The following is a 144,179-nucleotide window of genomic DNA, read 5'->3' on the forward strand; positions in this document are numbered from 1 at the left end:
TACTAGAAATTCACTGCCCCTTCAGGCACTATGCATTCCTCTAGTCTTGTTACTCTTATGACTTTAAGAAATACAGAATTTGGTCAGTTTTAGCTGAGAAAGTAAACTTTGATGACTTGCATCAAACAGGGACTGGCACACGACTCCTGGAATTTCCGGTAAGAGAATGTGAGTAGGGGGACAGTTGCCGACTAGGTGGCTGAAAGATCACACGTCAACAAACTTTGAGGGATACATAATTAAAAAACTAGCTACAACCCGGGAGGTGGAGGTTGCAGTGAGCCGAGCCGAGATTGCGCCACTGCATTCCAGACTGGGCAACAGAATGAGACTCCGTCTCAAACAAACAACTAGCCCTTATAATTGTGTTTTTTTTTTTTTTTTTTAAACAGGTGCATCTTTACACAGTTAAATTTTACTACTTTTTTTTTCTGCAGATAAAAACTCAGGAGTTGGGAAATGAATAAATATAATAATCAATATGAGAAAACCATCATGATTTATCAAGCCTGGATAAATAATTTAATAAGTTCAGCATAGAAGACCTTGCTTTTCTTTTTCTTTCTTTCTTTCTTTCTTTCTTTCTTTCTTTCTTTCTTTCTTTCTTTCTTTCTTTCTTTCTTTCTCTCTCTCTCTCTCTTTCTTCCCTCCCTCCCTTCCTTCTCTCTCTCTCTCTCTCTCTCTCTCTTTCTTTCTCTTATTTATTTCAGTAGGTTTTCCGGGAGCAGGTGGTGGTTGGTTACATGAATAAGTTCTTTAGTGTGATTTGAGATTTGGGTGCACCATCACCCAGGCAGTGGAAACTGCACCTAATGTGTAGTCGTTTATCCCTCACCCACTCTCACCCTAGCCCTTATAATCTTAAGATTTTTGGCTATTTAGGGACATCTCATTCCTCACTCTCTTCTTTGTTGCATTCTCTCTTTCCTACTCCATTCCCCCCACCTTCCAAGTAGGACTACCTTTAGTAAGAGTGTGATACGCGTTAACATAATTTTTCAAATCTTCAAAATTGAGGTATAATTACATACAGTAAAATGAGAACGGCATGCAAATTTGTGCCTTTTTAAAAGCTTAGTAAACGTCATAATTTGGTTATAATTTTTATTTTTCTGGATGCATTTGCTTTTCCTCACATCTACCATGCTCAGCCGTACACAGCTGCCCTTTATTTTAGAATTCTCTGAAGTCCTGTGTTGTACACAGGGAGCTTCTCCTGACTGGAACAACCTTACCTGGCACCACTCTTCCCTCAGGACCCAGATTCTTCTTTGAAACCTTTCCCTAGCCCCTTTGAATACTGCAGCTCTTTCAAAATGTATGTGGTTCTTTTTTCCCTGTTCAATTATTAATCGAACTAGGTTGAGTTCCTCCTCCAAGAAGGAGGTGGGGGTGCGATGTAGCTTGTCTGATTTTGCATTCCAAGTGTGTACCCCAATGCCTGACACATAGTAGGTGCTCCATATACGTTTACTGTCAATAAGTGACAATATGGTAAATTCAGAGTTTTCATAGCGCGGTCACACGATCTCATTTAATGCCTATTACAACGCTAAAAAATTCTAATTACTACCATCCTATCATTCTTGTTTAGAGTGTGGAGACTGAGAGGTTAACGGTCTTGCCCAGCGCCAGTCAACAGCAAAACGGAACTAAAATTTCAGGCTGGACACCACACAGCGTGTCGAAGTCAGCACGAACTTGGCGCTGTGACTTTTCCTTAGAGGGGCCACTTCGGCTTACACTTCCGGATCCTGGGCACTGAGACGCTAAAAACCCCGGCGGGCAACTGGGGAGCGGGACTACATCTCCCAGAGAGCCCCGGGGCTAACCTGCAGGTGAGTGGTTGACATTGATAGCCAATGTGGCTGCGAGGAGCTCGTGCAGCCCAATCACAGGCCGGAAGGGGCGGGACCTCCCACGCCAAGGCCAGATTGAGCGCAGAACTAACGGCGCTCTGAAGAGTCCTAAACGTCTACGGGGCTTAAAGCCGGATGCCACGTTGTCCTCCTCTCCGGGTTTTCTCTTGGGTCCTTTTCTGTGCCCTCCCGCGACTCCGCCTCCGGCCGCGCGTGTCTGGCAGCTAGGCAGATACCAAGGACTGGCCGGGAACCCGGGAAGAAAGCACGTGCTCCAGCAGTTGCCGCGCCGCGCGTCTGCCCGTCAGCCCCGCGCCCAGCCCCGAGAGAGGCCCTAGGGCGCAGCGGGCTTTCGGGGTCCTCAGTTACCCCGCGACGCGAGCCAACGGGAGGCGTCAAAAGACCCGGGCCTTCTGTGGCAGGTTCGCCTGGCGCTGGCTGGCGTGGCCCTTGGCCGTCGTCACCTGTGGAGAGCGCGTCTTCCCCGCCGCGCCCTCTGCGCGAGGAGGAGACTCGACAGCATGTCACCCGCGCTCCAAGACCTGTCGCAACCCGGTAATGCCGCGACCCCGTCCGCGTGGTTCGGTTGTGTTTCTTAACTCGTGCTGTGGCCTCCTAATCCCTGGGGCGATTCCCTTCTGCGGCGGGAGACGCCCGGCGGGGTTTCCCCGCGTGTGGGCGGCACCTTGAGAACTCGGCGCGGTAGCCCGGAGGGCCCCGTGATTTGCTTCACTCTTTCTCCGACCTTCACCTCTTCCTCCTCAGGCAAACCATCAAAACCTGCAAAAAGCTTCCTCCCCTTGCCCCCGGAACACATTCTTAACGTCACAGTAACTAAACTTTCCAGTTCGACGCAGCATAAACCAGCTGGGCCCCCTGAAGTTTCGCGTGGTGTGACGTAAATATTGTTGTTCACCTATTGCCAAAGAAAGTTCAGGCGCGGAGACACAGACGAGGACACTCAGAACTCTTTAAAATTACTACTTGGAACTTTTTGTTTTCTGCGTCTACGCATACTGCTGCAAAACCGCAATATGCATAGACTCACTGTTAAAATAGATGAACAGACCCCACCTCCAGATACCGAGATGGGACGTAGTAATTTCAAGCGATTCTGATATTGGTGGCCCTGGCATCAACAATGAGAAAAAGCTAGTTTAGCACAAGAACTGAGCGTAATGTTAGCTTTGTAATGAGCTCTGGATCTCTAAGGTCATGCCTGATTATAATTTGTGGGCAGATACGCTCATAAAAACGTACGAGATGTAGAACCGAGAATTAGTGATAAGTACAGAACAGTAAATATCCTATGACATAGTGGGGGATGTTTAGCTTCAGGAAGAGGGGGAATACTAAATTCGTAACGTGCAAGGAAATTTATCAGAGGTTAACTGGTAACTCTTGATTCTTGGGTTCTGACAACGGGACTGATAGGATTGTCCTTGAAACTAGTGGGACTGTGGCTGAGAAAGACATGACTGCTGTTATTAAATAAGATGTAAACCTCTTAAATAAGATTTAAGATCGCTGCTGTTATTAAATAAGATGTAAACCTCTATGAGAGGTTTACATCTTATTTATTTATTTATTTATTTATTTATTTATTTATTTATTTTTGAGACGGAGTCTCGCGCTGTGTCACCCAGGCTGGAGTGCAGTGGCGCGATCTCGGCTCATTGCAAGCTCCGCCTCCCAGGTTCACGCCATTCTCCTGCCTCAGCCTCCGAGTAGCTGGGACTACAGGCGCCCGCCACCACGCCCGGCTAGTTTTTTTTTTTTTGTATTTTTAGTAGAGACGGGGTTTCACCATGTTAGCCAGGATGGTCTCGATCTCCTGACCTCGTGATCCGCCCGTCTCGGCCTCCCAAAGTGCTGGGATTACAGGCTTGAGCCACCGTGCCCGGCCTACATCTTATTTAATAAATGATCATAGGGAGATCATATGTTTATTTGGATAATATCTTTTACTCATAATTTCTGGCCTCCCCCTTCCCATTTAATTTAAACAAGTAAAGTTATTTCCCTTTCATCTGAATTTAGGTGTCATTATCAGAAGCAAAATGCCACTGAAGACTTAAAATACTGTGAATAGTGAGTGATTTTTTTTTTTTTAAACAGAAAATGAAAATTGTTGAATGTTTGAATCTAGCCTAATCCCTTCACCCCAAGGCTGGCTTCTAGAGTTGAGCACTGAGTGGAGTTTAACCAAGTCTAGGGCCTCTGAAGTTCTGAATCAGGCCAGTGCGCCTAGAAAAGACCTTAGAGGTAGTCCAGCATCTGTCTATGTGAGCAACTTCTTTTGGGATTAGAATCAGATTTTAACTTCCTAATATCCCTTAGTAGTTTACTGGTGTACAATCTTAATGAAATTTTAATGGAGAGCTGAGAATTCCTGATTCTCAAGGTTGGGCCTTAAAACGAAATGCGACTTCAGACCATGTTTGTGTGCCCTGGGGAAGGAGGATGGTGGGCTAGCAAATACATCTTGGGAGAAAATTTTAACTACAGCTTCTAAAGGTTTCTTGGTTTCATCCTTGCTTAGTACTATGAGTGTTATTTGGAACTCAGTTGATGAATGATTAATGAAGGAATGAATAAATGATCCAGTTAATTGCTATCAGCCTAATTCTTCTCTAGGTTATTAAAATCAAAGGAAATAATATATATTAAAAATGGAATACTGCACAAGCGAAGAGATGCCCACAGAGAGGCTGGGCGTGGTGGCTCGCATCTGTAATCCCAGCACTTTGGGAGGCTGAGGCAGTCAGGTCACCTAAGGTCAGGAATTCGAGACCAGCCTGGCCAACATGGTGAAACCTCATCTGTACTAAAAATACAAAAATTGGCTGAGTTTATGGTGAGCATCTGTAACCCCAGCTGCTCAGGTGGCTGAGGCAGGAGAATTGCTTGAACCCTGGAGGCGGAGGTTGCAGCGAGCGGAGACTCCAGCCTGGGTGACAAAGTGAGACTTAGTCTCCAAAACAAACAAACAAAAAAACCCAAAAAACAAAGTGTAGCAAGTGTGTGCAAACTAGAAATTAGAGACCCGAAAATGAAAGAGAAAAGTATCTTGCAAGTGACTTCTAGGTCAGTAGTAAGACTTTTTAATAAAGCAAAGAAGGGACACTGGTGAGAAAGCATTGGGATCATTTGATGATAATGCAGAAAATGAAAATGTGCTTTTGCTGTATGTGTTCCCCATTTAGCACAGTGGAAAGAGGAGTCCTAAGTAAGTCAGACCTACTTGGGGTCATTTTACCTTCAGGGGAGATGAGTTCTTGACACTGCAATTTGTAACTTACATGCACATATTAGAAATTTATTTGTTTAGGCCTTCATCTTGTCATTCTTTAGGCTAGTTCTTAAAGGTGGTGCTAGCTGACTTATCCCGCCTCCAAATCTGACTAGGGCTTTAACCACTTATTGCCATGTTTATTTTTTGGAACACTTGCTGTGAATCAGAATATTGTTAGCTAGAAAATAAGATGTTAATGGCAGGGGAAAAAACCCCACAAAGTATATTCCCTTAATCCACTCAAAACTGGAGAAAATACTGTGTGATCTCTTAGGCTTACAAGCCAAGAATGTTCCTTGGGACTCTCCTCTGCACTGCAGTTATTTACATATACTTATATACATTAAACATAAAAATATTTCTGAAATAGTGTTATAACTAGTCAGCTAAATGAAGGAACTAACTGCAAAACTATATTCTTATATTTACTGTGAAAGACAATCAGAAAGAACTGGCTTTATTTAGAACTTGACTAGTCAGTAGTTAAATATACAGAACGTTCTAGACCTAATGAACTGAATACAGATAAATACAATATTGTTGTTGTTGTTTTTCATAGAAGAGTGACATTTCCATAGATCCCCACTCTGCCAAGGGAAAGAATTGTCAAGGTGGCTTATTCTTTGGAGCAAGTTCTGATAGTAATTAGAAACCGGTGAATTAGAATGGTAATTAAAGCCAGTGAAAAATGACCTCCTACTGGAAAAGCTGGAGGAACACAGAAGGCTAAGATAGTGGACACTTCATACCAACAGATCTTCTGAAGGAAGACTTCTTAGTTTCTCTAAATGGGAAATCTTACATTATCCTCTAAAGGAAAAATAAGCAAGTAGATAATGAGGAAGCAATGGTTTTTCTTCTTTTCTTTTTCTTGAGACAGTCTCACTCTGTTGCCCAAGCTGAGTGCAGTGGCATGATCACGGTTCACTGCAGCTTGGACTTCCCAGGCTCAAGCAGTTCTCTTGCCTCAGCCTTCCTAGGAGCTGGGACTACAGGTGCACACCACCATGCTTGGCTAATTTTTGTTTTTTTTGTAGAGACGAGGTCACTGTGTTGCCCAGGCTGTTTTCGAACTCCTGGACTCAGTCATCTACCTACTTCGGTCTGGCAAAGTGTTGGAATTACAGGCGTGAACTGCCACACCCAGCCTGAGTAATGGATTTTTAAGGGCCTCAGTTGCGTAGGAGTTTTTTATTCAGTCCGCAAAATTCCTGCTCATATGTGTTTTATTATATATTCCTTTTTGTCTGTATTTTCCATTCACAATTCTCTTGTTTCCATAGACTGCCTTTTTCACATATATTCGTATATTTATACATTTTGTTGTAAACTCTATAGGTATTTTTAAATTCACATTGTACATTACATTCTGGAATGTACAAGGAACTAACACAAATCAATGAGAAAACAAATTAGCTTTAGACACTGAAGAATCTTCCCCCAACCTATTGTCTATTATTTTTGTCTATGGTGACTTTCATTTAACAGAAATCCTTGGTTTTTGTGTAATCAAATTCATCATTTTTTTAAAAAATTAAGAGGTTGGTCTTTTTGCATCTTAAGAAGTTCCTCTTCATTTGAAGTCATAAAGTTCTTCCACATAAATTATACAGTAAGTTTGTCAGGTTTCTAAAAAACCAAAGCAGATGTTTTTAAAAACTTTTGATCTCTTGCCTATATGGTGGCTCAACAAACAAGATACCAGAATTTGCATGTGTGGGGCTGGGTTGTTTTATGGTAAATAGTGAACTGTCTTAAAAGTCCAAAAACAAAGCTTATTATTTCTGGATTGAAAAGGGTATACCGTAAGGGCCCCATGGAAAAGTACTAAGACTTTTTATGAAAATGAGAGGAGGGGTGGAGGCTCTCTGAGTGGTTAGATTTGCTAAACATGTGTGCACTCGCTCAGTGGAGAAGATGGGAAGAAGGGCGTGTAAATAATAGGATATTGATTGATATTGATTAATCATTTTGCTGATGTCAAAGAATATACTTCACTGTCTGTGGAAAAGATTGCCTTTTTTTCCCTAGAAAGTTTGAATACCTTTTAAATATGAAATGTCACGTGTATGACCTATTTCGCCACTGCCACACCCCATGCTCACACCAGCCTTATGATTCAGTCACCCACTTAAGTTCACGTGATGTCATTTCAGGGAGAATTGCAGCTACATCCTTTTGAGAAGAAAGCGATTCATTTGGGCATGTAGGTTACAGTCTTTAGTTCATTGTCTTCTCATTCCTCATGTGAAATTATCTACATTTAACAGCTTTCACTGGGTATTTTCTTCTTTCACCTGACTGAAGAAGACATTACCAAACCTGCAAGTATGCCATTCCCACCCCAATGTGAACAACTGAGAGCTTCAGGCTTTACATGATTTTTCACAGCCCACTGAACTTTGTAATATGTAGAACACAATCGTTAGAGCTTCAGTCCCAGCTCTGCAATAATACCAACATAATAAGAGTAGCTAATATTTATCAGATGTTTACTATACATCAAACACCAATGTCTCATTTCATGACTTGTGTGACTTAAGAGGTCCAGTTCTTAACATATGGTCTCATTTTGGTATCACAATTCCAATGATGAGGGCAGGGCCGATGTTCCCTCATCTTGCTGAAGCACAGAGAGGACTTGTCTAAAATCCCATAGCTACTAAGGGGAACTGGGGCTAAAACCCAGATTTCTTGGATTTTCACACCCTGCCACTATTAGCTTAAGCCTATCAAATTCTGAGTGCTTATTGGCTGGTAGGGTAGTCACATCATGGAGTGCCTAAATTAACACTGCATGTGAATTTACCGTGTCTACTATAGGTTGAAATGATGCCCACTGCCTGATGCCTACCAGTCTTTCTGTTATACATGCTTCATTAAGCCCTACCTTTTCTCCGCATTTCCCGAGAAGTGGTTTTCTTTGGTTCTTGAAGTACTTTTGGTAGATCATTAGAACTTAACTTCGTTCCTTTATCAGGAAGTGTTTTCTCTCACCTGCGAGTTCAATAAACAATTAGCCAGTGAGGTGGCTTTGGAAAGGAATAGTACATCCTGAAAGAAACAGTGCTTTGGAAAAGAAATGAGATATTGGATATTGCAAATTTTTCTTTCAGGTTACTAGAGCCATCTCCCTGAAGCCCACTTGGAGAAAGTCACTCAAAAAAGTTCTGTGACCACCATTTAGCCCCAGTTCCTGTGTTGTATACTTGAGACCCTGGACAGTAAGACAAGGCAGGGTTGTAAGTTTGCACCCAATACCAGCTTACAAATATTCTTAAGTTACTGGTTTGGGTTTTAAATTATCTCTGCCTGTTGTTTCTCATCTACCCTCACTTTTTTGTCATTTCAATTAAAGAAATATTTGCCAAGTACTGACCTTGGTGTTGCTAGGCATGAGCTCCAAGGAGCTCAAATAGCTTAGAACCAGCTCCGTTTGACTTCAGCTTTTCTTGCCTCTTAGGGAGCACAGAAGGAATGGGTTGGTGTCATTAAGGTTTGTTTTGAGTAACATGTATTCACTCTGATATGCTATAGGGAGTTGTTGAAGGTGTTTGAGCAGAGGAAGCAACTGGTTTAAAAAATTGTTCTATAGGAAGATTTATCTGGTAGTGGTTCATAGGATGGATTGGAACACAGGGCGACTGGGTATGGTGGTGATCTCTTACCTTTGTAGAACACTTGATAGTTTACAAGGCACTTCCATAGATGTATGATCTCATTTGCATGGATGCAAACTAGAGCTCAGAGAGGATTGGTGATAGCTGGCCTGTGTAGTAAGGGCTTGAAGAAAGGGGTTGTCATAGGGCGAGAAGGTGGGACCATTGTGCATGGCATTTTAGAGGCCAAATCTATAAGGCTTGGGATCTAAGTAGATGTTGGTTATTAGGGAGAATAAGGAGTCAGATAATATTGAGATTTTATGGTTAGTTTTCTGGGAAGGGTGTTGCCATTTACAGAAATCAGGAGATGAGACAGAGAATATATGCAAGTTTGGTTTTGAATATTAGATTGAGGGGCAGGTGGGTAGTTGAGGTAGCGATATCCAGTGGATAGTTTACAAGCTGGGTCTAAGATTGGGGCCAGGTGTTTTTGGTATTTAGAAGGTCATTGGCGTCTTTAGAAAGTAATTTCAGGAGAGTGGTGGAAGAGGAAGCCACCTCAGAAAGATAAGAAATCGGTGGTTGCTGAGGTGGAACTGTGGGAGTGGGAAGGGCTAGATGGGGGAGCAATGGGAGGTGTTGGTGATCATGCGCTCTTCCTTGGGTGCAGAAAGAAGGGAAATAGAGGAGCCAGACTGCAAGAGGATTTTGAGGTGGAGAGGGTGTGAATTTGAGGAGCCTCCAACAGAAGACTTCTTTGTATAGGATTAGGTGAAATCACTTGTGGAGTGAGGAGGAAAAGGATTTGGTGCTAAAAAAAGCAGAAATTGGGACAGCAGATGTTAGAAGTATTGAGGGAGGTCAAGAAAAGGTGAACCAAAGAAGAGGCTGAACATTACAAATTTTCAGTGACTCCAGTCAGCATAGTTTTGTGGCTTTCCAGTAGGTCATAGAAACCAGAAAGCAGGATTAGAAGGAGTAAGCATTGGGCCCTTTTCTGGACTGGGAATTAGAAGTCAAGGAGCGTGGGGAGAGTTGAGAAGTTCAAGGGTGTTAGCCGGTTATTATTTCATAATTGGGCAGAGATGAGTAAAACTCTGTTTGCAGGCCATTATTAGTTCTGGCAATAGGTGAGGGAGAAGGTCAAAGCTAATATTTTAAAGAGTAGTTTGGAATTATTGATGGTTTTCAATTTTCTCTACTAAATCATTTTATTTAGGGAGAGCAAAGTCTTGTATCACTGGCCCATTATTGCCTGTTTTCCTCATCTGTAAAGCAGGAGAAGTTATAGCCTACCTTCACCTTGGTTTTGTGCTTCACCAGGGATTTTGTGCTGTGTGCAATCTTGTATTAGGCTTTGTTAGATTTAACGGCCTTTTTGGGCAGCATTTTCCTATATAGAGTTATGAGTGCATCTTTTATGAACTCCATTTACTCCTTATTGCAGATTATTATAAATTTCTCTCAAGCTCCTCCCTCACACATCTTTTTTACCTTTCATTCTTTAAAGTAAAACTTCCACTTTCTTTAAAGCAGGTCTGAAGAAAACCCCGCGGGATGAGATCGATGCCATTCTGCGGAAGAGGATTATGCTGCTGGATGGAGGGATGGGGACCATGATCCAGCGGCAGAAGCTAAACGAAGAACACTTCCGAGGTCAGGAATTTAAAGATCATGCCAGGCCGCTGAAAGGCAACAATGACATTTTAAGTATAACTCAGCCCGATGTCATTTACCAAATCCATAAGGTAAAGTATTCCCAGGTTCCGAAATGTATTCATTCTGTTATTCTGCGAGCTATTTCATGTATCAGGGCAGATTGCTATGCCGAGTGCTCTGGAGAATAAAGAAGAAAGAGGCAGTTTATTCAGAAAGCAAGTTTTAGACATCAAATAAAAGTTATGTACTGTGTTGGGCACTCAGGATAAGGGGATGAGATAGATAGGTTTTCTGCCCTTGAGGCATGTAAACTCTAGTGAAAAACTATGAGATTCTGGACAAATAAGGGTTTTCACAGTAGTGAATGTGAGAAAACTATCTTATTCAAGTCACTGCAACAGCCCTGATGAAGAAATGCTTAAAGGTGGTGTCTTAGCTTCGGCTGCTATATTACCTGTTACCATAGACTGGGTTATACAAGCACACATTTATTTCTCACAGTTCTGGAAGCTGGAAGTCCACAAAGTGCCAGCAGATCCTGCATCTGGTGAGGGCCCTCTTGTTTATAGATAGCTATCTTTTTGTATCTTTACTTGACGGAAAGCAGATAAAGGACAAAAAAACTCATATTTCTTCTTACAAGGGCACTGTTGTGGTCTCAATGTTTGTGTCTCTGTGAGATTCGTATGTGAAATCCTAATGCCCAGTGTGATGGTATTAGGAGGTGCCCTTATAAAGAGGCTCAAGGGCGCTTATTCACCCCTTCCACCATGTGAAGATACAGTGAGAAGATGCTGTCTATGAACTAGAAAGCTGGTGCTCACCCATTATAAAATTCTAAGATACAACTATCACTCATGTGTTTCATATTTTAGTCTAGTTTTCTATATTTGGATTTTAAAAAATTAAATTGGGATTACATTGCTTCGTACTGTCTTATAATTTGCGTTTATTACTTATATACCATGAGTGTTAAATATTCTGAAACATGATTTTAATAACTTCATAATCTATTCTTTGTATATATCATCATTTATTTAACTAATCTTCTTATTCTTAGGCATTAAGTTTATTTTCAATTTTTCTTGTTCTTTTAAAAAAACTTAAACTAGTTCTTATGAAACAAATCTCGTAGATAATATATTCCCATTTGACCATACTCTAAATTGCTAATTTTTCCCTAGAGATAACTCTGATGTTAGTTGGTGTGTGTCGTCCCAGATTCTTTTGTTATGCATTTTCATGTATGTATATGTGTGTATACGTGAGTGAATATATATGTAGAAAACTCATAGTACTCTGTTTGTGTGTGTGTTTTAATTTAATGGTGTCGTGCTTTACATATCATTCTATTTTTTTTTTTTTATTTAACGATACTTTGCAGAATCTTTCCATGTCAGTATTTGTAGATATCCATTTTTTTTTAGCTGTCACATGGCATGTAATACAGTGGATATATTTTAGTTTATTTAGCTATTTCCCTATTGGTAGATATTTAGGATGTTTGTTATTGTTACTATAAATATGCATATCTTGGTTTTTTTCTCCCGGTGCTTCTGCAAGCATTGTCCATCGACTTAAGAGGGGTTGGGTTTATTCAGTGTTGGAAAATCAAGGGGGTCAAGTGATTCCAGGGTGCTAGTCAGATTGAGGTTGAGATGATCCAAAGAGTGGAGCCAGGAACACGAGTTTCGAAGAGAGAGCACAAAGCAGCATCAAGATCTTGAGGGTTTCAGTAAGGATGTGACGCTGGTTCAGAGGGACTAGGAGATGTAGACTGAAAAAATTGTGGTCAGATGTTGAAATCTCTGAGATGGTATACTTCTCCGTAGGCATCAGGTTCTGCCAAAGCAGGAAGAAGATAAGGGAACAGAACTACCGTTTGTTGAGTGCCCATTATGTGCCAGACACTTGATGTTGTTTTTTTGAGACAGGGTCTCACTCTGTCACCCAGGCTGGAGTACCGTGGTGCCGCTGTGGCTCACTCTAGCCCACTGTGCCTCACTTGAACCTCTGGGCCCAAGCAGTCCTCCTGCCTTAGCCTTCCAAGTAGCTGGGACTATGGGCATGTGCCACCATGCCTGGCTAATTTTTTGTATTGTTTTGGTTAGAGACAGGGTCTTTCTATGTTGCACAGACTGATCTTGAACTGGCCTCAAGCAGTCCTCTCACCTTGGCCTCCCAAAGTGCTATGATTATATAAGCCACCGTGCCTGGCTGATGTGTTACTTTATATTAGCAGATAGCTACCCTGTGAAGTAGGGTTATAATATTTTTGAATGAGGAGACTGAGACTCAGAGAGTTTAAGGGACTTGATTAAATTCTTATAACCTTAGGATGTTAACATTGTCTGAAGTCAAGTTCTGTGTTTATTTATTCATACCACATGCCTTTCTGTGAAATCCTTACACCTTTTTTGCATGTCTACCTTCTAATGCAGTGCCTTACTCTTAGTAAGTGGTCAAAAGATAGATGGTGATAATAGTGGTAATGAAAGGGCATGTTTATTCCGGTGGGACAAAAAAACTCTAAAGCTCATAATTGACATTAGAATCTCTTGTTGCAGGAATACTTGCTGGCTGGGGCAGATATCATTGAAACAAATACTTTCAGCAGCACTAGCATTGCCCAAGCTGACTATGGCCTTGAACACTTGGTAAGAATTCCATTGTTCCATGTGTCTAAGATACTTATAAGCGTTTGCTACATTGGTAGTTGCTAGTGAGTAAAGCACTAGAAGCTGCAGAGTCAAGCTAATGCCTAGTTATCTGTTGTTTATGATGAGACGGGAAAAATGGTGTGAATCCTTCCTGCTTGTGAACATGGTGGCCCATTCATTTTCCAACTGGCTGCTTTTATGGGCAAGTAATAATCAAGCATAAATGATACTTATTATGCAGTAGCTGTTGGTAAAGGCATAATCATTGGCCGTATGCACACAGTATTGTGACGCCTTTTTGAGTATTAGATGGCAGCCTTGGTTTCTTTTTTAAAAATTGTGATTAAATACACATAACATAAAATTTATCATATTTAAGTATACACTTCAGTGGTATTAAGTACATTCACAGTGTTCTGCTATCATCACCACTGTCCATTTCCAGAACTTTCTCATTTTCCGAAACTGAAACTCTGTACCCATTAAACAGTACTTTCCCATTCTGCCCCCAACTCCAGCCCCGGCATACTCTGTTCTACTTTCTGTCTCTATGAATTTGACTATTCTAGGTACCTTATGTTGAATCATATAGTATTTGGCCTTTTGTGACTAGTTTATTTCACTTAATGTAATGTCCTCAAGGTTCATCCTTGTTGTCGTGTGTGTCAGAATTTCCTTCCTCTTTAAGGTTGAATAATGTATCATTGTGTGTGTTGCTTATTCATCTGTTGATAATTTGGGTTGCTTCTACCTTTCGGCTATTGTGAATATGCAGTGTTGCTATGTACATGTGTATACAAACATCTATTCAAGTTCCCACATTCAGTTTTTTTGTATATATACGCAGAAGTCGAATTGTTAGATAATACGGTAATTCTATGTTTAATTTTTTGAGGAACTGCCATACTGCTTTCAGAGTGGCTGTACCTTTTTTTTTTGAGCCTGGGTCAGATAGTATAGTACATATTTCGGCTTTGTTAGCAAAGTCTTTTGCAACTACTCAACTCAATCATGTAGTGTGGAAGCAGCTATAGACATTATATAAATGAATGGACTTACTTTATCCCAGTAAAACTATTTACAAAAACAGGCAGTGGACCCTATTTGCCCTATGAGCCGCAGTTTGCCAACACCTGTTTAGGATATTCTGGTTATTAAATTCCTGGATGCGGTTATTCAAGACACATAGGATCTTAGGAATTCAAAGGAACTTGAAAATCACGAGTCTAGGTTCTCCTGACTTGGTCTGTGGAAGAGCTTCTGGAGGGCCGTAAACCTTCTTAAATCATAGGCAACACTGTGTGTGTGTGTGCATATTTCCTTTTTATTTCCTGGTGAGAGGGTTCATAGCCCTTTATCAAATTCTCAGGTGGTTAATAATATGCAAAAAATTCAGAATTACTGATTCCAACTATTGTACACGAATCAGGCCCGGAAAAGTTGCAGTGGGAACTGCCTGGTCAGGCAGTGACAGACTAGTCCTTGCACCTGTGTGTTTTGCCTCTTAAGCCTATGCTGTTTCCATTGCTTTATTTTTTTCTTAATTCTCAGAATATTTAACTACATAGGTTATTCTCTGACATGCTGGATGTCTAGGGATTGCCCTTTTACCAGCTAGCTCATGGTTTGGGAGGAGAACCTAAAAGCAGTTCTCAAGGATTCTTATCTTTGCTTGCTGCCTTTCAAGTCTGGAGCTGATATGCCTGCTTGGCTAAGATTTCACTCAGACCTCAGATTAATTCACTCTACATTTTGTTACTGAAGAACACTGGGTATTGGATGGTCATGAATCCATTATTTATTGTGTGGAGGAAAAGAATAACAAGCTAATGTTTGTGGTTGATACATTAGGCCTACCGGATGAACAAGTGCTCTGCAGGAGTGGCCAGAAAAGCTGCCGAGGAGATAACTCTCCAGACAGGTAAGGAATGTTCTTCTCTTTTTTTGCACACGTGGTTCCTTTGATATAGTCAGCTATAACTTGGCTGTCCTTATTGCAGTTTTTCCTTATGTGGCCTTTGGCTTATGAGCAACACTGCAGACACTGTATTTTACATATTTGTAGATTACTTCTCTGCAGTTTCATGATCAAGCACTCAACATCTTTGAATTGATGCCAACCCTGTGGTCCTCAGGTTGCTCTTTCAGCCTGGTTTAGCCTGGCGTGGTAGCGAGGCCCCTGACTTCCTTGTGTATTTAGAGATGAAATAATTTATGTCTCTTTGGAAGCACATCATCAGGTCATTAAAAGTAACAGCTGGCTGTTTTGATGATCTTGGCTATTATTAGGATATTTGATCTCATTTTTTTAAAGCCACCCTCGTCCCTGTGATTAGCTGATATAGGTAGAGATATTGCCTTTCAAGCATTTTCCCTTTATACTATTGATGTCTTGAAGGCTCTGTGAAGCACACAAAAAAGTGTGGCATTAGATTCAGTCTTGCTGGTACTTGAAAAGTGGCTCCTGAAATAACTAGCCTCCTGGCAGGATGCCATCAGAACACTTGGGCACCAGCTGGTAGGAGGCTTTGAGGGAGGGAAAGGAATATAAGAAATTTATGGAGCCCCTTAAGATTTGGAAACGTGAAGTTATTGCCAACGGGAAAGCAAAATTGCTGTGAAGTTATACACAGCATACTAATGAAGACCAAAGCAGTTTACATGAACTCTGTTTCTAAGAGATAATGTTTAAATTCATGGAAAAGCATAGACTATTACTCCAGCAGAGTCACAGGTCAGAGGACAGTGAACCAGCTAAAGCAAGGAGAGATAAGGACATTTTTCTTATACCCACGTTATTGGTTAGCTTTGGGGATGCGAAAGAATATTTGGGCCTGTAACTTGTTCAAAAGCTGGTTTATCAATTAGCTGATAGTCTTCTCCAGTTAAATTACAAAGCATAGTAACCAGGTTATTGAGTGGCTAAAGTCATCAAAGGTAGTGAGCGGTATGACCCTGGCTTCTGTGTAATGAACACAACTTCCCACGTCATTTTTAGAAGCACCTGGACTCCAGGGCAGAGGAAAAGTTATTGAAGAAAGATTTGCTTTGCTTCATACTTCAATTTCAGGCTTTATAATTGTTAATCCTGATTTAGTATTTCCTTCTAGTGAAGGGCCTGCAATATGGTACTAGAAAGCATTTCAAGTTAAATGCTACTGTGAGGTGATTTTGCAGAACTTAAGTTCAAAACCTTTAGGGCTTTATAAAAATAGGAGGAGAGGGAATTTGTCCAAACACAGCTCTGGTGATAGAAAAGGATTACTTACTGAAATGTTTTAGTCAGTTGTGTGAGAATTCAGAGTTTTGGGGACTGGTTTTGTGATGATACGTGCATATCTCCTATATGGCATAATTTCCTTAATGGGCTCTGGGGCAGCCCCCTGGTCAAATATATATAAGCAGAATCTATGAATCATCTAAGTTGGATAAAGACTATAAATAGCCTCTTGCTAGTTTAGGAGAGGTCAAGTTTTATTGTCAAATTGAAAAAAAAGTTTGGGCTTTTAGAGCTTTTTGGATTTCAGAGTTGTGTACAAAAGATTATAGATCTGTGTTCTAGAAAAAAAATCTTATTGGCTATTCATTCACAGCAAAAAATGTTCAGCCACTTAGAGATTTCACACTTGTTTTTCTTTTCCCAAAGGAATTAAGAGGTTTGTGGCAGGGGCTCTGGGTCCGACTAATAAGACACTCTCTGTGTCCCCGTCTGTGGAAAGACCAGATTATAGGAACATCAGTGAGTATTTACTGTATATAATCGTTGATCTTGGGCAAGTACCTCTGTGCTTCAGTAAGCTATAAATCTGTAAAATGGAACCAATAACAGGGTTTACCTTAGAGTTACTGTGATTTAATCCATGTAAAAGGTGTACAACAGTGCCTGGAATATAGTAGACATCTAAATAGAAAGTTAGCTATGATGATGATTATTATTTGAACTTGCTTTCAAATGTATATGGTGTTATGTTAATGCTGCTTTGTCAGCTGTGGAAATGAAACCAACTAAAATAAAGCTGTAAACTCAGAAGTTGAGCAAATTTGGATACTAGGTTTGTGATCTATTATAGAATAGCCCACGATATCCTCATTTATCAGAAGGCAGTCTGTACTATCTAGACATCTGTATTAGTCCATTTTCACACTGCTGATAAAGACATACAATTTACAGAAGAAAGAGAGATTTAATGGACTTACAGTTCCATGTGGCTGGGGAAGCCTCATAATCGTGGCAGAAGGCAAGGAGGAGCAAGTCACATCTTACATGGATTGCAGCAGGCCAAGAGAAAGCTTGTGCAGGGAAACTTCCCCTTATAGAACCATCAGATCTTGTGAGACTTATTCACTATTACAAGAACAGCACGGAAAAGACCTGCCCCCATGATTCAATTACCTCCTACCAGGTCCTCTCACAACACGTGGGAATTCAAGATGAGATTTTGGTGGGGACACAGCCAAGCCATATCAACATGTTGGCATTATACATGTTATAAACTACCATATATAAACATACTTATATTGAGATCTGACAAAACATCCAAATATCTAGGTCAATTTCTAAGCATCAAGACTGTAGAAAACAAAATGCATTAAAATATCAGAGCTGAATAGTCATGATACCATGTCTGGTAGTGCAGTCTGTGGAGATGACAAGATCAAGCAAGTATAGTTTGTAGGTTTTTGGTTTATGGAACTTTGTGTGTTGTGATACCACACTTTTTCACCAGGAGCTGCTCATACCAGGCTTATGTGTTGTTGATGCTCTCTTTGGTCTAGACATGCCAGTGGGGAGCTAACTTCTCCTTGCTCTTGGGCTGTACAAGGCGAAGTACAGTAAGTCTTCACTTAACGTCATTCAGATTCTTGAAAACTGCATCTTTAAGCAAAATGATGCATAGTAGGCCCTCAATTAATGTCATTTCCTTGAACAGAATTTCATTATAATGTTGATTAGAAAGAAAGTACTGGTTTTGTTACATATTAGTCAAAGTTGCAATTTCTGAGAACCTGTCAGTGATGCTACAGGAGGACTTTATTGTATAGGCTTCTCTATTGGATATCTGAGCATTTTTTCTTTTTTGGTTGGGAGATAAAATGGGGAGAGAGATGATCTCTCATTTGGAAATAGATAATCAAATACATTTCTTTTTTTTTTTTTTTTTTTCAATTGAGACAGCGTCTCACTTTGTTGCCTAGGATGGCGTGCAGGGGCACGATCTTGACTTACTGCAGCCTCCACCTCTTGGGTTCGAGCGATTATCCTGCCTCACTCTTCCCAGTAGCTAGGGCTACAGGCGTGTGCCATCATGCCTGGCTAATTTTTATATTTTTAAAGTAGAGTTGGGGTTTTACCATGTTGGCCAGGCTGGTCTTGAACTCCTGACCTCAAGTGATCTGCTCGCCTCAGGCCCCCACAGTGCTGGCGTGAGCCACTGCACTGGGCGAGTCCAAGACATTTCTAACAAAAATTTTACCTAGGAGTGATTGAACACTTTTTGTTTGAGACTGAAATTGCCCACCAGATAGGTTTATTCTCTGACAGTTGGTGTAAGAGCAGAGACAAAATCTGCAGGCTTGCAGCCCTTTATCACAGAGTGACTTCAACTCAACCTGCGACCTGTCCACATCACTGTGGCATGTTTCTCACAGCCATCTGTTAACCGGTTGATTGAAATGAGCTGTGGAAAGAATAATGTATTTCAGAGATGTTGAATAAGGGGTACATGTTCAAGAAATTCGTACACCTTCCTTCTCACTCCTCAGCTTGTACATGGGAAGTGGAAGTTATGTGGCAGATGTTTAGGAACAGCTGCCTTCAGCTTACTTATTTACCTTCTGTCCCTGCCACCTTTCTTTATTTGGTTTCTTACAAAAGATCATGTTCTTATGGTACTGGTACCAAAACAGAGATACAGACCAATGGAACAGAACAGAGCCCTCAGAAATAATACCACACATCTACAACTATCTGATCTTTGACAAACCTGACAAAAATAAGAAATGGGAAACGATTCCCTATTTAACAAATGGTGCTGGGAAAACTGGCTAGCCATATGTAGAAAGCTGAAACTGGATCCCTTCCTTACACCTTATAGAAAAATTAATTCAAGGTGGATTAAAGACTTAAATTTAGACCTAAAACCATAAAAACCCTACAAGAAAACCTAGGCAATACCCTTCAGGACATAGGCATGGGCAAGGACTTCATGTCTAAAACACCAAAAGCAATGACAACAAAAACCAAAATTGACAAATGGGATCTAATTAAACTAAAGAGCTTCTGTACAACAAAAGAAACTACCATCAGAGTGAACAGGCAACCTACAGAATGGGAGAAAATTTTTGCAATCTACTCATCTGACAAAGGGCTATTATCTGGAATCTACAAAGAATTAAAATTTACAAGAAAGAAACAACCCCATCAACAAGTGGGCGAAGGATTGAACAGACACTTCTCAAAAGAAGACATTTATGCAGCCAATAGACACATGAAAAAATGCTCATCATCACTGGCCATCAAAGAAATGCAAATCAAAACCACAATGAGATACCATCTCACACCAGTTAGAATGGCGATCATTAAAAAGTCAGGAAACAACAGGTGCTGGAGAGGATGTGGAGAAATAGGAACACTTTTACACTGTTGGTAGGACTGTAAACTAGTTCAACCATTGTGGAAGACAGTGTGGTGATTCCCCAAGGATCTAGAACTAGAAATACCATTTGACCCAGCCATCCCATTATATTTGGGATATACCCGAAGGATTATAAATCATGCTGCTATAAAGACACATGCACACATATGTATATTGTGGCACTATTCACAATAGCGAAGACTTGGAACCAACCCAAATGTCCAACAATGATAGACTGGATTAAGAAAATGTGGCACATATACACCATGGAATACTATGCAGCCGCAATAGTTCATGTCCTTTGTAGGGATATGGATGGATGAAGCTGGAAACCATCATTCTCAGCAAACTATCGCAAGGACAAAAAAACAAACACTGCGTGTTCTCACTCATAGGTGGGAATTGAACAATGAGAACACTTGAACACAGGAAGGGGAACATCACACACTGGGGCCTGTTGTGGGGTAGGGGAAGGGGAAGGGATGGTATTAGGAGATATACCTAATGTAAATGATGAGTTAATGAGTGCAGCACACCAACATGGCACATATATACATATGTAACAGATCTGCACGTTGTGCACATGTACCCTAGAACTTAAAGTATAAATTAAAAAAATAAAAATAATAAAAAAGAAAAAGATCATGTTCTTAACTATGCATTCTAAACCAGCAGTAGTTCACAGGTGCCAGACCTACACTTGAGATACCCTAGGGCCATTCAGAGGATATTGATGACTGATGTGCTGGGTGTGATTTATTTTTTGCAGCATTTGATGAGCTTGTTGAAGCATACCAAGAGCAGGCCAAAGGACTTCTGGATGGCGGAGTTGATATCTTACTCATTGAAACTATTTTTGATACTGCCAATGCCAAGGTGAGCTAAGGGAGTAAAAGCAGACAGGGCTGGGCTGAGGGCTGTGGGAGAGTCTCCTGATGTTCAGAAAAGATAATATTAGCCATTATCAAAGTTAAATAAATTACCTGCATTTGCTCCCTTTTATTCTTGAGTGTTTTTAACTGAGGCCAGTACAATAAGAAAAGCTTAAACCTGCTTTTGAAGCTTTTAAAATAACTTTTTTCTAATTATGAAAATAGATATTTTGATATATAGCTAGTATAAATGCGTATATAGGTAATAAATACATGCTGCTGGTTCTAAATTTGAAAGATACATAAATACACAGAGTGAAAAGTGAATATCCTTTCCTTTCCTAGTCTTTAGTTATCCAGCTCCCTTTCCAGAGACAGCTACTATTGCCAGTTTGGGGGTCCTGACAGATGCTGTACAGATATAAGCATGCATGTACGTGTGTGTTTGTGTTCCTTACATACATGCAAAGGCACATAAATTTATGGAGAGAGAAGCAAATATCCTTATACATATGTTTTTACACAGTGTATCTGTAGGATACATTTCTACAAGTAAAATTGCTGAATCAAAGGGTATGTGCATTGTTAATTTTTATCTTTAGTGTCAAATTACCCTCGTTTGAGACTGGACTCAATTATACTCCGTTCAGCAAGAAGTGTACAATAGTGCTGGTTTCACAACACCCTCACTAGCGCAGTGTATTATTAAACTATTTGACCTTTTCCAGTTTGACAGGTGGTGCCTCACTGTAGTTTTAATTTGTATTTTTCTTACTACTAATGTAATTGATCATCTTTCTTCAGTTTTGGAGCCATTTATATTTCATTTTCTATGACTTACGTCTTCTGTCCTTTTTTTCTATTGGACTTTGGCTTTTTAAAATTGAGTCCTTTACTGAGAAAATGAGGCTCTTCTCAATAATGAACAGCAGCTACTGTCCTCCAGTTTGTTTGACATTTGACTTTCTTTATGGTGGTGATGGTGGTAGTGTGGTGGTGGTGTGTGTTTGTGTGTGCGTTTTAATGGTGTAGGAGAATTTTTCTTAAATGTTGTATGGTTGAATTTACAGATTCTATTTTCTTGTTGTGGAGGGGGAGACTATAGTTACAGAGGCACTCCTCAGTTGAAGAGAAGAAAAAAATGGAAAAATGGCCTTTTCCTCCCTAGTACTTTACAGTTTCATTAAATGTTTAATTGTTGTGGGAATCAGACCACAGGTCCAGAGTTTTTGAACTTTTCAAAAAGATCATTTTCTAAAGTACTTGCAAGGAAGAACATAGAGAGCCACTACCGGCCTGAAGCTGGATGACCACCCTACCTTGTTCTTAACACATGACTTTCATTGGGTTCTTTTTTATATATCTTTTTAGAAATTGTTTTGTGAATCTCCAGTAAACAAATTATAATTTGAAAAGGAAATCAGATATACATTTTGAAAATGAGAGCAGTAACAAACAAGATAAGGAATATATCTGAAATGAGATTCGTATATACATTTGCAAAGAGTCACGGTATTGTTTAGATTAGAAATAAGAGGGATTAACATGAGGGGATAAAGCATTAAAGATATGTTTTGTTGAGTTTCTGAGTTTTCAAATGTGTGGCATACATTCTGATTATATGGAACTAATGTCCCTCATGATGCATCTGGTATTTATTTTGGAGTGAGAAATAGAATCGGGAGCTAACTTTTTTCCTTTAAAGTTTAGTTTTCCTACCACCATCTATTAAGCATCCTGTTATTTCACAGTGATAGGAATGATGTGGAACATTATCCTTATCATCCAAAATTCTGGAGTGCATTTGGATCTAGTGTTTTCTAGTAATCTGTCTGCTGATGTGACGCTGTTGTACCATTTACCATAACATTAGAATATGTCTGAGTAACTGGTAGGCTTAGATTTTTTTTTTTCCATTGAGTCCCATCCCCTTTTCCAGATACCCCTTTTCATGGCTATTCTTACATGTTTGTTTTCCATAAGATCTTTAGGATCAATTTGTCTATTTCTAAAGAGGAAATTCTGATATTATTGATTTAGTAACTTTCCATGAAAAAACCTACCATCACAGGAAAGATACACGTTAATTACAGGTTGCATTCTGATTTCAGAGAATTAATTGTGAAAACATACATATCTTAAAATCAAGAAATAAAATGATAAAAAGAGAAGATCCATTACCTGGAACTTAATACGTGGACTGAACAGCACAGAATAACATAGGATTTGTACCTTTACTACCTAATCTAAGCTGATGCTGTTTTTTGCAATGATGGATACTGTTGGTTCATATACCTACCATGTGTATGAAAGGATGTGAAAAGCAGGGACATTCTTATTTATTAATTTTTGAGTCAGAGTCTTGTTCTGTCATCCAGGCTGGAGTGCAGTGGCATGATCACAGCTCAACTGCAACCTTGAACTCCTGAACTCAGGCAGTCGTCCTGTCTCAGCCTCCTGAGTGTTATTTATTTATTTTTAATTTTTACTGAGGAAAGGAAGAAAGAATACCCTTTAGCTCCTCCTCAGAGGAAATACTAGTTCCTAGGTGAACTTTCAGTCAGCTTTTGTTTTGTTTTAATATGCACAGTATTACACTTGAGAAAGGGGTGCTGGAGTTGTGCCTTATAAGGAAGACACTTCTTCCCAGAGAGCTTGATGTATATCTTATCTGAAGAGGTCTTAGAAAAGGGTGCATTCTAATCAGGAAGTTAGACTAATCTTGGAAACAGTCTCAGAAATAAAGACGTTCTTTCTTTTTTCCCTGACAGGCAGCTGTGTTTGCACTCCAAAACCTTTTTGAGGAGAAATATGCTCCCCGGCCTATCTTTGTAAGTTCTAAAGTGTTTGCACAATACGTTCTGTCTTCTATTAATAATTGTCCTTTTGAGCATGTTTTTCCCCGCCTTGCATAGTAGAACTATTAATAGTATCTTTTAGAACTCACCTACTTTAACTTCCATTGTTCACTTCCCTCCCACCACTTCTAGACTAATAACAGTCTTATATCTGGAGAGGCAAGGAAAATGAATCTAGAAGTAGCTGATGAAAGGCAAGCTGTTCAAAAGAAGCCCACTGTATTGGTCCTTGAAGCCAAAGGCTTCAAGGCTCAGTCTCATTAAGGCCCAAGGAGGGTGGCCTTGCATGCTGATGGCCACATAGCCAACACCAAAGACACCAGACTGCCACTTTATTAACTCAGTAGGCAGACCTCTCTGCTGAGTCCTAAAATTGCTTGGTGAGAAGCGAATTGAATCCAAACAAGGGTGTTAGATAAGTCCCATGTTTAACAGCAGGAGGTCAGGATAACTTGATGTTATCTCTGGGAAAACTGCCTCTAATAAGACTGGATGTGTGAATTCCAAAGTTGTTTCAGTCATTGCTTTTGCCTCAGTGACTTTCCCTTGTCTCTGTTTCTGTGGCTTCCTGCCTCTTCCCCTGATCTCTTGGCATATGTCTGTTCTGACTGTTATAGAAAGTGCTCCCTTTGAATTTGAGTTCCACATTTCTTTTCCTTGTAAAAGAGCAAAGGAAGTCAGCTTGTTCATTTGATTTTGTCTTTATAGCTATATTCTTGAGTCTGTATTGTTGACTTTGTTTACTTTGTCAATTCAGATTTCAGGGACGATTGTTGATAAAAGTGGACGGACTCTTTCTGGACAGACAGGAGAGGCATTTGTCATCAGCTTGTCTCATGCAGAACCACTCTGGTGAGTGATCCATCTTTCTGTAACTTCTTTTCTTTTTTTTTTTTTTGTTTTTTTTTTTTGAGACGGAGTCTTGCTCTGTCACCCAGGCTGGAGTGCAGTGGCCGGACCTCAGCTCACTGCAAGCTCCGCCTCCCAGGTTTACGCCATTCTCCTGTCTCAGCCTCCCGAGTAGCTGGGACTACAGGCGCCCGCCACCTCGCCCGGCTAGTTTTTTTTGTATTTTTTAGTAGAGACGGGGTTTCACCGTGCTAGCCATGGTCTCGATCTCCTGACCTCGTGATCCGCCCGTCTCGGCCTCCCAAAGTGCTGGGATTACAGGCTTGAGCCACCGCGCCCGGCCTGTAACTTCTTTTCTTTATGGGGGAACCTTTTCTCATGGCTGTGGAATATGACCTGGGAGGGGATTGCTTCCACATATTTTTACTGTACCATTTCTATATTGAGTTTCCTTTAAGTACTTTCCGACTTTTCCCAAAAGGATTCAGAAGATTGCTGCCTAAATGGGTCAATTTGAGGGACTGGAAAAGTTCTCATATGGTTGCCTGTTTGTCTGTAGGTGTGCCCTTTATAGTTTGCAGTGCTTTGCAGATTTTAGGGCAGTGCCACTCCCTATTTATGAGGCAACCAGAAGCAGTCATTCATGGAATAATGTGGGAATTCTAAAGCTCAGGTTTTTATCTGTAAAGTGAATATGGCATTTGGCATGGTGGTGTGTGCCTGTAGTCCCAGCTACTTGGGAGGTGGAAGCAGGAGAGGATCTCTTAAGGCCAGGTGTTGGAGGCTATAGCTCCTGTGAATAACCACTGTATTTCAGCTTGGCCAACATAGCAGGACCCTGTCTCTGAATAATTAAATTAACATGACTTTTAAAATCTATTTAAAAATATCTCCCTATTTACATTTTATTTTTCATATCAAAATGTTTTAAATTGTGTACTTTGAGTGACATGGAAGAGTATCTGAGTATATATACCGTTTTTTGCCTGGAGTTTTTTTTTATTCCTGGGCTTTTTTCTTCTATTCCTCCTGCCTGGAAGCTATGCTGGTCCCCTTCCCCTTTTCCCCTGTTTCCGTCCACCATACCTCTTCACTCTGCTGACTTCTTCTTAGCCTTTTTTTTTTTTTTTTTTTTTTTTGAGACGGAGTCTCGCTCTGTCGCCCAGGCTGGAGTGCAGTGGCCGGATCTCAGCTCACTGCAAGCTCCGCCTCCCGGGTTCCCGCCATTCTCCTGCCTCAGCCTCCCGAGTAGCTGGGACTACAGGCGCCGCTACCTCGCCCGGCTAGTTTTTTGTATGTTTTTAGTAGAGACGAGGTTTCACCGTGTTAGCCAGGATGGTCTCGATCTCCCGACCTCATGATCCGCCCGTCTCGGCCTCCCAAAGTGCTGGGATTACAGGCGTGAGCCACCGCGCCCGGCCTTCTTAGCCTTTAAGACTCAAGAATCTTCCCTCCAGAGAACATTCCCTCTCTCACTAGCCCAGATCGATGTTCTTTGTTTACTTTTATTTTAGCCTTTACCATAAAAAGTAAGAGTAGTAGACATTTGTTGAGAGTTTGCTGTGTGCCAGGCTCTGTTCTAAGTGCTTTATGTGAGTTCTTTCTTTAATTCTGGCAGTAACACCTTGAGGGTTGGTACTGGTATTAATGTCCCCATTTTAACAAGAAGGGTACTGAGACTCAGAGGTTGTAACTCACCCAAGGTGAAGTAAATAGAGAATCTGGGGACAGGGGCATACTTTTAACCACTGTGTTATATCACATTTTATCAATTATGTGATGTTCTTTTTTTTCACACTTAAATGTTTGTAATTACAGAGCGCATCTTACAGTTGACTTAATATCATATTGTGGTTTCTTAAAAGGTGCTATTAATTTAAAGTGCATTAATAGACATTTGATTGGGCCTGACAATTAAGAAAATCGTTGTCTTGAACTGGTTGTAGATGACCTTCACAGCTTACGAGTTTTTTTCTGAGCAGTCTCTTCATCTTTATTTCTCTAGTGTTTAGTGGAATTCTTGGCACATAGTAGGGATGTAATAAATGTTTAACAGAAAAACTGAGGGTAGGAAGTGTAGGGGTCTCTGAAGACAAATTTTATCTAGTTTATTTAAATTTTTGTGCCTATCCGTGAGTGTTTGGAGCATTCCTCCCTTCACTGTCTTTCTCTTTTCCCGCCCCTTTGCTAAGTCTGAATTTGTTATGTGGTTAAGTAAATGACATTGTAATGGATATATGTTACTCATGATGTATTTGTCAAAACCCAGAGAATATACAAAACCAAGAATGAACCCTAATTTTCACTGTAGACTTTAGTTACTAATCATGTATTGCTATTGGTTCACATTCTAATAGGTGTACCACACCAATGCAAGATCTTAATAATAATGATGTAGTCTTTCCTAGCGATTAGGTAAAACCTCTGTGTTGTCCTGGGTGTCACTGGAGTCTTTAGTTTGCCGAGAGTTCTCCAGGGCGCCTTAGAGGACGTTCTTCCTGCCACTGCCTCACCTCCAGGAGTCCCAAGATGAGGTTTTATTGAGGTCTAAATAATTTATGTTTTTATTTCTTAAGGAAACATTCAGTTTATTCTGACTTTTGATCCACTCAGTGTTTAATTAAAAATTTAAAAAAATAATCCTTTCTATGACTTCAACTCGCCCGGCTAATTTTTTGTATTTTTTAGTAGAGACAGGGTTTCACCGTGTTAGCCAGCATGGTCTCGATCTTCTGACCTCTTGATCCGCCCGTCTCGGCCTCCCAAAGTGCTGGGATTACAGGCTTGAGCCACCGCGCCCGGCCCACAGAGAGAATGTATTTGCTCTCTATTTCGCTATGAATCTTACAGACTGTAGGGGCAGATAGAAGGCAGCAAATAATATGTGAAAAGGATACATATTCTTACATATATGTAGGAAACTTTTGCTTACTGACTTGCGCTTATCACGAACTATAGAACAGTGGGATAGAGCCTTTATATTACTGGTAATTCATCAAATATTTATTGAAATACTACTATATGTCCTGGAATACAGGCCAATGTGGAATAGTCCACACTAGGAGAAGTGCATAAGTAAATTAAAATATAAAATACACAATGCTATACAGAACTATGAATAAAAATCTGGCAATACATGGGGTAGTGGAGTTCTTGTGGGATTTAGAGACAGCTTGTAAAGAAGGTGACATTTGATCTAGGTTTTGAAAACAGGAGACAGAGTTTTCTCTTCTTTTTTTCTTTTGAGATGGAGTCTCAAAATTTTCTTATTATGAACAGCTTGCATTGGTGTGGTACACCTATTACAATATGAACCAATATCAATACATTATTATTAACTGAAGTCTGTAGTTTACCTTAGGGTTCACTCTTGGTTTTGTATATTCTGTGGGTTTTGACAAATATATCATGAGTAACATATATCCATTACAGTATCATACAGAGTAGTTTCATTGCCCCCAAAATCTGTTGTGCTCCACTTATTTATTCTTTGTCCTGGCTCGCTGGCAAGGAATCTTTTAACCGTCTCTAAAGTTTTGCTGTTTCCAGAATGGAATATAGTTGAGACCACATAGTATGTAGCCTTTTCACACTGGCTTCTTTCACTGAGTGATCTTCATTTCAGGTTCATTCATGTCTTTGTAGGCTTGATAACTTGTTTCTTTTTAACACTAAATAATATTCCGTTGCGAAGACGTACTACGGGTTTTTTCCATTCACATATTGAAGACCATCTTGGTTGCCTCCAAGTTGGAGCAACTATGAACAAATCTCCCGTGGCCTTTCTGCGCTACTCACAGAGGAGTCCATCCAGTGTTCTGGATTCCCACTGTAACTTAAAGGGAAACTTTCATAATGTCTGGAGCCCTGGATGCCCTGCAAATGAAAGAGGAGGATGTCCTTAAGTTCCTTGCAGCAGGAACCCATTTAGGTGGCACCAATCTTGACTTCCAAATGAAACAGTACCTCTATAAAGGAAAAATGATGGGATCTACATCATAAATCTGAAGAGGACCTGGGAGAAGCTTCTGCTGGCAGCTTGTGCCGTTGTTGCCATTAAAAACCCTGCTGATGTCAGTGTCATATCCTCCAGGAATACTGACCAGAGGGCCATGCTGAAGTTTGCTGCTGCCACTGGAGCCACTCTAGTTCCTGGCCGCTTCACTTCTGGAACCTTCACTAACCAGATCCAGGCAGCCTTCCGGGAACCACGGCTTCTTGTGGTTACTGACTTGAGGGCTGACCAGCAGCCTCTTGTGGAGGCATCTTTATGTTAACCTGCCTACCATTGCTCTGTGTAACGCAGATTCGCCTCTGCACTATGTGAACATCGCCATTGCATGCAACAAGGGAGCTCACTCGGTGGGTTTGATCTTAATGATTTAATCATCTGTAAATGCCCCACCTTCCAACGCTGTTTCATTGGCAATTCAATTTCAACATGAATTTTGGCATGGACAAACCACATCCAAACTATAGCAAATCCTTTATCAGATAATGTGTTTCGCAAATATATTTTCCCAGCCTGTGGTTTGTCTTCTCATGCTCTTAATACTCTCTTTTGCTGAACAGTTTTAAATCTTAGTGAAGTTCTAGTTATCAGTTTTTTTTTCATGGACCCTACCTTTGGTGTTTTACCTAAAAACTCATTGCCAAACCCACGATCATGTAACTTTTTTCTGTGTTATTTACAAAATTTTAATCGTTTTGCAATTTATATATACGTCTTGTGTTCCATTCCATTAGTCTTTGTGAAAGATGTAATGTCTGTGTCTAAATTAACTTTTTCAAATGCAGATGCCCAATAGTTCCAGCACCATTTGTTGGAAAGAATATCCATTCTCCATTGGATTGCCTTTGTTTCTGTCAAAGATTAGTTGAATATATTTGCGTGGTTCTATTTCTGGACTCTATTCTGTTCCATTAATCTGTTTGTCTCTCACCAATTCCACATCGTCTTGATTGCTTGAGCTTTTTAGTAAGTATTGGAGTTGGATAGGTCAGTCCTTCAACTTTTGTTTTTTCTCTCATTGTTGTGTTGGCTATTCTGGGTCTTTTGTCTCGCCATACAAACTTTAGAGTCAGTTTGTTGATAGTCACAAAGTAACTGCTAGGATTTTCATTGGGATTCTTTTGAATATAGATCAAGTGTGAGAATTGATACCTTAACAATATTGTCTTCGTCTTCCTCTTTATAAACTTGAAATATGTTTTCATTTATTTAGATCCACTTTAATGTCTTTTTTTTTTCATATAGATCCAAGTATTTCTTTTGTTTTGATGCTAGTGTAAATGGTTTTGTGGGTTTTTTTTTTTTTTTTTTTTTTTTTGAGACAGGGTCTTGCTGTGTCATTCAGGCTGGAGTGCTGTGGCATGATCATGGCTCACTGCAGCCTCAACCTGCCAGGCTTAATTGATCCTTCTGCCTCAGCCACCTAAGTAGTTGGGACTACAGGTGTGTGCCACCACGCCTGGTTAATTTTTTTATTTTTTGCAGAGCTGGGGTTTCGCTGTGTTGCCCAGGCTGGTCTCAAACTCCTGGGCTCAGGTGATCCACCTGCCTTGGCCTCCCAAAATGCTGAGATTATAGGCATGAGCCACCGTACCTGGCATGTGTTTTTAATTGCAAATTTTGATTGCTTATATCTGGTATATAAGTAAACAATTGAGTTTTGTATAGTTACCTTGTATTTTGAAACCTTGGTATAATTGCTTGTTCAAGGAGTTTTTAGTGATTCTTTGGGATTCTGTACATAAACGATCATGTCATATGTGAACAAAGACAGTTTTATTTCTTCCTTTCCGATCAGTATAGTGTACCTTTTACTTTCTGTCTTTTCTTATTGCATAGGGACTTCAAATACAATATTGAGTAAGCGATGAGAGTGGGTATCCTTGCTTTGTTCCTTATCTTAGCAGGAAAGCATCTAGTTTCACATGATTAAGCTTGATATTAGCTGGAAGTTTTTTCTAGATACTCTTTATCAAGTCGAAATTTCCCCCATTCCTAGTTTGCTGAATTTTTTTAAATGAATGAGTATTGGATGTTTGTTAAATAAAATTAATTTTGGAATCATTTCAGATTTATAGAAAAGTTGCAAAGATAGTGCAGAGAATTTCTCTATATTCTTTTAGTTTTCATGTTAACATAATGCATGACTGTGGTACTTTTGTAAAAACTAAGAGTATATTACTATAGTTTGAGTATCCCTTATCCGAAATGCTTGGGACCAGAAGTGTTTTTGGATTGTGGAGTTTTTCAAATTCTGGAATATTTGCACTATACTTACAGTTTAGTGTCCTTAATCTGGAATCTGATATGGTCCAATGAACATTTCTTTTGTGGGTCATGTCAGTTCTCAAGAAGTTTCATATTTTGAAGTATTTTGGATTTCCACGTTTCAGATTAGGGATATTTAACCTATATTAACTAAACTCCAGACTTTATTCAGATTTCAAGGGTTTTCCACTGATAATCTGTTTTCTATTCAAGGATCCAGTCTAGGATGCCACATTGCACTTAGGAATCACAGTAAAAGGAAAAAAGTAAAATGTGAAAACATTAGAGATCACATAGTCTGGTAACTTCGCAGTTGGCTCATAAATTCTGGAAGACCTCAGGCCCGCCACCCGCTGACAACCTTTTAGGATAGCAGGGTCTCTGCCTGTGGGGTAGTGCCTAAGTCTTGGTCTCCTGGACTTTAAGGGTAGCTTCTTTCCACCATTCCATGTTCCTTCTGCCTCCAAGATTTCCCACCTTTTAAATGTTGCTTTCAGGTCAGTTTTTTTTTTTTTTTTTTTTTTTAAGCAGTGTTAGCTTGTTGATATTTCTGCCCCACAGTATACCATGTGAACTAATTTAAGGAGTCCATCCATAGGCAGGGTCTTTCAGCTGTAAGATTATCTGAAGATGGAGACATTGGCAAAAATATTTAGTGCTGCAGGGGACCTCAATGAGATGGCTTTGAAGGTAGTTGAATAAAAGTGCTTTGAATGAGATTTATTACCCACTTGGTTTTAGATATATTGTCTCTATATATAACTTATATGCATAAATATGAATGAGAGATGATGTTTTTAATATGTTTTTTCTGTTTTTCTAGCATTGGATTAAATTGTGCTTTGGGTGCAGCTGAAATGAGACCTTTTATTGAAATGATTGGAAAATGTACAACAGCCTATGTCCTCTGTTATCCCAATGCAGGTATGTGTTTCAAGGGGGTCACACATGGGGAGATAAAAGTAACATAAGACATGGCGTTGATGAGGTAAGAGATCGTGAATAAAAATCTTGTTTTGCAGGTGTTGGTATAGTTGACACTTAATAAATGAAGAGTATCTGGGTGCAGTGTTTCCCTGTAGACCTGAGGGAAGTTTGGCTCACCCTGAAGCTTCAGAACAGTACAAAACTTCTGGAAATGAGCTTAGTCACATAACTGACCAGAGTTTTGCCTTTGGTGACAGCGCAAGCCTTGTGGACGTGACCAGAAAGATGGGTGTAAAGAAGAGAAGAGAGACCCCTTTTCTCTGGTCCATTCTATTAGTAGAAGAGCAAAAGAAGAATCCTGTTTGGTGTTACCTTTTTATTCTCTGAAAGCTTGGACTTGCAGTTCATTATATGGAAATTTTTTGAAGATATTTGTAGACAGTTCTCAAACTTCCCATTGAATATTGGTAATTTGTTCAGGGTTAACCAGATTTCCCTGTGAATGTATTTGATCACTGCTTAGCTACTTAGAGCGAAAAGTCGTTTTTCAGCCTTCTTTCTCCAAATATATCATTTTAATGCACGATAAATTTTATTTCCCACCAGGAGTAAGATAACTGGAAGCAGATAATAAATAAAACAAGAAACTGGATTGTTACAAGCTGAAGTCTTACTTGGGAAAATTTATTCGAAAGGAGACTGGCTGATTTTTGTTGGTTTTTAATGGCATGTTAGTTGCTCATTAATTAGTTCAAAGGTTATGTAGTATTCCTTCCACTTCCACCCCCACCCCCAAGCGGCTGTGTAACAAGAATGAATGAATTTCCCTTATGGGAAGAGGTGAGGCTGGGGGCATTCTGTTCTGCCTAACAGTGAATAGAATCTTTTCTTTCAGATGGAAAAGAAATAATAGAGTTCATTTTCCTCTGCAGTTGTGTGTGTGTGTGTGTGTGTGTGTGTGTTTAAGTTTTTTGGGAGGTGTAGTATCTCTTTGTTTACTGTGTAAATATTATGTGTTTGTTTTTGCAAGTAATCATTTAATATAAATATAAAATTATATAGTTATTAACATAAAGTCTTTAAAAATACAATATATATTTGTTAAGGCAATTTGCAATAATAGTTGAATTATCCTTTCTCAGGTCTTCCCAACACCTTTGGTGACTATGATGAAACGCCTTCTATGATGGCCAAGCACCTAAAGGTCAGGGGTCCTCCTTTCACTGGCTTTTTAAGAGAGGCAGAGAGATTGAATTTTAGATTTAGAGTATTTAGAAGGAGAATTTTCCCTGGAGAAATCCCAATGTACATATAACAAAGAAAAGTTTAGCTACCCCAAATTAAGGTACTAGAGGCACAGGGGAGGACTAACTGTCGGCATCCTTATCCTCAACTGGCACTGGTGGCTGTTGGAAAATTCTCACTGGGGTCCACTCCAAACAAATAATTGAGACTTGGCTCTCCTCTGAGATGTTGCTTCCCCTGCAGCCTTCCTAAGTTGTAGCTTTCTGCCGTCACACCCCTCAGACTGCTGGGTGGAGTAGATGTCCCCCTGGCCTCCCATTGTCACCCCCATCATTCTCCCTGTCTGTCATACACTGGCCATTGTTTAATCCTAGGTCATGAGACCATACTGTCCACCGCCGCTTCTTACTGCACTTAGCTACTAATCCGTGGGTCTCTTTCCCCTTGTTCCGTGAATTTTTAGCTTCTGTTTCACTGACATTCTCTCTTAAGCTATTTCTGACTTACTTCTTATGATATCATTATCTTTGTAGACGATCTTTCCAATACTCTTGACTTCTCAGCTCCTTGACTTTGTCTCTTAGTTATGGTGTTCTTTATTCAGTAGCCCGTGGTTAAACTCTAGACTCATGCTGTCCCATATCTAGCCACTACCATACGGTTTTTGGAGCCCTTGAATTGTGGCCAGTGTGACAGAGGAACTGAATTGTTATTTAAACATTTAAAAAATTAATGTAAATTTAAAAATCCGTACTCTATTTGTGTTATTTGAAGATGTGTTATCCAACTCACATTCATTCAGCTCAGCATATGGGTAAAAAAAAATCATTAGATAGGCAAATCTCCCACTGAACTTTATTTTTTGTGTTTATTTTTTTGAGACAGCTGTTGCTCAGGCTGAAGTTCAGTGGTGTGATCATAGCTTACTGTAGCTTCGAACTCCTGGGCTCAAGCAGTCCTCCCACCTAGACTCCTGAGTAGCTGGGACTGTAAACACATGCCACCATGCCCAGCTAATTTTTAAATTTTTTGTAGAGATGGGGTCTTGCTATGTTGCCCAGGCTGGTCTCAAATGCCTGGCCTCAAGTGATCCTCCTGCCTTGACCTCCCATAGTGCTGAGATTATAGGTGTGAGCCACCATACCCAACCTCTCACTGCATTTTAAGTGGTATAAAGGATTTCACAGCATCTGAACTATTCTTTGCTTTTATCCTATGTCTAGGGCATGTGACATCTTTATATCCAGAGTTAAGTACGTTTGACTCTCTTTTTATTATAGTCTTAGTTGTTCAGGAAGTATAGATGGCTTTTATGTTGAATTGGTGGGAATGAGTTTAGAATGCAGATGAACTTGCTGAAACTTTGTCTTTTCCTAAATGCAGGATTTTGCTATGGATGGCTTGGTCAATATAGTTGGAGGATGCTGTGGTTCAACACCAGATCATATCAGGTAATAATCACCTATAGACAATATATCTAAAACCAAGTGGACAATCAGATAATACTCTAAATATGTACCTTTTGTTGTGGGCTGAATTGTGTCCTTCCAAAATTTATATGTTGAAGTTCTAACCCCTACTGTTTCAGAATGTGGGCTGTATTTGGAGATAAGGCCTTTAAAGAGGGGACTAAGGTAAAATGAGGTCGTACAGGTGTACCTAATCCAATATGATTGGTGTCCTTTGAGGAGCGGGACACAAATGCACACACAGAGGCAAGACCATGTAAAGACACAGGGAAGAAATAACTAGCTACAAGCCGTGAGACAGGCCTTAAAAGAAACTAACCTTGCCTGACACCTTCAACTCAGACTTCTGTCCTCCAAGTTATGAGAAAATACATTTCTGTTATTTAAGCTACCCAGTCTTTGGCACTTTGTTATGGCAGCCCTTCCTAACAAGCTCATACATCTTTATATTATGAAAAATTTTAGAGAAATAATAAAATGGACCTCTATATGCCTGTCCCATAGTTGCCATAATTTTCGATGTTTTTCCATTCTTATTTCATCTGTCCCTCAACTTTTCCCCCTGGATTATGTAAAATAAATCCCAGTTATTATGATATTCTATCCTTAAATACCTGAGTAATATTTGAATGCTCAAAGAGGACAGCTCATATTTATTGTGGGCAAATACAGGCCTCCATTAGATTCCTTCGTGGAAGGAAAAGACAATAAGACAGCAGGTGTCTTGAGGTCAGGAGAAGCGTCTTCACTTTGCCTGGTTCACTGTGGTTACTTAATTCATGTTTTCAAGTGAGCGTATGAAGGAAGGGAGTGAAACGAGCATGACCGTGTGTTTCATTCCTTAGAGTTTTATAGCTTCTAGGAAGATTGGAATTCAGTGATTTGGAATGTCATTTAGGACTGTTTATATTTGTTTTTTTCCCTGGAGTGACTGATGATCATATTTCCAGCCAGTCATCTCACTGTTTCAAGTCTGTTTTCATGTGTGTAATATGTTCACTCTACCGAGTTACCTTGTAGTTCACTGCTTTTGTTGACTGCTGTGATAGACTCTTAGTAAATAATATATATATATGTGTGTGTATATATATATATTTTTTTTTTTTGAGACGGAGTCTTGGTCTGTCTTCCAGTCTGGAGTGCAGTGGTGCGATCTCGGCTCACTGCAAGCTCTGCCTCCCAGGTTCACGCCATTCTCCTGCCTCAGCCTCCTGAGTAGCTGGGACAACAGGCGCCTGCCACCATGCCTGGCTAATTTTTTGTACTTTTAGTAGCGATGGGGTTTCACCTTGTTAGCCAGGATGGTCTTGGTCTCCTGACCTCGTGATCCGCTCGCCTTGGCCTCCCAAAGTGCTAGAAGCTAGAATTACAGGCGTGAGCCACTGCGCCTGGCCTAAATAATAATTTTTAAAATATCTTGTAAATAATTTCTGAAAGCTGTCAGTAAATGTCGCTTATCTTTGGATCAGCAACTATTTCTTTTTGTTTTTGTTTCCTCTTTAAAAAGAGGAGTTGTTTTAAATGTCTGTGTGTATGTTTGTGTGTATCTATATTTATATCTCTGTGTATATGTTTGCTTCTTTTACTTAGACATTCATATTCTAATTTGGGGACAGTAGAGTAGAGCAATTCTTACTGGTCCTGATAAATTTAGTGGAGTAGCCAGATTTTTCTGGTTGATCAAAAACATGATTCATTAGAACTGATAAGGTTCAATGGAGTGTGAATTACTAAAACAAATCTTTAAGAGTAATTATTTTGAAGTTTTAGTGCTTTATGGCTGTGTACCCGCCCTACTGTGTGTGTGCTGTAGTAAAAGCAGATCCGCTGGACCTAATTCCCTCCTCTCCTAGCCCCTCTGCTTGTGCCTGCTCCTTCTTGTCAAAGGTGAAATCCTTTTTCTGCTCAAATTTTGAGTAGGAAGCGAGGATTGTGTGTGTGTAGATTTGACAGAGTAAAAGACATCTGTGGATGTGGGGAAGGTGGAAGGAAGTTTGCAGTTTGCATTTGTGCAAACTGTCATGTAGCTCCAGGTTCACGTCTCAGAAAGTAAAAACAACCCAGCCAGCGCATAGCCGACGGGCAGGCACACAAAAGGTGCAGTTTATAGATTAATTTTCTGCATTGCTGAGAAAACTAAAAGGCATAATTGTTGCTGCACACTTGGAATTAAGTATATAACTATATATATAGTTATGTTAAATAGACAATTTCATAGTTAAAAATTAGTTTTGAAATTAGTTTCATTAAATATATTTTATTCTGAATTAATGGAAATAGCGTTTTCTGTTTCAACTCAGGGAAATTGCTGAAGCTGTGAAAAATTGTAAGCCTAGAGTTCCACCTGCCACTGTTTTTGAAGGACATATGTTACTGTCTGGTAAGTCATAAAGACCTGGTATTCGTGATTTCAGAAACCATTTGTAGAATGTGACTATTCTAAGTGGTAGTGATATTTGTGCTAGGCAGCTTGCTTATTAGGTTGAAGAAGAATCCATATATTCTTGGCGCTTACATGAATTCCAGTGAAGAACCCTTGTTTTTCCAGGGCTGGGGCAGGATGACATCAACTTTAGGGTAAAAGTGAAGGAAGGCCCAGGTGATTTGCCCAGGTAGGGTCCTTGGTGGTGGCTCGATGATCCTATCTTTATTGTCCACTGTTTTGAAAACATACTCTTGGCCACAGCCTAACAATTTTAATTTTCAGGTTGAAATTAGTTACTGAAAATTCCAAACTGCGAAGGTGTAATGTTTGGTAATGGCAGCAGCATCATCCTGGAAAATTGTTTGTTTCTGAAATATTCTTGTTGTAATCTTACATTTACCATATGTTTAGGACTTTACAAAGACTTGTGGTATTTATTTTTTCTTTGGTTCTCAACAATCCTTTGAGGTACGTAGCCTACCTTTTTCAGCATTAATTTTGTGTTCAAACAAGGAACGTTACTAAACTGGGTCATCTGGCCAACTGTTAGAAAAATAACTTTAAATTTCATATTTTTGCTTCGGTATGTTCATGATATATTAAATGGTAACTTCAAGCAGAAAAAGTATGATTTTTTAGAGAACCTGCAAATAACACATATGAGGAATTATGTTCCCTAATAGCTTAGAATTTAACATCTCTCTGAATTGAAATATTTTTGTTTCATATGTTGTCCTGTGAAAGGTAAAATAAATTACAAATGACAGCAAAAGTAGTGTCTGCTTTTCTCACTCAGAACATAGCACAGAATTAATCCCAATCAGTGAGTGTGAAGTTGGGTTAATAAACATACCAACTATGGTCAGGCTATCCTTTTTTTTTTTTTTTTTAAATACTCCAGAAGGTAGAGGATGAGATTAGGAAAAGTAGGATTCATGGTTTATGATACTCCCTCTCTGGAAATAGTGGCTTTTATTAGAGAGAAGTGTGGCAGGAAAATTTATTTATTTCATCCCTAGAACTTAATGTTAGTGCATTACTTCAGCCAAGCACTAAGAGTGGAAAACATTCAGCCTTTGCCAAAATTGAAACAAGAGAGCCGTTTATGTAAGATTTTAAAAAATAATTTACATGTAAGAATAAAAGAATTTTTTCTTCAATTTGAATGTCATATGCTGTTGCTAAATTGCTTTAAACAGTCACCTTCCATCAGATTTTAAAAGAGTGACATCAGATGTGCTATTTAAAATTGTTCTTTTATAAACCACAAGCTTGAGAGAAGTGTGATCTTTGTATCAAGTACTTCACATTCATAATAGATCATTCGCACTATGTGTGAGATGCTTTGGCGGGGGAGTCACACGGAAATGTCAGCATTGAAATGTTGGCTCCCTGCTTGCCTGTCCTGGGAACCTCAGGGTCAGACTAAGATCGGGCATACCCTGGGACTAGCATGGAAGGCTGGGGCCATGAGGATCATTGCTGGGTGGAAAGGAAACCATAAGCCAATACTGGGCGTGGAAAGCGATAATCTCAGTGCACCAAGCAGCCTGGAATGCTTTTATAATGACCCAGTTTATAGTCATTATTTTTCTCTGCCTCATAGCTGTTTCTTCCTCAGCCCATGCTTTGACAAAGGACTTAAAAGCCATTTTCTCTTATTAGCAATGAAAGCAGTGATTGTGGGTGCTAATTCTGTGCTTATCAATGTTATTCAGTTTCATTTTTACAATAACAGTATAAAACAGACACTTTACTGTCTTTGTAAACTCAGAGGCATATGGGAAGTTGCCCCAAGGTTGTTCATTCAGGTAAGTGATTTAAACCCAAGGCCGTCTGTCCCCAGAACCTTCCTATAACCACCTAGTGAGACTGCCTCTCCTAATACTTTAAAGGTAATGAATAGAACAAAAACAGTTCAGAGCCTTTTCTATAGTGTTACTTCACACTGTACGTTTGAGACTGCCTCTCCTAATACTTTAAACATAATGAATAGAACAAAAACAGTTCAGAGCCTTTTCTATAGTGATACTTCACACTGTATGTTTTTACTTCAGTGTAATATATCCACATGTATTATATTTGCCCCTAAATTGGCCAGTGGCAGGGGAGATGTTACGATGTTGGTAGATAAGGAAACAGGCACCAGAAGTCCGCCTGGCTTACCTAGAGCCAGCTCATTAGTGATAGACCTGCCACAGTGACTCCTGTCTCTCAGGTCTCAACCTGGGTCCCTGATTCTGCCTTGTTTATTATGGGTTCTAGGCCTCTGGATCAAAGAAATGAAGTAACGTTGTAAACACACCATTGGTGGGATTGAAAAAGCTTACTCTGTATAGCTTCAAGCTAATATCTGAGCAGACAGCTGTGGAACACCTCTCTTTCAATTCTAACTTTGTCCATGATTTTTGCCCCAGCCTCTTGGTTAAATAGGGGTTGATGATTATTTTTTCTTTTTTCTCAGAGATGGTATGATTAGGTCCTTGAGGTTATTTGCAGCATAAAACTCTGAAATATTTCTTCTTTTGAGAGTCTGGTTGTAAATGTAGATGTAACAAATAGCCTTTGCTGCATTTGAATCTCCCTAGAGACAACTATGGCCCTGCTTCCACATTGGATCTCCTGTCTGCTCAGATGGGCTGTGGTGCAGGAACTTCTCTTTCTTACTGAATACATTTGCGTCTGTCTTATGTCATCCATATGCATTTGCAGAAATTTTTCAAAATGCTTCTCCTTTTAAGGTCTGGAGCCCTTCAGGATTGGACAGTACACCAACTTTGTTAACATTGGAGAGCGCTGTAATGTTGCAGGATCAAGGAAGTTTGCTAAACTCATCATGGCAGGAAACTATGAAGTGAGCATCTTAATAAGACCCCTGAGGCATCTGCCCATGTCTTTGGCTAGACAGCATGTAAATGAAACAGCTCTCTGCCTTTGATAGTGTTATTAGCAGAGCCGCTAGAAAGTGTGAGAAGATGGTAATGTGTGTTTGCAGCAGGGTGGGCTGGTGGGAGGACGAGGCTTTGAAAAATTGAAGCTGCTGTTGTCAATATTTGTTAAAAAGTACTGCATTTGGTGTATGAAGTAGGATGAGATGGGAAGGATCCAGGTTCTAGCTATTTCTATTAATCATGAAATAAGTTAAAAAATTTGAGAAGGCTCTTTATTTTGTCTTCTCACAAATCCTTCTAGGGAAAGGGAAAGACAGGAAAATTCCTGTCAGTTCCTTACGGCTGCGTCGAACGCTCACTGTTGAGAGGGTATTATGAATCTTGTTAGCTGTAGACTACAATAAACAAACGAAAGAAATAGACCCTTGCCTTGGAAAGTGTATGTGATAGTTTTAGCCATGGTGTTTTTAAGCTCGGTCACTCTGTGGATGAGCATAATTTAATCCATACAGAGCATACCCAAGACTCCTGGATAGATTTTCCTATGAAAATATGAATTTAAAATTGGAGGAATTTGGCCGGGGCTTTGATGATAATTAACTTTGTCATCCAACTTTCCTCACTTCTTTGCAACCTTTAGGAGATCTTCCAGAAACCAGTATCAGAGCTGATTTAGTTTTCATAACAAGGAAAGGACCGTGTATCCCCCTTCATGGACCTGTTCATTATTACCTGATGGCATCCCTGGAGGCATGTCTTCCTTCCCAGTCCCTCAGCTGGCACATTAGCAGGGCCTGGTTGCCCAGTTTCACCACTTCCCCTGTCAGTTGTCTTCCCCTCATTCTTGCTGCTTTCCAGTGCTCCTGTATGCATCCATCATGAGCCTTCCCAGTTTGGAAGTTCCACAGGGTGACTTGTTTTTGCATATGGAATAAAACTGAAATTCATTAGTCTGTCATTCTGTCCTCTTCACTTAGGTATTAAACTGCCCTCCCATCCTGATCTGTCAGCTGAACATTCCAGGAGGCTCGCTTCTGACTCTGTGCCCTTGTTCTTGTTTGCTTCCTTCTGAAGTGCCAGTGACTCTTCTAGCCATAGAGTGTTCTTCAGCTGGCAGGGTTTTGATTCGTATGCCTATTCTATGGTGTCCCTTTGGTGGATTTGATAGATTTGACACTGAGAGCATTTTAGGAAGAAGCAAACAGGTGAAAGTAATAATATCTATCATTTAATAAGGTCTTTCTATGTGCCATCACTGTGCTAAGCACTTTGTGTCATTTCTCATTTAATCATCACAGCCTGGTGGAGATAGATACTGTGGTTATCCCCGTTTTACAGGTGTAGAAACAGAGGCTTGGGGAGGTTAAATGACTTGCCTTTTGTTTTACAGCAAGTAAATGATAGAACCCAAGTCTACCAAGCATGTGCCCTTAACCACTCTGCTATCTCTGCCTAGTGGAAACAGTAGGAGGGGGCAGTAGAAACAGGAAGGGACAGGTGACTCTTCATTAGAGTCTAGCTTTTATGTCTTAGTGATCCCTTTGTGGTAGTGAAAAGAACATTGACCTGAAAGAAGTTACAGTCCTGTGTTCTTACTCAACTCAAATGTCTTTAAACAAACTGCTTCATCTCTCTGAGGTTGTTTGGGAAGGTTAGACCTTCCGTGATTGTTAAGAAATAGGTCAGATATTGGCATTTCCATTTTCCAGGTCTTTTGACCCTGTTGCTTACTGTCTTACTTCCTGTCTGTTTGCTCCAATCCATTCCCCATTAGCCAGCTGAAGATGCTCCCTCTCAGTTAGCTTTCTCCATTTTGGTTTGTGGCGACCTTTCCCTTTCCTGGATGTTGAGATCATCTTGGCATTTGACCCACACATTGTATGGCAGTGCCCAGTAGTTTTTTATGTGACTGTGACATGTGCCCCCAACTAGATATAAACCCTTTAAGAACCAGGATTGTGATTTACACTTCTTTTTATTCTTTATTTTATTTAAATTGGTACTGATACTAGAAAACATTTTTTGATTTACTGAATTAATTAATTGCTTTATTTATTTTGAGACAGAGTCTTGCTCTGTCACCCAGGCTGGAGTGCAATGGCGTGGTCTTGGCTCACTGCAACCTCCACCTCCAAGGTTCAAGCGATTCTCCTGCCCCAGCCTCCAGAGCTGCTGGGACTACAGGCACCCGCCACCAGACCCAACTAATCTTTGTATTTTTAGTAGAAATGGAGTTTTGCCTTGTTGGCCAGGCTGGTCTTAAACTCTTGACCTCAAGTGATCTGCCTGTCTCAGCCGCCCAAAGTGCTGGGATTACAGGCGTGAGCCACCGCGCCCGGTCCGGATTTACTGAATTGAATTGTGATCCTTTTTCTCTATGCGGCCTTGGCTCAGTGCATATGGTGCTTCCTTGTGGCATATGCCATAGGGTTTCATGCCTGTTCTATCACAATGAGTGCTAAAAGTTTCTATTTTATTTTCTTGGGCTAAAAAAAATCAAGACAACATCAGCATCTACTATTGATTTTATCCTTGCTTATTTTGTTACACTATGAAGTGTACAGTGAAGACTTAAATAAACAAAAAGTCTCTGTCATGTTAGTTAGAAGGCATTATGGAATATGTATATTTTGCCCAACATTGTTCAGAGTGGGAAGTATATAAGACTCTTTTTGGAACACTTATCCTACAAAATATTCCTTAGATGGTCATAAGTGGGAAATGCTGTATTCTGTTTTGGGAAGGTTGCAGTGTATAATAGTGCATTAAAGAATTTGAAAAGCCTTCCAGTGTTATAAAACCTGCTGAAACTTATTTAACTGACATTTCTTTTCATGTAACTCCTATTAACAGCCTGCAATGAATACTTTCAGCAGATACTGAAGAGTTACATAGTTTTTGGCAAATACTGAAGGGTTACATCGTTTTGGATGGTTTCTCTAAGGACTTTTTTTGGAGGAGTTGGGGCTTGAGCTGGGTCTTAAACAATGTGGAAGGGAAAGGGATTGCGTTCCAAGCAGAGGGGACAACATGATCTGCAGCACAGAGATGGGAACAGATCTGGCTGGGTGAGGGCTCCAGCGGGGGTGGAGTGGGAAGTTCAGTTGGGTAAGAAGATGGGGCCAGCTCAGAGGGCCTTGACTGCCATGCTGAGGAATTGAGAATCTTCATGGTAGGAAAACAGCTTTGGTGGATTCTAAGCAGTGAGATGATGTGATGGAAGAGATGTGTGAGAAAGGTTAATTTGTGATGAGTGATGGGTGGACAGCAGGCCCAGAGTCAGGGAGTCTGGCTAGGTAGTCTGTGTAATTTGAAAGGATTGCTGGGAAGGGTAAGGAATGACCTCGTTAGCCTTTTCTCAAAGTACTGTCTCCTAACGCTGCTTCCTCTCGCATTCTTCCTTCAGGAAGCCTTGGGTGTTGCCAGAGTGCAGGTGGAAATGGGAGCCCAGGTGCTGGATATCAACATGGATGATGGCATGCTAGATGGTCCCAGTGCAATGGCCAGATTTTGCAACTTAATTGCTTCCGAGCCAGACATCGCAAAGGTTATACAAAGTTTGTATTTATCAGGGGGATTTACTTGTCTCACTTTGTCACTCATTTAACTTTGCCAGTTGTCCCATTAATCTGTGAACTCAAGAACTGGTTTTCTGAGCACAGTAGTTTCTGATTGTCAGCTTTCTCAGATAATGATAACCTTTCCATATAAAGCAGATCTTGGAGACAGCTGTGGCTTCAGCCTGGCTGTTTCCAAGACTTCTGGGATTGTTCATGAGAATTGAGTCTCCTCAGATGTCTGGACAGAATAACAACCCACTTTCCCTGTCTGTGAAGGAAAATCATTGGCTCTATTTCTGCCATAGGCAAGGGAACTCAGTGATTTCTTTCTTATAACAGAAAGGAGAGAACTTTCAGGCTTATCAGACTAAGACAAAAATACAAAACAAGATTAAATCAAGAGGTTATGTCAGCTTTTACATTTGTTCTTTAAAAGGTGAAAGTTGATTTTTGTGTCAGTCTTTCAAACTTTTTTAAATGAGTTCTAAAATTTTTAAAAATCTTACCTCATTTTTCTGCCATTAAGCTTGTTATGAGGAGTGATTTTTTTTTCCCCCTCCTGAGGCAGAGTTTTGCTGTGTGGCCCAAGCTGGAGTGCAGTGGTGCAATCAAAGCTCACTGCAACCTCAGACTCCTCCCACTTCAGTCTCCTGAGTAGCTAGGACCACAGGCACGCATCATTTAAAAAATATTTTTGGTAGAGAGGGCGGGTCTTGCAGTTTATATAAAAATAAATAACCCAGTCTGATTTTGAAGTCATAGGCTCAAGCAGTCCTCCTGCCCTGGCCTCCCAAAGTGGTGGGATTACAGTTGTGAGCCACTGTGCCTGGCAGGAAGTGATTTTTGAAGTTCTTTTTTAAAGAAACTTCCTAGTGCTTTAAGAGTTGCATATTTCAGGTTGAGCTGTTGGTTTTTTATTAGGCTTCAGCTGATTTAAGTTAGAAGTCTGTGGTAAGTACTGAATTACATTTGCCCATCTTTTATTTGTGTCTTAAAACTCTTTACTAAAAAGTCTCATCATTCTTCTGGGAATAAATATTTTGAGAATTTAAGGTACAAAGAAGCAAGACAACTTGTTCAAAGTTAGTTAGAATCAGAGGTATAGCCAATTGTTTATCAGCTTAGTATTGGGAAGAGGGTAGACTCGCCTTGTAAGGCCCAATCAAGTCAATGGACTATTGACCCTACTTTCTTTCCTCATCTCTAAAATGGGATCATCAAACCCCCTTTGTGAATTGTAAAGATGCAAGTGCTTTATCAACTGTGAAGGACCCCATGTAACTCAATAAATTATTAGTGTTCTGATTGCCACAACAATTTCTTATCTTTCTTGGTTTTGCCCTACTACCACAATTTATTGGAGGCCAAATTTCGACCCATGGGGTAAAGCATAAAATCGTTTTACCAGCACCTTTTCACCAGTAGGGTTGGGACACCAAACTATCAGCAAGCAAATATGAGCCGATACACTGGCCTGGTATCTTCGTTGCATTTGACCCTTTTCTTAGCAAACCTGTCATTACTAGCATGCTAAGAAAAAGCATGGTGGAGTGCCTGTTCTTTTTTGCTCTTGTTTGGTGGCGTGGCTTAGGAAATTGCTGACTACTCATTTTTCAGTCCTCAGTTGAAATGTTTCCTGCCCCGGGAAGCTTTCCGTGGATTTTCCCGCCCCATTCTCCATGCTTCCTATATTGGGTTTGGTGTGTGCTTCCATGGCAGTCTGTGCTTCTCATATGCTTTTAGTTTTTACCACACTTTATGTCATTACTTGTTTAATTATTTATCTTTCTAAGCTCAGTGGAGCCAAGGACCTGGCTTCCTTACTGTTTTCCCTGTATGGGCCTAATATGGTAGTCACTTAATTATTTATTGAATGGCTTAATTGAATAATGTGGCCTATGCTGGGAGCTGTGGTGTGCACCTATAGTTTCAGCTACTGGGGAGGCTGAGTGGGGAGGATGCCTGGAGCTCAGGAGTTCAAGACCAGCCAAGGGAACATAGTAAGACCTTGTCTCTAAAAATACAAACATAATGCAGCCTAGATCAGTTGCCTCATTTCATTTCTTTTTATCAATCTAATTCTTCAAGCCCTTCCTTTCACCTTTCCTGGAACAGAGGTATGAATTAAAAGGAACCTATTCTCAACTGTGCATTTCAGTCTTGTCCTTTATTTTAATTATATGCATTTGTTGATAATTAGATCTATTTTTCCTTTCTAATATTAAAAGTCTTTTTTTTTTCAGTAAAAAAAAATCAGTAATTTGATTTTCTAAAGGAGAGGTTGAATTTGAATAACTTCGCTAGAGGGCTGTTCCCAAACGACACAAGGCTAAACATGAATTCCTAAGTTAGATCAGGGATGTCTAAATCCTATCTGAGGTGTTTGCCTCGGGGCCTAGGCACTTGAAAGTGTACTGCACTGAAGCTGGTGAACTGATCCCACTGATTTCATTCTGATGTTCAGCTATGATCTTTCAGCTATAAATCCCTGGCCCATGCATGGAGTATCTTGTAATACTGAAATTACTCCAAGTATTTTGGTCTTAAAGAATAAGTGTATTAAAATTCTGTCTCTGACGTACTACTATTATTTGTTTATTGTTTTGCTAAAGAAGAAACAGGGAATACTTTAGAGCTTTTGAAAAGTAATTTGTAGTGACTTGTGGCCGCTCTGTGATTTTCTTGCCTTTCTGATCTCAGGTACCTTTGTGCATCGACTCCTCCAATTTTGCTGTGATTGAAGCTGGGTTAAAGTGCTGCCAAGGGAAGTGCATTGTCAATAGCATTAGTCTGAAGGAAGGAGAGGATGACTTCTTGGAGAAGGCCAGGAAGATTAAAAAGTTTGGAGCTGCTATGGTGGTCATGGCTTTTGATGAAGAAGGACAGGTGAGTGATTTCTTTTGGCCTAATCCATTGTGTTACCCAGGTTAGAATGCAAGTCTGAAACAGCTACATATATATGTACACATATACATGTATCTCTTTCTGTATACGTTCATATACATATGCGTACATGTATCTGTATACAGTCATACATCATGCATTACTTAACAATGGAGATATGGTCTGAGAAATACATCATTAGGTGATTTTGTCATTGTGCCAACATCCTAGAGTGTATTTACACCAACCTAGATGGGATAGCCTACTACACACATAAGCTTGATGGTATAGTGTATTGTTCCTATGTCATAAGCTAGTGTAGCATGTTACCATACTGAATACTGTAGGCAACTGTAACAAAGTGATAGGTATTTGTGTATCTAAATGTATCAAAACATAGAAAATTTACAGTAAAAATACAGTATTATATAACCTTAGGGAACCATTGTTGTTTATATGATCCATCATTGATTTAAGTGTCCTTATGTGGTCAATGACGGTATATGAAGATCTGGTATATAGTAAAGTCTTTGTATTCATGAAGAAAGGTTGAAGTATTCAGGAAATGCTGTTGGGACGACTGGCTATGCATCTGGAAGAAAATAAAGTTAGATTCCCATTTCCAACCATATACTAAAATAAAGTTAGCTATTTGCAACATGAATAATAGTAGTGGGTGAATATTCCTAATATGCAAAGTTTCTGTAAGTCGGAAAGCAAAACACCCCAGTCAACCCAATAGGAAAATGGACAAAGGAAATGAGTAACAGTTTATATAAAAATAAATAACAAATAGCCAATAAACTTATGAGAAGATACTAACTTTTGTAAGCATTAAAGAAATAAAAAATAAAGAAATAATGAGATTAGTTTCCTTTACCAAATAGAAGAAAAAATTAGAAGATTGATAAATGGCAGCCTTCATAATACCTCTGCCATAGAATCAGGGTGGGGCACATGGGAAGCTTCAGATATAATAATAGTTCAACTATGTGATACACTGATTATTGTTACGTTTTATACTTTACATAACTTTTCATGTATATTTTGGTACCTATTTAAAACCACTAAAAAATCTGTTTCTTATTATTAAGCTCTTCCTGGGAATCTAGTAATAAGGTTGAGTATATAAGGATATATGTTCACATTTATTGTAGCATTGTGGTAGCAATAAGCTAAGAACACTAAATGTCAATTACTAGGGGAATGCTTAAACCTTGGTCCTTACTACATAGAATACTGTGCAGCGGTTAAAAAGAATCAGGAGATGGAACCATGTCTTCAATATATTGAAAAATGAAAAAAGTGAGTGACATGATCCCAATTTTACTTAATATAAAAGTACTTACATTTACATATGTGTGTCTGTATAAGCAGAGAAAAGAATTTGATGGTTGTCAACTGGGGTAGTAGGGATGGTCTGAGTTGGGGATGGTCTCAAATGGGGACATACTGACCGAACAAGTAATGGGATTATATGTACTTTTTCTTTCCTTTCTGTCTTTCTTTGTTTTTAAATGTATTTTTTTGTATGAAAGATACATTTTCTTTCATTGTGAAAAAATTCAAATCATCCAGAAGAATGCAAAAGAGAGAGAATTTTGATCGTTAACATATATTGAACCTTAATTCACACCAAGCAAGTACACAACACACATTAAATCACTTCTTCCTCCAAGCATATAAACCGTGGGTGTGTATTCTTGTTATTTTTGAATGTCATGTGAGGAAACTAAAGCACAGAGATGTCCCAGGACTTGCAGTTGTCACACAGCTAACAGTTTGCAGTGCTGGGATTCAGGTCTAGGCGATCTGGTTTCATTCATCAGGGCCTGTGCTTAAAGGGTCGAGTGAAAAAGCTGTCAGGGAGGAGATGGCCTGTTTAGAAGAGGTGGTCTTGTAAGATCCTTCTGAGGAGGGAACATTTGAAAACCGGAGTAAAATGAGAGAGCAAGCCACATGGCCATGTGGGGAAAGAGCAAAAGAGGTTTCAGCAAATGAAAACTTTTATAAGATGAGATTATACCTGGTATTCTGTAACTCTTTTCCCCTACTCAACATAATGTTGGCATTTTCCCATCTTAGTGAATAGGGATTAAAACTCCATGGTTTCTGGTTGCATTGCATTCTAGTATGTTTTACTTACTATCTATTATTGAATGAAATTGTGTTTCTAATATTTTAGTAGCATGAACAGTTCAGTGACCAATGAATATCCTAATTCATGCAGCTATTTCCCCTTGTAAATGATTTTTCTTAGAGTCAGTTCATTGAAGTGGGATTGCTATGTCAGAGAGTGTGCGCATTTACTATTCTGAGACACATTGTTAAAACTGTCCATCTGAAAAGTTGTTATCTTCCACTAGAAGTTTAGTGTGGTATGGTACCTTTTGATAATTGTATTTTCTGCAAATAGACAAATAGTTCCGTAAACAAAAAGGAAAACAAAAGCCCTCAGCCTTCTAGATCCTGAGGCAGCCACTTTCAGCTTTTTAAGCTGATTCTTGTAGCATCTACCTCTTTATCTTCAAATTCCAGTTTTAGTTTTTATTTATTGACTTCCTACAATGATTAAAGGTTTTTTAGCTTTTCACCATCCACTGCCCTGACTCTGTACAGCTTTACTTTTATCCTTCCCAGTATAGTTCATTTTAGCTATAATCGTTTTCAGTGCTTACATTATTAAACAGTATAAAAGTTGAGCCATGCAATAGTATACTATGATTGCTTATCCTTTCTTACTCTTTATTTGTTTTCTATGAAGGTAATACTTACCTTTTTGTTTGTATTGTTTTCTATGTATTTCGCCTTCAGATTGTACCCCAGTTGTGTAAACCTCCAATATCCAATGTAGCCAGACACATTAAGAGGACTGTCATACTACTTTTTTGAAGAATTCTCCCTCCAAGTCTTCTGACGTGACCCGGAACGGCTGCTCAGTAGGCCAGCTGCACAGCTGTGACCTTCCTCCTGGGGTTCCATTTGCCTTTCTCTTAGGTTTTTAGAACTCATAATTTCCTCATTCTTGGTTAACTTTTTTTTTGGATCATTTGGTAGAGTACATTCTCTGGTAGCTTCTTGTGAAAGAAAACATGGCAGTAAATATTTTTGAAACCTTACGTGTCAGAAAATGGCCATATTCTACTTTTACGCTTAATTGGCAGTTGTATGGGCATAGGAGTGCAAACTTGAAGTTGTTCTGTGTTTTCAAAATACTGCTTCTTTGTCTTCTGGTTCCCACTGGTATTGGTAAGAAGTCCAGTGCTGTTCTAACTCTTGATTATTTTTGTGAAACTTGTTTTTCTATTCTCTGGATGCTTTGGGAATCTTTTGTGTCCTCTGTGTTCTGAATTCTTGCGATGATGAGCCATCCATTATGCTGGCACTCAGTAGGCCTTTCATTTGTGAAAGTCACAGCTGCAGTGGTAGGAAGTGTCCTTGGATTGTTTTATTTTCTTTTTTGGTACATGTATTATTGAGATATTGAATGTTTTGGACAGATTGTCTAATTTTCTTATATTTCTCTCCTATTTTCCAACTCTGGTATTCTACTCTGCATCGGGTGAGATTTTCATATCTACATTTATCCTCCAGACCCTCTATTTAGAGTTTTATTTCTTCTTTTTCCAGAAGCTCTTTTTTTGTTATCTGAATGTTCCTTTTAACAGTATATATAGTGGGCTGGGCATGGTGGCTCACGCCTGTAATCTCAGCACTTTGGGAGGCCGAGGCGGGCGAATCATGAGGTCAGGAGATCGAGACCATCCTGGCTAACACGGTGAAGCCCCGTCTCTACTAAATATACAAAAAATTAGCCGGATGTAGTGGCGGGTGCCTGTAGTCCCAGCTACTCAGGAGGCTGAGGCAGGAGAATGGCTTGAACCTGGGAGGCGGAGCTTGCAGTGAGCCGAGATCGTGCCACTGCACTCTAGCCTGGGCGACAGAGCGAGACTCTGTCTCAAAAAAAAAAAAAAAAACAAAAAAAACCAAAACAAAACTGATATATATAGCAACTTGTTACTTTTTAATGAGGCAAATCTCTTCAAATATATCCTGAGCACTTACTATGTGCCAGACCCTATTCTAATCTCTGAGGAGACAGCAGAGAATACAGCCTAGTCCCTGTTCATGTACGATTTATATTCTTAGGGACAAAGGGAATAACACATTTTAAAAAAATGTATATATATATGAATAATTGGCCAGGTGTGGTGGCTCACACCTGTAATCCCAACACTTTGGGAGGCTGAGGCAGGTGGATCACCTGAATTCAGGAGTTCGAGACTAGCCTGGCCAACGTGGTGAAACCTCGTCTCTACTAAATACAAAAATTAGCCAGATGTGGTAATGCATGCCTGTAATCTTAGCTACTGGAGAGGCTGAGGCATGAGAATTACTTGAACCCAGGAGACTGAGGTTACAGTGAGGTGAGATCGCACCACTGCACTCCAGCCTGGGTGACAGAGTTAGACTCTGTCTCCAAAAAAAAAAAAAAAAAATAATAATAATAATAAACATGTGTGTGTGTATACACACATTGAATGGTATTGAATACGGTGAAGGGAAATGAAGAGTATTTGATCCCCCCTCAGCGTTGAGATGGGGGAATATTATTTTATGTCGGATAGTTTGGGAAGGCCTCATGGATGATGTGACATTTTAGCAGAAGCCTAGGTGAGCCGTGTGAAAATGTGGGGGAAGAGTGTTCTTTGCAGAGGGAATCTTGAGGTAGATAGATGCTTGTCGTGTTTGAAAACCAACAGGGAAGCCAGAGTAGCTGGAGCAGAGGGGAGAGGAGGAGATTGGGAAGATACAAGGTTGGAAAGGTGGCAGGTCAAATCACATAGGGCCTTGGCGGCCTTTCTTCACACTTTTGGTTAACATTGTTACCCAGTGTGAGTGGGGACACCACGGAAAAGTTTTGAACAGAGGGGTAAGTATGATCTGACTCATGTTTAAACCCTCTGGTCCTTTGTGGAGAATGGTCTGTTAGGGCCAAAGCAGAGATGTTAGAGTTTATTGCTATCATTCAGATGAGATATGGTGATGGTTAGGGCCATGGTGAAAGCAAAAGAGGACGTTAAAAATCATCTGTTTCTACATATATTTTTAACATAGAGCCAATAGGATTTGCATTCACATTGAGTATAGGTTGTGAAAGAAAGAGGAGTCAGGGATAATTTTAGAATTTGTTGGCTTGGGCAATTGAAAAGAAGGAGCTACTGAGGTAAGAAAGACTTTGAGAAGCAGATTTGGGCTGGGGTAAGGAGAAGTTTGGGTTTGAACATAGTATGTGGTGGGTATGTCAAGTGTGCAGTTGTGTAAATGAGTGAATTTTGTGGGCAAAGTCTGGCTTGAAGATAGGATTCCTTTATTTGGAAATTATTTGTACATGCTATTTAAAGCAGTGAGACTGGCTGAGCTCACCAAAGGAATGACTGTAGAGAAGTCCTAGGACTAAGTGAGTCTTAGAACCACAGTGCTTAGGGCACTGGGGAGAAGAGGAAACACCAGCAGAAGGATATGAGAAGGAGCAGTCTACATGGTAGGAGGGGAGTCAGAAGAGAGAGTTCCCTTGGAAGCCAAGTGAAGAACAAGCGTCAAAGAAAAGGGCATGATCAGCTGTTTAAAGAGTTGTGGATAGACCAAGTGGAATGAGACCAAGGGTTTACCATTGGATTAGAAATGGGGTCATTTGTGATCTTGCTGTACTGTTTCCAAGGAGATGAAAGCTTTATTGGAGTGGATTTAGAGAGAATAGGAGAAGAATAGAAGCAGCAGTATAGGCAACTTTTTACAGTTCTGCCATAAAGGGGAGCAAAGAAATAGGGTGGAAACCAGGGGGGAAATATGAAGTTAAGAAAGGATGTGTGTGTGTGTGTAGATTCTGTGACAGCATGTTTTTGTAAGCTGATGCGAATGATCTGGGAGAGAGAGGGAGGAATTGATGCAGGAGAGAAAGGAGGCATTTGCCAGAGCCATGACCTTGTGAGTTGAGAGAGATGGCAATCACTGTGTGAGTGGAGGAGTGGCTGTAGATCAGTAGCTGGGCAGTTTGCTCAAAGTGCAAAAGAGAAGGCAGAGTAAAGAGTGCAGATCTGCAGGCATGCTGGTTGATGTGCTGGCGGGAGTCTATAATTGCTTCTGTTTTCTCGGTGAAGTTGGAAGCAAGGTCAATTCAGAGTGAGAATGGAATGTTGCGCCTTAGGGATCTGTGGTGCTTAACCAGGAGTGCAAAGCAGACTCACTGTGACAAGGAAGGGCAGTCACTGCTGGAGCTTTTGAAAAAACATACACACCCCTGGACTTCAGCCCTTGAGTTTTGACTCATTTGATCTGGGATGAGGCCTGGCTTTAGACATTTTAAAGCCTTAGAGGGGATTCTCATGTATCTTTTGGTTGAAAAACACCAGCAGAGGTTATTTAATTTAGTCTTCAGAGTAACCACTGAGGTGGCAGCCATCCCGTTTTACAGTGGACCAGTGTCATGTCTAGGACATGGTGGAACCAAGTTTTTACCCTTGGTCTTCCTCATTTGAAGACTGGTGTATGTTTCCAAATCCTATGTTTACCCTGTGCTTTGTTTATTGGCACTGCTTAGTGCTTGGTCTTGTCTAAGGATAGGTTTTCCCAATTTAGACTTGACTGTGACCACAAATTAAAAGCAAATGTAGGAAAACAAAATAACCTGCTAGTTATGAAATACATACAAATTAGAGCAGCCTTAAGGTAATGTTTTATCCCTACTAAATTAGTAAAGTTAAAAATGATCAAGGTCTGTGTAGATACAGCAGTGATAAAACTGAAGCCTCGTTTGTTGCAGAGTGTAGTGTAAACTGGTACAGTCCTTTTGAAAGAGAATATAATACCTGTCAAGAGACAAAAAATTGTTTATACCCCTTGAGCTTATAATCTTATTTCTGGGCAATTATTCCAACAAAAGAATTCAGCAGCGTAAGGATACTATATATGCCAAGATTTTACACCAACATTATTGAAAATATAACAGCCCAAGTGCCCAACTGAAGAGAAATAGATAACTTAGGTAACATAATTTTACTGGACTGTTCTCCAGAGTATTTAAATATTATACAGATTATGGAGCTGCATGTATGCTCACTGTCAAATTGTCATAAATATTGAAAATTATAAGAAGCAAAGCAAAAATCCTGTATACTTTCAAAGTTAAGAAACCAGCAATACAGGTATTTTTTATATAAAGGCATGTTTTCTGTTGATTGAGTTCTCATAATGCTATTGGATGTAGCAGTCAGTTAAGAACCGGGATTTGCTTTGCTTGGATTGACACCACTGATTATAGGGGAAAAACAACAGCTCCCTCAAATGGGAAACTACTGTTGCGGCTAAGCAAGGCACACCAGCTTTGTTTCAATAGCTGGCTGCTGTGTTGGAGTCTTTGGTTAATGTCTGTGATCCATGTTGCAAACAAAACTGCAAGGTCAAGACCAGATACGACAGGAGGCTGGGCCTGAGACTTCTGGATTGAAAGGCAACGAGAAAGCATTTCTGTGTTTTTCGTTGTTGCTGATAGTTTTGACCAGCTGTTATTCTTAGCTCTACATAACAAGATACAGGACACCTTTATTATTGAAATTTCTATGGGACAAGTATACTGACTCTAGATTTAGTTCTCTTTTTCTAAATGAAATGATTTTTAATTTTTTTCATATAATCCATAGGTTCACAAAAATGACTTTTTTGTATGACAATTTTTGATAATATGAAGTTTCTTAGAAATATAATTATCACATAATAGCAGAATAGTCTATATTAGTTTTTGTTTGCACATGTGTAAACTATATAAAAGAATAATCAATATATGCAACACATTATCCTTTTTTTTGTTTTCTTGTTTTAAAATGATTTGAAAATAAATTTCTAATTATGAGACCCATTGGATCTTGATTAATATCTAAATAATCCTAACCTAGAAAATAACAAGGAATTGGTATCTTGCCAATGTTTAGATTTATCTCTGAGGAACGTGGAATGTCTTTCCAATTACTCATTCGATGGAGTTGTGTAATTATCCCTAAATAGGAAATCTCTAGATCATTCCTATGTGTTTTGTTTGTTGTTTTTATTGTAAGTGGCATATTTTTTCTTTGGTAGATTTTTTCCCTTTGGTTGTGATTTTTAGATTTTTTCCTTTGGACACTTCCTTTTCTTCAGTGTTTACCTTCCTGCTTGTCACTGTCTCTCTTGAAAGGCACAAATATCCATTTCTATCACTTCTGGTTTGTCTTTTTTTTTTTTTTTTTTTGAGATCAAGTCTCACTCTGTCATCCAGGCTGAAGTGCAGTAGCACGACCTCAGCTCTGCAACCTCCGCTTCCTGAGTTCAAGCAATTCTCCTGGCTCAGCCTCCCAAGTAGCTAGGACTACAGGCGTGTGCCACCACAACTGGCTAATTTTTGTATTTTTAGTAGAGGTGGTTTTTCACCATGTTGGCCAAGCTGTTCTCAAACTCCTGACCTCAGGTGATCCACCTGCCTCAGCCTGCCAAAGTGCTGGGATTACAGATGTGAGCCACTGCACTGGGCCGGACCACTTCTTTTTTTAACTACAGTCCCAGAATGGGCCTCTGCTTCCTTCAGGGTTCTCTTGCCCATCTTCAACTAGTCCAGTTGGATTTTAAAACTTTAACTTACCTCTGAAGTTAGTCCTGTTCCATCTCTGCTCCTTTTCAGACTACATTAAAGAATCTAGGTTCTTCAAAGAATCTATGTTAAAGAATCTACACATTGTCCTTCTCTTCCTTACAGTATCTGCCTTGATGACTAAATCAGAAATTGTTTTATTGCATTACTCCCTGAGTGTCTGGTATTTTAGCAAAATCTGAGCCATGAGCTTCTTAAGAAGTAAAGCCTTGTACTCACTGGTCACAGTCTAGCTTCTCTATGGCTTAAGAGTTTGATAAAGCTATACATGGCATTTATTCCTTCCTTCTTGCTGCTTAGAGTATCACTGAGTTTTTCTTCTACTCCAGCTAAGAAGGTGCCACATCTCACCTGTCAGTGGTTCTCACCTGGCTTTACATTAGCATCACTAAGGGGCTTTTACAAAACACTTGCTGAGGCCTCATCTCCAGATGCTGATTTAACTGGTTCAGGGTGAGGTGTTACTATTATAAAAAACAAGCAAACAGAAATCCCTCCAGGTTATTGTAATGTGCAGCCAGGGTTGAAAGCCCTTCCTGATGGAGTAAAGCTCCCGTTCTGTTGTTTTACTGAACTTCTATTCTGGATCTGTGAAATCCACAAGCACGATTGAGGCTTTATTGGTGTCTGTCCCACAGCCCTGGTGAGGGGTAAGACAGAAGCTTGGTGAACCTAACATGATATGACCTGCTCCTGACAAAGGCCTGTAAACCAACGCTGTGTTCACTCTGAGAGTCATTATTTAATCAAGTGACAGAGGTTGAGTGACACTCAACCACTGTGGCACAGATACTGTGCTAGGCACCATGAGAACAATTTGACAAGGGCTTCATGCTTATGGAGGTTAGAGTTGATGACTCTGTTTTGGTTCTAGAAATGAATTCCTGTCCTGAGGATGCTCCTGCTTGTCCCACAAGCAAGGCTGTCTTTGGTACGCAGCTGGGCCCTACACCCTACTCTCCTGTGGGTAACATACTGTTCACTTCAACCTGCCCTGCTTGGCCAGATAATATTCATGGCTTAGGAGAGAAATGACCAGGACCCTGACTTCTTCATCTACCAACCAGACTAGGTTACTCAGGAATACCAGTGGCACTGGTTGTCCCTGTGCTTTCTCTCATAGTGAGCTTAGCTCGGCCATGAACCTAGAGCCTAGAACTCTATTGGGCTGTCTGGTGAAGGGTGAGCTTTAAAAATTCAAGACTAAAGGCAGCTGCAAATGACCTGTTTCTGACCAGTTTTTTCTGACACACATCTCAGTCTCAACCTTTAACCTTTTCACTCTAACTGAAGGCAGAGGAAGTAAGCATTGAGAAAATTCCATTAAGGAAGACGAAAGCGCGCCACCTTCCCTAAAGCCTGGGTGCAGTGAGGCCACAAAGACTACTTCCTGTCTCCCTTTCCCTGGGCCGCTTTGCTGACTCCTAGAGACACTTCCCTCCCAAGTAGAGGTGAAATCTCACCCCAGCAGCTGCCCGGGGCGATTAAAGAGACCAAAGAAAACAGTTGAAAAAGAATACCAAAGTAGTAAGTGATCAAAAGATCAGATCTAAGAGTGAGTTCTTTTCATAATTCTCCTACTCCTCATTTCTGTTGTCTAGGGCCTCACTAGATGCACTTGACCTATGTCAGTGTCCCCACCCCCTCATCTCCACAGAAGTCTGCAATGCAGATTGCAGTAGGGTTGGCCATTTTTCAGGAATGTTTTTCACATTCATTGAGAATTGACCTTCAGAATTGTGACTTATTTTTTCTTACCACTCTAGTGATAGCAAGTAATCGTTTTTAAGAGTAGATTTGATTTTTCATACAACCAGAAATCATTCAGGATGTAATTTGGTGAATACCCTGTGTTGAGGTTGTAAATTTGATCTGAAGACAGTTTCCATGACAAAGTTCTGAAATGCTTTGAGTAAAAGCAGCATTCATACATAATGTTGAGCACGTACGTTGACAGGCACTGCTCTGGGCACTGGGGATACAACAAGACTGGCATTCCAGCTAGGAGAGAGGAGTTTACCAATTAATAAGTAACAAAACAGCCAAAAATACTAAAGATGTTGCTAAAATAATACAATTTCTGGAAAGAAATACTCTGAAGAAGAATGGAGGAGGTGAGGAAGGGTGGAAATGGCTGGTTTAGGGAGGGTGATTTAAGGTAGGCTCTGAAAAGGGGGCCCTTGGGCAGAAGCCTGAGTCCTATGAAGCACAAGGCCATGTCACAGTATGTTCTGGGTAGTGGCAGCAATAAATGAAAGTTGCGGAGGGAAGAATAAGCTTGGCAGGTTTCAGAAACACCAAAGGAGCAATGTAGGGGGTGCGGAGTAGAGGAGAGGGCACATGGTAGGAGATGAGATTGGAGATGTAGGCCAAGATTCTGAGGCTGATGTGAAGCAGCTGGGGGATGAGTGTTGCTGGAGTCAGTGTTTTGCCTTTTAGGGACATTATTTTGAAGGTAAGGACTAATTTGTATTTATGACTTAAGACACATGTTAAGCCAGTGTTATAATGGGTGGAGGTGAGGAATAAATGCATATCCTTGAATACACTTAGAGTGTTTTTGCAAAAAGATCTGAGAAAGCAGTGGCAGTGTGAACTGGGTGATAGGTTGTGACACTGCTGGCAGGTCAAGAGAGGAAGGGGCACTTACGTTAATCTCTTCTTTAGTAATATTTGATTTTTTATCATATGCATGTATTTTTTAGAAGCTTTTTCATAATATACCATATGTGTATATATGTATAAGATTTGATTTTTTGTGGAAAGTATAGCTGCTGTGTTTGTGAACACACAAAGAGATCTTTAAACCAACCTCCCCTTTGAGATAATTTGATAAGTGATCGGAAGCTACTTGGCATTTAGATTTCTGTGAAATCCAAGCATTGACACTTGAGTGTTTTCAATGAGTGAAATGTGCTCTAATAGATAACACTTAATATTTTAATATTAATATTTTATTAAAATAAAATAACAGGTGTTTAATATTAATATTTTAATAGATACTTAATTTTTCTATTTCAAACTACATCTTTTGCTCTTTTCTCTAGGCAACGGAAACAGACACAAAAATCAGAGTGTGCACCCGGGCCTACCATCTTCTTGTGAAAAAACTGGGCTTTAATCCAAATGACATCATTTTTGACCCTAATATCCTAACCATTGGGACTGGAATGGAAGAACACAACTTGTATGCCATTAATTTTATCCATGCAACAAAAGTCATTAAAGTAAGTGTAGACATTTTCTCTCCCAAGTCATGGCTCAAATTCGTCCCATGGGTCTAATGAATGGTTAGAGCTGACATATATTTATTGGCTGAAATGTTAACATTCTTGTTCTTAGTTAGTAAATAGTTTTTCTGAAATGTAGGAGACCTTATTTTTTTTTTTCTTTAGTGGAGTTTTAACTTGTGTAACCAACAAACTGTAGAATATAACAGAGCCTGATGAACTCACTTGAACCCAGGATGGTGGAGGTTGCGGTGAGCCGGGATCACGCCACTGCACTCTAGCCTGGGCAACAGAGTGAGACCCTGTCTTGAACAAAACGAAACAAAACAAAACAAAAAACCACAGAACCTAAGAAATAATTAATTATGAAGCATATGAGAGCCTTCATTTAGGTCCCAAAATAGAGCATAGCGAGCGCCCTCATCTGTCTCTCCTTTTGCAGTTACACCTCATTCTCAATTTTATAAAGTAGCTATCGTCCTGAGTTTTATGATGCTACTCTGTTGCTTTTCTTCATAAATTTATTGCTTATACACGTAGATTTGATTTGCATCATCCATGGATTTTGTATTTGCAAATTCATACACTCACTGAAATTTATTTGTGACCCCAAAATCAATACGTCACTTCTGTAGTTATTTAGACATACCCATATGCAGAGTGGTGGAAAATTTGAGTGGCCCAACCCATATTGTTCCCAAAGAGGTCAAACATGGCAATGACCTACTTTCTTATTTCAGCTCTCATCGTGTACACAGATGTCCTTTTTGCAGTCTAATGCCATATTTTTCACATTTTTATGCTTTTTGTTGGTGAGGTCACTTTTTAAAATGGCCCCATACTAGTGCTGTCTAGTGTTCCTAAGTGCAAGAAGGCTGTGATGTGCCTTATGGAGGAAATATGTGTGTTAGACAAGCTTTGTTCAGACATGCGTTATAGTGCCATTGGCTGTGAATTCAGTGTTAATTAATCAACAGTAAATATTAGATAAAGTATCTTAACATGAACACACAGAACAAGGTTATATATTCATTGGTAACCCTGTATTTCTCCTAGGAGCAATGCTCTGGTATTTCCTAATTCAGTGTTTGCAGTGACCTTAAGGAACATAACTACCACAAAATAATAAGAATTGACTGAATATCTGAATGATATAGTTTGGTTTTGCCTGCTTTTGAGCCTAATAAAAAGAATCATAATATTTTTATGCTTTTTTTTCTTGCTCAACTTCATTCTAAAGATTTATCTGTGTGTCTGTAGCTGTTTGTTCATTTTTATTAACGTATAATATTCTGTGGTATAACTATACCACAATTAACTGTTCTATTGTTAATGGACATCTAGTTTGTTTCCAGCTTTTGGACATTATGAACAATGCTGCTCTGAGTATTCTTATATATGTATCTTAGACATACATGCCTGAGCTTCTCTGTAGCATATACCCAGAAGTGGAATGGTTGGTTCATAGTAGTAGATAATGACAAACTGTCTCCCTAGATTCTTGAGCCAATAATAGTAAGTGAGAGTTCCTGTCATTCCGCATGTCTGATGATGCTTGTTACTGTTATCGGTATGGTTGGAACTTCAATTTCCTTTTGTCCTTTTATAGTTGGTCAAGTTTATAGTGAACTAGGGAGTCTGTTCATTTAGGCTATGGAAGCCTTCTAGTAATTTGTACGTTTAATGAATAGGGAATTCCTCTTTGTCTTTCTGTGTGTGTGTGTGTGTGTGTGTGTATGTGTGTGTATGTGTGTACTCACATGTTTTCCGTAGGGAGAATGGAGTCTAGTAGGAAAAACTACTTATGAAGCAGCACCTTTGTGATACCATAATACAGCAAGCTTTGCTCTATGTCTAGTAACAGGAAGCTCTGAATTACTTTGAACTTCGGATGGTTTTTGTTTTTTGTTTTTTTTCTTTTGACTCCTATATAAAGCTTAAGAGATGTGATTGCTGTTTTTAGCAAAAAGGGGAATCTTCTCATGTTTTAAAATTTTTGCCAGGAAACATTACCTGGAGCCAGAATAAGTGGAGGTCTTTCCAACTTGTCCTTCTCCTTCCGAGGAATGGAAGCCATTCGAGAAGCAATGCATGGGGTTTTCCTTTACCATGCAATCAAGGTATGGTAGAAGAACTGTTTGTCCTCGGAAACCAGCTTTTACTTGGGGTAGGGGTTTTCAAAGTGTGGCATCTAGGCTAAGTCTGGCCTGCTCCCAGTTTCTGTAAATAAGATTTTATTGGGATAGAGCCACACCCATTCACTTGTATCTTGTCTGTGGCTGCTTTTATGCTGTAACTGCAAAGTTGAGTAGCTGTGACAGAGGCTATGGCCTAAAATAGTTTCTATCTGGCCCTTTACAGAGAAAAGTTTGCTGATCGCTGACTTAGGGTATCACTGTAAATTCTCATTTTTATTTGTATTGCCCTTAGTCTGGCATGGACATGGGGATAGTGAATGCTGGAAACCTCCCTGTGTATGATGATATCCATAAGGAACTTCTGCAGCTCTGTGAAGATCTCATCTGGAATAAAGACCCTGAGGCCACGGAGAAGCTCTTACGTTATGCCCAGGTAGACAGACAAGTGTTCTAATGGATGGATTTTTCCTGTCTTTGAATGTATTACTCACCCACAGTTAGTAGACCTTCATTGTGGAATAGAAGCAAATACCGAATCATATATTTAGATCACTGAAGATTTCTACAGAGAGTTGCAGAGATGGTGGTGTAGCTAGGGCAAGGAAGGATAAACAGACCATGCCTAGGCTGCTTCCGTATTCTGGACTTAGGTTTCTTTAAATTTATTTTAAAATGTAAAATTTATTTTTCTTGTACCAAGTAACGTATTAGTTCTAGAAAATTTACAAAATTCTGGTAAGCAAAGGAAGAAAATAAAAATCACTTGTAATCCTACCACCCAAAGTTAAACACTTGAGATTTTGTTATAACCTTTAAGTAATGGGAGGTTTTTTTTTCTCTTTGCAAAATGAATATGCATGCATAGGTACATGTACACACATTTTTTTTTTTACAAAAATAGAACTATAGATGCTTTTATGGTAATATTTTTTTCTTAGCAGTGTACTGGGAACATATTTCCATTTTACTTGATATTTTTCTACCTCATTATTTGAAATAGCTGTTCTGGATTTTCTTGTGTGGCTGTGTTAGCATTACGTGGTCCCCAATGTTACGTGTTTTGGTTTGTATATCTGTTTATGTTAGGATCTAGTCCATCTGTGGCAAAGTTCTGCAGTTCAAGGCTTGAAGTCTGTGCACATTCGATCTGTAAAAAATGAGTATAATTATAGCTAATTCAAACACCAGCTTGTTTCTCACTTACATGTTGGGCGCAGTCCTAGGCACATGAAGTATCTATCATAGATGCTGCTTCCTAGAATTCAGTTTAAGGAAAGTTGAGATCTTTACCTCAAAAGAACTTGCATTTTAATCTGTTTCAGAGAATGATGGCAAAGGAAGACATTTTTCCGATAAAGCATGTTGAGAAAGTGGTAGGATGCTTTTGTGTCTCTTGCCAACTTTGTTAATATTTTCCATGTTAGAATCTGAATTTAGCTCTGATAGAACAGCCAACTTTTCCTCTTCTACAGAAGAGTAATAAAATGCTCTGGAAGAAGGATAGGGCACTCTGAGAGTAACCACATCCTTGTTTTATCGGCCTTACTGGTAGTAAGACTTAGATTTCTGAAATTGCTTATGGAAGCCTTAGGCTCAACAAAGCTGAAAGGAGTTCAGACACTGTGCCAAAGCTCACATGACCCTCCTCTCAGTTCCTTAAAAACATTTCTAGTTTCTCATGTGGACCCAGGACAGAATGTCTCATTTGGTTGTGGCAGATACAATCAAGTTCTACTTCTCAGCACATTACTTAGGAAACATTCCATAGATTTTAATTTTTTTTCCTATTAACCGTTTTTGTTCACGTAGACAGAGTGCTTAGTCCTGTCTTATTCTTTGAACGCTGAGACATGGGCGTTAAACACTATTCAGTTTTGAGTCATGGTCCATCTTCTACCTAGTAGGGGGCCCTTCATTAATAACTGTCAGAGAGTTCTGTTGAAGGCCAAAGGGGCATCATAGCCTCTATTGTCATGAAGTCATTTTAGACAGTTCTTAATTAACCCATGAAATGATGTGTTTTTATCTTTTCCCTGATCTATCCAGAGGAGGCAGCCCTCTCACTTAGGAAAGGGGCTCCTTATTTGTAAGACCATTCCCATTTCAGGTTTTTTTAGCATTGTATTTTGTGCTAGACATTCTTTTGGTCTGTACTCTCTTAGCAATTGTTTACAAGCTTTCATTTCTGTATGTCATGCTGAGCTGCCAAGAGGTTTTGCCCCTGGAGGCACTGTCAAAGTGAGGGAAATCTTAATAGCAATTGCAAGAGCTTAACAATTCATCATAGAAGAATTTCCTCATTCTTAATGTAACCATGAGGGCTTCTCATAAGCCACTGGCCTCTCTGTCAGGGAGGCTGTCTACCTTCAAGGTGACTTCCGTTGCCGTTAAGAGAATTAATAACCAAAACAGTTATCCTCTAATAACTCCTGGGAGTCGCCAGCTGTGTAGCAATTCCTTAGGATGCGCTGAGTGCAAATGGAGCATGAAGAGCGGGAATATTATGAGGAAAATAAGAGTCAAGGAATTTTTTCTCTTTTATAAGAGAATGATCTCTTTCGGTTATTGCAAATGAGGAAGTCTGCACCCAGATTCCTGTCTGATATATTATTGAACCTGGTGGGAAGAGTACTGCCTCTGATCTTCCAAGGCTCTCTAATCTCACATATGGGGAGGAATGGGATTTTTCTGAAAAATAATTTTCCTGATTGAGTTCAGACTGACCTGTGGTAAGTAAATTATTTTTGACAATAAAAATTTCCAGATACCATGTAATTTATGTGGAGGATCTTTATTAAAGGGTACCCTAATGGAGGCCAGGCCTCCTGTGGAGTGGAAGGATTGCTGCTCTGGATAGAATGGATGTGGAATGACCCTGGAGCTTGAGAATATTCTTGATACTTTCTGGGGAAATTTTCTGTTCTTTGATTTGGCTTTGATCCCTCCCTTCATCATTTGGGCTCACATTCTTCTTTGGCTTTCTCTGCAGCAGTTTACTTCCTTTTATAACCTACACTACCATGAGGCCCCTGTGAGGCAGAAGCAACTCTAGAGTGGGAAGAAGTAGTTTTTCTCTTTAGCTTTGTACACGTACAGATACAAGGAGTAGCCAGATGGACATGACAATTGCTTGGTCAATTTGCTTTGTAGCTTTCTATCTACTAAGCTTCCACAGTGTGCCTGGGTCTGGTCTTCCTTAGTGTGTGAAAACTGTGTAGCACCTTGGATGTATATCATGGAGAACTCCCTGTTGAATAACTACATGAAAAGTAAGATGGGCCTCAGCATGCCATTGTGTATTTCTGAAATAACTGCTTTTAACTGTACTGTTTCATTTTAAGTATTGCTTTCCTGAATCAAATTCATCAGGTTTGGAACATAGCTATCAGGTGGGATAGTTTTTAGACATCGCAACCTCCAACACTTCAGTGAATTCTTCACTGCTCTTTGTATCCTCTTTTGCCTCTGTCCATAATCACATATTTTTTGCCCCCTTCCCACCCCATAAGTCTGGCACATTGTGGTATTTTTCTGTGGACACACCAGATCCTTTTTTTCAGGAGTGTTTGGAACACACTGCCCTGTTTTTACACAGCAGAACTCCATCCGCCAGGTAGGAATTGTCTGATTGTGTGGCTAATAGAACAAATGGTGTTTACAGGTATCAAGTGATGGAACTGTGAACATTAGAGGGACGGTTTCTTTTTTGATTACTATCTCGTTCAGGTTTTTCAACATATGAGAGTCATTGTGTTGTTATTATTCCAGTTACCTCTTTGGCCCTAAATCTTGGAGTTCTCCCCAATTCCTTCTCCTCTCTTTCTTCTTCTTCTTCTTCTTTTTTTTAAAATTATACTTTAAGTTCTGGGATACATGTGCAGAACGTGCAGGTTTGTTACATAGGTATACACATGCTGTGATGGTTTGCTGCACCCATCGACCCATCATCTACACTAGGTATTTCTCCTAATGCTATCCCTTCCCTAGCCTCCCAAGCCCCCTACAGGCTCTGGTGTGTGGTGTTCCCCTTCCTGTGTCCATGTGTTCTCATTGTTCAGTTCACACTTATGAGTGAGAACATGCGGTGTTTGGTTTTCTGTTCCTGTGTTAGTTTGTTGAATATGATGGTTTCCAGCTTCATCCATGTCCCTGCAAAGGACATGAACTCACCCTTTTTTATGGCTGCACAGTATTCCATGGTATGTATGTGCCACATTTTCTTTATCCAGTCTGTCATTGATGGGCATTTGGGTTGGTTCCAAGTCTTTGCTATTGTGAACAGTGCCACAAAAAACATACATGTGCATGTGTCTTTATAGTAGAATGATTTATAATCCTTTGGGTATATACCCAGTAATGGGGATTACTGGGTCAAATGGTATTTCTGGTTCTAGATCCTTGAGGAATCGCCACACTGTCTTCCACAATGGTTGAACTAATTTACACTCCCACCAGCAGTGTAAAAGCATTCCTATTTCTCCACATCCTCTCCAGCATCTGTTGTTTCCTGACTTTTTAATGATCGCCATTCTAACTGGCGTGAGATGGTATCTCATTGTGGTTTTGATTTGCATTTCTCCCTCCTCTCCTTCTTAGTTATTGTCTATTAATACCTTTATGTTTGTCCTTTCCTTTCCTCCGTTACCACTACTGAGTCCAGGTCTTCATCAGGGACTATTCAGATATTCTCCCCATTTTGTGATTCCCTTAAACATGTGACTTGGAATGTTAATCTGCAGCTTTAGAACTTTGAATAATGTCTCCCCTTTCTTCCCATGCAATTGCCTGGAAGGTTAAATTTAAACTCCACAGCATGGATTTTTGGCCCTCTGTGGCTTGGCCTCTACCACCCTGGACAAACATTACTCCAGCAAAATCAGTCTTTGTGTAGCATTAATTCATCCAGCTAATATTTACTGAAGTGTCGCTCTGAGCCATTCATTTGATTGAACTTAGAGGATCTAACTAGTAAGAGAGATGTACCCCTACCGTCTTAGAGCCTACAGCTCAGTGACACATGCAAAAATGTATAGAGGCGATTGTCACCCAGTGCAGCAAGTGCTGTGAGAGGGGAAGTGCAGGATGCTAGGAGAAGCCTGAGGGAGATTCTGACCTCAAACTAGAGGTGGTCAGGGAAAGCTTCCCAGGGGACGTGATAGGTCAGGTGAGACTTGAGAGAAATAAAGGAGGTAGCCAGGCCAAGGTTTGGGAGTAGAGTGCAGTGCTTGTGGTCCCTGCCAGGGGAGAGAGATTTGCATCTAGCCAGAGTCTGGCATTGTCAAAGGTACTGCATAAATGTATGTCAGATGAACAAATGTGAAGGCCTGGAGGTGAAGAGATGATGGAGAGCATAAGGAACAGAAGTGTTATGGATGGCTGAAGCTTGTTGGGAATGGCAGAAGAGGAAGCTATAGGAGAAAGCCAGGTCAGGTGTCTTAGTCCATTCTTACGCTGCTGATAAAGGCATACCTGAGACTGGGTAATTTATGAAGAAACTGAGGTTTAATGGACTCACAGTTCCACGTGGCTGGGGAGGCCTCACAGTCATAGTAGAAGGCGAAAGGCATGTCTTACATGACAACAGATAAGAGAGAGAACTTGTGCAGGGAAACTCCCCTTTGTAAAACCATTAGATCTTGTGAGACTTATTCACTATCACAAGAACAGCACAGGAAAGACTTGTCCCCATGATTGAGTTACCTCCCACTGCTTCCCTCCCACGACATGTGGGAGTTGTGGGAGCTACAAGTCAAGATGAGATTTGGGTGGGGTCACAGCCACACCATCTCATCAGGGCGTTGGATAGTGTAGTAAGGAATCAGTACCATGTCATGAAACCAATAGGAAACTTACACAGAGACTTTTTTCACAGGGAGCAGTTGGATCAGATTTGCATTTTAGAAGCATCTTTTTGGCTACAGTGTGGAAGATGAATCAGAGACCAGAATGATTCTGGACTGTAGAGACCACTTAGTTCTTGGGCTATGAAAATGGAGGCAGGGTGGAGAGAAAAATATTGAGGTGTGATCATTAGGATGAGGTGATTGATTGAACTTGAGTAGTGAATGGAAATTCAAGGGTGATACTTAGGTTTCCAGTTTGGCAGCTGGTACCACCAGTTGAGGTGGAGAAAACAATAAAGTAATGCAATTTATCATGTGTGCCATGATCATTGTGCTTTTGTTCCTTTGCTGAATCTGCCCCCTCTCATCATTCAGCTTCTTTGAAACCTTTCTTTGCCACCATAGCTTACGATAACCATTCCTCCCTCAAAATTCATACGTACCTAGTCTATATTATGTACTCATTCAGCCCTTGACATATACTCTCTTTCTTTCTTTACATATTTTCTACCTCTCTTACGATATGGCTGTCTTAGTCATGAGTTTGCTCTAACGGGATACCAAAGACTGGGTAATTTATAAAGAAGTTTAATTAGCAGCTGGGAAGTCCAAGAGCATGGCCTTGGCCCCTGGTGAGGGCCTTCTTGCTGTGTCATAACATGGCAGAGGGCATCTCATGTGAAGAGGGCAAGAGCAAGAGAGCCAGAGAGATAGCAAACCTGCTTCCATGGTAGCAACATTAATCCATCCGTCATTAATTCGTTAATCCATTCATGGGGGCAGGGGGATTAGGTTTCCAACACAACTTTTGGAGGACACCTTCAAACCATAACAATGGCAGAGTCCTTGAGAGCATAGTCTGTGTCATACCTCCTGGTGTGCCCACCTTTGATGTCTGACTTAGCTTCATTATGGCCTCCCTGCATCTGTTTGTGGGTAGTGGTGATCCTTGTTGAGAGCTTTGAAGGCTCATCGGGTTTGGAGTATAGCTTCTCTTACTGTCCTGGAAATATTTTGTCTTGAGTTGTTATTTTTAGAAAAGAGGGAAAGGAAAGAATGGAACTTTACTCTGTCTCTACACTAACTGTTCAAACCCTAAAAGATTTCTCATTTTTCCCTTCCCTTCCCTCAAACATTCATTGAGATCTTATTTTATGCTGGACAGTCTACTAGGGGCTGGAATAGTAAAAGAAGAATAAGATACAGGTTTTTATTTTTTATTTTTTTTATTTTTTATTTTTTTTATTTTTTATTTTTTTGCCATCAAACAGTTTTGTTAGTGACGAGTTGTATCCATTTTTTGGTTTCAATTTCAATTCAGACTCAAGGCACAGGAGGGAAGAAAGTCATTCAGACTGATGAGTGGAGAAATGGCCCTGTCGAAGAACGCCTTGAGTATGCGCTTGTGAAGGTGAGTTACAGGAGCCTGAACTGGAGGGCTGGAGCCTCATCGTGGCTGACTGGTGCTGTTGCGGGCGGTGTGGTGCTGACAGTAGCTGGAGAAGGAGATGCTCTAGACCACTGATTGTCAAGCTGGGGAGGTCCCCCTTGCTGTCCCCCAATCCCCCCACCATAGCACATTTGACAGTGTTCAGAGACATTTTTGATTGTCATAACTGTGTGTGGAAGGTATTACTGGCATCCTATGGCCAGGGATGCTGCTAAACATCCTACAGTGCCCAGGACAGCCCCAAACAACAAAGAATATTCCCTCCCAGGTGTCAGTAGTGCTGAGGCTGCGAATCCTGTCCTGGACTAAGTTGCTGTCAATTGGTCAGCAAGTCAGTTTCATAGTTGGAATTTTAGGCTTTAGGCAAGATCCAATAATCTCTTGGCTACAGTTTCCTCATGTGTGAGTCTGGAGAATCTCAGAGTTCTTTTTTTTTTTTTTTTCCTCTTTGGCTCTGGAGTTTAACATAGTTAACTCTTGCACCTTTTGAGATTCACATATTTCAATTTGTGGAGCTAGTCGGCCAATCCAAGGATCATTGAACTGGGGACCTTGGAGGAGTGGGGCTTGTCATTGAAGGGTGGATAAGTCAGTGGAGGCTTCATGGATTTGAACTTCATTTAAGGGCCCCATCCAGTGTCGTTTCTCCCCAGCCCTACAGCATTACAGTGAGAAAACGTACTGATCTCCCCACAGGTATTTATTAATGTATAATCTGGTAAAACACTAAGATACAAAATGTATTTTATGATGCATTTGAACTTATTAGTCCTTCTCTATTAGCTTATTTTACTGAGGTACATTTTAAAGCATTTTTTTAATTGGCATATGAAATTGTATGTATTTACTGCATACACCATTCTGTTTTGGAAGTGTATGAGGTATTTACTTTGTATCAGTAAAGCCAGCTAAGCACTTTATCTCAATCCTCAAAATAAACATATGAGATACTATTGTAATATTCTAATTGAGGAAACTGAGGCTTATTGAATTGCCTAAATTAGTGATAGGAAGCCAGATTGAACCCGTGCACTCTAATTCTGGAACCTATGCTCTTAAGCATTTTCATGATGGCTCTGTGGAAGTAATGCAGTTTTTTTAGGTGATCTTTTTTTTCTTGTCTTTTTTTAGGGCATTGAAAAACATATTATTGAGGATACTGAGGAAGCCAGGTTAAACCAAGAAAGATATCCCCGACCTCTCAATATAATTGAAGGACCCCTGATGAATGGAATGAAAATTGTTGGTGATCTTTTTGGAGCTGGAAAAATGTTTCTACCTCAGGTTGGCAAAAGATGGGGAGAAATTTTCACAGTTGCATCTTTTCTTTGTTATTTAATACATGCTGATTTGGGATGTATTTCTCAGGTTTTAATTTGAACAAGAGTTCAGTGGCATTGGCTAGTCATTCCTGCTCTAAATGTGTTTAGGAGTTGTGTCTGGAAAAATCCATCTTTGGAGTGGTGTGGATGTTAGAAATCATCCAAAAATTCGTAGCATCATAATCTATCATAATCCTTATGTTCTAATTTTTTTTTTTTTTTTTTTTTTTGTTTTGAGACAGAGTCTACCTCTGTCGCCCAGGCTGGAGTGCGGTGGCACAATCTCAGCTCACTGCAACTTCCGCCTCTCCAGATTTAAGCAATTCTCTGCCTCAGCCTCCGGAGTAGCTGGGATTACAGGTGCGTGCCACCATGCCCAGCTGATTTTTTTGTATTTTTTTAGTAGAGACGGGATTTCACCATCTTGGCCAGGCTGGTCTCCAACTCCTGACCTCGTGATCCACCCGCCTTGGCCTCCCAAAGTGCTGGGATTACAGGCATGAGCCACCGTGCCCGGCCTTATGTTCTAATTTTTGTATCACCTCTTATCCCCAATGCCTATCTCTCCCCTCCAAAAGTAAAATAAAACCCAAGATAAATGTAGAGTTACTAACATTAAGACTTGATTTGACCAGGCACTATTCATCTGTAAGGATGCATATTTTGAGACAAATGTTTCTGTTTTAAATAACAGTATATTAGGTGGTTTGTTTAAAGTAAAACCAGAACTCTTATTCTGATTTACAGCAGCTACTAACCACATCAGTTAACACATACTTGTTGAGCATGTAGGTTAGTGACTGCAGCATTTGAGAAACTAAAAGGCCCTCATCTTGCCTCAATGTAAGGCTAGATTTTAAGTGAGTTGTAAAGCTGGGGATTGAGAAGAGTAGGCTGGGAATGGGCTCATGGTGGAGAAGCTTTGGTCCTGAAGGATACATAGAACTCTTGGATAAAAGATAGAGGGCCTCCTAGACAGAGGAAAAAGAAACAAGCAAAAGTTCAGAAGAAGAAATTGCAACATTTGATTTCTAGCCTTGTTTTCCTTCTGCTGTCCCTTATTCACTGGCTTTCCCTCCAGGGAGCTTATCCTTTATTCTGCCTACTGTCAAAAGACTCCAGTGTGGCTGTCCTGAAGTCAAAGCATGCATTCTTAATGCGTGCCCAAATTTCACAGGTGGCCATCAGCAGTTGTTCCTGTGGTTTGGGAAAGATGCCTGGTTCTATGCTTTTTTCCTCAGGTTATAAAGTCAGCCCGGGTTATGAAGAAGGCTGTTGGCCACCTTATCCCTTTCATGGAAAAAGAAAGAGAAGAAACCAGAGTGCTTAACGGCACAATAGAAGAAGAGGCAAGTCGTTTTGTTCAGGCCTATGGGCCTTCAGTGAGTTGACCTGGAAGACCTGAGGTGGTGGTAGGGGCCTAAGCAGTCAGGCTTGGCTGTGTTCGTTATTGAGGATAAAATAGAGAAATGATCCCACATCTGTTGCTTTTTTAACCAAATATCAGAGTACTCTGAGACTTTCTTTTGAATGTAGCTTTATCACATTTTTAATATAGATACAAATTTTCAATCAAAACCTATGTTTTCAAGACAATGCCATTTCATTCCTGTATTCCTTCATTAACCGGTCATTTACAAAGCTCCCGTGATGTGCCGAGTACTGTGCCGGGCACTACTCACTAAAAAGGTCTGTCCCTGCCCTTGAGGCAATTGAGTCATGCTTGTTTTTAGAGAACTCTTAACTGAATAGTCTCTCTCTGCTGGTGATGTCCTTGGCACCACTTCTGGACTCAATTTAATTCTTGTTGGCTGCACCACCAGAGTAAATCATTAAGCTTTTTGACCTTGTTTAGCTCCTTGTGAAGCTCGGGCAGCTTTGGCCCCTAGGATTCTGAATTTTTAAATTGATCTGTGTTTGTGCATAGCTCAGACAAACAGAGTTGATAAAAAACCTTCTCGTTTTGCTTTTTTTCTTAATTTGGGGGAGTCGTGAGGGATGCTGACTGTGCATAGAACAGCAGTGCTGAGGAAAGGTACTCATGTGCCCTCTGCCTGGGCTTTTGTAGTTTTTCAGATTTGGATGGGACACACACGTACGGTTAACCTGTTGCCCTCTCCCCTGCCTCTCCCTTAATTGCTAACAGTAAACATTTGTCAAATAGGTTCCCCCCGACCCAGAGTTAAGGCTGTGGTCTTCAGCTGTGGGGCTGTTTTTTGTGTGAACATCAGCTGTTCTTTGAAAGGATGGGACCCCTGATCTTGGTTGAAGCCCCTTGGGGTAGCCCGTTAGGTGGGCCTCCTTTGAACTGCTTGGGCTTTTGTTTCCAGGTCTGTCTTTGAGGTGTTCTTGGTTGTATTGAGTTGCTTTCTGCGCTGGCCCCTGCCTTGCTCTGGAGAACTAGGTGCTCTGCCCTGAGCAACCCTGCCTTGCTGAGCTGCTTGGCTTCCTTTCCAGGACCCTTACCAGGGCACCATCGTGCTGGCCACTGTTAAAGGCGACGTGCACGACATAGGCAAGAACATAGTCGGAGTAGTCCTTGGCTGCAATAATTTCCGGTAAGTTAGGACCTCACCTCTTTCAGCCCCTTTACCATTTAAAAATAAAAACTTTTTAACAGAATAATTCTTTTTTTTTTTTTTTTTTGAGACGGAGTCTGGCTCTGTCGCCCGGGCTGAAGTGCATTGGCCGGATGTCAGCTCACTGCAAGCTCCGCCTCCGGGGTTTACGCCATTCTCCTGCCTCAGCCTCCCGAGTAGCTGGGACTACAGGTGCCCACCACATCGTCCGGCTAGTTTTTTGTATTTTTTTTGAGTAGAGACGGGGTTTCAACGTGTTAGCCAGGATGGTCTCGATCTCCTGACCTCGTGATCCGCCCATCTCGGCCTCCCAAAGAACAGAATGATTCTTTAATGGGTGGGAAGAGTAGGGCATGGCAGTGGATGTTAGAGGTTATTTTTTATTTCTTTTTGTTTACTGTGTTTTGTACTTTTCTTCAGCGAACACAGCATTTCAGATGAAATAAGTTAGTAATTAACCGAGTTCAATAAGGACATAAAGAACAGTAAAAGCTATTCAAGTGGGGTGGAAACCGCCCAGAGGATTCCAGGGGTTGGATGTTGGGACAGAGGCACTAATGGCTGGAATATCAGGCTCCTTCCCATGGCCAGTGGTGTTCATCATATCCTCTTTTTCGTTTCAGTAAACTCAGATTTTAGAACCAAGATCTTATGAGACCTTGGCTAAATGGAGTTTTACAGGAAGGCCTTCTCTCTACAAGTCTCAGTTGGCTTTGCTTAGAGCAGGACCCTGTGTTCTTGGTGATGATTAAGCTAGATTTTGGGATGTTATATACAAGTAAAACCCCTTTCCGATATATCTCATTATAATTAATATTCATAACAAAGTCATTTCCATGTGAGAGCTGATGACCTGTAGTAAGTATATGTTTCGCGTAGATTTGAACTATTCTTTGTAATGAAAACCTAATGGAAATAATGCTTTCTTATATCCATGTCCAGCCAACAGTCCTTTTGAGTCATGGACTTCTTTCCAATGTGCTATTTTCTCTAGATAGAGAAGAAAATTGACTGGAGCTGTCCCTGTACTCCTCAGTTCTCTTCTTTGCTGTCAAGTAACAATTACCTGCTAAGCTCTCTCCGTGCTGTCAACATTTGTGTCCATCTCTGCCTTCAAGGCTAATTAAATACAGCAAAGAACCTTTCAGGAAGGCTGGAGACAGAGGAGCAGTGTCAGGAAGGCATTTTTTCTGCATCTGACTGTCTCACAAGCACTTCTATTTACCTGCTCACTTACTGTCTAAAGACTTAGCATTGTCTCCTAGTCCTAGAAATGAGGAATACCATTTCTATCCATGTACTTACTATTATTTTTTAAAGAGATAAATTTATTGAAGATAGTTGTAATGAAATTTTACCTATATAATAAATATCTGGATAAGGTGTTCGCTTCCTAAAGTCTACAAAGCATTTCTGCTATTGGCTTACCTTTGCAAACCTGAGGTTGTTGGTTCCTGTTTGCATTCATCACAATCAGTTAAAATTTCACTTCAGTTAATAAATGTTTATAGATCATCTTCTACATACCAGGCATTATGCTAGAGACACCAAAATGATTTAGTTGACTTTTCTCCTTGAAAAAGTTTACCGTTTCTCAGCCTAAATAGCCAGATACATGTTCAGCCTTAATAACGGGACAGGAGCCACTGAAGAAAGTGATTTGTAGGGAAACTTCCTAAAAGTGATTCTTGAGATATCATTGTCATGTGCTTTATCATTATTTATTTTGATCAATGGATACTTAGCTGAGAGTATTATACTAGCAATGTTGATTTCTCCAGTAAAGACATTTTAGAAGCCAGGGAACATTGTGGCATGTCTCCAGGGTGCTGCTGGAACTGAATGTCAGCAGTTGTGAAGATGCTTATTAAGCCTGAGGCTTTTACTGCAACAAACCCAGTTGCTATATGTTGGGCATTGGGGGTTTGCTTATCTTTGCTAATAAGTCTAACTGGAGAAACACCTTCTGATGAAACGTTACTTTCATTTTACAAAAACAAGCGAATGTGCAAACTTTGTGTCAAACATCCCTTTGTCTTGTGTGTGATAACACATAGACTCTTCCATTGGTGAGTTTAATTTTATGGTGTTAGCTAGTAAACAAGTGTCCCTGGAGATTGTCTTATGGAATAATGTGTGCTTTTACTGTCAGTAGCAGGCCAGTATGCTTGAAAGAATTACCCAGCCTACTGAGTGAGTCTAGCAAACTATCCTGTATCTAATCCTTCTCTTTCCTGGCGTTTTATCGTTGTTGCAGTGAACCTCACAAAATGATAACAATGTTTTTTCTTTGTGAGGATAAAAGAAATAAAGAGAGCTAAAAGTGACAGTTGTGTTTAGAGAGAAAATGTGTTTTTTAAATGGGGAAGATATGATGCAATAGAATTGCAAATTTGAGGATTTGAATAGAACTAAGGATGTATTCACCGAGAATCTACTATTACCTACCATTTTTTTTTTTTACCACGTCCCAATTTATACAGTTCTTTTATATCACTGATTTTTTTTTCTTTGTCATCTTTTTGTTGTTGTTATTTTGGTTCCTTTCCTTTCTTTTCTTTCATCCTTCCTTTCTTTTCATGGTTTTGATCCTACTACCCTGCCTGTTATTGTATTTCTCCTTTTATAGATGAGAAAACTTAGGCTTAGAGAACTTGAGAGGTTTCATCATAGTCCCATGGCTAGCAAGTGTCAAGCCACATTCAGGGCTTTTGGTTCCAAAAGCTGAGACTTTGTAATATGTCACCTTACTTTACAATATTTTTTTTTGACTTGAGTTGTAAACAAGTATAATGTCTAATATTAACACAGGCATACCTTGTTTTATTGTGCCTCACTTTATTGAGCTTTGCAGATACAGCATTTTGTAAAAATTTGAGTTTTGTGGCAATCCTGCATAGAATATGTGTCTTGATGGCATTTTTCCAATAGCATGTGCTCATTTCACGTCTCTGTGTCACATTTTCCTAATTCTCACAATATTCCAAACCTTATTCTGTGATCAGTGATTGATGTTACTGTTTTAATTGTTTTGGGGTACCATGAACCACACCCATGGAAGATGGCAAACTTAATCCATCAATGTATATGTTTTGACTGCTCCACTAACCAGCCATTCCCCATCTCTCTCCCTTTCCTCGGGCCTCCATAGTCCCCGAGACACAACAATATTGAAATTAGGCCAGTTAATAACTCTGTAATAGCCTTGAAGTCCTCTAAGTGTTTAAGTGAAAAGAAGAGGCACACACCTCGACTTTAAATCAAAAGTTAGACATGATTAAGTTTAGTGAGGAAGGCATGTCAAAAACTGGAATAGGCTGAAAGCTAGGCCACTTGCACCAAATAGCACAGTTAATGCAAAAGAAAAGTTCTTAAAGGAAATTTAAAATGTCCCTCCAGTGAATACACAACTGATAGGAAAGCAAAACAGCCTCATTGCTGGTATGAGGAAAGTTTGAGTGGTCTGGTTGGAGATTAAACCAGCCACAATATTCCCTTAAGCCAGAGTCTCACCCAGAGTAGTTTGGCTTTGTTGGAGCAATAACAAATTGAAGAGAGCTCCAACCATCTTCAATTTTGTGAAGGCTGAGAGAGGTGAAGAAGCTGAAGAAGAAAAGTTTGAAGCTAGCAGAGGTTGGTTCATGAGGTTTAAGGAAAGAAGCTGTCTCCTAATATAATGGTACAAGGTGAAGTGCAAGTTAACACATCTGTTTTCAGCATGGGTTTACTGAATATTTTAAGCCTACCGTTAAGACCTACTGCTCAGTAAAAAAGATTCCTTTCAAAATATTACTCCTCATTGACAGTGCACCTCGTCACAAGAATTCTGATAGAGATATACAAGGAGATGAATATTGTTTTCATGCCTGCTAACACAACATCCATTCTGCAGCCTGTGGATCAAGGAGGAATTTTGACTTTCAAGACTTACATTTTGTAAGGTTGTAGCTGCCATAGATAGTGATGGATCTGGGCAAAGTAAATCCAAAAACCTTCCATAAAGGATTCACCATTCTAGATGCCATTAAGAACATTTGTAATTCATGGGAGGTCAAAATATCAACATTAACAGGAGCTTGGAAGAAGTTGATTCCAACTCTCATAGATGACTTTGAGGGATTCAAGACTTTCAGTGGAGGAAGTAACTGCAGATGTGGTAGAAATAGCAAGAGTAAACTAGAATTAAAAGTGGAGCCTGAAGATGGAAATGAATTGCTACAATCTCATAATACAACTTCAACAGATGAGGAATTGCTTCTTATGGCTGAGCAAGGCTGAGCAAAGAAAGTAGTTTCTTGAGATGGAATATGAACAGTGTTGAAATAACAACAGAGGATTTAGAATAAATAGCACATAAACTTAGATGATAAAGCAGTGGCAAGGTTTGAGATGATTGGCCTACAATTTTGAAAGAAGTTCTGTGAGTAAAATGCTATCAAACAGCATCACATGCTACAGAGAAATCTTTTGTGAAAGTCAGATTCAGTTGGTGTGGCAAAGGACTTCACTGTTGTCTTATTTTGAGAAACTGCCACAGCCGCCCCAAACAGCCACCACTCTAATCAGTCAGCAGCCATGAGCATCAAGACCCTCTGCCAGCAAAAAGGTTACAACTCACTTAAGACCCAGATGATCATTGGCATTTTTTTTTAGCAATAAGTATTTTTAAATTAAGGTATATATACATTGTTCTTTTAGACATAATACTATTGCACACATAATACAGTATAGTGTGAACATAAATTTTATATGCATTGAGAAACCAGAAAATTCATGTGACTCACTTGAGATACTTTATTGTAATGGTTTCGAGTTGAACCTATAGCATCTCTGAGTTATGACTGTATTCTAAATTCCCCTCAAGAAATAATGTAGAATATTTGGAAATATTTTTGATTAATTCCATTGAGGTTAATTTTACATATACTCTGTAATAATAACTAGGAAAAGACAAAGGACATTTTCTATTACAGATAATGCACACTGTTTAATTATGTAAGAAAAATATGCTATTTCAAGATACATTTTTAAGTTATACATCTAATATTTTTAATACTAGTTTAAGTCTAGTCTAGTATAATTACTTATACTAGACAGTTATATTAATAAACACTGGTTATCAGACTGAGCATGAAAATAATTCCAAACTGTATAATGTTGGAACGTTCAGCTGAGTGAGGAACATGACTGTACCTAAGTCAAGGATATAATAATCCAGTCTCTCCTGAGCACTTCGCATGCTGATAATTATTTAGAGACTTTGGATCCATTTTTTTGAAGGGGAGATCAACAATTTTTTTTGTTTATTTTTTTTAAAAAGTAATAGAAATGGCAACAGATCCCGTTGGCACTGCTTAAGTACAAGTTGGAAAACCATGGCTGGGGAATGTAGACTGGATGGAAACACATGCCATCTTGTGGTGGCGTGTGTGAATTGCAGGAGCAGCAGATAGGCTGCCACCTTAGTTAACTGAGAAATAAAGGGTAAAATGACAGTAAGTTATCAGGTACCTTAAAAGGATGCAGATGCAGTTTTATTTTCCTTTTTAAATTTCTTCTGGAGACGAAAAGGACTTTTTGTCTCATATTATTACAGTATTTATTTTTGAAATTCGATGTATTCTTAAATAGTATAAGATGCCTTTGCTAAAACATTCGGAGCAACTTTTTTTTTTCCTGGATTTGTAGCCGAATTAAATGTTTGCTCTCATAGCTCTATTCTAAGCACTTAAAAAAAATTTTTTTATAGAGACAAGGTCTCGCTAAAGTTGCCCAGGCTGGACTCAAACCCCTGGCCTCAAGTGATCCTCCTGCCTCGGCCTCTTAAAGCACTGGGATTACAGGCATTAGCCTCCATACCCAACCTCTGTTCTAAGCACTTTAAAACAAATACTGTAAAATCAACGTCTTCCGTAACATTCATTTTTATTCTGTTTAGCTTCCCATGTGGCGAAATACAAGAATGTGTATAGGGAGAGGCTTACAGACATAGGGTATGGCTCAAAATGACAAAGGGAAACTGAGGGAGAGTCAAGGAAGATGGGGTTATGTGTAGGGGTAAAACAGGAGGTTGTGGTAGAGGTGAGAGGGAATAGAGAGGGATGGTGGGAAGAATGGTAGCAGGCTCAGAGGGCGGGGCTGGATCTGACCTGTGCCCTTTTCTCTGACTTCATATACCCTGGGCTTCCTAGCTGGTTCAGGACTGTGGGCCCTCATAGTGCTGGTCTCTGCCTAGACTTCCCTGTTTCCTTCAGCTAATACCCACTTAATTTTTCAAAATTCATTTCAGTCTTCCCCCTAGGATGCTTCTAAGTGTCACCGATTTTGGGCCTTCCATACATAGTACGCTGTAAATGCTTTCATTGTAGTGCTTGCCACACCATATTCTAATTCAGAGCTTCCCAACAGTTTCTCAACTCAGATGTGCCAGGAAACCCATTCTCTTTCCTGCTTGTGGAGTTGGGCCTCTGTCCTAGATTGATTGCCCAGGGCTATGAGCAACTTCCTTTGTGCATCCCGGTACCATAAGTGTCATTTCTATGTGTGGAAAAAGTGGGAATTGCTCCTTAATCAGTAGTACCTTCGACCATTTCCCCAGCAAGACGACTTTGAAGGCAGGCTAATATGCTGGAAATTGAACTTGTCTCCCAGGCCCCCTGGCTCAGTGTTCTCAGTTGTCGTCTTACCTCACTGATCAGTGGTTATGGTTCTGTCCTGCTGATTTCTCCTTCTGGGAGTGGTCTTTAAACACAGAAATGTTCTGGGGCTCAACACTTGGACCTCTTCCCTGTCTTCACTATCTAGGTTTGTGTTTCTCAAACTGTAATGTGCCTTCTTGTCACCTGGGGATTTTGTTAAAAGTCAGATTCTGATTACGGTAGGTCTGGACTGGAGGTTCTGCATTTCCGACAAGCTCTCAGGTAGGGCTGGTGCTGCTGGTACAGGAGCACACCTGGAGTAACAAGGCCTGGGGTGGGCTGAAGTCGTCGCATTCGTTTTGTGACTTCAGTATCATCTGATGTACTGACAAGTCCCAAATTGTATCTCCACTGTGGATCTCTCCCCCAAACTTCAGACTTACATATCCAGTTGACTCCCTGACAGCTCCATTTGGATATCTAAAGAAATCTTAAATTTAATATTTTGAAAGCAGAACTAATTGCCACCATTTTGTGAACACCTCCCCAGCTCTCCCCTATTTCAAGAAATAGCAACTTCATTTTTCTTGCTGCTCAAACCGAAACTCTTGTGTCATCCTCTCGTCAGGTGACCCACATGTAACCCATCAGTTCTCCTCTCACAGTATTTCCAGGATCTGACCACTTCTCACTGCCTATACTGCTTCTTGTCTGGATTTTTGCAGCAGCCTAATCACTCTCTCTGCTTCTCTACCCTGGACTTGTTTCAGTCCAAAGTAAATCTGTTAAATCGAAGTCAGATGTCTTACGCCACTGTTCAAACCTTCCAGTGAATTCTCTCCTCACTCAGTAAAACTCAGAGCCCTTGTAGTGGTCTGCAAGGCCGTTGTGTAGTGGGTATAATCTGGAAGCTGCCCGGACCCCACCCCTGGCCAGTTAAATCACACTCTCTGGAAAAGGGAGTCCAAGCTTCAGGTGGTTTGATTTTGAAAAGCCTCCCCTGGTGATTCTGATGCAAAGTCTACGCAGACTCTGGCCTTTTCCTCCTCCTCTGAACTCATCACCCACCACTCTCTCCTTCTCCATTTCTGTTCCAGCCACAACAATCTCCTTGCTCTTCCTTAAACATGGCAAGCATCCATATAAGATGTTCTGAGAGAAACACTCTGAAACAAGAAAAAGTAGTGAGAGCAAGATGATTCTTGCCATCATACTGATGAGTTTTAGTTGAATTTTAAAACATACAATGTTAAAAAAATCAGCTTTGAAATATATGCCTTTTTGTCTTGATTTAAAAGCAATATGCTATTTTTCCTAGTGTTGTATGTGACAGTCTATGCTTAGTCATTGTTTAACAAAAGATCCAGGTACTAGACTTTCTTCAATATGTTAAAAAGAAAAAAAAAGTGTGTGGTACCATCTCCTCCTGCTGTAACCTGCAGTGGTTATACATCATTAACACCTCCGGCGTGCATTTGCTATCGGGTTAGTGCCAACAAAGCTGAATATACTTATCATTGATTTGAAGATGTCTTACTTTTTGTTGAAGATTCCATATGTCATAGTTTTTTTTTTTTAAACTCTTTTTAAAAAAGTAATAGGAGTACAAGCTAAAAATCCAGTGGTATGAAAGGGCATATAGTAAGAAGCCAGTCCCCTTCCTGCCTCAGCGTTCAGCACCCATTGTTACCAGCCAATATGTCATGCCGTAGGTCTTAAGCCTTCTTTTTTGTTCTTGTTATTTAAACGTTTTTGTCTATTTAATTTTAAGAATTGTTAATGTAATGAAATGAGTAAAAATGCATGCCATGAGTTTTTCAGTATCTTTTAACAAATAGAAGAAGATTAAATTATCAAAATGACATTAAGGGTACTCTGTAAATCTAAAATAGAAGTAATTCCTAGAACATTTTCCGGGGCAGACATTCCTGTTTCCTCTGAGTTCCAGGAAGCTGTCTCCTCCCTGAATTGAAATTTGTCTGGCACTGTTCTGTTCTCTGAGAGTGTGCTCCAGGCTTCCTCTGCCCCAGGGCCTGTTCTGTCTCTCCTGTGTGCCCATCGAGAGTCAGCCTTTCCTTTGAGTCTTGCCCTCTTGCCCTCGGTGACCTGCACCCTGAATCATTCTCCCTCTTTTTCTTGCCTTAAGTAACCAGAGTTCCCTTACAGCTGTTCATGTGCAGGACCTGACCTCTTTTTCATGATCGTCCCCATTGGCTTCCATGTTCAACAGATATTTATTGAGGAGCTTCCCTAGCCCTTTTTATTGGCCTAAATGGATAAGATAATGGATTTTGGAGTGAGATACTGATTCAGATCCCAACTCTGCCTCTAATTAGTTGTGTGACTAGACAGATTGCTTAATTTCTCTGGGCCCCTTCTCATTAAAATGAGACCCATAGTAATGCTTTCATTATAGAGTTACTATGAGGGTTAAATGAGGTCGTTTATGCAGGCTGGGCACTGTGGCTCAAACCTGTAATCCTAGCGCTTTGGGAAGCCGATGTGGGAGGATCATTTGTGCCCAGGAGTTTGAGACCAGTCTGGGCAATATAGGGAAACCCTATCTACAAAAACTTTAAAAATTAACAGGGTTTAGTGGGGGCATGCCTGTGGTCCCAGCTACTCTGGAGGCTGAGGCAGGAGGTTGAGGCTGCAGTGAGCCGTAATCACACTGCTGCATTCTAGCCTAGGTGACAGAGTGAGACCCTGTCTCAAAAACAACAGCAAAAGAGATTGCTTATGCAAAAAGCTTAGCACAGTGTCTTTCAGCAGATGAATGGATAAGCCAAACGTGATATCTCCATACAGTGGAATATTTTTCGGCCTTAAAAAAGACTGAACCTCTGACATGCCTCGAAACATGGTTGGACTTTGAAGGCATTGTGCTAAGTGAAGTTAGCCAAACAGAAAAGGATGAATACTGTATTATTCTACTTACATGAAATTCCTAGATTAGGCAAATTCATAGAGAAAGAAAGTAGAGTAGAGGTTACCAGGGGATGGAGTAGAGAGGGTGCCAGAGAAGAAGGGGTAGTTATTGCTAAATGGTTATAATGTTTCTGCTTTGGGTGATAAAATAGATTTGGACATAAATAGTGGTGATGGTTGCCCAACATTGTAACTGAAATTCATGCTACTGGATTGTACATTGAAAAATGATTAAAATGGAGAAGTATATATTATATATGTTTTACCACAATTAAAAAAAATAACATACCAGAAACCATTGACTTACACACTTGAAATGGGTGAATTGTATGGTCTGTGAATGATGAGTCAGTAAAATTGTTTAAAAGCAAGCTTAGCATAGTGCCTGGCATATATGTAGTAAGTACTGAATAAATGGTAGTTGTGGTGGTAATCCTTAATATTTAGTGAGCATTTAAAGTTGATTCTAGGCATTAGAGCAATATTTAATGGTTGAAATTAAAATGTTTGTTTCAGTTTTGTCTCTAATGGGCTCTCATTAATTTTCTCATATCTCATTTCTGTGCCTCAGAGTTATTGATTTAGGAGTCATGACTCCATGTGATAAGATACTGAAAGCTGCTCTTGACCACAAAGCAGGTACTGTGCAACTGTACTTTGGGCATTTCTCTAAATGTGGTATCCCCAGGTGCCTGTCATTTCCCTAGTTGTCTGTCAGTGAATAGTGATGCCTGTGAGGGATCTGTGGGACATACAGACAATCAAGTGCCAGCTCCTGCACAAGGTTGCTTTTGTTGCCATTTCTAATGGGGTTGAGAGAGGAGAGTGAGTAACTATGGAACCAAGTGCTGGAGATGGGGAATGGGGACAGACTTCTTATAAGAGGACAGTTGTATTAGATTTTTTTTCTGTGTGTAGTCATTTTTATATTTCTTCTCACACTGTGATATATTCAAGTCTGGGAAATCATGAGCTAAATATACCTTCTATTGCATGGCTTCCTAAAACTATGGCAAGTATTGCAACCTTAAGTTATAAATCTTATTTACTACCAAAAGCAAACAGTAAATTGAAATTCCCCAGTCGGAAAAGATGTCTTAGAATTAGAAACTGGTGACAGGCATGGTGGCTCACACCTGTAATCCCAGCATTTTGGGAGGCTGAGGCCGGCAGATCACTTGAGGTCTGAGTTTGAGAACAGCCTGGCCAACATGGTGAAACCCCGTCTCTACTAAAAATATAAAAATTAGCCAAGGTTGGTGGTGGGCGCCTGTAATCCCAGCTACTCAGGAGGCTGAGGCAGCAGAATCACTTGAACCCAGGAGGCAAAGGTTGTAGTGAGCCAAGATCGCACCACTACACTCCAACCTGGGCAACAGAATGAGACTCCATCTCAAAAAAAAAACCAAGAAAGGAATTGGGAATTCGTGTTAGGTCTTTTGGTCTTCATTACAAAGTTTTTAAAATGGTTCTTCATCCTTTTCTTTTTTCTGTCATCCTCACTGTCCTTTTTGTCCTTTTTTTTAAAAAAAAAAAATAATAGATATAATTGGCCTGTCAGGACTCATCACTCCTTCCCTGGATGAAATGATTTTTGTTGCCAAGGAAATGGAGAGATTAGCTATAAAGATTCCATTGTTGATTGGAGGAGCAACCACTTCAAGGTAAGTTATATTAATGAGCTTTGTCCTCACTTCAAATTCTCTTAAATGCCAGTGTTTAAAACAGTGGTAAACCTGTGTTGTTTTGGATTTTCTCTTATGTTTAGTACATTGACTTTTTGTTATATAAACACAAAAATTTTCTGGTGTTCACTTGGGTGAGAGCCAGAATACTTTCAGAGCATGCTATAGGAAACTTTTTTGTGATTTCTATTCTTTGCTTTTTGTTGGATTTCTTTGGCTTGCAATAATCTTTTTCTTAACGCTCTCACTTCCGATTCAGTTCCTGAGAATTATAATGAACTCTTCTTGTGAAATTAAACTGAGTGGAGAAGCTGTGTTTTTTGGCACAAAATCATTACTTGAACTTTTGCCCACACTGTCTTGAAGCAGGTGTCTGATTGAATAATTATAGGTTCCTTTGAAGGAACTCTAACCTTGTAGTAGTTTGGAGACAGAAAGCCCATCTAGCAAGAATGAACTAAGTGGTCACTTTGGGGAGTTGAAAGGGGAGCTTTTTGGGAACCTTTGGGTTAACAACATAAAGAGGTATAAAATGTAAAGATGAGAAAGTTCAAATTTGTTCACATGATAATTATTCAGTTTACCAGATTTTTCCTGGGATCATGATCATAGTGATATGTGGTAAGTGCTATGTTAACTGTGGGTGCTAGACCTTTTATGCCACGTACAGTTCACTTTCTCAGGGAGCATTATCATACTGGAGCATTGAACTCAATGGTCCCATAACATCTAGTTTATTTTTCTGATGCAGAAATACAATAAAGATCTGGTTATAGGTATGCCAGAGTTCCTTTTGCACTAGAAACAACTGTACATTCAACCAATTTGTATAGGGTTGTTCAGAGGAACAGAATCAATAGGATATGTTTATATATATAGAGAGAAAGAGATTTATTTTAAAGAATTAACTCCTGTGATTGTGGAGGATGGCAAGTCTGAAATCTGCAGGCTGGAGACACAGGTAAGTTGATTTTTTGAGTCTAAAGACAGTCTGGAGGTGGAATTTCTTCTTCCTTGCAGGGCTGGGGAGTGAACAAGGGACCTTAGTCTTGTCTCTTAAAGGCCTTCAGTTGACTGGATGAGGCCCACCTACGTAAGTGGAGGATAATGTGCTTTACTGTAAGTCTACTGATAAATGTTAATCACATCTAAAAAAAATACTTTCACAGTGACATTTAGGTTGTGGTTAACCAAAAAGTGTATACCATGGCCTAGCCAAGTTTATACATGAAATTAACCATCATACCATTTACAATTTGAATGCATCATCTTCATCAGTAGAAACAGTATGATGTGTCTTTTATCCATTAGCTGTTCTTCATACTTGAAGGATTCGATGGTTTGACTGTCATTGCTAACGTTAGAAAACAGGATTTGTTTTTCCACAAAGGACTTAGGTACCAGGAAATGTGGCAGACTTGGTCTCAAGGGATATGGCCACCCATTAATAATGGGTTTTGATGAGCATGAGCTTGGGTAATTGATGACAAGCTTAGTGAAGAGAATGGTAAGAGGACCTAAGGACTTGTCAGAATGAAAGACTTTAATATCAATTGTAAAGTAGAATAAATAAGTATTTAAAGGAATATAATTAAAATACGTTACATGTTATGTAAATATGATGCTGGCTTCAAAAAAAGAATCTTTTTATATGGTGGGACACTATACTCAGAAATTTGCTTCTTGTGCAAATTGGAACTTTACCAAATAGTCCATTCTATTGTTTACCATGTAAAAGCTACCAGATTAAAGAAAAAAAACTTTGAGAAGCAACGCGACTAGCCTCTCAAGATACATTATTGGCAAAATTAGCTTGTTAATGATTCTTAACAGTTATAACCTGATACATCAAATTAGAATTAATGAGATAGGAAATCACCAACATCTCTTCAGTTACTGCGAAATATCTATTCTCGTTGTCTGGGAAACCGTAAATGTGTTTGGCCTGAAGGTAGTAAGCTGGGACCGCTGGCCGCCTAAGGTTTCTTTCGACTCTCTAGTGCTTTGTTTCTCTGTGAGCCCTGCCTCTTCTGGTTCTCTTCTCTTCCATACCTGTTGCAGTTTCTGGGAAATTACTTGGAAAATAAGAGCCAGTAGGTAGCACTGCTTCCCAGGGACAATTCCCTTCTACACTGTGGTGCTGGAACAGCCTTTGGAAAACAGTCCCGTGCAACCTCCAAGCACTTCAGTGTAGAATTTCCCAGTTCTGACTCCATTCTTATTAGTGACAGTGGAAGAGGTCTTCGATCTGAAGTCTTGCTTTATCAGGCTCTCTTATTTAAGTAAGTGCTTTTACAGAAGTTTAGCAGTTATGCAGAAAAGTACACAAATCATATAGATGTACAACTTGACAAGTTTTTACAAAAGGGAACCCACCCATGTAACCACCTCCAGATCAAGAAATAGAACACTAATGGCACCCTAGGAACCTCACCAGGTTCCTCCACCCAGTCATGCTTTCCAACAAAAGTAACCACTGTTCTTTCTTCTGTCACCATAGGTTGGTTTTGCCTGCGTTTCAAATTTATATAAGTGGAGTCATATTGTATGTGTTCTCCTGTGTCCGGCTTCTTTTGCCCCACATCATGTCTCTGAGTCTCTGAGGTGCCAGTCTTGTTACAATAGTCGTTTGTTTTGTTGTTGTTCTTTTTCAATGTAGTATTCCATTGTATAATGTGCTGTGACTTATTGACTCTTGCTACTGTTGGTGGACATTTGGGGTTTTCCACTTTGGGGCTATCACAAACAATGCTGCTGTGAACACTTATGCTTATGAATTTTGGTGCACATGTATGTGTATTTCTGCCTAAAAGCAGAATTGCCAGATCATAGGATCTGCCTATGATCATCTTCATTAGCTATTGCCACATAGTTCTCCAGAGTAATTGTAGCCGTTTACACTGCCACCAGCAATTGTGAAAGTTTCAGTTATTCCACATCCTTTTCAGTGTTATCCCTCGTCATGGGTGTAGTAATACCTTGCTATGGTTTTCGTTTGCATTTCTCTGCTGAGTAATGATGTTGAACACCTTTTCATTTGTATATTGACCATTTGGATATGCTTTTTAAATATTTTTAAAAATTGGGTATTCTGCTTTATTCTGACTAGTTTGTACACATTCTTTAATTTATAGTAGTTACAAGCCCTTTATCAGAAATACATATGTTGCAAATAGATTTTTTTTAATCTGGCTTGCCTTTTGCTGTCTTAGTGCTGTCTTTGGATAACAGAAGTTCTTAATTTTTATAAAGTCTGATTTATCGGTCTCTTCATATATGGTTAATGCCTTTTGCATCCAAATAAGTAAATCATCTCCTAGGAAAGCCACCTTTGCTAGAAAGCATTCAGGAGTTGAAATGTCTCAGAAACCCATCTAGGAGCCCTTATTATTTCCTACAAACCAGTGGAGGACTTAGCAGTAGCTCATTAGCTCAGGACTTCCATGTTTTCATGAAAACATTGTTGAGAGGAAATGACCCTATGGCTTTTCCAGACATCAGTGACTTGCAGTAGCATGAGTAGAACCGAAACTGTACCCCCAGGACACTCGAAATGAAGGTTAAGACTGTCTAGTGCAGGAGTGTCCAGTCTTTTGGTTTCCCCGGGCCACATTGGAAGAAGAATTGTTTCAGGCCACACATAAAATACGCTAACACTAACGATAACTAATGAACTAAAAAAAAAAAAAAAAAAAAAACTGCAAAAAATCTCATAATGTTTTAAGAAAGTTTACGAATTTGTGTTGGGCCTTATTCAAAGCTTTCCTGGGCTGCATGTTGGACAAGCTTAGTCTAGTGAATGAATCGATATTTGGAGAGATTGAAAGAGTTAAATAGATTTGGGATCTTTGGTCCCTGAGCATACACTAGGCATAAAACAGGAGGGTCTCAGAAGGCCATGGAGTTCATTCATCTGCCCCAGGGCCATGGTCTGGCCCCCCTGCCACTCCGTACCCCAGCCTTCCCGGTCCGAAAGATGGCTCTTGACTCACTGGCTTATGCATGAATGCCCATCTTCCAGCTCAGTTCTCATAGCCTAAGGCTTTGTAGTCCTTTGCTTCCTGTTTACGAGTGGAGATACTGTTAGGAAGATGGAACAGATGAAGTGTTACTGGTTTTGTCTGTCTTATTATGAGTTTTTAGAGCTTTCCTTGAGAAGCCTGTTAAAAACACACTCATGCATATATTACACCTATAACAGTCTCTTGGTTTTTAAAAATTACCTCAATAATCCACATTTACTAGACCTTGTCAAACAATTCAGAGGAATGTAAAGTACAATTGAGTCTCTCTCTTCCCACCTTCAGCCTCACCTCTAACCCCCATAACCAGTGTGGACACTTCGATGTGTATCTCCCTGTGTTTTTTCTAAATATATAGAAACTTAGATATAGGATTGGTTGGTGGTTTGGAAAAGCTTGAGGGTGTTGTTTTTTAAAAATACAATTGCATTAAACATAGTGTTCTGCTACTTTGTTTCTTTCTCATATAGTAGCATATTCTAGATACTATTCCAAACACACATTTTTGTTGAGGGGGAAGAATATGAAAGCACTTGAGGAAGAGTAGTGCTGCTTCTGGGGAGGAGGAGAGGGGAGAAAAGGCGGACAGCACTGCCCGTCTCGTGGGGACTGCTGCTGGCCGCCCTTCGGAAGGTGGGATGTGGCCAGAGTACACTTCTCCTCCCTCTCCAGGGGTTCTGCATTAACCACTGTGAGGGAGACTGTACATGTTTTCAGTTTCCACTTTAATAGTAGCAGATCTGTAGCCTCTCCTGTTGCTGTAAACATCCAGTCATCACAGGGCAGTTTGTTTTGCACTTCTGTTAATTAGGCAATTTTAAGAATGAAAGGGTGTTTCTTCCTAATACCAACATTTTCAGGTTTGGTAATAGGGATTTGGGGCAGAAATAATCTTAAATATTAAAAGTAAAATATTGACCAGGTGCAGTGGCTTATGCCTGTAATCCCAGCACTTTGGGAAGCTGAGGCAGGTGGATCATGAGGTCAGGCGATCAAGACCACCCTGGCTAACACAATGAAACCCCGTCTCTACTAAAAAAATAGAAAAAAATTATCCGGGTGTGATGGCGGACGCCTGTAGTCCCAGCTACTCAGGAGGCTGAAGCAGGAGAATGGTGTGAACCTGGGAGGCGGAGCTTGCAATGAGCCAAGATTGTGCCCCTGCACTCCAGCCTGGGCAACAGAGTGAGACTCTGTCTCAAAAAAAATAAAAAAATAAATAAATAAATACAAAATAAAATAAAATACAGTATTTTTCTTGCTTTTGCCTCTCTGAATTATTCTGTGTAGAATTTCGGGTTTGGGGTTCCATTCTGCAAGTACAAGGTGGGATTGGGGCCGAGGAGTGTTGATGTCTCCCATGAACAGGGGAGCAGCTGCTAGACAGCCATGTCCTGTGTCCTCTGCCTGGTTCCCGGTTCCTTAGGGGCCCTGGCTGCTATCCCAGCTCATTTGGAGGAGGGAACTCAACCTGACCTTAATGACAGCAGTGTGATTTCCTGGGCCTGGTTACCTCCCTTAAGTCACACGGGCTGCTAATGAGCACCAGGTCATGCACGGGCTCAGTCCCTTGTTAACAGAGCTGAGGACAAAGTCCTTCTCATTTTTGCCGCAGACTTCTGCAGAGCCTGGGCTAGGTTTCCCATCTTAGGGTAGGGAAAAAGTCATTCATGTTTTACAAGGGAAATTTGAAGTTCAGTATTTGTAAGTAAGCACCTTGAAATGTTTCTCTGGAAAGCACTGTAGAAATGCATTATCTCTAATGGCTCTGAACAAGAGTTGTATAGGAACTGTCAGTGCTGATGGATATATTTTCTTTCTGACCCTTCTTTTTAGAACCCACACAGCGGTTAAAATAGCTCCAAGATACAGTGCGCCTGTAATCCACGTCCTGGATGCGTCCAAGAGTGTCGTGGTGGTAAGTGGGTGACCTTACATTTTATTCCAGATGTGTTGGAAAGAGTGCATTACAAGTAAGGGTATAACTTAAGATCTATTCATTTTTATTCAGTTCTACTAAATAAAGGTCAGAGAGCAGCCTGAGGCTTATGGTGTGCCTCTGCAGTGACTGCCTTGCTGGAAGGAGGTCCAGGTGACCATGTCCTATACTTTCAAAGACAGTTACAGAACTGAGCAGCAGACAGGTAGACGACCTGGCACCAAGACACCTTTGACCTGGACACCAGCCAGACAAAGATTTCACCCACTCACAAACATGAATGGATATTTACTTGACTGTCTAAAAGAATGTTGGATTTTTAAATGACCTTTTTCCAGATAGAAAAACAAACTTGAAAGTGTCCTCATTGACCCTACCCAAAGACAGAAAAACATCTTCTAGATATTTAAAACCCAGAACAGTGGTTTCTGCTTCTCAGTGAACATCATAAACAATTAGCCCACATTCTGCTTTTCTTTTTCGGTGAAGCCTAATATTCTATCTTGTTACAGGTTTCATTGTTTTCACTGAATAATGGGCTATAACCGCTGGGGGGCACCTGAGAGACCTTGTGGTCCAGTGGTTTCCGAATCGATTTCAGCCACAGAATATTTGTCTGTTAAGTGATGTCTTACCTGGAAATTCAATGTGGCAGAATTTCCAAGTAAGACATCACTTACCATCACATCCCGCTCCTAGTGTTCATCAAAAGAGCACAGTTTGAGAACCACAGATCTAGTCTAGCCTTCACATTTTACAGGCGAGGAAGGTTACTGAGGTGGCCTGGTGATCTGCGAGACTTCCAGTGATGCCATGCGACCTGGACCAGGGTGACCACATTTCCTGAGCTATCTTCCAAGGAAATTATTTCAGATCTGTGAATTTATTTACATGAAAGTTATATAATAATCACTAACATTATTGAAAACGTGTAGTGTGCCAGGTACTGAGCTAAGTGCTTTACATGGATTTTATTTAATCCTCAGGCTGACCTCATGAGGTGGATATTTTTATTGTCCCCATTTTAGAGATCAGGAGACAGAAGAATAAAGAGATTAGGAACTCTACTGAGACCACTCATCTGCCAAGTGGCAGGTGTGGGATTTGAATGCAGGTTATCTTACTCTATGTTAAATTAAACTTGTTTCCCATTAATACTTAACAATTAGCCTTTATTAAAAAGGATAAAAGTAACTCAGTCTGGGATCATAAAATTGCAATTTTTTATTTGCCATTGTTGTAGACAAATATGCAAATAAGCTATATTTCTGCAACTCCATTTTAAAACAATGTTTATTTCTTATTCTTGGATTGTGCTCCATAGGAGCTTATGTCAGGTCCATGGGCCTCTTTTTAACACTTGTCATCATTTTCAAACACTGATGCATACCCTTGAATAGTTTCCATTCAGAGGCAAGACTTTTGGATCCATTTAGTTGCACAGTGCCAACTTTTCCTCTACAGGCAGGGGAAAGAATCAGCCCTTTGATTCCATGTTTGGAGGATAAGCTCCTTCACCTTTTTTTTTTTTTGTGCGACGGAGTGTTGCTCTGTTGCCCAGGCTGGAGTGCAGTGGCGCGATCTTGGCTCACTGCAACCTACGCCTCCCAGATTCAAGCAATTCTTCTGTCTCAGCCTCGCAAGTTGCTGGGATTACAGGTGTGCGCCACCACTCCCGGCTAATTTTTTTATATTTTTAGTAGAGACGGGGTTTCACCATGTTGGCCAGGCTGGTGTTGAACTCCTGACCTCAAGTGATCCACCTGCCTTGGCCTCCCAAAGTGCTGGGATTACAGGCGTGAGCCACTGCGCCCAGCCTGCTTCACCATCTTGAAGAACTAGAGCAGTGGGGGCCTTGCTGAAAGCCAGGCAGGGAATGAGGAGTGGGTGTTTGTGCTCTTTACAGTTTGGTCCAGCCACGCAGCCAGCAGTGGTTAGCTCCTCCCATGTACAAAGAAACGACCACGTTTTGAAATTACTCAAATGTAAGTCAGATGATAAATCATGTGGGTAATTGCTAGTGACACTTCAGGAGCCAGTGGTATAATTTGTTTCAGTTGGTTATGGGCTCATTGGCCTAGGCTCTTTTGATCTAACTGAAATGAACATGGAACAGGATCACATTTTAGCAGCTGTCTCATGTATTTGGAAGATTCCAAAAAAGTGTAGCAAATACTTAATGGTTGGAGATTTAGACCTGAGGATTCCCCCTTGCTTTCTTTTTTCTTCTTTAATAAAAAACGAGGTGCAATATTTTATTCTTTTTAAATTATAAAATATCTTTTCAATTTATTTGCTCTTATTGTGTGGCTGTTGCCATGAAATACAATTTTTAAAAATGAAGGAAAATATAAACTGCGATATGTCCCAGTGGTTGGCATGAAAACACATGATGGATTTGATTTTTTGGTGGAAGGATCATGTAGGTTAGCCCACATATTGACCATGAACTTGTTTCCATCAAGTAAGTCAGACCGGGCCAGAAGGGGCCTGCCACTGTGGCTCTGGGAGCAGTGGGCTCCATGGGGCTGCGCAAGGTGCCAGCAAACTGCAGTGGTATGTTCTGTCTACCCAGTAGCACCAGCATTAGGGGGTCGTAGATTTCTCCGGATGTCAGGGACATCTGGTTTTGCTCTCTCAGGGTGTATAATCTGGCAAAATGCAAGAGGGTTTTAAAACATTGGTTACATATACTTCAGGGAGTTCAGAGTAGACATTCCCTTCTTGTTTCGTTGGGCTGTGCTGGGTTTCCTAAACGAGGACTCCATTGAGGTGAGTTTAATGTAAGGCTGGGAAATACTTTGTGGTGTGAACACTATTTGGGAATCTATTTTTGGCCTGCCACAATGGCCTTTTCTGATTGTATTCCTGAATGAGGTGATTTTGTTTTATACTAACTCATAGGTGATTAAATTGTTATTAGAGATACTTAGAAAACCCACGTAGAGTTACAGACTTTTAAAGCTGATAGGCACTTTAGCCATCATTCAGTCTAACTTCCTTAAGTTCAGATGAAGATGTTGAAATTTCTTACCATTTTGTGTATTAGATAATCATGCTGGAGAATGCAGGGATAGGGTAGTGCTATGTTTATTTTTCAACTGATGTGATCAGTAGTTGCCATTTCTTCTTTCTATGTAATTTAATTTTGTGCTTTGTTGGTAGCTCTTCTATCAACTTGATAATCATAGTAACAAATGATATTTAGCCGATCCTGGTTTTACAATTTAATGAGTAGACTCACATTTTCTCAGATTATTGGTTTCCTTTCCAATTTTAGCAGAAAGTCACAGTGGACTATGAAGATTACCCTCGTTCCCTCAGCAAACATTTAGTGCGAATGCACCTCCAGACACTGGGCTAGGCACCAGGGCATGAAGGTGGTGAATGTGTGATTGCAGCTCTCATAGGGCTCTCTAGTAAGGGAAGTGGATATATAAATTTGATACTAAAAGGCTTTGGAAAGTGCAGTAGTAGATGAATGGAATGTTTTTGAAACATTGGGTTGGGGGTTACTTAACCCAGAGGGTTCCCAAGACCGCCTTCATGTTCCAAGTTTCACTAGAAGGACACAAAGAACCCAGAAACACTGCTATGACCATGGTTTATTATTGTGAAAGGATGTAGGTAAAATCAGGAAAGGTAAAAGCACATAGGATGGAATGCAGGAGAGACCAGGTACAGACTTGCAGGAGTCGTCTCCCCATAGAGTGATCCGGATGGTGCTTATTGCTTCCACTAATGATGTGTGACAACATGTAAGGAGCCTTGCCAACCCAGAAGCTTACCTGAACCTTCATGTCCTGGGTTTTTGTTGGGGTTTGGTCACATAGGCCCAGAATGCCCGTGTGTGTAGCCTTAATTGCTCAGTCTTCAATCCCTGCAGAGGTCAAACATAAGCATGAGCTACGGTCCCCCACCATAAATCAGACTGTTAGCATAAATGATCTGACATGGCCCAGGGTGCCAGGCACGCAGTGACTCTCTTATCAGACAGGCTATCCCAAGGGTTTAGAGTTTGTCTCCCAGAAACCAGTCAAGGGCCAGGCCTTTCTTTGGCTTGTGCAGGGTTTGAACATCCCAAGGCCACTGAGTTTACCCTTTCCTGCATACCAGGCAGGAATTAGCACAGTTGGTGAAGGGAGAAGAAATGAAGTTAAGGAAGCCTTCCTGAAGGAGGTGTTATGAGAGTTGACCATTACTGCACCAGTTTTATCATCTTTTGCTCATCTATGGTTATCTTACATTTTCAGTGTTCTCAGCTGTTAGATGAAAATCTAAAGGATGAATACTTTGAGGAAATCATGGAAGAATATGAAGATATTAGACAGGACCATTATGAGTCTCTCAAGGTAAGTGGTAGAAACAGATCTTCGCTTGTGTTTAATGTGACTAGTTTTTATCATCCTAGTTTTTAATGTGACTTCTTAAAATGGTTTTGAGGAGAATAAAAGGCTTGGCATCATTTTAGAGAATTTCTGTCTTCTAGTTCAAATCAGAGGTCTTCAGTGTCTGAGTTCCCAAATAATTTTTGGTTATATTAAAATGAATTTTATTTATTCAGCCAAACATTTATTGGGTACCCAGTAGGTGTTAGGGGCTGCTGTGCTAGATACCAGAGCTTCGGTAATGAATAAAACATGAGTTCGTACTCAGCAGGGAAACAGGCGCTGAAACAGTTTACTGAAATGACTCCCACAGATCCCCATTCTTGAGGAGCTAATGGAAGAAAATGGAGACATAAGACAGGACCAGTATAAGCCTCTTTGCCTGACTGCCCAACACTGACTGTACAGAATGATGTTTCAAGAACTATCCCTCTCTTGATAAGCTTCAGGGAGTCCATGGAGAACAGGCATAATTATGCTTTAGAAGTCACTGAAATATTTATTTCTGGTTATTTGCCTTATGGGCTTTGGTGGGAGCATTTTGGGAGTTGCTGGGCAAGTGAAATGAGATCAACAGCACGAAGAAAACATGCTGTTTTGCTTCTGAGGTGCTGGCTAGATGCAGTGGTTGGCTTTTTTCTCTCCTTAGGTTTGCCCACAGTGGACAGTTTCTTTAATTCTACCTTCTGGTCCTCAGGGTGGGCCATGGAAGACCAGTTAACAGCTGGCCTCAGGTGTTCTAAAAGTACAGGTGGGACACCTCCCTAGTACCTCAGGTTCAGGCCGCAGAGCCAGGCTCATATTTACATATGAGTAGTTAATGGATGCTTATTGAATCTTTACTCTCTATTATTCTGGTGCCAATGTGAAACCGACTGGATAGAAAAGGAAGAGCTTTTTAGGGTAAGGATTCTCATGAACAAGAGCTTTTGCCTTTTTGCAAAGCTTACATACTGGCCGCCTTGGACATGTTTTCATGGTAGCTGTAGAAAAGCTAACAGTCTCTAACTAATTTTTCTTTGTTTTTTAACAGGAGAGGAGATACTTACCCTTAAGTCAAGCCAGAAAAACTGGTTTCCAAATGGATTGGCTGTCTGAACCTCACCCAGGTCTGTTTGCCTGTGGACTAGAGAAAGACTGGGTGTGGTAACTGACAATGTGCTGAGGAGATATATGCATTTACTTGGCTACAAAATCAAACCAGCAGCTAACAACTCTCAACTGTGTCTAATGCTGATGAGTGACTGAAGAACGGAAAGAAAGAGAATAGGTGCCATTTATGGAGCAGGTGGTGTGTGCCAGACACCATCCTGAGATGGACTCATAGCAGCTCTCTGAGTCCTTCAGACGACTCCGTAATGGACATGGGAATTATCCACATTTTAATTTGAAGAAACTGAGTTTTGGGTGGAAACTTGAAAGGTTACTAGGAATCTGTCTCTGGTCTGTCTTTTAAAGCCATGCTCTTTCCTCTGTGCTGTGCTTGAGTTGGTCTCTGTCTCCTTGAAGGAAGTTCTGTGGAAACCTGCCTGGTGGTACTGTCACCCGAGGTGGCCTGGGTCTCTCACAGGCCCAAGGGCAGATGTGAAGTGCCTAAAATGGGAAACGCCTTTGCATTCACACATCTTTAGAACGCTGCAGCAAAGCAGGATCCTCTGTTTCTTGCTTTCTCTCTCGTCCTCTCTCTGGATTTTTCACTCTCTTTTTATTTCTTTTATTTGGTTTCTTCCTTTTTTCAATTTCTAGCCACCTTTCTTGCCTCATATAGGTGTTCACAAGGGAATAAAACATGTAAGATGTTTTGACAGGCGCAGAGAGGCGTGAGACACAAATGCAAAACCAAGACAGAGTGAGCAGGGGTTATATTAATTGAATCCATATTTCCAAGGTAATGCCTCAAATCAGCTTTCATTGCTCACGACATCTGTGTTCTACACATGCTTGGCAGAGTTGAGCGGATTAAATTGGAAATGTAGGTGTGCTTGGTTCTAATTTCATCCCTGCTGAGTTCAGCGTGGTTTGGTGGAAAGAATGCCATATTGGGAGCCGGGAGGCCGGGGTTCTCATCCCAATGTGGCTCTTGGCTCTGACTCACGGAGTGACCTTGAGCAGCTTGCTTTCACATTTGACAGTTTCTACCGTGTGAAAAAAGGAGTTACTTTTTGGAAATGTTGTAAGGGTAAAATACTCTCTGAAAACCTTTGAAAAACTATAAATTGCTATATATAGTTCAGGCTCCGATTATTTGCTCTGTATCTTTCCCTGTGAAATTGGAATAATAACACAAGGGCAAGTCTGTTTGGATCAAGTCAAACATCCAAAACATATTTTGCTGGAAATACGCTCCCAAGGCCATAGCACCTGGCAGCAGTTGGGATGCTTTTTTAGTGGCCGCTTTAACCTCTGGCATGGGGCTACTGCAGGGCCCGTCCTGCTGCCCGAGGGCCATGGGGCCTTGAGGCCTGGCCCTCTGAAATATATCTGAGGACAGCCTGTCTTAGGGTAGTTGCAGGAAGTTGATAGGAGATAAAAGAGGGTCTTCTTTTAAGGCCCTGATGGTAAAACCTCAAACATTTCTTAAACTCTGGAAGACAAGCTTGGTCAAGAGAGAGTCCATAGTGGCTCTGCGGCAGCACGTTCTCGCTGCCTTCCCAGGTGAGAGGACACTTGAATCAAGGGTCTATCTGTAGATTCCTTTTAGTTTCTCTACTAAGGGGACCATAAAGACTTTATTGCCAACAAACCAACATAATAGGATATTTCCAAAGAAGGGAATGTCCTGTGTAGTAGAAGGATGATGAGGAACAAATGGGAAAAGGCTACTGTGAACAAGTATGAAAAGGTAGAGATTTCCAGACATAATTAAAAAGTCAAATGAGAGAAAAATAGAAGCTTCTGTGTTCTCCCAGAGCCCCTGAGATTAGTAGAGTAGGAAGTTCTCCGATCCCTGGTTACAAATCAGAAAGTAGAGAGACAGGAAGGCTCAGATAATGGCAGTGGGGCCAACACCTTATATTCCAGCCTGATCCTGCCATGTCAGACCGGAGTCCGAGGTGCAGACCACACTATGGGCTGGAGGGCAGGTGGCAGTGCTGCTCTGCCTGCCCCAGAAAGCCCAGCAGCACCATCTGTCTCTGAAGTCTTCACCATTATTTAAATTATGATATATTTTAGACTCACCAGGAGGTATGAAGAACAATATATTAACATCCATGTTTACCTACTAGCCAGCTTAAGACATAACCTACCATCTGATTTTTTAAAAATGAAACAATACAGAGTGAACAGAGGTTATATTAATTGAATCTATATTTCCAAGGTAATAAATCAGCTTTTCCTTGCTCATACATCTGTGCTACACACGTGCTTGGCAGAGTGGAGGATTATGTATTGAAGAATATGTATGGAAGTCCCACATGTGTCCCTTCCTCCCCTGCAGAAAGCACAGCAGTCCTGAATTTGGGACTTCATTTGCCTATATTTTGACTGGGCATATGTATCAGTAGGCAATCTAGATAATTGTTTCCGGTTTTGAAACTTTACATAAGTGGCTTACTCTCCATGTCTTTCTGGAGTGTTCTTCACGTTCACCTTGTCTTCATTTGTATAAGTGAGGATTAACCCGTCTTGTCTTTCCTTCTTGGGTGGGGCGTGGGGATGCAAGGGTTGAGGGAACAGTTTCCAAGGGTGGTGTAGTCAGTTGCATGTGAAGAATAGTTTTATTTAAGACTCAGTGCAGAATTACTCCTTCTCCACGATAATTTAAAGTTCCCCTCTTTGTAAAACAACTCCTACGGGTGACAGGAGGGAGGCAGAGCGTGGGAGTTGGCAGAGCAGTGAGGAGCTGGCAGGGAGGCCTCCATCAGGCAGGGTGCCAGCATCAGCATTGACAACCATACTTCTCTCCTGTAGTGAAGCCCACGTTTATTGGGACCCAGGTCTTTGAAGACTATGACCTGCAGAAGCTGGTGGACTACATTGACTGGAAGCCTTTCTTTGATGTCTGGCAGCTCCGGGGCAAGTACCCGAATCGAGGCTTCCCCAAGATATTTAACGACAAAACAGTAGGTTAGTGCAGTATGTCCTTCCTTTCTGCCTCTGATATTCAAGATGTAGGATTGTGACTTTGAAGACCGGAATCGGTGAGGAGCAGCGGATTTGGATTGTGCAGATTACAGCTGCTTTCATATTGCTCACCTGCCCAACTTTTTAATGTTTTCAGACTGCTAGATTGGTCCTTATTGTATCAGCCAAATTTGGTATCTACTTTATTCTTTTAATACATGTTTATTGACGTCAGTTACTTGTTGGGCACTAGGGATAAATGGAAGACAACAAAATCCCTGCCGTCTAGCACCCGACTAGCTGGCACAGCCAATAGTAATGGGCCCTGCCTGGGCTCCTATGGACACAAGAGGAGACAGAGCTCAGACTGGGTGGTCAGGGCAGGCTTCCTGGACGAGGTGGTGTTTGAACTGTTTTTGAGGATTCAGTGGGAGTTGCCGTGGCTGGGACTGTGGATGTGATATGGTGTTGAAGAAGAGGACATTCCAGGTAGAGGAGACAGTGTGAGAAGGCATAGGCACATGTGCCTGTTTGGGGAATTGCAAGGAGCCCATTGTGCTTGGAGCACTGGGGAGGGAATGGGAATTTGGGGTGTAAACTAGAGAAGTAGGTGAGGTGATAAATTACTACCCCCCATTTCTCACTTCTAGCCTCATCCCAAAATCCACCAACAGAGACACAGAATCCAAATGCAAAGCCATTCAAAGGATCAGGTAGTAGCCAGATCAGAGCAACAGGGTGGGGTAGGCTCACAGAAGCATGGGATTAGGGCTGAGAGGAGCCTAGAAACCAAATTATTGCCAAGTTTCCCATGGGGGGTGGGCCTGGGTGTAGGTGTTAGGATGCTGAGACTCAGGAGCTCTCAGGTAGCCAGGAACGTGATGGTCGGCAAGGGGCTTCTCAATGTGCTGCCTGCCCCTGAATCATCACAGGTGAGCTGTCCAGGGGCCGTAGGGCAGGCTTCTCACCATGGGCAGGATGGCCCAGTCTCACAGACAACAGAAACCAAGAGGGTGTCCTAGGAGCCTGGCTCGCACTGCAGGTCCGGGAGCAGGCCAGCCAGGTGGAGCACTGGAGGCACGTGTGAGGGTTTGGGCCATACTTCACCCCTTACCACTGACGTTCCCTGTTCATATACAATTCCACTGACTTCACAGTGACCTCTAGGGGACAAGGCCTGTGCCTTGTATGCACCGTGCCTTGTATTCCGTGGTGTCTGAGCCTGGATGCATACAGTAACAATTTACTGAGACTGAATGCATATGGTAAGGATGTAGCTGTCCTTTTTTTAACACTTCATAGTACTGTTTAAGGCCCCAAATATAAGAATCCCTTCAGATGTTGTTATGTTCAAAATATCAATTGTTATGAATTATATTGTGGTTGGGATTAAAAGCACCACAGAATATGAGGCACGGGTCATGTCTCCCAGAGGTCACTGTGAAGTCAGTGGAGCTGTACATGCACGAGGAACGTCAGCGAGTGAGGAATCTGGCCTGCTTTTTCTCGTCCCCTCTGACAGAATGCTTTGGGGAGCCCCAGCTTTGGCTCTCTGCTTTTTGTCCAATGGAAAACTTCAGTGGCTTGAACTGGGAGAAGCAGACTGTGGGAGCTGCACTCAGCAGGAACCACAAAACCCTGGCTGTTCCACTTTAAGCTGGGTCAATGGCAAACACCAGAAAGCATTTGAGGAAAATGGAGAAGCCTGAAGAGGGAAGGTGTCTGAGGAGGGGTAATGGCTTTTAAAAGAAGCATTGTTTGATGGTTATTTTCGGCATCTTTAAGTGGATTCTAATTATGTTTTTCTAATAGGTGAAGAGGCCAAAAAAGTCTACGATGATGCCCGAAATATGCTGAACACACTGATTAATCAAAAGAAACTGCAAGCCCGGGGTGTGATTGGGTTCTGGCCAGCACAGAGTATCCAAGACGACATTCACCTGTACACAGAGAGTGCCGTGCCCCAGGCTGCAGAGCCCATAGCCACCTTCTATGGGTTAAGGCAACAGGTATGGGCGGTGTACTGACAGCCAGCACGCTGCTTTCACTTGTGAGTTTAAGCACTAAACAAAATAGCTTTGCATAAATGAGAGTCTGCTTCACCTCCTCCCAGATGACCAGTCACACGCCTAAGCCCAAGCCATCTATGAGGACCGGGGAGCGAAGGCACCACCATGGGTGCCAGAGGCATGGGTGTCAGAGGCATGGGTGTCAGAGGCATGGGTGCCAGAGGCATGGGTGTCAGAGGCAGGGCCACTCAGCAGGAGTGAGGCATTTCACGTCGTGTTCCATGGATGGACGAGGACCACTGCTACTGTCTCAGGTAGTCACACGTCAGGATCTCAGTCTTCTTAGCTTCTGAGGAAAGAGAACACTCACTTGTTCAAAAATATTGGTTAACATCTGTGCATATTATTAAAACAGACTGTCAGGTGGTTCCCCTTGAAAGGGGAAGACGAGTGGAAACAAGCATTTGCAGAATGTACAGCAGGTGCCAGGTGCGTAGTAAGATGCTTGATGGTCATCCTTTTAATTTCCATACAGCCGTGTTAGGCAGATTAAGTTTCTGTTTTACAGAGGAGAAGATGAAGGCTGCTAGAGATTGTGCTGAGTCCCCCAGTAGAGAGGGGAGAGCCCAGCCTGTACACACCCCTAGGGGCTGTTCTTTGACTGTGCTGACTTCTTTTCTTTTGAGTGGTGAGAACAGACTCTTCCAGCAACTTCTCTCTCATCCCCGCCACCTTTGAAAAGGCAGATATCATATGCATGTCCCTTTAGCTGCTGTAAAAAAGAGTGTCTTAATCAAGAATTAGAGCCAGAATTCGCCAGTCATTAACATTTTTAATAATTTGCAGTAAATTATTATTTCTGTTTTACTGCCATTTTCAGTCATTCAAAAATAATAGTGTTGGCTGGACACAGTGGCTCACACCTGTAATCCCAGCACTTTGAGAGGCCGAGGTGGGAGTATTGCTTGAGCCCAGAAGTGTGAGACCAGCCCGGGCAAGATGGCAAGACCCTGCCTCTACAAAACAAATTTTAAAATGAGCCATGCATTGGGGAGTGCGTGCCTGTACTCCTTCAGCCAGCTACTCGGGAGGATGAGGCGGGAGGATCACTTGAGTCCAGTGATCATGCCACTGTACTCCAACCTGGGCAACAGAGCAAGACCCTGTCTCTAAAAAACAAGCAAACACAAAAGATAGTGGCGCATTTTAATCCCAACCACAATATAATTCATAATCATAGAAATTTTGACCATAACAACAGCTGAAGGGATTCTTAAATTTGGGGCCTTAAACAGTACCATGAAGAGTTAAACAAGGACAGCTACGTCCTTACCATATGCACTCAGGCTCAGTAAATCCTTACTGTATGCACCCAGGCTCCGACACCACAGAATACAAGGTTTGGGGGTTCTAATGTTAAGTTCCAGCCCCCGCTTACGAGGGAATCTGTGGCTTTTCTTTTACAGACATAACTGTGTTCAGAAACCTCTGCTCCAGCCCAGTCTTTCATCTTTCAAGTCCTGTGTCCTCTGTGATCTCTTTTTACTTCCAGTGCCATTCATGTCCAGGCAATCTGTGACATATTAGGGCATTTAATAGAATGAATTCTCAGAGTTCACCTTTTTAATAGCCTCTGGAGAGGGGAACTGGGCCAGGCACATACATTACCTACCCAGGTAGTGATTTCTCAGGAGGGGCTTTCCTCCAGTGCACTCTGGAACATTCTGGCGGCAGTGCCTTATTACTCTGGGAGTCTGCTCTTCTGAGTAGGCTCTGATTGCTGTCCCTTCTAAGGTACCATGGGGCTCTGTGATCTGTCTCTCCTGTGGTGCAGGGAAGCGTTGGGTCCCCCTCTGGCCTTTGTTAGCAAAGAATAATTGATGGGCCAAGTGTACATGGAAAACGGCTTCCCCATGCACAGCTGTCCCTAAGCTCTGTGACATTCCTGTGTGCCATTACCAAACACCTCCTCGCCTGCACTTAACAATTTCCTGCCCTGTGTCAGTGAAGCTGCACTTGCTTCCACCATGGGCAACGAGCTGTGAAGTGTCTGGTTGGCCACTCATTAATTGATCAGTCCTAAGCAGTACCATATATGCAGGAGCATGGGTTGTGGTACCAGCCCCCTGGCCCTTGCACTGTCTGGCCTTGGGCCAGTTGATCAAGCTTCCTGTGCCCCTGATTTCTGGTCTGTAAAATGGAGCTGATGGTATCACTTATGTCACAAGGTGGCTGAAGGGGTTAAATAGTAATTCATATAAAGCGCCAAGAACAGGCATAGGGTAACCACTGAATGAGTATTAGTTATAAGCTGTTTACCTTCTCAGCAAATATTTATTGATTTTTAAAATATGTATAAGACCTTATTTGTTACCTTAGTTGCAGGGAAGAGTTGCTTATCAGCTGAGGGTGAAAAATGGGGGAGGATGGGCCCCAGGGCTGTGGAGAGAATCCAGAAGCAAATCCTGCTGAATTCTTGGTTTGGTGCCCGGCCGGCCCTAGTGTCCTCAGCCAGCTCCTGAATGACCCCCGACTCCACCCCACACGTCAGCCAGCACGTGGCCTGGGCATTGCTGACCCCAGCAGTGTGTTGTTTGAACTGCTTCAGTTGATGCAGAGTGGAGGTGCTTCTGTTTATTGGATCTCTTTCAAACATATTACTGGACTTAATTGAAAACACTTGGGGACAAACTTAAAAAACAAAAACCGTGACGTCAGCACAGTGCCTGAAGGCATTCAGTGAATGTTTTGTCCGTGCGGGAATGAGCGAATGAGCTACTGTCTTGACTGTTTATGTTACGTCATGTCATACATTTTTAAAAATCTCATTTCATTTGTTTATCTTACAAATATTTATTGAATACTATGTGTCAGACACCATTCCAAGTACTGGGGATATATTGTGTTGTGAAGCTTGTTCTCATTTGAAGCTGCCTGATTGCTCCTCATGGTATGCTGGTGCCACGTTCTTGCTAATGGCGCCCCCGCACACTGCTTGGTTTTAAGGCCGAGAAGGACTCTGCCAGCACGGAGCCATACTACTGCCTTTCAGACTTCATTGCTCCTCTGCATTCTGGCATCCGTGACTACCTGGGCCTGTTTGCCGTTGCCTGCTTTGGGGTGGAAGAGCTGAGCAAGGCCTATGAGGATGACGGTGACGACTACAGCAGCATCATGGTCAAGGCGCTGGGGGACCGGCTGGCAGAGGTAAGGCAGGGGCATAGTGCCAAGGGGCTGAGGACAGAGGCCAGGAAGGGTAGGGAGCCTGGGGTGGGTGCCTGAAAACTGATCGGCCCTTAGAACCAGTCTTTTTTTTTTTTTTTTTCCTTGAGTTGGATGCTGCTGACTTTAACATTACACATATTTTAATATCATGTATCCCCAGATTGCTTGTGTACGTTATCTTTGGGGCAAAGAAAAACCTTGAATGGTGCCATAGTTGGCTGTTGCTCTTAGAGCCTTTACTTCTGCCTTATCTCTGTTGTCTCTCTCTGCTTGTTGTAATGTGACATTTTCCTCAGTACCCTAAAAAATTAAAAACAAATTTTTATTTCAGAGCCCCTCATTGTAATGCTGGTGTCATCTATAGATTCTTCATCTTCCTATGCATGAAATGGGGGTAGCCTTGGCCCTGGGGAGAGCCTCTCCCTTCTCCTGCAGTGAACAGTGGAGGAACTAGCAGCTGTATGGTCCCAGCTGCTCTTTCTGGCCAGTGGAGCTTTGGATTAACCTTTGGGGAAATTGTTAAGTTTTAAGGTAGAAAATCCTCAGGTCATTAAGGATGGTCCTTCAGAGCTCAGGTTGAGGCCAAAATTGAGCTGCAGAGCAGCTAATGAAAGTACAAACCAATAGAGAATCCAGCCTGTTCCCTCTTGCCAAATTTCCCCTGGCTGTGGTCCAGATGAGGGAGGCTGTCCTCATGGCTGTGATTCAGGGGGTGGAGGCTGCACTGATGCCGTGAGCCCCCACCACTGCCTAAGCATGCCTGGTGCCCTGGGTCCCAAGGCCTTTGCAGAAGAGCTCCATGAAAGGGTTCGCCGAGAACTGTGGGCCTACTGTGGCAGTGAGCAGCTGGACGTCGCAGACCTGCGCAGGCTGCGGTACGAGGGCATCCGCCCGGCTCCCGGCTACCCCAGCCAGCCCGACCACACCGAGAAGCTCACCATGTGGAGACTCGCGGACATCGAGCAGTCTACGGGTATGAGCCAGAAGGCCGTGGGTTCCTGTTGTCCTTCTTCAGTAGATAGAGTCTTATCAACATAATGGCACTAAGGGTTAAACATGTTTTTAAAATGGAAGGGCTTCTCATCACATTGTCCCTTATGCTGTCCTTTTTCACTTGTAACTATTTATTCTGGCATTTTATTTCAGTATTACTGATTAGTATTCTTACATCATCAGTTTTAGAAATTTCAGTTTAAATTATTTCCTCTTGGCCTACAACAGATGGGAGTTTAGCTTACATATACCATCCCGTGCCTCTCCTGCCCCAGTTTCCTGTCACAGGCATGGTCATGTCTTTAATCCTTCCCTTAGAGACCGACCCTTTGTCTCTCAGTAACCTCACGTGCTTCACGCTCTTGTCCCATTGCTTATGGATAGTGTCCCTGGGCACTGGTCTTGCAGAGCGCCCAGCCTTCCCTTCAGCCCTCTCTTCTCTTTACTTTTACCCTGATACTAACATTTATACTCATCTGTAATCATAATTCTCTGTTATGTTTTGCCTGTGGATTGATTCTAATAGCTGAAAATGAGAAGCTGGCATGTGCCCTTCTGAGACAACGGCCCAGACACCGACACACGCCCTCAGCGTCCTGTGCCCAGAGCTGAATTGCTTGTGGTTCTGTGGCTGCACATTGTCACGTTGATGTGCTGGTTCTGTCATTACTGCAGAGTTGATGTAGTTGAGATGGCCCAGGCTAAGCTTACAGTTTTCAGCAGAATTAATAGAAAGCATGCCATCAAAGCTGATAAAGGCATCCAGATTTCAGTGAGAAACCATGAGCTGTGCTGCATCTGCTTCAGCAGGAACAACACTAACTCTAGGAGCCATGAGATCTGAGTTTGAGTCCTGTTTCTGCCATAAGCTAGCTGGGCAACCCTGACAAAGCACTCATCCTTCATGTTGCTCTATTTCCTTGTCCATAAAACGAGTGGCTTCGAATAGATATCCTTGAGGGTCTGTTTGAGCTCTCAGATCCCAAGGAGAACGGTCTCTTCTTTCTCACAATGTTGTGGGCTGCTTGTTCACTGGCGCTCTCAGTCATCCCTAGTACCAGTGGCCGCACAGAGCCCGTAGAGGGCTCTTCAGCTGGTGTTCTCATCTCCGAGGGTAGAGTTCCTGCCTGAGAAGGTCTATTCTTAGGAGCAAATCAGGGTGCCTGTAACTGATCTGGGATGGCCGGAGGTAGGAGTATAGAGTCGTTCCTAGGCCTGTCCCCCTGGGTTAGAGGAGATCTGCATGTCCCGAATTTGTTTCTTCACATGGCAGGAATTTGCTAGACTTGTCTGATCACAGCTTTCATGCTGTGTCATGTGTCTACCTAGAAGGCATGAGTTCACTTTGGTTCACTTGTTCCACAAGAGTTCATTGAGTGCCTGCCAGCTGCAGGCCCTGTGCTAGACACTGAGTCAATAAGCATTTTCCCCGTGTTGCTCTCTCTAGGCATTAGGTTAACAGAATCATTAGCAATGGCACCTGCTTCAGCAGTCTCAGGCCTCTACTTCTCCAATTTGAAGTCCAAATATTTTGCTGTGGGGAAGATTTCCAGGGATCAGGTAAGCTAGCTGTTTCATTATATGTGGCTTCCCTAGTTCAAATGAAATTCTAGAACCTCTTTCATTTTAAATGTGAATGAGAATAAAGTGAGGGAAAAGGATGAAGAAATTTACTCCAGTTAATGTCTTAATTTGATTTCAGCAGAATACTTCTATTGTAGCCCCCCATTCTACATGCAAACCACACACACACACACACACACACACACACACACACAGCTTCTAAGCATCAGATGTTTACTACATGTTGTTTTTCTGCCCAGAGAATAAGGCAACTTGGTAAATAAATATCTATCTACATTTAACTCTGTAGATTGCTATTAAGACAAGAAATGGAAGGTACTTGATGTTTTTCGGCAAATCTTATGGAAACTTCTATTCCAAAAGTCTTTCACGTTGGTTTAATAAAATGCTTCTCATCTTTTGCAGGTTGAGGATTATGCATTGAGGAAGAACATGTCTGTGGCTGAGGTTGAGAAATGGCTTGGACCCATTTTGGGATACGATACAGACTAACTTTTTTTTTTTTTTTTTTTTGCCTTTTTTGTTCTTGATGATCCTCAAGGAAACACAACCTGGAGTGCCTTAAAAATAACAACAACAAAAATCCTGTGTGCATCTGGCTGACACTTCCCTGCTTCTGGTTTTCGAAGACTATTTAGTGGAACCTTGCAGAGGAGCAGGGTCTTCCTACAGTGCCTGGAAAACAGGTGCTGTGTTTTCAGGACCTTGCGTGAAGAGCAGTGAGCAGGGCTCCTGTGGTTTCCCTGGTCCCTCTGAGATGGGGACAGACTGAAGACAGGTCTTCTGCCTTTCAAAGCAAGTCAACTTGCTTTTTTCTATTTTTAGAGTGGAATCTAGGAGGCCACTTAGTCCTCTTTTTTTCCTCTTAGAAGAAAAGCCTGAAACTGAGTTGAATAGAGAAGTGTGACCCTGTGACAAAACGATACTGTGAGAAATGGGGCATTTTAATCTAAGTGGTTGTAACAGTGGATTCTGACGGGGAAGGTATAGCTCTGTTTTCTTCAGAAGACCTCATTTTCTAAAGGCTGGATTAAATGGTTGCAGAACTGCCTTTGGCAAAAGGCATGCTCTCACTGCTTGCTTGTCAGAAACACTGAAGCCGTTTGCCCCAGTGTGGTCAAGCAGCCATGCTCTCTGGGCATTTTCATCCTCCCATAATTTCATATTTCCGTGCCCGTGAGGAAACAAAAAGGAAATGAGAGAAAGTTACTGTTAAGGATTGTTAACATCTTCTAATTGTTTTCAGGATTGAGCAGGTTCTCAGCTGGGCTCTTGATATCCTGTGCATAGTTGGACAGGTGGGCAGCATAACATCACTCATTTCTTACCATCTTATTCCCCTCCAATTCTCAATGTATTCAATAATGAAGAATGATGCCACCACTCAAGCAACAAGCCTCAAACTCACTCATGTCATCTTTTTCTTGGATGATTGCAGTTATCTCAAAAATTTGCATGCAAAATATACACTCATCCTACTTGAAGATGGTGGTGGAAATATTCAGGAGAAGGTAGCGTTGGAGTCCTGATTTGAGATTTGAAGGATGAAGATGAAGAAGCAAGGGAGGAACAAATGAGAAACTATCTTTGTTCATGAATAGGAATATTAAAGATTGTAAAAGTATCAGATCTCCCCAAATTGATCTATGGATTTAATACCATTTTCATTGGAAATTCCAACGGATTTTATTGAATGAAACAAGCAGGTGTTTAAATTTATATGGATTAGTAAAGGACTTAAAATTACCAAACGCTTCTACATATGAAGGAAAGATTGAGGAGACGCACCCTATGTGATACCAAGTTTTATTGTCAAGACAGTGTCATGTGGTGCAGAGGTAGGCGTTATGAGCAGGGAAACAAAATAAGGGTCTAGAAACTTGCCTAGGCATATGTTGACCTTTGCAAAATGACCTGGTGACATGGAAGGTCAGTGGGGACAGGAAGGATCACTCTCTAAGTAGTCCCAGAACAATGGCTATTCATGTGGGAAAAAAAGAAATTTTAATTTATCTCACCTTACCCAATGATAAGTTCCAAATATGTTAAGGGCTTTAATACAGAAAGCAAAAATTGTCAGTGTTTGGATGAAAAAAGCCTTAGGGCAGGAAAGAATCTCTTGAGACATAAAGTAGTAATCACGAATGACAAGGTGGTTAAGTGAATTCTGTTAAAACTAAAGACTTACATTAAGCAAACACTTGAAGTGAGAAGATGAGCCACAACTTGAGAAGACATTTATAATACAAATAACTGACACGGGATTCATAATCACAAATATAGAGAATTCCTGTTTAAAAAAAAAATAGAAAAATAAGACTACACAAGAGGAAATAAATAGGGCTTTTAAATAAATAGATGTTCTGTAGCATTGGTGGTCAGGGAAATACGAATTAGGACCACAATGAGATTCCATTTTATATCCATAAGATTTGCAAAAGTTGGGTCTGGCAATACCAGGTGTTAGATCTGTAGGGACTTGTACAACATTGTGGATGTGTAAACAGGCACCACTGCTTTAAAAAACAATTTTCCCTCACAGACTTGAACATTTGCAGACCTTATGATCTTACTTCCAACTCCCACCTGTACGTCCAGCAAACTCTTGTATGTGGCCCCTAGGAGGAATGGGTAAGAATGTTCATATAATGTATTTATAATAGTTCATAACTAGAGAAAGTGAAATGTATGTCTCTCTGCAGGAAAACAGGTGAATAATTAGATATATATATATATATATATTCATCCTACGGGATATTATTCAGTAGTGGAAATGAGTGAACTACAGCTGTAGCTAACAATAAGAATGAATCTCAAAATATTGAGGAAAAGTAGCAAGTTCAAAGAGACCACATGTGGTGTACTATTTTTATTGAGCTCAAAAACAAGCAAAACCAAAGAATATGTAGTCTAAGCATACATATACAATAATACTATGCTATTAAAAAAAAAAAGGTAACAATGATAAACCAAAATTGAGCATAGTAATTACCCACGGAAGGAGGAAGTGGAAGGGACAGGAGCACATAGGTAGATGTCAAGTTATGCGGCTGTTCTGGTTCCTCCTGGTAGACTTACGAGTGTTTACTATATACTATTAATATATTATGCTTTATAACTAATAGATAAGAGTTTTGTACATATTAAATATGTTCTTAAATATAAAAAATAAAGGCAAAGTGGAATGATAAGCTAAAATCTGGTATGGTCGTTTTGTAGTTAATGTTTATACACGTCAAATACAGTTTTGTCGCCCAGGCTGGAGTGCAGTGGCCGGATCTCAGCTTGTGGCAAGCTCTGCCTCCTGGGTCCACACCACTCTCCAGCCTCAGCCTCCCGAGTAGCTGGGACTACAGGTGCCCGCCACCATGCCCAGCTAGCTTTTTGTATTTTTTTTTTTTAAGTAGAGACGGGGTTTCACCGTGTTAGCCAGGATGGTCTCGATCTCCTGACCTTGTGATTCGCCCGTCTCGGCCTCCCAAAGTGCTGGGATTACAGGCTTGAGCCACTGCGCCCAGCCGTCAAATACAGTTTTTAAGGAAAGGAAGAGCGTCTTAGGGTAAACAGGAGCTGGAAAGGTGAGGGGCGGGAGAGTGCTGCATCCGTGTGGCTGCCAGCAGTGCCCAGGTACCAGGCTTTGGGGAATGAGTGGATGGCAGGACCATTTGCTAAGACAGGCGCCAGGGGATGGGAGAAAGGATGAGTTTTAGAAAGATTCAATGGGACTAGACTGAATATGGGCAGTTGGATACTAGACTTTGGAATTTAAAAATAATATCTGGAGTTAGAATTGAGAGACAATAACATGGAGATGGAGGTCAGGCTGCAGTGCGGTGGCATCACCTATGGAGCATATGAGGAAAAGAATCTGGAGGAGGAGGAGGGGAGCCAGCAGGGGAGCAGCTGTGGGTTGGAGGAAGCCAGGAGGGAGAGTGCAATGCCAAGAAAGCAAGGAAGAGCGTTTCAAAGCATGTCTGCAGAACCCAGTACTGCGAAGAGCTCTGGGAATGGGATTGCTGAGGGCCCTTCTCACAGTGAGCCCTTCAAGAGCAACGTCCGGATCGTGGGGACTGTTGGCAGACTCAGCCGGCTTTGCTAGGTTGAAGACAATGGGAGGTGTGGAAGATTTTTTGGCTCAGTTAAATAAGATTGGAGGAAAAGGTAGGACTGAGAGTGTTTCAGACAGAAAAGAGATTATATACTGAGGGTAAAGCACAAGTACAGAGGGTTGCAGATAGTGCAGAAATCTTTAAAAACAATTATTTTAACCCAACTTCCAGGGAGACTGAATTTCTTCTGCCGGTCAATAACACCATCAACCTGGGAGTTGCCCCGACCCCTCCAGTCTTAGCTCCTGCAGCTGTAACAGAATACCGCAAACTGGGTGGCTTATAAAGAACAGACATTTATTTCTTACAGTTCAGGAGGCTGGAAGTCCAAGATCACGGTGCCATCATGGCCGGGTTCTGGTGAGGGCCCTCTTCTGGGATGCAGCAGCCAGCTTCTCATGTTCTCACAGTGGGTGGAGGGTAAGCTTGCTCTCTGGCCTTCTCTTATAAGGGCACTATTTCCATTCATGAGGGCTCCACCTTCATGACCTAATTACCTCCCAAAGATGCCATCTCCAAATACCATCATCCTGGGGATTCCATTTCAACATGATTTGGGGGATACGTCAGACCATAACACTTACCTTTTTCGCAACCTTCACATCTAGTTGGTTCTCAAGCCCTGGCAGTTTTACACACTAGATAGGTCTTAAGTTCATCTCTACACCTGCCCTGGTTTAGGTTCTCATCATTTCTCCTCTGAATTCGTCTGCAACACAGGCTGCCGAGTTGGTTCCCACCTCCTAGGGCTGGAAGAGTGGGCGCTCTGGTTCTTTACACCCCCGCCTCAATCCTCCTGCTGCCTGAATAACCATCTCCCCGTCACCTAGGGTATATCCCAGCCCCTTAGAGGCATGCAAAGCCTTCCATATCTGACCCTGCCTTATGCCTGGGAAGCCCTAGACCCCTGCTGTACCCTGGAGGAAGTAGTGCTCACATTGGCCCCTCTGTCTGGAATACACCCACCCCAGTTCCGCCCAATTCAGGAAAGCTTCCCAACCCCTCCCTCCCACCACCCCAAAGCTAAGTGAAGTGACCCCTCTTCTTGCCTCTGTAGCACCGCCATGCACATATCATACAGTCCTTGCTGAGACATAACCTAGTTCCCTGTTAGACTTAACGTTTCCTAAGGGCAGGTTTGGAACCTTATTCGTCTTTATATGGTGTCTAGAGTAGTGCTTGCTTACGATAGGTGCTCAGTAAATGTTGTCTTGAATGAGTTGAGCAGATCCTCTAGGGACAGGAGTTGGATGGAGAGCAGACTGTAAAGCCTCGTGAGAGTAGGGGCCCTGCCTCTTCTGAGCTCAGAATACCCAGAGCCTAATGCAGTGCCTGCCATGAAATTGTTCACTCCATCAAGCCTTGTTAAATGAGTTGGGGGTGGGTGCACTATGATGGTTTTTCTTTCAGAAAGAAACTGCACTATCAAAGCCCTAGCACCTTTTCTATACCCACCTCAGGATTTCATATTAGATGGGGCCCAAGTGATATTTTCTTTACCATCCCATGAAGACAGCATATTGGCAGCCCTGCAAAAACAAAACAAGCCCCTCAATTCGTGGCATACTTGCTATAAATCAACTACATGTATTGTCAAATTGTAGAACTGAAAGTATATTCTGATTTGGTGTGTGCGTGTTTCTATTTAAGGAACTATACACTAGTATATGCATTAAAACATCAAGAGCTGGGCAGAGTGTCACATGCCTGTAAACCCAGCTACTCAGGAGGCTGAGGTGGGAGCATCCATTGAGGCCAGGAGTTTGAGGCTGCAGTGAGCTACGATTGCATCGCTGCACTCCAGCCTGTGCTGAGACCTGATCTCTTAAAAAGTCCAAGAGGATACACAGAAATTTTTAAGTGGTTACCTCCATGGAATGGGATTAGGGGATCAGAGGTGAGGGAACTCATGGTTTGGCTATTTCTCATTCTTTCTGCACTGTTTCAAATTTTTACAAGTGTATGTTATTGTACTTTTAAAAAGATTAGCTTGGCAACAAGTCTAGCCTGAAATGGGTGCTATTTTGACTAGTCTGAGTGAAAAGTGAGGATTTAAATGAAGTAACCCCTAAACTCAGCCAGTCCCATTTTTTTTAACACTTGGAATATCTAATTCCATTTATACTGCATTCTTCAAATGTAATTTTCAAAGATGCCTTTTGCCTCATCCCTTGCTTTTAAGTATTATTATAGCCTTTTGGAGACTCACAAAACAAGCAGCCCTAAACTCTCGCCTAGGAAAGTCTCTCGGAATAAATGGTTTTTGAGAACCTTGAGAGTATATATTCTATGAAATGGAAGGAACAAGAACTAGACAGAGTCATAAATGCTGTTGGTCACGGACAATCTCTGCCATCCATAAGGTAAATATAATACATACGGCAGCCTGCTGAGTGTGAACTTGGCAGCAGGTGAGGAAGGAACTTTGAACTCTCACAATCTTGTTTCTTCATTTCCCAGAGAGAAACTCGGCAAAGAGAAAAGGGACATTTCCTTCCAGATTATCTGAAAGAATTTCAATGCTTACCTTTAATCACGTGACATCTTATTAATAGAAAAGAGGTATTTGTTCATATTTTCAATAAAAATATATAAAATCGAGTTGGTATATAGTGCTAAATATCATTAATTAAAAATATTTTAACCTGATGTGATAGATTGTTGATTTTTAAAAATTCTGTTGAGATGAGCTTATCAAGAAAGTTTGAAGGATTCCAGGGGAAAACATTTTAGTGTTAAAGTGCTTGGTTATTTTTAAGATAATGCAGCTCTTTTCAGAAAAGGTAGCAATTCGCTCCAAGAGATATTTCAGTGGCTCATAGAAAGCCTTCCAGTCACCATCAGATATTTCCTTACATTGCTATGAGCAAGTACTAACATCCAGTTTAAAACCATTGGGAATGCTGAAGTACAGCAAATAGAGGTGATAGCTTGGTCCCCAGGAGAGCCAGGACTGCTTCCTGTCTGCAGGATCCCATTTCTCTCCAGTGGGCCTTCAAATTAAATCTTGATGCCGGGCGCGGTGGCTCATGCCTGTAATCCCAACACTTTGGGAGGCCGAGGCAGGTGGATTACCTGAAGTCAGGAGTTCGAGACTAGCCTGACCAACATGGAGAAATTCCGTCCCTACTAAAAATACAAAATTAGCTGGGCGTGGTGGTGCATGCCTGTAGTCCCAGCTACTCGGAAGGCTGAGGCAGGAGAATCGCTTGAACCCAGGAGGTGGAGGTTGCGGTGAGCCAAGACCGTGCCATTGCACTTCAACCTGGGCAGCAAGAGCGAAACTCTGTCTCAAAATAAATAAATAAATCTTGAATAAAGTTAGGGATCAAATATCAATCAGTGGATATATTACCCCCCCAACCAAAATAAATTGGTGAGTGACAAGGAAGTGGACACATCCATGAATGTTTTTTAGTCCTGTTTGGCATAGAAATGAATTTGTTTTCTTTTGCAGTTAGAAACATTGTCAATCAGCTGAAAATAATTTAGAAACCTAGTTATGCTTTACACTTCAAATGTGCATTATTACCCAACAGATCAGATAAAGATCAAGAGAAAGACCCTGTGAAACTTCTCCATTTGTTAAAATTGACCATCAACTGGGAAAAACAGAAAAAAATAAACCTTTTCCTAAAAGTTAGAGACAGGGAGGCATAGTACCCATTCTATTTGCTAAGGCACTCAAGGAGGAAGATCATCATATGCAGTAGATAACGTCTGAACCAAAAATCTAGCAAATCTGCCAGGCACATAGTAGGAACTTAAATATTTGTTGAGTGGGCAAAGTCATGTTAGAGGACTGGATGCCAAGAAGCCAGCTAGTGCCCTCCAGAGATTTTTCAGGCAAGTTCAGAGATGTGCTGCCCCTGTCCAATGCAAGGAAACAGACAGCTGCACAGAAGCAAATCTGGTCCATCCATCAATGGTACTTTCAAAACCTACAATTCAGTGATGGCTGATATTCCTAATGATGACTCATAAGTGTTGTAATATTCCTGCAGTACCTTCTGAATCATCGAAGACTCATTAAAATTCAGTATCACTTCAGTACTAAGTACATTTTACCATGTGAATTACTGTATTTGAAGGTTGACCACCCAAGTATGATAAATGTGACCCCTGTCCTTTAACTGGAATACAGATTAAGCAACATTTTTCCTTCCCCCCACTATGCCAGATAGCAGAGCATCTGCCGCTGCTATAACCCTGTGGCAAAAGAGCCAAGCCTGACGTTGTTTAAGCTAGAGAGAGGGGTGCTGAAGTGAAGAAGATGGTTTATCAGGGTGAATGGAAAAGATGCTATGGGACAAGAGAGTGTGTCCTGACAAGGAGGTCAGCTCAAACGGTGGAAGCTGAAGGGGCCGGTGTGAGGCAGAGTTGAGTCATTTAATGCCATTGGCATTAAGGGGGAGGGAAAAGGCTAATTTTGGATGGTTTGTATCAGATTAGCAGGAGCATCTGACTTAAGAAAACAGTAATTATTGGGTTTTGTCAAGTGAGAAGTGAGGTTTGACTTTGGATGCTATCTTTACAATTTTACTTGAAAAGTGAGGAGGGTTGAAGAGAACAGGGGAAAATTGAGAACTCTGGAAGGTGGGAAGAGAGAATTTTCTAAATGTTTTGTAATGTAAGTAGCAAACATTTGTGGATATATATTTGGGGATGAGAGAGAGGAAAGGAAACAGTAATGAGGACATGACTGCCCCCAAAATGGGGAGAGATGGAAAGGACTTTACCCAGCTATTTTCCTACCAACATTAAAGGGATGAAACATGCCTTCTCTAGGGAAAAGGATGTCCCATTCCATCCAGAGGGATGGGAGTCTTGCTCTGTCGCCCAGGCTGGAGTGCAGTGGTGCAATCTTGGCTCACTGCGACCTTGGCCTCCTAGGTTCAAGCAACTCTCCTGCCTCAGCCTCCTGACTAACTGAGATTACAGGTGCCCACCACCATGCCCGGCTAGTTTTTGTGCCCTTTTAGTAAAGACAGGGTTTCACCATGTTGGTCAGGTTGGTCTCAAACTCCTGACCTCAAGTGAGCCATCCGCCTCGGCCTCCAAAAGTGCAGGGATTACAGGCACGAGCCACTGTGCCTGGCCAACTTCTATTATTTTGTAGAGTTGATTGGTATTTGGTTATCAAGGCTGTGCTAAGATTTGCAGTGATAGAGGAATAAACATTTACATCTGCCTTTTAAGCTTCTCTTCCAATGAGTTCAAATAGTGGTTTTGATATTAGCGAGAAGAAATGCTGGCTGGACAAATTGCCTCTACTTTTGCTTTAGCTAAGATCCCCAAGAGGTGAAAAATTTGCTGTAATACGGCATTTGTGCATTCATTCATATTATCTGTTCATTCATCAAATACGTATTGGGCTACATCCTGTGCCAGGGCTGGACATATAATGCTAAGAAAGTAAAATTCCCTGCCCTCATGGAGAGTAACATTCTTCGCAGTTTGTAGGGAACAGACTCCCTCCAGTACCTTGAGCAGTACCTTGCTCAAGACGTAAACTCATCCTCTGCTCTGGATTTAAAAGCAAAAGCGGCATCTCCTGGTCTCTCATGAAATATTTGGAGGAACACTGCCCATGTATATTCCATGCCTCTTTCCCAAGATTTTACTGCTGCTTCTAAGTATAGCTAACAGTAGGTAAAAAACTTTGACCTTTCTTTCGCTTTGCCCCCTTAGGACGTCCAGTTTTAGACTTCATCAGGCAAACCTGGTTTCGTTTCTTCTTGCTTAGCCTGATAAACTAGTATGCTGTGTCCCACTGTTGGAAACCCTGGTACAAAGTCCTGGTACAGAACTCTTTCTGAATATTAATCTCTGTATTGCTGTGCCAGAATCAGGTAAGAAGGTGTGTGTGTGTGCGCGCGCACGTGCGTGCACGTTTGTGTACTCACAAATGCGGGCACACCATTCTGTATGTTAAAAGGAAAGTCTGTGATTAGCTGTGAGCATAAACACAGCTCACCTGATTCCGGGTTGCTTCCTGAACACAGATCCCAGAGCAGCTGCCAAGCTTTCCCCCTCCTTATCTCATCAGGACCTTTGGGGAGCAAAAGTGCCCAGACATCTCCCACTGCAGATTAACAAGCTGCACTTCAGAGGAGCGTTTCTTGATAGGCATCTGCTTTCCAAAGAGGAACCATTTATTTAACAAGCTGCTCTTTAGAAATTTATAAATGCAGCTTGCTTTCTTGCCGTTGCTCTAAATCAAGATTCCCTTCTTTGTCTTCCTCTATTTTTCTTTACTAAAAGTTTGCTTTTTGAGTATTGGTATAATTTCCAAGGAGTCAGTGTTCATACTAACATAAATTTTTTTAAAAAGCCCCAACTCGCTTTAAAATTACTTTTTTGTTTACTCCTAAAGGATATTTATGAGTAAAATCTATAGAAGAACCCGGTTTGTCATATTAAACTGCCAGGCTGTGCCCTCAAATGCCTAGAAAAGAGAAATGCATTTAACCACCAAATCTCTAACAGACTTCATCCTTATCACTCTTTGGTTTTGTGTATGTTGACCTGCTCTTAGTCACTCTTGTGTTGTGTGTTTGAGGGTATAGATCATTTTGTAACTTTACTTACGTTATAGGGTATATGTATTATCTCCCAAATCAAATTATAGGGTATTTAAAAGAGCGAGAACTGTCTCTTCTGCTTTCTCTGTATGTTTTAGAAGCACTAAAGAGTTTGAAGAGAGCAGAGGTGATGTGTTAACACTAATAGTCCGACCTGAAGTGCACAGTTGTGTGAGGGGACTCTGAGGTCAGACCTGTCTTTGATCTTTTCAGAAGACATGCATGTGATTAGCTGCAGAGCATAAATAGGGTTCCGTGTTGTTTCATAAATGCCTCCCCTCTCATGCCTTCAAAAATTAGTCACTGGGGGACCTCAGGCAGGTTGTATGCCCTCTCTATGAGGCAGCTTCCTTGTCTGTAAATGACCGTAGTGCTACCACTCACCTCATAGGACAGTGCAAGAAATCAATGCCTTAATTCACAGAAAGCTCTCATTACAGGGCTTGCTTTTAAGAGAAATCTTCATTAACTGAAGAACAATAATGATGACCCTTGGGAAATGTTTAATTTTTTCAATTCTTCAAAGCCGTGCTTTACAGAAAAAGTGAATGGAACACCTCGTCAAAATACCTCATTTGATAGACAGTGTGTATACATCTCATTATGAATGCCAGTAGCACAAGAAAAGTGTAGGAATGGAAAACCTGACTGTGGTGAGACTGGAAATTTTCCAGAGGGAGCTGTAAACATTGCAGCTATAGACAACATTCCTGTTACAGAATTGACACCTTACAAATGGATTACTCTGCTCATTAGGATAATTATACCAGACATGTTGGATGGTCTAGTGGAACCCATCCCACACCTGGAAAAGCACCCCAAATACACTAAATTATACTTGCATTAATGTCTTAGTCCATTTGTGTTGCTATAAAGGAATACCTGAGGCTGGATAGTTTATAGAGAAAAGAGGTTTATTTGGCTCATGGTTCTGCAGGCTGTACAAGAAGCATGATGCTGGCATCTGCTTCTGGTGAGGCCTCAGGAAGCTTCCAGTCATGGAGAAAGGCAAGGGGAGCTGGCTTGTCACATATTAAGAGAGAGAGCCACAGAGAGTGGGAGGGAGGTGCCAGGCTCTTTAATAACCAGATTTCCATGAAGTCATTCATTGCAGCAGGGAGGTACCAAGCCATTCATGAGGGATCCACCCCCATGACACAAACACCTCCCACCAGGCCCCACCTCCAACACTGGGAGTCACATTTCAACATGAGATTTGGAAGAGACAAATACCCAAATTATATCAATTAAGAAAGCCCATTTAAAAATGTTGCATTTTTTATTATAAAACTTTTTCATCACAAAAAACTTATAAACTATTTACAGAGGATATTTTCTTCCACTGTTTTTCATTTTCCTTCCCTCTTTTCTCCTGTCCATTCATGAGTGAGTAGGCTGAATAATGGCTTCCAAAGATATCGATGTCCTGGAGGACATCATGTTAAGTGAAATAAGCCAGGAATGAAAAGACAAATACCAATGATCTTGCTTAGATGTGGAATTGAAAAAAGTTGATCTCACAGAAGTAGAGAGTAGAATAGAAGTTACCAGAGAATGGGACAGTTAGGGAGATGTTGGTCAAAGGATAAAAAATTTCAGTTAGGAGGAAGATGGCTTTGAAGATGGAGGAAGAGGCCATGAGCCAAGGAATGTAGGCAGCTTCTAAAGGCAGAAAGCCAGGAAACAGAATTTTCCCCTAGATCCTCCAAAGAGAGAGAGTGTGGTCCTGCTGACACCTTAATTTCTGACTTGTTTCTCCAGAACTGTAAGAGAATAAATATGTGTTGTTATAAGCCACCAAGTTTGTGGAAATTTGTTACACAGCAGCAATAGGAAATGAATACACCATAAAGCTATCAATTTTTATATCTATCAACCTACCTAGCCATGTATTTTTTTATATGACTGTTATGTTATAGTGTGTATATATATATATATATCCATGTATTTTCATGTATATATTTTATTGTGGCAAAACACACACACATCCATCACCACCATCCATCTGTAGAACTCTTCATCTTGCAAAACTAAATTCTGTACCCACTAAACAATAACCCTCCAATCCTCTCTCACGCCTGGCCTGGGGCAACCACCACTCTGCCTTCCATCTCTGTGAATCTCTGTGAATTTGACTACGTACCTCATATAAGTGGAGTCGTATGGTATTTGTCCTTTTGTGACTGGCTTGTTTCACTTAGCATAATGTCCTCAAGGTCCATCCATATTGTAGCATGTGTCAGAATTCTCTTCCTTTTTTAAGGCTGAATAATATGGATTGGCTTGTCCCTGTAGCCATTTTTTTTCTGCCAGTCATTCCAGAGGGGTTATCAGCCTGAGATGGCTTTTTATGTGAATCTTTCAGTGTAGGGATTTCCAGACCTCAAAGTTGGTACCAATTTGAATAGCACATACACGAGAAAAGGCCCGTGATTAGCATTCTCAGAGTAGTATTGATTTTATTATTTTTTATTTATTTATTTATTATTAGTAGTAGTAGTATTGATTTTAAAGACAGGTAGACAGTTACCACATTTTCTTATCCATTGATGGACCCTTGGGTAGCTTCCACCTTTTGGCTATTTTGAACAACACTGCTATGAACATGGGTGTACAAATGTCAGCTTGAGTCTCTGCTTTCATTTCTTGTGGGTTGGGTGTTTGAGAAATCATCATACTGTTTTCCACAGCAGCTGCATCATTTCACATTCCTGCCAGCAGTGTCAAGTATTCCTTCCAATTTTGCCAGTGTTTATTATTATTATTATTTATTTGTTTGTTTTGAGACAGAGCCTCACTCTATAGCCCAGGTTGGAGTCCAGTGGCATGATCTCTGCTCACTGCAACCTCCGCCTCCCAGGTTCAAGTGATTCTCCTGCCTCAGCCTCCCAAGTAGCTGGGATTACAGGCACCCACCACCACGCCTGGCTCATTTTTGTATTTTTAGTAGAGACAGGGTTTCGCCATGTTGGTCAGGCTAGTCTCGAACTCCTGACCTCAGGTGATCTGCTCACCTCGGCCTCCCTAAGTGCTGGGATTACAGGCGTGAGCCACTGCACATGGCCCATTATTATTATTTTTATATTAGCCATCCTAACAGGTGCGAAGTGCTATACCATTGTGGTTTCTGCGTATATATATTTTGTGAATATATGTTTTAATAAACCAATTACAAATTGGAATCTTTCAGAGGAGACCATAGGAATACAAAATTCAGTGAATTTTAGTTTATAAAAAGGGAATGCTATCTTCTTCAAATTTTGTAAGTTACTTTTTTATTCATACAAAGTATTTTATGCATTTATGGGGTACACGTATTTTAAATGCATAGAATGTGTCGAGTCAGGATATTTGGAGTATCCATCACCTTGAGTTATTTATTTATTTCTTTATTTAGTTGAGATGGAGTCTTGCTTTGTCGCCCAGACGGGAGTACAGTGGTGTGGTCTTAGCTCACTGCAACCTCCACCTCCTGGGTTCAGGTGATTCTTCTGCCTCAGCACCCCCCAAGTAGCTAAGGTTACAGGCATGCGCCACTAGGCCTGGCCAATTTTTGTATTTTTAGTAGAGACGGGGTTTCACCATGTTGGCCAGGCTGGTCTCAAACTTCTGACCTCAAGTGATCCACCCGCCTCAGCCTCCCAAAATGTTGGGATTACAGGTGTGAGCCACCCCGCCTGGCCCCCCTTGAGTATTTATTATGTCTGTCTTGGTAACATTTCAAGTCCTCTCTTACAGATATGTTGAAATATTCAATACATTGTTGCTAGCTATAGCCACCCTACTCTGCAGTTGAACATTGTGGCTTATTTGTTCCATCTAACTGTATATTTGTACCCACTAACCAACCTCTCTATTCAAACCCCTCCAACTCACACACCCTTCCCAGCCTCTGGTGTCTATCATTCTATTCTCTGTCTCCATGAGATCAGTTCTTTAGGCTCCCCATGAGTGAGAACAATATTTATGTGTATTTTTAATTCATCTTTTTCCATTCAGTTTTATATCAGTCCTCAAATTTTTTTAAATGCCTATAGAACAATCTCTTTTAAACATGTGGTGTAATTTATGTAGCCTTTTTTTTGTAGAACATTAGGGCATTTTCAGTTTTTCAGCATTGTAGGTTGCAATAGTGTGAGTATAATTGAACACTAACCCTTTATTCATATGTCTGAGAATTTCCTAAGAATGAATTACTCAAAGCAGCATTACGTTTAAAACCCTTGGTATGCTTAAGCAGATTGCTTTCCCGAAGGGTGTTTCAGTCAGCAGACAGTGAGAGAGCTGAGTAGCACATCTTTTCAACGTACTTGCTTAGGTGCAGAGGATCTCCAGAGTACAGATGAGGACACTTGTGAACTTGAAGCACGACAGTAGCAGAATCCACGTGCTTATTTGAGTATTTGGGGGCAAATAGGCTCATTTTTTGGTGTTTTTTGTTTGTTTTTGTTTCTGGTTTTTTTTTTGAGACAGCGTCTCACTGTGTCACCCAGGCTGGAGTGCAGTGAAACGATCTTGCTCTGCAACCTTCACCTCCCGGATTCAAGTCATTCTTCTGCCTCAGCCTCCCGAGTAGCTAGGACTACAGGTGTGCACGCCCATGCCTGGTTAATTAATCATTTTATTTTATTTTATTTTATTTTATTTTATTTTTTTGAGACGGAGTCTCGCTCTGTCACCCAGGCTGGAGTGCAGTGGCGTGATCTCGGCTCACTACAAGCTCCTCCTCCCAGGTTCACACCATTCTCCTGCCTCAGCCTCTGGAGTAGCTGGGACTACAGGCGCCCGCCACTATGCCCGGCTAATTTTTTGTATTTTTAGTAGAGACGGGGTTTCACCGTGTTAGCCAGGATGGTCTCAATCTCCTGACCTCGTGATCTGCCCGCCCTGGCCTCCCAAAGCGAATTTTTGTATTTTTAATGGAGATGAGGTTCACCATGTTAGTCAGACTGGTCTTGAACTCCTGACCTCAGGTGATCTGCCCACATCTGCCTCCCAAAGTGCTGGCATTACAGGCATGACCCACCATGCTTGGCCTCAGTTGTCTTCAAAATCAACAATTGTATATTTAAAAACGTGGCCAGGCACAGTGACTCAAGCCTGTAAACCCAGAACTTTGGGAGGCCAAGGTGGGTGGATCACTTGAGGTCAAGAGTTCAAGACCAGCCTGGCCGACATGGTGAAACCCCCATCTCTACAAAAAATACAAAATTAGCTGGGCGTGGTGGTGTGCACCTGTAATCCCTGTTACTCTGGAGGCTGAGGCAGGAGAATCACTTGAATCCGGGAGGAGGAGGACTGGGCCACTGCATTCCAGCCTGGGCAACAAGGTGAGACTCCGTCTCAAGACAAACAAACAAATAAATAAATAAAGACAATTGAACCTGATTTTCCCTTAGATTCTCCAGAGAAAGAGCTTCTATATGGAAAGAGGCAGATTACTGAAAGGAGTAAATAATTCGCAGGCAACTCATAAGCCCTGAGCTCTAGTCTGTCTCTGCCAATTAAATGCTATGGAACTTTTGGGCAAATCATTTAAAATATCTGGGTTTCAGATGATTCAGTTCCAGATGAGTGGGTCCAACCCCTGAATCTTCTCATGTGTCTTAGTGATTGTGAGCTAATGATGTTTGGTGGAGCCTTATCTGTTGAGATTTTGGAGGCTTGGGTTAAAGGTACGTCCTTCAAAGCATTTCTTTCTCTAAGGCATACCAGAGGTGAGAGTCCCAGACCACAAAGATAGTATAAATTTGAACTGCAAATACAGGAGAAAAATGATTCATTATTAAAATTCTCAGAGTCATATTGGTTTTAGAGACAATGTAACCTAGAGGACAAGATGAGACCAGAAGGCTCTCTTGTTACACCTCTTTGCCAGTGGGTGGATTTTGTTCCTAATCTACCCTTTTACTGAAGCATAAGCCTTTGAGGGTGCTGATACTAGATAACTTACACTCTGTCTTCCTACTATTCAAGATTCAAGGTTTTATCTCCTGTCCTCACATGGCTGTTAAAACAGTAGCCCCTCAGTTATCAAGTCCAGCGACATTTATCGGGGCAATCTGAACTGCATTTCTGTTTCATTTCTGGCTTTGCCCTGACGGATTTCGCTTATTTTCTTGCATGTTCAGTCATATATTTAAAAGCATGTTTATTATATTTTGTCCATCATTTCCAGGCGTTTTTTTTGGTAGGAGGGGTCTCAGTTAATTTACTATATTGCCATAAATGGAAGTCAGCCCTCTAAATTCTATGATTCTGTGACTATTAACTGCTTTTCTCCCATTTAGCTAATTTGGATATTTATCTTATTTCATCTTGATAAATTGGGTGTTCTGACTCCATGGTGTGTTGGAAATATCCTCAGTTCTCTTGGAGGCATATTAAGAAGAAATTGCATAAGTAAACCAAAAAATCCTAAAAGCTAATGGCTATAACTTTGATATTTATGTGTTGTGGCTGACCCTAGCATGGAGATATTCAATTGTCCTCCCTCTAATATTTCAGCCTATGCCGTGATACAGACCACTAAGGTCACTTGTGTTGTTTTACTAGGCAAGTATAACTACCATATTGTGAAAGATTAAACTTAAATGGCGATATTAAGTGTCAGCAAAAGTTAAATCAGTGGCGTACTAATGAGACTCCAGTTCTATCTAATGCCTAACATAGGGAAGGTCTGACTGCCCTTTGGACTGGATATGGTCTTGGGTTTCTTCGACATTGGAGGCTGAGGTACCTTATTTACTGCCTCACAGTTCTGGAGGCTATACAGCTGCTATTAAGGTGTCAGTAGGGTTGGTTTCTTCAAGCCCAGGAGAGAGGTCTCCTGGCCATCTTCTCCCTATGGGTATCAGGTTTCATTTTGGAGTAATGAAAATGTTTGAAAATGGACTGTTGTAGTGGTTGCCCAACTCTATAAATATACTACAAAACATTGCACTGTACACATTAAATGTGTGCATTGTATTATGTGAATTAAATTCCAGTAAACCTCTTTTTAAAGACTCAAAAAAATGACAGAATGACTGAAAAATTTCCAAGTTTGATGAAAATTATAAAGCTGCAAATCCAAGAATCTCAAAAAACCTTAAGCACAAGAAAGATTAAGAACATGACCCCAGGCCGGGCACAGTGGCTCATGCCTGTAATCCCAGCACTTAGGGAGGCCGAGGCGGGCAGATCACCTGAGGTCAGGAGTTCGAGACCAGCCTGACCAACATGGAGAAACCCCGTCTCTACTAAAAGTAAAAAATTAGCCAGGCATGGTGGCACATGCCTGTAATTCCAGCTACTCGGTAGGCTGAGGCAGGAGAATCACTTGAACCCAGAAGCCAGAGGTTGTGGTGAGCCGAGATTGCACCATTGCGCTCCAGCCTGGGCAACAGGAGAGAAACTCCATCAAAAACAAAAAAAAACATGACCCTAAAGTACAACATAATCAAATTGCTTAAAATTAGTGATTTGGGTCCTTTGGAATTAAAGAAAAGAGAGAGAGAAACTAGTGATAAGAAGATACAGAAGGAAGACAACAGATTTCTTCTCAGAAAAAAATATAAACCAGAAGACAATGGAACCACATTTTTTTTTTTAGGTGCTCCTTGACTTATGATGGGGTTATGGTCCAAAAAAACTCATCATAAAATGAAAATATCATGTTTAAAATGCACTTTCAACTTATATTTTCGATTTATGATGTGTTTATCTGGACATAATCCCATCATTAGTTGAGGAATGTACTGAACATGTTTCACTTTTACACCATCATAAAATAAAAAAATTGTAAGTCGGGGAAAATCTGCACTGCAAGAAAAACACTGTCGACCTAGATATCTCTCTGTCTAGTGAAAATATCTTTCAGAAACGAAGATGAAATAAAGGCTTTTCATACCAACAAAAATGGAAAGAATTCATCATGAGAAGACTTGCATGAGAAGAAATGCTGAAGAAAGCCCTTCAAGTAGAAGAAAATGATACTAGATGGAAATCTGGATCTCCATGAAGGAACAAAAAGTATTGGGTTGCAACCAATTCTGCTTCATAGCAGAATTGAGTAAATTCTGGGTATCCTATCTGGGTAAATATGAAAGTTTTAAAAATTATTTAAATCTCTTTAAAGTATTTCTCAATCTGTTTTTAATTTTATTCCCTGATGAAGCATTTTTTAGACATTTTTCCCCTAACTAAATTCTCCCCACCTCCTGCATAAAATTTTAATACCACAGATATACTATGTACTTGTTCATGTTCTGTGACCTTTTGGGGAACTACAAGCCATTATAATATTGCACACTTTTTTCAGTCTCCAGGAACTTTTTTTTTTTGCTCCTTGATGGGTAGGAGTGGGCAATATAACCTCATTGAGAACACAGGCTATGAAGCAGAATTGGTTGTTTAAAGAGAAAAGCACAAATTATTGTGGGCTTTATGACATATGTGGAAGTAAAGTCTATGCAACAATAGCACAAAGCTGAGAGAGGAAGAATTGAAGTATGTTCTTATACTATTTGTGAAGTGATGTAATATCACTTGAAGGTAGACTGTGATAACGTAAGACGTATAGTATAAACCCTAAAACAAACACTAAAATAACACAAGAGGAGGTATTGCTAATATGACAACAAAGGGGGTAAAATTAAATAATAAAAAACCTCAATCCAAAAGGAGGAATAAAAAAAAGTAAAGGGAGCAAAGAACAGATGGGACATAGAGAAAATGAGTAGCTATACGGCAGATTTAAATCTAACCATATCAATAATTACATCAAATATAAATGATGTAAACACCCCAATTCAAATGCAGAGATTGTCAGATTGGACAAAAGAGCAATGCCTAACCATATGCTGCCAACAAGAAACCCACTTTAAGTATAAGAAACAGCTTTAGGCCGGGTGCGGTGGCTCAAGCCTGTAATCCCAGCACTTTGGGAGGCCAAGACGGGAGGATTGCGAGGTCAGGAGATCGAGACCATCCTGGCTAACACAGTGAAACCCCGTCTCTACTAAAAAATACAAAAAACTAGCCGGGCGAGGTGGCGGGCACCTGTAGTCCCAGCTACTCGGGAGGCTGAGGCAGGAAAATGGCGTAAACCCGGGAGGCGGAGCTTGCAGTGAGCTGAAATCCAGCCACTGCACTCCAGCCTGGGTGAGAGAGCGAGACTCCGTCTCAAAAAAAAAAAAAAAGAAACAGCTTTAAACAAACCACTATTGTCATCTATCAGGAATCCCCTCTTATTTATTTATTTATTTATTTATTTATTTATTTATTTATTGAGATGGGGTCTTGTTCTGTTGCCCAGGCTGGAGTGCAGTGGCGCAATCTTGGCTGACTGCAACCTCTCTCTCCTGGATTGAAGCAATTCTCCTGCCCCAGCCTCCCGAGTAGCTGGGATTACAGGAGCGCGCCACCACGCCTGGCTAATTTTTTGTATTTTTAGTAGAGACAGGGTTTCACCATGTTGGCCAAGCTGGTTTCAAACTCCTGACCTCAGGTGATCCACCCACCTTGTCCTCCCAAAGTGCTGGGATTACAGGCATGAGCCCTTGTGCCCGAGTTATTCTTATTTTTAAATCTTGTACTATATACATCTTTCTGAGTTTCATCAAGTCCTTTCTGGAATGAGGCAAGATTTGTGAGTGATACTTGGGATGAAACAATAGCTTTAAACACTTATTTTAGAAAGGAATAAAGGCTAAGTGCCAATGTGAAAAAATGAAGGAAGATAAAACAATAGATTAAATCAAAAGAATGTAGAAGAGAAAACATAAAAATAAGAGCAAATACTAATTTTTTAAAAAACAACACATCCTAGAACAAAGCCCAAATTTGGTCTTTAAAAGAGACTGATAAAATAGTAATTATCTGGTGAGATTGGTGAAGAAAAAATGGTAATATTGAAGTGAGAAAAATGGATATAACTATAGATACAACCAAAATTGAAAGAAGATAAGAAAATACTATGAACAGCTTTATGGTGATAAATTTGGAAACTTAGACAAAATGGATAAATTCTTAGAAAAATATGACCTATAGGGAAACTGTCTCAAAAACAGAAATAGTAAGACTGACTGGCTCAATATGTATAAGGAAAATAAATGGGAGGAGTAGTTAAAATTTTGTACCCAAATAAAACACCATGCCCAGATAATTTTTACAGGTATGTTCTAAAAAGCTTTTAAGGAACACATTATTCTAATCTCAGACTTAGTTTTCTAGAGCATAATAAAAGATCAAATATCCTCCAGCTCATTCTGTTAGTTTAGTTTAATCTTGATGGCAAAATCAGGCAAGCCTGGCAGAAGAAAAGAAAAAGTCTAATTGCAACTTCAGCAAAGATAAAATTCTAAACAAGTGATAGAAAATACAATCCAGTCATAAATGTAATAAAAGATACTGTATCATAATCAATCTAGATTTATTCCAGTAATGAAAGAATAGTTTAATATTAGTGTAATGGCTAATACTGAGTGTCAACTTGATTGGATTGAAGGATACAAAGTATTGATCCTGGATGTGTCTGTGAGGGTGTTGCCAAAGGAGATTGACATTTGAGTCAGTGGACTGGGAAAGGCAGACCCACCCTTGGGTGGGCATAATCTGATCAGCCATGGCTAGAATATAAGCAGGCAGAAAAATGTGAAAAGAGACACTGGTGTAGCCTCCCAGCCGACATCTTTCTCCCATGCTGGATGCTTCCTGCCCTCGAACACTAGACTCCAAGTTCTTCAGTTTTATAACTCAGACTGGCTGGCCTTGCTCCTCAGCCTGCAGGTGGCCTGTTGCGGGACCTTGTGATTGTGTGAGTTAATAATCCTTGATAAACTCCCCTTTTATATATACCTATTCCATTAGTTCTGTCCCTCTAGAGAACCCTAATTAGGAAAACACACATCACACACGCACACACACACAAAGGACTTTATAAAATTGAGATGAAAGGAGAAAAATGATATATTAATAGATACAAAAAAATTAATGCTTTTTAATGATAAAAATACAGAAAACTAAGAATATTAATATCCTTGATCTGATAAAAGCTATCTATTAAAAAGCCACATAAAACATCAATCTTTTTTATTTTTTTAGATTCAGGAGGTACATATACAAGTTTGTTACATGAGTGTATTGTGTGATGCTGAAGTTGGGCTTCTATTGATCCTGCCACCCAAATAGTGAACGTAGTACCTGAAAGGTAGTTTTCAACCCTTGCTCATTCCCTCCCTCCCTGCTTTTGGAGTCTCTAGTGTCCGTTGTTCCCATCTTGCCCAAAACATCCATCTTAATGAACAGCCTCATAAACATTCTCATTAAAAGAAAAGTCAAGTTACTTAAACATTGAATTGGTCCTATCCAGTGCAGTTAGACAAGAAAAATTTAAGTCGTAACTTAGGCTTCTGACTAGGACAAATTAGGTTACAGTGAACTGAAGCCTTCATACAAAGCAACTAGAAAGATTATTTTTTGAAAAAACTGAAAGCATCACAAACTACCTAAGGCAAACAGACCCTGTCAGCTATGACCCCTAGAGAAGAAGAACACAGTGAGGAAAGCCAACCTTACGCCATCTTTTTTCCCTCCGAGTAGTTGCCAGTTGTTGGTCATGGGAGGCGGGAAGATGAGATTCTGGACAGAAGGCCTAGGCAGAAGCTGCTGCTAAGAAGAGAGATGCCTTCTGAAATGTTGGCAATCTTACAGGACTAGAAAGACAGAAATTGGAGTTTAGGGCTAATAATTCTTTGGAATTTGGAGTGGAAGGGAACAAAAATCCTGGTCACAAGGGAGGCACAGCACATCTGTGCCCAACAAACCGCTGTTTGCCTTTCTAGAGGTTTGCTGACTTTCTGAATTCTTGAACTATTCTTGAAACAAAGCAGGAAACTCCCAATGGGTAAAGCAGAGTTTCCTTCCTTCTCACAGGGCTGGGGAGAATTCAAAACAGTTGGAATTCAAGACCCACTAAGGGAGAAGGGCTTTCAGACAGCACTCCAGAACCTCAGCTGGGAATCCTGGAGGCCATGCCCTATGTGTGGGGAAAATGAGAGGTAGATGGAAACTTAAAAAAAAAACAAAAAAAAAAAAACCAAAAAAACAAGCAAACCAGTCCCTGATTAGTTATGACTTTATCTGCCTACCAGAAGATAGGACTAGCCCTCTCTGGAAGATGATAACATTACCAGAACCTCATAGACAAACAAAGATTACCCAGGACACTCATGAAGAGGAGGAAAAAAAAGACAACATAAACAGATGTACAGGTCACCTACTTATTGGAGTTAACGGATGTTCAAATATGTATTATTATTATATTCAAGAGAATGAATGACAAAGAGCAGAATTCCACTGGAGAACTAGTTAACCAAGGCTAGATGGCTTCATTAAAAGACTTTCCCAAGCATGAATAAAGCCACTATAAATATTCTTGCACAAGTCTCTTTGTGAATACATTTTTATTCCTTTAGGTGAATGCCTAGTGGAGGAATTGCTGGGTCATACATAGGGTAGGAGTATTATACTCCTGTCAAATAGTTTCCAAAATGGTTGCACCCATTTATATTCCCACAGACTTTATTCATAATAACCAATCCTGAGGAAAAACTATAACGTTCGTCAAAAGAAGGAAATCCTGGCTGTGCCTATAATCACAGCGTTCTGGGAGGCCAAGGCAGGAGGGTCACTTGAGCTAAGGAGTTCAAGACCATCCTGTGCAACATAGTGAGATATTGTCTCTACATTTTTGTTTGTTTGTTTAAATTAGCAGGGTGTGTTGACACACACCTGTGGTCCCAGCTGCATGGAAGGCTGAGGTGGAGGATTGCTTGAGCACAGGAGATCAAGGCTGCAGTGGTTTATGACCACACCACTCCACTCCAGCCTGGGTGACAGAGCAAGACCCAGTCTCAAAAGACAAAAGAAGGAAATCCTGTCGTTCATGACATCATGGATGAAACTTCAGGGCATCGTGCTAAGTGAAATAAGCCAGTCATAGAAAGATAAATACTGCGTGATCTCACTTAGATGTGTGATATAGTCTGGCTCTGTGTTCCCACCCAAATCTCATCTTGAGTTGTAATTCCCATGTGTTGGGGGAGGGACCTTGTGGGAGGTGATTGAATCATGGGGTGGTTCCCCTGTGCTGTTCTCATGATAGTGAGTTCTCACGAAATCTGATGGTTTTGTGAGGGGCTTTCCCCCCTTCGATCTGCACTTCTCTCTGTCTTCTCCTTCTTGCTGCCATGTGAAGAAAGGCATGTTTGCTTCCCCTTCTGCCATGATTGTAAGTTTTCTGAGGCCCAGCCCTGGGAACTGTGAGTCAATTAAACCTCTTTCCTATATAAATTACCCAGTCTCGGGTATTTCTTCATAGCTGCGTGAGAACAGACTAATACAAGGTGGAATCTAAAAGAGTCAAGTACATAAAAGCAGAGAGCAGCATGGTGGTTGTCAGAGGTTGCAGGGAGGAGGAAATGGGGAGCCTGTTCAACAGGTGGAGCTCCAGTTAAGCAGGATGACTGTGCTCTAGAGATCTGCTGTACAATGTAATGACTATAGTTAACAATACTACATTGTACACTCAACAGTTTGTTAAGAGGGTAGATCAAAAATTTGTTAAGAGGGTGGATCTCATGATAAGTATTCTTACCACAAAAACAAAAACAAAACCAATGTCCACTGACAGGAAAATGGGTAAACAATTCATGGAATATTCATACACTGGAATACTATTCAGCAGTAAAAGGAATGAACTAGTAATGATCTAGACCCAACAGTATGAACAAATGTCAAACTCACTCTCTTGGGCAAAAGAGCCCAAATGTAGAAGAACACATAATTTCATGATTTCATTTATATGAAGTACAAGAATAGGCTGAAGTAAAAGTCAGATGCGGTGGCTTACACCTGTAATCTCAGCACTTTGGGAGGCCAAGGTGGGGGAATTGCTTGAGGCCAGGAGTTCAAGACCAGCCAGAGCAACATAGTGAGACCCTGCCTCTACAAAAATTTAAAAATTAACCAGGCATGGTGGTGTGTGCCTGTAATTCTATCTACTCTGAAGGCTGAGGCAGGAGGATTACTTGAGCCCAGGAGTTCAAGGTTGCAGTGAGCCATGATTGTGCCACTGCACTCCAACCTGGTGACAGAGCTAGATCCTGTCTCTAAGAAAAAAAAAAAAAGGATAGGCTGAAGTATTCTACAGTGATAGACTTCAGAATGGTTATCTATGGGAGTCAGGGACTGTCTGAAAGAGGACATAAGAGCAATTTTGGGGATAATAGAAATGTTCCATGTGTCTTGGTTGCAGTAATAATTCTATGAGATATATATTTATCAAACCTCAGTGAATTGTACACCTAAGATATCTGCATTGCACTGTATGCAAATTTAATCTCAAGAAGAAAAATAATTTCAACAATATCGAACTCTAATTAATAGGCTTGCTTTTCTCAGTGGCTTGGCTTAGCAATTTGAAAACTATTATAGGTATTTCTCACTGTTGGAGAAAGTAGTTACAAACATGGAAAGGAGAAAAGACCATTGCCAAAGCCAGCATTCTCTGGTATTTTTTTTAATCTGAATTTCTTGAAAAATTCTAGAATTTGGAAACATTTTGGATAAATGGGAATTCATTGTAAAATAGATTAGAACTTTAATACTTACATCTTTGATATGTCAGTTCTCACTTAACATTAATTTCAAGACCATATCCTAGATGTCTAATAGATTTTGCTTTACTTTGGAGTTTCCAAAGAATGCCTTTTAGAAATCCTTTCCTATAAAAAGAAACAGTGTTTTTTCAAAATATGTACATAGAACAAAAGGACTTCCCTGTCAAAATAGGCAGGGTCCTTGGTGAGACCTAAATATTCTGCTGTTTCTTTTAAGCCTCTTAGCTGCGTTTCTGTTTCTATAGAGCAAGAGCAGATCCCAGAAAAGTAATTTTTCTTCTTTTGTTGAAACTTCTTTATCTGGCAGAAAATGGTAACTCATCAAACCTGCAACAGAAGGCAGCTTTTCAACTCTCAGTCCATCTGATCAACATTCAGCATCCGTCCAATGAAGCATTGGGAGTGATCACCTTAAAAAATCCTGCTAGGCTGCTGGTTATTGATTCTCTGTTCAGCCTGATGGATGAAGACGCGAAGGCAACAAGTGAAAGGGCAAACCTGGCTGCCGCCCTCCTTCACGCCAGGTTAGGTTAGGCAGGACTTGTGTCTGAAAAGCACCATTGTTGGTTTTACCAAAAATGCACTGCCATCATCACGATCAATGAGAATGTCATCCTAGCTGGAGATCTGCTCCTCCTGGCCCTTCCTTGGGATTTTCAGAAAAGCTCAGAAAACATTTTACAGTAAAACGTGATTACTTTTGGCCTGGCTGTTTGCGATCCACCATGATTGGAACTATTTTGGGGATGACATGTGTGATTTATGCTTAGAAAAAAACACTAGGTGTGATAGTAGTATAAAGGAGCTTGTAGGAAGGGCTTAATTTATTTTAGAGATTAAGTTCTTTGTGAGGGCTTTAGAAGCATTGATTCATATTAAAATAATAAATGTGCTAATTATAGTTGAATCGTTTCAACTCATTAAGCCAGTACCACAAGACCTCTCATTAGCCATGCGACGTGAGTGGTTAAGAATGATTATCGGTGGTGTCCAAGGACTCCAATAGTCAATCAGCTGGTGCATGGCTGGGCTAGCCTTGAATAACATTACAAAGCAATAGATCTTTCTGGCAGCATCCTCCCTAAATCCCGCCCCCAGGCCCACAAGTGTTCAATGCCCTTAGGTTTTCTGCCTCTTAACACCTCTCAGAGGTTTCCCTGGCCAGTTGCCTTAAGAAGGATCAAGTCAATGAGCTGTGCTTTATGACGGCACTTGCACTATCCTGTTACAATGTTTAGATTTCCCTCCCTACTAGACTGTAAATTCTAGTCAATAAATTTTTATTGAATTAAATAATGTATAATTAAAGAATGCTATAAATAACTTATACTGTTTTATCTAATTCAAAGTCATGAAAATTTCATAAACTAGATTGGAAGTTCCTGGTAGACAGAGTATTATTTAAGTTGCAGCCCCTGGATATAAGACAATATGTGACACAAAATGGTCACTTAACAAATAGTAAAGAAACAATGGTGACGGTCTCTCACCTACAAAGGAGCAAGCTCTATGGGATAATTTTTTTTTTTTTTGATAATTTTTTTTTTTAAGACATGGAGTCTTGCTGTGTTGCCTAGACTGGACTTGAACTCTTGGGCTCAAGCGATCTTCCCACCTCAGCCTCCTGGAGTAGCTGGGACTCCAGGTGCATGCCACTGCACCTTTATGAGAGAATTCTGACCTCAGAGGGAGTAGACTATTGGATGGGCATCTTTCCAGTTGCCCCGGGGTTGTGGCCTCTCACTGGGAGCTCCAAAAGGGGAAACACTCGTGTGAGTGACCCCCTTTAACTCAGACCCAGCAGAGCCATGGCAAACAGCTGGATGACAGTAGTGAGTCTCCTGTCACTGGAAGTGTCCAAGGAAAGTCAGGTTGTGTCAAAGTTGCTGGATCAGGGTCCCTTTTTGAGAGGATTCCATGAGCTCCGTGGTTCTGTGGATGGGGCACTTATTTACTCCATCATTTGCAGAGTGGCAAAAGTGAACTGTCATTGTCATCTATCCATGGCTCAGCATTACCAAAGAAGCAATGAGAACATTTTCCAACGCAGAGCGTGAAATGCTTGTCGCAGCTAGCTGGAATGCTCAAGCACACAAATCAATTTCCATGTTAATTAGTCAGTATCTGTTCTACACCCTGAAAATGGAAAAAGCCACAAAACCAAAGTTACATAACTAACTTCCAGCTGCAGCCTGTGTCACCTGAAAATCCTTTCAGTAACTTCGTTCTGAGGATATCTTTCCTGTCTGAGAAACTGAACAAACAGATTCAGGTAAACAATAAAAAAAGATTTTGAAACCTCTCTTCCTGTGAGAGGATGTAATTTGGCTGCATGTTGTATATTTACTTGAGCTGATTGAAAGAGGAAAAAGGAAACTCATCTGGTGCCATGCAAATCAGCTCGTGAAACATCCAGAGGGTGTGATACTTTTATAAAACAGTCCAGCCGGTTCACACTGTTGACTTAGGAAAAAACATTCTTTCACCTTCATTCCTAAGTTAAAGGTTTGTTTTGAAAATGGAATGAAACTCATGATTCACTCATGCTCCTGTCCAGCATTGACATGGAGGCAGTGGAAAAAAGAAAGGAAGGAAGAGGTGATGAAGGTACATTAAAAGATGTGATGCTGATCATGAGGGTGCAGAGGGGAAGAGAGTCAGCTTGCCTCTGTCTCAACCCTCTCTCAGCTTCTTACCAATTCATTCTCTGCCAGTAGGGACAACATCTTCCTCAAAGCCTTTTTAAGTAGGAGGTTTGAGCGAAGGATAACTTAGGCACACATCTGGAGGATTGTGGGGAGGGGTGTGTGTGTGCACTGAGAATAACCATGTCAACTCTAAGGATTTTCCAAGTTCTAAAATTTTTATTTCATCAGAGAGAGAAGATTTTCTTAAACGACTGTGAGGACATCATAGAGGGTGATATGGTTTGGCTGTGTCCTCACCCAAATCTCATCTTGATGTAATTCCCATGTGTTGTGGGAGGGACCCAGTGGGAGATCATTGAATCATGAGGCGGCTTCCCCCATATTGTTCTTGTGGTAGTGAATAAGTCTCACGGGATCTGATGGTTTCATAAGTGGTTTCTGCTTTGGCTTGGCTCTCATTCTTTATCGTCTTATCACCACGTAAGACGTGCCTTTCACCTTCCGCCATGATTGTGAGGCCTTCCCAGCCACGTGAAACTGTGAGTCCATTAAACTTCTTTTTTCTTTATAAATTACTAAGTCTTGAGAATGTCTTTATCAGCAGTATGAAAACGGACTAATACAGAAGCCAGGGGAGGTGACAGGTGTGCACTCCTGTGCTGGACAGGGGGAGAAATGTGTGTATGTGGATGAGAGTGAGTAAGCATGAAGGAAAACAAAATAATGAAGATAAATGCATGATGACGGAGGGGGAACTTGTGGAGACTGAGAAGAGAAAGGAGAGGATGGGATGTACAGTTGACCCTTGGACAACTCTGGGGTTAGGGGCACTGATCCCCTTGCAGTGGAAAGTCCATGTGTAACCTTTGACTCTCCCAAACTTAACTATTAATAGCCTACTGTTGACAAAAGCCTTACTGAGAATATAAACAGCTGATTAAAAACATATCTGGGGCTGAACATAGTGGCTTACGCCTGTAATCCCAACACTTTGGGAGGCCAAGGCAGGCGGATCACCTGAAGTCAGGAATTTGAGACCAGTCTGACCAATATGACAATACCCCGTCTCTCCTAAAACTACAAAAATTAGCCAGATATGGTGGCATGCACCTGTAATCCCACCTACTTGGGAGGCTGAGGCAGGGGAATCACTTGAACCTGGGAGGCGGAGGTTGCAGTGAGCCAGGATTGTGCCACGGCACTCCAGCCTGGGCAACAACAGCGAGAAAACAAAATAAAACAAAAAAAAAAACCATATTTGGTACATGTATTATATACTGTATCCTTACAATAAGCTGGAGAAAAAAAATTTTATTTAAAAATCATCAGGAAAATATATTTCCTATTAAGTGGAAGTGGATTACCATAAAGGTCTTCATTCTCATCATCTTCACGTTGAGTATGCTGAGGAGGAAGAGGAGGGGCTGGTCATGCTGTCTCAGGGGTGCCAGACGCAGAAGAAAATCTGCATGTAAGTAACGTGTGTTGTTTAAGACTCAACTGTCTATAGAAAGAACTTTCATATTCGGAATTGTCTCACTTGATTATGGAGGCTGAGAAGTCCCATGATCTGCCACCTGCAAGCTGGAGACCCGGGGGAGTGGGTGGCATGGTTCAACCCGAGTCCAGAGGCCAGGGCAGGGGCACCAAGGGCAGGAGAAGATCTATGCCCTGGTTCACGTACTTAGGCAGGAAGGAAAAGGGGTGAATTCCTCTTTCCTCCACCTTTTTGTTCTATTCAGGCTCTCAAGGGATTGGATGGTGTCCACCCATATTGGGGAGGGTCATCTCCTTTACTGAGCCCACTAAACCAAATGCTAATCTCATCTAGAAACACCCTCACAGACATCCAGAAACAGTGTTTAATCTGGGCAGCCTGTAGTGCAGTCACGTTGATATGTAAATTTAACCATCGCACCCTCCAACTTAATTCAGGTCTCTACTCAAATGTCATCTCAGACATTACCTACCAACCCCTAAAAGGGCAGCTCCTTTCTCTTCCTGCTCAGTCACGATCTAGCTCCCTAACATGCCTTCTTCATAATACATGTCGCTACCCGATACTATGTTATGTGTTGATTCATTGTCTATTTCCTTTACTACAGAGGCAGGTCTGTGACACAAGGACTATTTTGTTAATAGCTGTCTTCAACACCTAATGTCCAGTCCATAATCAGAGTTCAATAAATGTTTGTTGAATGAATATATAATTGAATGACTGTCATGTGTACATATTTGCTCCTCTTCCTCTCAGTTTTTGTGTCTGAACCTCCTTCCCTGCTTCACACAGTGCCTAGCACTTGGGAAGCGCGAAAGTGCCTAGAAAGAAAAGCAACTGTCCTCTTACTTGCTCCTTGTATCTTCCAGCCACTGAGAGATTCACTTTTAACTCTCTAGTAGTTACTCCAGGACTACTTAAGTAATGATCATGTCATGACCCCAGTTGGCTGCCTTTATTAATACAAAATGGGTATGAATGATGGGTATACAGTTTGTAAACAAAAAATAAAATTTGAAACCCCTCAACCATCTGAATAGACCCCTCCTCTTGGCCAAGGAGATTCCATAGTAAACCTGAAAAACTAGTTCGGGCCATAATGGGAAGGGGAGCTCGGACATGCCTCATAACCATTAACATCAACGCAGACCTTAAGACTAGTAGAATAAACTCTTTAAGTCTGAAAAGAAATATCTATGATCTGTTCTTTCTGAAGCCGGGTACCTGGAGGCTTCATCTGCATGATTAAACCTTGGTCTTCACAAGCCCTTGTCATAATCCAGACATTCCTTTCTATTGATTCCAACCTTTAGATAATAACCAACTGTCAATCAGAAAGGCTTTGAATCTGCCTATGACCTGGAAGTCCCTGCTTCCAGTTGTCCTGCCTTTCTGGATCAAACCCATATACACTTTACGTGTATTGGTTGATGTCCTATGTGTCCCTATATAAAACCAAGTCATAGGCTGACCACCTTGGGCACATGTTGTCAGCAACTCGTGAGCCTATATCATGGGCATGTCTTTAACCCTGGCAAAATAGACTCCTAAATCAATTAAGATGTTTCAGATACTTTTTGGTTTACAAGTTCTTGGAGCTCCTTCCAGGAAAACGCCATTATTAATAGCTGTGATTCCTAGGCTGCTTAAGATGGGAAGTCATCTGTAAGTCCTACTGTTTACTTTTGTTTCATGTCCAAAGAACTGTTATGTTTGTTTATTTACAATAAAAAACTCACCTCCTCAACCTGAAAAGGCTTAAGGCTAATGGCCTTTTTTTTCTTTTTTTTTTTTGAGATAGAGTTGCTGTCTCTCTCCCAGGGTGGAGTGCAGTGGTGCGATCTTGGCTCACTGCAACTTCTGCCTCCCGGGCTCAGGCGATTCTCTTGATTCAGCCTCTCAAGTAGCTGGGATTACAGGTGTGCACCACCATGCTCAGCGAATTTTTTGTATTTTTAGTAGAGATGGGGTTTCGCCATGTTGGCCAGGCTTGTCTCGAACTCGACCTCAAGTTCAAGGCACCCACCTGTGCCTCCCAAAGTGCTGGGATTACAGGCATGAGCCACCGTGGCTGGCCAGGCTAATGACCTTTCCTCCTGCTGTGGTAGAGATTTCCTTATCCCAAATGGAAGATGTACCACCCCTACAGAACAGAGCCAAGATGAAAAGGTCCACCTTCTCCCCACCGGTGCACCCTCAGCCGGCTCTCGGCTCACCCTCAGCTTACCCTGTGCTAGCCCTGCGTAGCTCTGCCCACTTCCCAGTTTCTATCTGACAGCCCTTCACTTTGCCTGAGCATCTAAAGCAGCTGACAGACTAAGCAATGGTTTTGTTTATTGAGGGTGTGGTGTCAGGATCATCAAGCTGCTATTGACTTTAATTAGCACTCCTCCAGGCTGTGAAACTTCATTACCTGAAGCTAGTGACAGCACAAAGTCGTGAGAATCTTTGGAACACATCCAGTCTAGTCTAGAAAACACCAGAGGAGACACCAGGACCATCCCTAAGGGTTTTCTGAAGTAGTTGATTGAGATAGTGACCCTGGTGGTGAATGGTCCCACTTCTACTTCCTCCACCAACCCACAGTCCTGTGATAATACGGCGCTTTGCATATACATTGTAGAATTTAAACACATAATACAACTTGGTGGCCTGGAAACAATTAATTTGATATCTGAATTGGTTTAAGTTTTGTCTGATCCGATCATTTGGTTGTGCCCAGTTCCTCTTGACTAAAAGTGCTTGGTCTGCCAGATGCATGTTCTCCCCTCAGCCCCTTTCCCTTCCTAAGATGGTATGTGGAGCAGGAGTGAGGCTTATGTACATCTTGTGTGGTAGGGAAGAGCTGTGATGCTTAAAGGGGCTCTGGTCTTTGGCGGGGAGATCTCCAGTCTACCTGGGACCTTCTCACCCTGCTAGCATTTGCAGTGTTATCCTACGGCTATGTAACTTATGAATCAGCCTCTGTACCTGGCTAGAGCCCCACCTGCTGGGACTATATCCCTTCTGAAGTCTAGCTGTGACTCCCACTAGTCTGAACTTGGGCATCCACTGTAGCCCTACAGATCCACCTTTTCCCTGCTACCGTGACCTCTGGGCAGCCACTTCTTGGCTGCACTTCTTTTGGCTCCATCAGTCACTGGGGTCTTGCAAATACCCCACTGGAACTGAAGAAGGCCCAGCTGAGCTCACCTGAACATCCTGTGTGGCCCCGGTGACTTTGAGGTAGTAGCATCCCAGATTGGCACAGGAAAGCCTATGAAGATGGGAGGAACATCGCCCCTTTCCCACAGTCCCTCAGAGTAGAAAGGAGGGCTTTTCTTTCATCTTCCTTTGGTCATTTGGTTAGTTTTCTGTGACTGAACAAGTACCACTAACTGGGTGGGTATCCTGCACAACAGAAATTTATTGTCTCACTGTTTGGGAGGCTGGAAGTCTAAGATGAAGGTGTTGGCAGGGTTGGTTCCTTCTAAGGGCTCTACAAAAAGATCTGTTCCAGGCCTCTTTCCTTAGCTTGTAGATCTTCATGTTCATGTGACATTCTCTTAGATGGCTTGCTGTGTCCAAATCTCCTCTTTTTGTAACAACACAAATCATATGGATTAGGGACCACTCTAATGACCTCATTTTAACTTGATTACCTCTTTAAGGCCCTGTCTCCAAAGAGGGTCACATTCTGAGGTATGGGGGGTTAGGACTTCAACCTATGAATCTTGGGTGGACAGAATTCAACTCATTACAGTTAAATTCCACTTCTCTCATACAACTCAGGTTGTAGAGTTATCCCTACCATGTAGCTGTCATGAGCAAATGGGTTACCTTCTCTTCATTATGGAGATAACTCTGTAACCCAAATCACCCAGTCTTGATGGATGATGTGCCCAGAAGAGGAGACGTATTTAGAAAATCCTTTATTAAAGCTGTAGCCTAGTTGCAAGACCATTGCCTTTGTACTTAATCCTATTATATAGGTCAAAACCTGAATATTAATTAAGTCTTTCTCTTCACATTTTTTTCTGTGACATTCTTAATCATCCCGCAGTCACCACCCCCTTCCCTCAACTTGTGCCTGCCCCCAGGCAAATGGTTGCTCACAACCAACTAGGAAAAAGTCATGCAATTAGAAAGGCAAAACACAAAAGTATCGCCAGCCATTCAAATATCCCCATTACAACAAATTGTCGGGTAAAGGCAATAACCTTTGGAGGGAAGAAACAGTCTTGTTGCTCTTCTATTTGCCAAGCTGATTTTTGATCAATTGCTTATTGAAACCCAAGGATCATGTTTTCCAGTAATGTTAGTCATCGAGAGAATGTGGTATCCAGATTGGAGATAGATAGATCTGAATTTAGGAAAAAAACTTACAATTTAGGAAGGAATAGATTCAGGACACTAAGGAAGTAAGACCAGCATAAGGCTGGAAATAAAAATAGAAGTCTAAGCCCCACATGGACTGTACAGACTCCCTCTTAGCCAAAGGTACCCCAGAGAAACCTTGGAAGTTGAATTCCAGCTCTGATGGAATGGGAGATTAGACAAGCCTTGCTATATGCCCCTCCTCACTAGGTGCCATTAGGCTTTCTTCCCTAAGGGCTAAACAGAAACCAGCCCTTTCAAAAGACTCCATGAATGACTTCAACCAGCTGCCTGACTGCTGCGCCTCTCTTCTGCAGTTTTGACACAAGAACCAACCAACTTTCCTTCCTGATAAGAGACCACCAACCACGGAGTGGTTCTGGCCAGCCTCTGGAGAATGCACAGCGAGGGTTTTCTTGTCCTCTGCTTCACATTTTGATATCAGAAGGCTGAAAACTCCACTGTTGGGTCATGTTAATGTTGTCATTTTTTGAACATGGGTCCCATGGAGAGGCATGAAGCTCAGTTGTGCATGTGTGTGTTTCTTCTTTCATAAATATTCATGACTGCTCTTATAGCTTACGGAATGTATGTATTTGGCCACGCCATTCAGCATCAATCCCTGTCTTATTCTTCTGATCCTTGAAGTGCCTGTTTTTGGCTTCTGGCCGGAGGCTACAATTCCCAGCCCATCAGAATGGCCATCCTGTAGGCTGCAACACTTTATGAGAAATAAAGCCCTCCTTTCCAAATTTATGAACCTCATCATTCTTAGTTGACATGATAAAATGCTGAAAGCAAATACAGACTAAAGGTGAGGTGGTTGGAAGTCTTTCTGCACCATTTCCTCCACCACCTCCCCTTTGTTCCTCAATTCTTTCTTTTTTCTCTCCCTGTCCCATCTCTCTTTGTAATTTTTCTTCTGCAGAACTTAACTTCAGGCCCTGGAACTATTAGTACTTAGATGAATTACATATGAGTTAAAAGGACTTTTAGGCATTGATGCAGAGATCTAACAACATTCCTTTTGTTTTATGTTTCTGGTTTTATTTTAGAAACAACATTGCACCATCGAAAGAAAACTGTTACTCATATTTCTACTATTCTAATACAAGTAATTTCATTTTTCTATAATGCCTTCTTGGCAGACCCATAGGCATAAATATTTCTGTGAAATTGTAAGCATGGTGCACATACCAATGATACCTTTGGACTCCTTTACCCAACATTATATCGCAGTTGTTGTCCATGCAACTACCTTATTGATGCAATCATTTTTAATACTTGCATAATGTCACAACATATTGGTTTCTTGTAATTTGTATTTATGTATTTATTTACTTTTTGAGACAGAGTCTCACTCTGTCACCCAGGCTAGAGTGCAGTGGCGTGATCACAGCCACCTCAGCCTTCTGAGTAGCTGGGACTACAGGCACTCACCACCATGCCAAGCTGATTTTTTTTTTTTTTTTTTTTTGTAGAGGCAAGGTTGCCCAGGCTGGTCTCAAACTCTTGGGATCAAGCAGTCCTCCTGCCTCAGCCTCCCAAAGTGCTAGGATTATAGGGATGAGCTACTGTGTGCTCAGCCTTCTTAATTTCTTAAACCTTTTTATTGAGTGTGTGTATGTGGCACAATTAGTATCTAGTTTTTAAGTTTTAACAACAATTGAACATCTTTGCTCTTTTTTCCTGTTGAATTAGTGTCGTAGGGCACATTCCTTGAAGTGGTATTACAGGGTCAATGATTATAAACACTTCCATGGTTTTTGACATGTATACATAACATTTCATGGAAAAGTATTTCAAATGAAAATTTCTGAGTTTTTCAAACAGCTATATACATAAAATTGTATCACGTTGCTGGTTTTAAAATTTGAGATTGCTGGGTGTGGTGGTTCATGCCTGTAATCTCAGCACTTTGGGAGGCCGAGGTGGGCAGATCAAGCAGCTCAAGACCAGCCCAACCAACATGGTGAAACCCCATCTCTGCTAAAAATGCAAAATTAGCCAGGCATGGTGGTACATGCCTGTAATCCTAGCTACCTGGGAGGCTGAGGCAGGAGAATTGCTTGAACCTGGGAGACAGAGCTTGCAGTGAGCCGAGATCGCACCACCGCAGTCCAGCCTGGGCAACGAGCAAAACTCTGTCTCAAAAAAAAAAAAAAAAGAAAAAGAAAAAAAAATTTGAGATTGACTATTCTGTATTATATTTGTACAATATAAATTTATACTTCTGAGTACAGACACACCAAATGAATCAGTCTTCTCCTGAGTCATGAATGTATTCTTGGCTTTGGAGAGCTACACTACTATGCCTGAGGGCAGGATTTCTGTTCCCTTTCTGTCCCCAGGACACTCTCAGCCTGCCGAGAACACGAACAAATGCATCTAGCTGGATTCTGCCGCATGAGGCGCAGCAGTGGAGAGGTAGTGTCTCTAGTGTACTGATGTCTTTTTCCAGAATATTTCTGTGGGCGGAAGGAGTAGGAAGTGTTGTCAAGGCCTGAGAAACAGGACCCAGATGCTTCTCAAAGCTCTCTAAGGAGATGGGAGTTTTCCTTGTGGGTTGCTGTCTATCCTCTTTCAGGTGAAGCCACAGTTTAACTATCTCGCTAATGGAGTTCTCAGGAGGAGCAGAGATTTGATTTTCTCACTGGAATCTGCTGCCAACTCTCAAATACTTTCAACATCTGGCAGGGCTGACAACGAATGTATCCAGAGACAAAGGGATTTGACAGGGAACAGGAACATGGCTTGCCCCTTCCCTCCCTTTCTTCCTCCCCCTCTTCTTTCCTTCCTTTCTTCCTTTTTCACCTTTCCTTTTCCTTTTCAAAGCATTTTAAACCCCCAGAACATTTTCCTTCAGGCGAAGAGCCAAATGTATGCAGCACATTTCAGAACAAAATGTGCTTCCCTACAAGGAGCCACGGAAAGTTTGAGATTCTAGACTCTTCCCCACAGCTGTATGCTGGAAGCTCCCCTCTCTCTCCTAAGCCTTTTACCAGCTAAGATTAAATTAACATGGCAGCCAGTACAGAGGCCAATGAGTGATGAAAGGCAGGAGCTCAGACGCAGTACGGCACCTGTTTTCTAATGAACTGTGGAAGGAGAATGATAACGTTCTTCCTGAAGTGATAGGTGACTAAGCTGGGCTTGGGTCTGTTAAAGAAATGACTCTTTTACCTGAGAAGTAGCTCCAGGGATGGAGATAACTATGTCCCCTGTGTAGACTGGAAGCCATATTGAAATAGGATTAGCATAGTGAACACAACAATCTCTCAATACTGGCTGTCATGATGCATGTCAGGCCTTGTATCATGCGCTCATTAATTCTCATCTTCACAGTTTGTCGAGGCATCTCACAATAATCCCTAGGCACAAGCTGCACTATCATCCTGTCCACATTGAATCCATAGAAATGATAGAAAATATATTTTGAAAAATATGTATTTGCATCTCAAAACAAGAAGGAGAACTTATGGTGACTTGAAAACTTGAGAAATCTCCAGGAGAAAAGAAAAGGAAACTCAGGTGCCAGGCCTGCACTTTAGAAAACTTGCATCTCTTACACACACATGTATACACACGCATTGATCAGAGGACACCGGGGGCCTGGGTCCTGTGATGCAGTGCTCAGCTCTGGCACAATGAGACCTGTAGTCTAAACATCTGCCCTTGAAACGAATACTGCTCAGGCCCCAGGGGATTACTCTACAGCTTTGCCCACTGTCTTCTCTTCCATTCTCTTCCCCAGGCCAAGCAGTGATAATCAGAGTCCTTGTCTCTAAATAGGAATGGTGAGTGTGGGAGCCTGGGATGGAGCGAACAGAGCCACCCACATATGAATAACAACACCACGGTGAACATGGAGGCACCTGGGTATCTTATCCAGTCCAGATTGTCCTTCCGCTACTACTGCTAACATTGGAGCAGGTTGGGGCAGTGGTCAACAAGCTCTACCTCTCCTGAAGAACTGAGGGGCCTTGACCACAGGAATGAGAATGCAACTGTAAATCACCAGATGCTTGAGAAAAATAAGCCCCACAAAAGAAGATAACAAACCGAATTTACACCTGAGGGCACAAAGTTAATGGAACGATCGGAACAGGATTGTTGCAAAGCAAACTTAAAATTCAGAAAAAAATAAAGGAGGGTGTTATATCCATAAAGTAAGAATAGGTGGTTATGAAACAAGAACATGTGGCTTTGAAAATAGACCATTTGGTTATCTTGGAAACAGAAAATACAACTTTGCAATAGCAACAGATCCTTCATTGGCAAAGCTGGAAGTCAGAACAGGCAGGAGGAATACTTTTCAAGTTCTGAGAAAAAAAATGTGAATGCAATTCTATATCTAGCCGAATGAACATTTAAGAGTGGGGATGAAGTAAAGACATTTCCAGTCATGTAAGATCTTTAGAAGATATTCTCATATATAGACTCTACCTGAAAAATAACCAAAGAATGTGTTCCAGTTAAAGGATACAAGAATCAAAGAGCAAGAAGTGTTATACAAGGTATAATAGTGAGGAAAAGTAAGCAAAATATATTCTTTGTTTAAAAAAGCCTTTTATTAAAAATGTGAACCTAAATTGCAGAAAATGTCATGTAATATGTACATGTTACAGATATACATATATGTAAAGCTGGAGGAAGTGGGCATTGGAAAGTGTGTATCTGAGGGAGATTAAAAGTATGTTTGAGTTCCTGGCTTACATTAGGAGAAACTATATCAAGCTGAACCGTATGAAGTTACCATTTTTGTAAATTAAAAAATGGCCTAATATCAGCAATTTCACATGTGCATATAGATAAAAAATGATTCCACAAAGATGTCCATGAAGAGAAGAGAAATTGAATGCCAAACTTTCAAATCAACTGAGGGGAACAAAATGGGTGGTATGTCACAGATAAAGAAATGAAGATATTTAATCAGTTACTTTGGATTAGAACCATGTTCTAGTCCTGACTCCCAGGACTCCAAGGTTACTTCAGTACAAAAGCAAAGGACAAAAACACCAAGCAACCACAAAACAAAGAGCTAATGAATAGAGCAGAGATCCTGCCATAACCCCTCCCTTATTTGTTCTCACTCCCTCGCTCTTGCTGGGGGTTACTTCTTTGGCACTGACCCTAGGGACCCACGCTGGATGCTGGAAGTTCCTCCCTGGCAAACAGAAATGTGTGAAGAGTGCAAGTTGCGTTAAGTTATATCCCCCAGGATGAGCTGATCATTCATTCTAACCTCTAGGGACCTCTGCATTCTCTCCCCTCTGCTTTCCAGTGGGCATGCACGACTCCATTTGGGCTGCTAAAACAAAACCAAAATTCCTAAGACTGGGTAAATTATAAACAACAGAAATTTGTTGCTCACGGTTCTGGAGTCTGGGAAGTCCAAGATCAGAGCACCAACAGATGATCTGCTTCATAGATGGTGACTTGTTCTTCACATGGTGGGAAGGGTCAGGGAGCTCCCTCCAACCTTTTTTATAAGGGCAACTAGTTCCACTCACATGAGCTCCACCCTTGTGATCAAGTTACCTTCCAAAGGTCCCATCTTTTAATACCTCTTAATCACCTTGGGGGGTTAGCATTGCAACATATGAATTTAGCGGTGGGGGATGGCTGGGGGGC

General features: G+C 41.0%; 1 protein-coding gene across 3 annotated transcripts; it reads left to right on the top strand.

Annotated features, from left to right (window-relative positions):
- Positions 1 to 2,302: 2,302 nt before the first annotated feature.
- MTR (5-methyltetrahydrofolate-homocysteine methyltransferase) lies at positions 2,303 to 105,533 on the top strand. 3 transcript variants are annotated; one of them, XM_025359846.1, is made up of 33 exons: positions 2,303 to 2,414; positions 10,290 to 10,504; positions 12,983 to 13,072; positions 14,927 to 14,996; positions 16,722 to 16,814; positions 20,480 to 20,586; positions 23,354 to 23,413; positions 24,198 to 24,292; positions 31,393 to 31,493; positions 32,639 to 32,700; positions 34,125 to 34,192; positions 36,511 to 36,590; positions 39,377 to 39,489; positions 42,933 to 43,073; positions 45,787 to 45,972; positions 57,697 to 57,876; positions 59,883 to 59,999; positions 60,310 to 60,450; positions 67,182 to 67,271; positions 68,442 to 68,594; positions 69,874 to 69,981; positions 71,090 to 71,190; positions 81,349 to 81,416; positions 82,321 to 82,441; positions 88,321 to 88,402; positions 92,677 to 92,775; positions 93,845 to 93,920; positions 96,724 to 96,879; positions 98,689 to 98,885; positions 101,892 to 102,092; positions 102,891 to 103,083; positions 104,551 to 104,663; positions 105,093 to 105,533. In XM_025359846.1, exons 1-33 carry the CDS (start codon positions 2,381 to 2,383, stop codon positions 105,177 to 105,179), a joined length of 3,798 nt encoding a protein of 1,265 aa, XP_025215631.1. In that variant the 5' UTR covers positions 2,303 to 2,380; the 3' UTR covers positions 105,180 to 105,533. The 3 variants fall into 3 exon arrangements, with proteins under 3 accessions (XP_025215631.1, XP_025215640.1, XP_025215646.1); XM_025359855.1 differs by lacking the exon at positions 68,442 to 68,594; XM_025359861.1 differs by lacking the exon at positions 39,377 to 39,489 and having other exon boundaries at positions 2,359 to 2,414.
- Positions 105,534 to 144,179: the final 38,646 nt, after the last annotated feature.

Source organism: Theropithecus gelada, chromosome 1 (assembly GCF_003255815.1).
Source record: "Theropithecus gelada isolate Dixy chromosome 1, Tgel_1.0, whole genome shotgun sequence".
Classification (NCBI taxonomy): Eukaryota; Metazoa; Chordata; class Mammalia; order Primates; family Cercopithecidae; genus Theropithecus; species Theropithecus gelada.

Bases quoted from the DNA above. Each gene is read 5' to 3' on its own strand.
- MTR (XM_025359846.1), top strand. From the start codon at position 2,381: ATGTCACCCGCGCTCCAAGACCTGTCGCAACCCG. The intron at 16,815-20,479 runs GTGAGTATTTAC...TATTTTTTGCAG, and splicing joins ACCAGATTATAGGAACATCA to CATTTGATGAGCTTGTTGAA. The intron at 69,982-71,089 runs GCAAGTCGTTTT...CTTCCTTTCCAG, and splicing joins ACGGCACAATAGAAGAAGAG to GACCCTTACCAGGGCACCAT.